Source organism: Tetrao urogallus (genome assembly GCF_951394365.1).
Source record: "Tetrao urogallus genome assembly, chromosome: 5".
NCBI lineage: Eukaryota > Metazoa > Chordata > Aves > Galliformes > Phasianidae > Tetrao > Tetrao urogallus.
The window spans coordinates 157,144-301,322 of NC_136818.1; the positions used below are offsets into that span (position 1 = coordinate 157,144).

General features: G+C 44.4%; 6 protein-coding genes across 6 annotated transcripts; 2 read left to right on the plus strand and 4 right to left on the minus strand.

Annotated features, from left to right (window-relative positions):
• Window positions 1-12,148: 12,148 nt before the first annotated feature.
• LOC306946421 (structure-specific endonuclease subunit SLX1-like) lies at window positions 12,149-14,036 on the plus strand (the record flags this gene model as incomplete). Its single annotated transcript, XM_079535447.1, has 6 exons — window positions 12,149-12,306; window positions 12,398-12,449; window positions 12,790-13,104; window positions 13,615-13,736; window positions 13,808-13,892; window positions 13,986-14,036. 6 exons carry the CDS (start codon window positions 12,149-12,151, stop codon window positions 14,034-14,036), a joined length of 783 nt encoding a protein of 260 aa, XP_079391573.1.
• Window positions 14,037-14,848: 812 nt separating this feature from the next.
• Window positions 14,849-18,123, minus strand: SGF29 (SAGA complex associated factor 29; the record flags this gene model as incomplete). Its single annotated transcript, XM_079535750.1, has 9 exons — window positions 14,849-14,965; window positions 15,055-15,217; window positions 15,620-15,655; window positions 15,908-16,054; window positions 16,509-16,638; window positions 17,213-17,277; window positions 17,393-17,465; window positions 17,683-17,758; window positions 18,049-18,123. 9 exons carry the CDS (start codon window positions 18,121-18,123, stop codon window positions 14,849-14,851), a joined length of 882 nt encoding a protein of 293 aa, XP_079391876.1.
• A 3,086-nt stretch (window positions 18,124-21,209) lies between these two features.
• On the minus strand, window positions 21,210-45,731 carry MSH4 (mutS homolog 4; the record flags this gene model as incomplete). The annotated part of the gene is made up of 20 exons (XM_079535168.1): window positions 21,210-21,693; window positions 22,060-22,148; window positions 23,659-23,833; window positions 24,748-24,876; window positions 26,443-26,561; window positions 27,718-27,918; window positions 29,727-29,851; window positions 30,681-30,784; window positions 31,175-31,311; window positions 31,679-31,848; window positions 32,299-32,363; window positions 32,699-32,773; window positions 35,664-35,731; window positions 36,611-36,783; window positions 37,224-37,397; window positions 37,852-37,967; window positions 38,351-38,461; window positions 39,804-39,967; window positions 43,817-43,981; window positions 45,491-45,731. 20 exons carry the CDS (start codon window positions 45,729-45,731, stop codon window positions 21,508-21,510), a joined length of 2,787 nt encoding a protein of 928 aa, XP_079391294.1. The 3' UTR covers window positions 21,210-21,507.
• A 2,901-nt stretch (window positions 45,732-48,632) lies between these two features.
• On the minus strand, window positions 48,633-58,731 carry RABGGTB (Rab geranylgeranyltransferase subunit beta; the record flags this gene model as incomplete). The annotated part of the gene is made up of 10 exons (XM_079535448.1): window positions 48,633-48,773; window positions 50,251-50,400; window positions 51,143-51,268; window positions 53,066-53,176; window positions 53,288-53,340; window positions 54,518-54,623; window positions 57,002-57,199; window positions 58,233-58,367; window positions 58,409-58,618; window positions 58,705-58,731. 10 exons carry the CDS (start codon window positions 58,729-58,731, stop codon window positions 48,633-48,635), a joined length of 1,257 nt encoding a protein of 418 aa, XP_079391574.1.
• A 4,919-nt stretch (window positions 58,732-63,650) lies between these two features.
• Window positions 63,651-115,685, plus strand: SLC44A5 (solute carrier family 44 member 5; the record flags this gene model as incomplete). Its single annotated transcript, XM_079535626.1, has 22 exons — window positions 63,651-63,687; window positions 81,606-81,654; window positions 86,418-86,491; window positions 88,422-88,506; window positions 91,601-91,685; window positions 93,367-93,495; window positions 94,265-94,325; window positions 95,909-96,032; window positions 96,857-96,940; window positions 98,170-98,282; window positions 98,653-98,784; window positions 100,994-101,093; window positions 103,648-103,740; window positions 105,333-105,420; window positions 106,123-106,385; window positions 108,238-108,332; window positions 108,720-108,823; window positions 110,038-110,111; window positions 111,785-111,855; window positions 113,195-113,283; window positions 113,908-113,992; window positions 115,573-115,685. The coding sequence occupies 22 exons, from the start codon at window positions 63,651-63,653 to the stop codon at window positions 115,683-115,685; spliced, it is 2,148 nt and encodes a 715-aa protein (XP_079391752.1).
• A 15,453-nt stretch (window positions 115,686-131,138) lies between these two features.
• On the minus strand, window positions 131,139-141,827 carry LHX8 (LIM homeobox 8; the record flags this gene model as incomplete). Its single annotated transcript, XM_079535303.1, has 8 exons — window positions 131,139-131,215; window positions 131,982-132,165; window positions 133,198-133,293; window positions 136,129-136,232; window positions 136,685-136,905; window positions 138,304-138,425; window positions 141,315-141,473; window positions 141,747-141,827. 8 exons carry the CDS (start codon window positions 141,825-141,827, stop codon window positions 131,139-131,141), a joined length of 1,044 nt encoding a protein of 347 aa, XP_079391429.1.
• Between the last annotated feature and the right edge of the window lie 2,352 nt (window positions 141,828-144,179).

Sequence of the window (144,179 nt, forward strand, 5' to 3'; positions counted from 1 at the left end):
TCGCACTGCACATGCGCATGGCAAGACGCATGCGCACTTTTTAACAGCCCACTGCGCATGCTCCACCACTCCCAATACAGCAATGCGCACGCATTAGCTTTCGATTTCGTGGTTCACATGTGACATTTCATCACTGCACTGCGTGTGCGCCCTGTTTCATAAGATACCGCACATGCGCCAGCCTCGCTGCCATTATGAGCATGCGCAGTGTTCATCACGGCATTGCGCATGGGCGAGCTGCGCTTCCGCAGTGTGCATGCGCCATTTTCGTCATTGCAGTACGCATGCGTCTCTTTCTTCATCGTTATGTGCATGCGCCGCTCTCGCAGAAGCACTGCACATGCATTCGCCTCAAATCATCTCTACGCATGCACCAGCTGTTCGCTCTCCACAGCGCATGCGCAACTCTTGGCACAAAGTGCGCATGCGATCTTTTTTCGGCAGTGCACTGCGCATGCGCCACTTTCCTGGCCGCAGCGCGCATGCGCCACTTTCCTGGCCGCAGCGCGCATGCGCCACTTTCCTGGCCGCAGCGCGCATGCGCCACTTTCCTGGCCGCAGCGCGCATGCGCCACTTTCCTGGCCGCAGCGCGCATGCGCCACTTTCCTGGCCGCAGCGCGCATGCGCCACTTTCCTGGCCGCAGCGCGCATGCGCCACTTTCCTGGCCGCAGCGCGCATGCGCCACTTTCCTGGCCGCAGCGCGCATGCGCCACTTTCCTGGCCGCAGCGCGCATGCGCCACTTTCCTGGCCGCAGCGCGCATGCGCCACTTTCCTGGCCGCAGCGCGCATGCGCCACTTTCCTGGCCGCAGCGCGCATGCGCCACTTTCCTGGCCGCAGCGCGCATGCGCCACTTTCCTGGCCGCAGCGCGCATGCGCCACTTTCCTGGCCGCAGCGCGCATGCGCCACTTTCCTGGCCGCAGCGCGCATGCGCCACTTTCCTGGCCGCAGCGCGCATGCGCCACTTTCCTGGCCGCCGCATGCGCCACTTTCCTGGCCGCAGCGCGCATGCGCCACTTTCCCTGGCCGCAGCGCGCATGCGCCACTTTCCTGGCCGCAGCGCGCATGCGCCACTTTCCTGGCCGCAGCGCGCATGCGCCACTTTCCTGGCCGCAGCGCGCATGCGCCACTTTCCTGGCCGCAGCGCGCATGCGCCACTTTCCTCGCCGCAGCGCGCATGCGCCACTTTCCTCGCCGCAGCGCGCATGCGCCACTTTCCTCGCCGCAGCGCGCATGCGCCACTTTCCCTCGCCGCAGCGCGCATGCGCCACTTTCCTCGCCGCAGCGCGCATGCGCCACTTTCCTCGCCGCAGCGCGCATGCGCCACTTTCCTCGCCGCAGCGCGCATGCGCCACTTTCCTCGCCGCAGCGCGCATGCGCCAAGTTCACACTGGGCTCTTTCCGGTGCAAAATTCAAATCTGCTTTTGCATGCTCGGTGTTGGGCACCGATTGGTTACGCGGGGGCAGCAGAGACCGCGGAAAAAAACTTCGTTGCATTTCCGCCTATTGGCCACACGATGACAGCAGAGACCGTGGAATAAATTTCGCTGCAGTTTTGCCCATTAGCCACACGATGGCAGCAGAGACCGCGAAATGAAATTCGAATGTGTGAAAACACAGTAAAGAAATTGGGGGGGAAGGGAGGCGAGGAAGAAAACGAGGAAAACTTCGACAAAGCCACCAAACCTGCTCTCAGTACTTATGAATATCTGTCAATAAATAATAATAAGTAATAACTAGAAAATTGATGTTGTCGTGCTTTTTATTCTACTTTTTTTCAGCCAGTGTCCGAGGTGATGAAAAAGCCAGAGTCAATCTCACAGACACGTGCAGCAAAGCAGAACAAGATCCAAAGAGATGCAGAACATAATTTAAATATGTGCCCTTAAAGAATACTCAGCATGGGTGGAATTATTACGTGGCGCAGGAGACGCAGAGGACACAGGAAAGACACAAAGACACAAACAGGACATGAGGACACAGAGGGAATGCGTCATAAAATGGGTTGGGACAACGTGGGAGAAGACAAACTGAGTTTGGAGGCCCAGGTTGCAGATCCCGCAATGGGAATGATGAAAGAGGGCACAGAGATGTCAAAAGAAGGTGTTGAGCTCAGAAAGAGTTGCAGAGGAACTCTGGAGAACACAGAATCCCTTTACAGAACAGTGCATCAGCTCCAGGCATTTCTGGAGTCACAACGCTCAGTCACCCAAGCAGCATCACCTTGGGGCTGACTGAAGCATTCAGTCAGATGAAGATGAGAGCAAAAGAAGGAAATGTACATCAGTCCCTCCATTACCAGCTCAGAGAAAGACAGAGAACCCCCTGACTGCCCTCATTGAACAAGTGGAAGGCATCAGAATCAGGGGCAGAGCTGACAGAGCTATCGTAAACCAGCTTACGATCCCCACAGAAAGGCAGAGATCAAAACCCCAACAGCCATCAAGAAAGAATCACTGACCTCTTCCCACGAACCAGAGCTCACCCAACAATCCACAGGAGGCATCTCCAGGAAGAAACCCTGCCTGTGGGGCTGCCAGCCCTTAAATGAGGCGAGGGAGGGGTGGAGCCAGGCTCAGCCCCATCTGGTCCCACAGCTGCGTTGCTTCCACCTGTGCTTGCAGGGCTGCGCCCCTCACCAGGTGCTCCATCACTGCTTCAGGCTGTGATCTCAAAGTTCCCCTAAAAACATAAAGGAAAAAATAAAGTAAAAAAACAGATGAGCTATGATGGCCCACATATTTTGCTTCCAGTTTGTCCTCAATGGCAATTGGTGACATTTCTAATAGATAGGGGAGCACAGATTTCAATACTTGTACAGCAAGATGCTGAGAAGCTGCACGTGCAGCAAGAGGGCTGAGATTACCGGTATAAATGGAGCGATTGCTGGCTGCCAAACTGCCGGGGTCAGCTTATGGCTCCCCAGGGAGAAACGCACGTCATCTCCTCGCACAGCAATTAAAGACCACTGTGAAATTGAGGGTTTGGTGTCCTCAGTGGGTGAACCCGGCACCTGCCTGTATGGCAGCGTGTGGCCTTTTGGCTCCAACATCAATCCCAAACACCAAAGAAACAGGGAGGCTGCAGCGCGTCCTTCATACAGCCCCTGCACTCCTTGAGTCAGAGATCGCTGACGTACTGCAGTGCCCCATTGCTGCTGCGGCTCGACGCGGGATTGCTGAAGTTGCTGCAGATTTGGAGAAAGGACAGGTCATCTCCAGAAAGCACTCCCTGTACAACTTGCCCACATGCGTGGGGCACCAGCCCCATTCTGGGGGCAAAGACCCCCATTTGTGGGGCACTAGCCCCACCCCACTGTCACAGCCATGTGCCGAGGACACCATCACCCCACTGTGCATGGCCATCAACTTGTCCCAGGACTCCAAGCATCCCACAAACATCCCTGTCCCCCTCCTCAACCCCATGGTGACATTGGCATGGAGCGAAGTGGGGCAGGGGACGTGGGGGGACTTGAAGAGACATGAGGGGACATGTGGGGACATGGGGTTGATGTGTGGGGTCACAAAAAGCCAAAAATGAAACCTCAACCTGAGTTCAGGAAAGGCCCTTGGAAAAAAAACATTAAAGTATAAACATGACAGAGGCTGAGCAAACATTAATATGGGACTACACTTTCTGCCAATGGGTTTTAATTTCATTATCATTAAATCTGCCAAAGAGTTGCACTTTGGTATTTGAACATTTAGAAAGAATGTAATGAATGCTAGCAAAAAACTAAAAAAAAAAAAAACACATTTTTTTTACAGCTATTTATAAGCACATGGCAAAGCACTCCTGGGTTTGGAGTAGTTTCCCTCTGTTTTCTTCGTCTTTCCCCCCACAACCCCTCCACTTCTACCTTTGTGTTCTTCCCCGTCATCACAGGAGACTCAGAGAACAGAAAGCGCCTCATGGCATCCAACTTGCTCACCACCCCAGTGTAGCAGCAAACGTCCCCTTCCAGTCCCAGCCCTGCACCGCAGCATCCCTGGAAAAGCAAGTCTTGAGAAAGCAACGCGGCAGTCTCTGTACCACACTATGCAGGAGCAATTCTCGAGACAACAGTACGAACGCACAATTCGCAACAAAGCACGACGCATGCGCCAGTGGATTAAAAAAAAAAAAAGCACAACCCGCGCACCGGATTCCGCTCCGAACAGGGCATGTGCCGGATTTCACCCAGCACAGCGCGTGCATGCATCTCTGCCACGGAATGCACACGTGCCAAGATTGGCCCTGCTCTGCGCATGCGCCAGCTGCGACAACACACTGCGCATCTGCTACCGTTTGCAGAGCTCTGCGCATGCGCCAGCCTCAGCACCGCAAGTCGCGTGCACTTACTGCAGGACTGCAAAACGCATGCGCCACCGTTTGTATTGCGCTTGCGGCAAGCGCGTCACCAAACTGCCGTGTGCCCGTGTATGGGAACTGCTGAGTCACGGCCTGAACCTCTGATTGATCACCTGAGGCAAGCCAGGAGTCCGCCAGAGGAGCACAGGTGAAGGCAATGCAGCTGTGCTGCCGGAAGGGGTGCAGCCTGGCTCCCCCCCTCCTAGACCTACTTAAGAGCTGGCTGCCAATGGGGAAGGATCACATCTGGAGATCACCTCTGCTGGTGTTTTGTGGTGAGCCCAGCATAAGGGTAAGCCTTCTATTTATTCTCTCTTGTTATCATAGTCTACTCTGCCTAACTCTTTTGTTTATTTTGTGCCTGTAACAACCTAATATTCTTTGATTATACAGCCTGCATTAACATGGCACTGTGCATGTGTTTCTCGTGCATGCATTATTATGCATGCTTGTTTTCGGGCACACACTTACGCATTTGGCTTTTTTGATGCCTCATTACGTGACAGGTGCAAGGTCTGCCTAAAAAGTATGTTCTTGAAGCAGTCTGGGGTATAAAACCACCCGAGAAAATAGACAAGGAGCATTCTTAACTAGAAGAGAGAAAAGTACCAAGGAGCTGGCGATCCAAGTATTGACTGCTCACCTGCATCTCAGGGCTTCGAAGAAATATATGCTATTTAAAAGCTCTACAGGGCATGCGCACTACTTCCTGGAGGACCAGGCATAACCAAGATTGTACGTACGCCACTTCCGCGTGCCTGCGCGCATGCGTCCTGCTGCCTGCGGCGACATAAAACCGCTGCTGCAATTCTACCGATTGACCACGTGAGGGCGCCAGAGACGGCTTAAACCACTTCGATGCAGCTCCTCCAATTGGCCACGCGGTGGCACCAGAGACCGCGGAAATGATTTCACAAATAGGATTGACCTGGACCTGTACCACAGCCATCACCAAACCGTTCTGCCTTTTGATGGCAAAGGAAAAGCACAGAAGAGAAAGGGGGAAGGAAAGAGGACAAAGAAAATGAAGGGAATCTTTGACAAACCCACCAAACCTGTGCTCAGTGCTTATGAGTACCTGTCAATAAATAAATAACCAGCGAATTGATGTTGTCAAGATTTTTATTGTTCTATTTTCTTCAGCCAGCGTCTGAAGTAATGAAAACCTGGTCTCCATCTGACAGATGTGTGCAGCCAAGCCAAGGATGGCTTAGAATGATTAACCAAATTTGGTTTCGGCACCACTTCGTGAGAAACACTCGAAGTCAAAAATTTCAGGTGAGGCCAGGATCTTAGTGATAGCAGCAAAGTTTATTCGTTATTGCAATAACTGGCTCACGTCCCCTACTAGCAAGGGAGAAACTGCGCCAGTCAGCGAAATTCATTCCATTCTATACTGTAAACCCAATGCAGGCAATGCTCTCCTGGCGCTCAGTGGTTGAGCGTCTAGGCTCACAATCTCACCTATGCTGTTACTATGATGTAGTTCCATATAAGGTCCATTACCAACCTGCTGTTTTTGGTATGTTTTGTACTTCTCCATGGAGATAGGAGGGCCATATTTCCAAGAGTGAGCACGTTTGTTCTGTCCTGTGCTGAGCTCTCTCTCTCTCTCTCTCCACCCTGCATATTTGCCTTATTTCGTGCCTGGCTCAATTCCACCCCAATCAGAACACCCCGAATCTTTAACTTTTTAACTCTGCTCAGCAACTTTCTTAGTGGAAGGCAAACAGCCCTTTCACAAGAGGGTTGTAAGTTCAGTAAAGCCAGTACTACATACAGAAAATACTAAAAGCTTCTACAGCAACAACACAATCTCCCCTTCACAACCAGACCCAGCACCAACCCCCGGGAGCACCGCCACTCACAGCTCTCCAGCCGCACTCTGCGCCGCCGATCACCACCACTGAGCTCAGCCAGTAAACCAGTTCTCAGCCCACCTCATCATCCACTCCTCTCTCCCACACTTTCTGAACTTCATTAGCAGGATGACGTGGGAGACTGTAACTTTCCCTGAAGAAGGAGGGTGCCACGGAGTATGGAGCTCCCACTTCATTTCTAAAGTTCTCATCAGCTCCTGTAGGACTTGTGAAGTAAACAGGCTTCCCTTATCTGAGTCCATATTCTGCACAATCCCACATCTAGGGGCTGTTGCTCCAAAAAATGTCCTTGTTACTACACTAGTGGTTGCTGACACTGAGGGATAAGCTTCCATGCAACCTGACAAGTGATCTATTAATAGTAACAGATACTTGAACCTTCCTACCTTACCTACTGTTCAGTAAAATCTATTGTATACTGTGGAAAGGTCTAAGTCCTGGTTCCCTTCCACCCAGGGTTTGTTTTCTCATAGCTTTTCTGTTTATTTGCTGATGTGTTACACAGCTATTGCAAATCTACTTTGCTATTGTATACAATCTTACACACACATACTTTGTCAGTACAGCATCACACACTGCTTGCACTCCCCAGTGACTTTCCTGATGCAAAAGAGTTAAAAATTTCTCTCATTACCTGTTTACCGTTTCCTACTGAGGTACGCATAAGGCATCACGAGGCGTGCTCTCAGCATCACCTTTGGGAAAGCAGGTAATGGAGCTGGGTGGTGGTTTGGGGTATCGCTGCGGGGTGACGCTGCGTGGTCACACTTGGCTGACACTGGGGTGATGTTGGGGAGTGGCAGCGGGGGGTGGTGTTGGGATATCACTGTGAGGAAGACTGTTAAGCAAAACAGACCTGGCTGGCCTGAAAGGGTCAAACAGGGAACGTGCAGCCCCTCCTGAAAGCGAAGGACTGTCATGTGAGACTGGCAAGCAGAAGTTACATGGACATAAGACGATTTTCCAAAAGAAGGTACATGCGTGATATCCATCTGCCATAAATCATCAGGCATTAATCCTCTGGGGTTCACTCCAAAATGAGGAACTGGTAATAAAGGGGCACAAGAAGAACCGTTCCGCATATTCGGAAGTCCAAAGCAAATATTCACCTCCACTTAACACAGCCTTCGCCAAACTTTTCCAGTCAGAAGGGGGAAGAATATTAGCAGCTTTAAGCTCTTTCAGTTGTTTGAAAGGAACAGGCTCATAATCATTCAGAATGCCACCGTTTGCAAGTTGACGCTGTATGACAGGGAAAACTTGAGACGGAAAAAGTTGCCCAGAAAATTCATCAATTGTTTCCCCAGCTTTCCTTGCTTCTTTGAGCGCTAATTGCATAGGGGATTGTTGCATAAGCAAAGCATCTACTCCAGGCGGGGGAGGCATTCGCCCTGCTCGAAAGGCAGCAAAACAGCAAGGGAATCTGATCGAACCTGATTGACTATCTGTTGTATCTGCACAGCGGCATCAGCAGCCTGTAACGCTGGGAGTACAGCCGCTAAGTCCTTATGGTGATATTCAGCAGCCTCTTTTTCTAACTCTCCCCAATCATCAGGGGGTAAAATATCCTTTGTTATGTTAGTGCCAGGAGGTTTACAAGGCGGCAAGTCGTCTGCTAATTTACAAATCAAAGGTTGCTCATATTGGGGAGGGGAGGGTGGGGGTGCCGATGGCATAGACGAAGGGATATGATCAAGAGATTTTGATTGCGGCAAGGCAGGATATAACTTTTCTGTTGAGCGAGTGGTCCGCTGCTCCTTCTCATCTCCCATGTCTCCTCTGAGACATTCTTTTATTAGAGTCCAAAGCGTAAAGGTTTCAATAGGTACCTTCTCAGGACCATGCACAGCATAATAGCCCTGGAGTCTTTCACCCACTTTGTTCCAAGTTTCAATATTAATAGTTCCATCCCTGGGAAACCAAGGACAAACTTCTTCAATAAAGTCTGAAAAACGACTAATTTGGCTCCGAGTAACTTTTATCCCTCGGGCAACCAATAATGATTTCAGCACTGCAGCAAAAATACCTCGTTCTGTACTTGCAGCTTGCCCCATAATGCTATGATTAATCAATCTGTCCGATTCCCTAGTCCTTACCTCCCTAAATCAACTTACCAACCGCGGCTCATGGGAGGAAGCGACGCCTTTGTCGTTTGGAGACCGAGGTTCCCGGGTTTCGGCACCAAATGACGGAGACCAGCTCAAGACGCCTGGGACAGACGGGCTTAGGCTCTGGTGGCGCAAAAGCAATCTTTATTTTTGTTACAAGCATTTTATATCTTTTTGCTATGCGAGTATACAATAGCTAAATCAGATAACATTCATGCATCACTGGGGACGACACTGTTGGGGTGATGCTGGGGAGTGGGACATCATTGGGGTGACGTGGCGTTGGGATCCTGGTGTCATGTTGGGAGTGCTGCCGGGAGGTGGCATTGTTGGAGTGATACTGGGGTCACGTTGGGGCACAATGTTGGGGTAACACTGGGGGACATGCAGGAGTAACGTTGGGGGTGAGGCGGTTGGGGTTCTGTTCCACCGGGGCTCTGTACCACGCGCTGGCCATGTGGGTTCTTACTGCTACATTTAACGTCAAGGAGTGAAGCTGAGGGGAGACACCAGGGTTGGGGTGACATTGCTGGGCTGATGTCAGGGACTGAAGCTAGGGTGACATTGGGATGAGGCTGGAGTGGCATTTTTGGGGAGGTGCTGGTTAGGTGACAGTGGGCTGATGTTGGGGTGGCTCTGGGGTTTAACATCAAAGAACGACACTGGGATGATTTTGGGGGGTAATACTGCAGTGACGCTGGGGAGAAAATTTTGGGGGGTGACATGGGCTTGACACTGCAGGGTCATGGGTTGATTCAGGAAGTGAAGCTGGGATGACATTGCTGGTGTGATGCTGGGGGAAGCTGGGGTGATGTGTGGGGGTGACGTTGTTGGGCAGTGATGTTGGGCTATCGCGGGGGGCGACATGGATGGGGTGATACCGAGGGGGTTCTAGAGTGGTGATACTGGGGTGCTGCTGGGAAGTGGCATTGGGCTATCAGTGGGGGATGACACCAGGGAGTATGCTGGGCTGACAGTGTTGGGGTGATGCTGGATGTGACCTGGCCATCTGCCCTCACAGCCCCAGTGAAGCACCAGAGGTGCTGGATGACAACACGGTCACATAGAGTGCTACAGTGTGGAGGTGGTGGCCACCTCACCCCAGGACTCCTCTATGCCCCACAACCCCCAAAGAGAACCCTAGAATGGGAATACACCTGTGCCCCACATGGACCCCTCATCTCTCCAGGCAGGAGGACTCCATCCTGTACCTTAACTTCACCTCAGGACAGACCCACAGTGCAGAGCTGCAGCGCCGCTACCAGATAAAGCCCCCCGATGCTCTCTATCCCTGCTGCCCCACAGCCCCCTGCCTTGCTGATCTCATGGACCTCTCTCATTAACCTCCCCCATGGCTCCTAGCCCCACTGATTCTACCTCCCACCCCTGCCCCACAATTACCCCCCCCCCCCCTCGCTGCCCTTCCCCCCAATTCTGTTCCACATCTAGATGGTACCACCCCTACCACCCGGTGCTCCCCACCCCAAACCTCACTGCCTTCATTCTCCTGCCCCATGGCCTGGCCTGGCTGTCCCGTGCCTGTGCACTGAGCCCTACTGCTTCTTATGGTGCTCACTCCCAGCCTGTGAAGCAGTTTTGTGGGGCAGTGAAGAGAGCTTCAGTGCTGACCTTAGCTGTGGAGCTGGGGATCACTGTCCCTCCCACACAGGAGCATAGAGCTGAGTGTGATGAGAGGGAGGAAGAGCAGGAACTGGGGCTGCAGCGGGGCCTGGAGCAGGTGTAGGGTAGGGGAGGTGTGGGGGATTCTGTTGGAGTGGGAAGGATTCTATGGGGCTGGGGGGGCTGAGTTGGGACCTAGAGTGACTTTGGGGTCACTCTACCTCACTTAGGGGCATGAGACCCACCTCACCAGGGCTGTACCTCCCCCCACAGCACCCCCACCTCTTCCACTGCCCCCTGGGACCTCATGGGGGGATGCAGTGATGCTGACTGCTGCAGTGTAACCCCCACCCTACATTCAGGTAGGGAGGCTGAGGGTAACAGATGGGGCTCTGTGGGGTGCTCTGGGTCTTGCTATGGGTCTTTAGGGAGCACTATGAGGTTCCTTGGTCTCTACCGGTCTTGTTCTGGGTCTTGCTATGTATCCCTACGGGGAGCTATGGGTATCACTGTGTATCCCTACAGGCTGCTATGGGTCCCACTATGGGTCCTGCTATGGATGTCCCTGCATGCCCCCAGCTCTGCACACTGCTATGGGTGCATTCTGGGGGTTCTATGGGGGTCCCTATGTGGCAGTCCCTAGGGGGAGTCTCAATGGTGGTATCCCTATGGTTCCTATCATGATGGGAGGGGCACAATTTGCTGGTTGTCATGAAGAGCAGCAATTAATTAGATCATTAATGATAGAGGTGAAGCTGCTGCCCCCCCCCCCAAACTGCTGGTGAAGTAACTGTGGCGTGTGGCGGGGTGAGCTCTGGTCTGGGTAATTAGCAGCAAGATAATTAGGCGCTCATTAGTGTGGGGGGGACAGGTGGTCATCAGTGCAGGAACTCAAGGGGAGGTTAGTGGGGTCACTAAGGGGGGGTAGTAATGAAGTAACTCATTAATTACACACCCTTTAGTGGGGGAGTGATGGGGAGCAGTAATTAAGAGAGTATTAATAGGTACATAACGAGTGCAGGGTTAATTAGTGGAAGAGTTTTTAGGAGGAATAATTATAGAGAAAATAGTGGGGAACAAGGAGGGTTAATAAGGTATTAATGGGGATAAACGGGCGATGAATTGGGCGTTTATTCAGCGGGGCACGGATGAAGATTTAATGGGGAGTAATGGGGGGAATTAATCGGTGAGGATGAGCGGGGATGTATAAACTGGGGCATGTACTAATTGGGGCCATATTAATTGGGTGCATTGCGGGTACCGCCAGCGCAGGGGGGGTCTGGGGAGGGGGGAACAGTGAAGGGGCGGGGCGCTTCGAGAGCGCAGAGCTGCTGGGGGGGCGGGGGGAGTGAGGCACACGGAGTCGCCCGGACCTCCCCCCATTAGATGCCCCGACACTCCCCACGCTATTTCGGGGCAAACCTCAGCCCCGACCCCACACATATCTGCCCCCCACCCAGTCCCAAGTCCCACATCTCATCCGCAAACCTGCCCTCAGAGCCCAAATCCAGGTCCCAAACCCTACATCTAGACCCCATACCCCGAGCCTCACAACAGGAATCCGGGATCCACATCACAAACCTACGCCCCACATCCGGATTCTGAACCCACAACCATCGCCGGATTTAGGTCTGGGCTTCAGGAGAGATGTGGGGTGGGAGGGTGGATTTGGTGCTTGGGGCCCGGCTAAAGGGAGCGATTTTGAGTCGCATCCCATCCGAATGCGGGACATATTCAGGACCTCTCGCCCAGAACCAGGACCCCGCTCCGCGCCGACTTCCCCGCTCCGGCTCAACTATGGCACTGCTTCCGCCCATCCGGGGCCACTTGGCCAATCGGAGCCCGGAGCAGAGTCGGAAGAGGCGGGATAAATGGGGAGAAACATCTCAGCAGCCCTGGAGTTTTGTGGGTAGCGAGGCGGAAGTGCCGCTTTAGCAAGGCACCAGTCATGAGAACGGGAGCAGGAGGGAATTTCCGGGACGAGCACTTCCGTGGGCTGCGAGGGATTATGGGTAGCGTGGCGGAAGTGCACCGTCAGGGAGGTAACAGGACAGGACCGGAATTGTGTAAATTAACAAGAAAGCAATTGGACGGGAGCAGAGGTGAATGGAATAGAGCGGAAGAGAGTGCGTGGGGACCGGAAATCGGTTGGGCCGCGGCGCCGGATTTGCCGCTCTCTCTCGTGCCATGCCGCTGCGTGCTGTGTACCTCCTGAGCGCCCCCGGCCCCCGCGGCCGGCCCCGCACCTACGTAGGATTCACGCACGACCCTTGGCGGCGACTGCGGCAGCACAACGCGGGGCGGCAGAAGGGTGGGGCGCGGCGCACGAGCGGCCGCGGGCCGTGGTGGGTAACCGAAAGGCGGGGGTCCAGGGCCGGAAGTGCGGGCGATTCGGGGGGTGGCGGGCGTCACGTCACGGCCGCTCTCTCCCCGCAGGCGGATGGAGCTCTACGTGCACGGCTTTCCGTCCGACGTAGCGGCGCTCCGGGTAGGACACGTCCCCCTTCGGCCACACCCCCACAGACCTCCGAGCAGCGCCTCGCTCTCGAGAAGCCCCGCTGCTCCCCCGGTCCCGTTCGCACATTAGGCGGATCTCTTTCTATGCGCCGCGCGTTATCTGAGCCCCATCTGCTGCGCCACAAGCCCCTCTCCCTTAGCCCCGCCCGTCCAGCGCTGCCGCACCCCCAAGCCCCGCCCAACCCACCGTTGTCCCACCTCCCCCAAGCCCCGCCCAACCAGCGCTGTCCCACTTCCCCTAAGCCCCGCTCCTCCCCCATCGCGCTGCCTGCGCTCCCGCCCTGTTTCGTTGAGTCGCGCCTTCCGTGCAGTTCGAGTGGGCGTGGCAGCACCCCGCCGCTTCCCGCCGCCTCCAGGATGCTAAGCCCCGCCCCCTCCCCGGTGAGCAGCCAATCGCTTTCGCGCTTCGTATGCTGCCCCGCCTGCTCTGGGCCCCGCCCTGGCGCCGCCTCCCACTGCGCCTGCGCTGGCTCCGCCCTCAACCAGGCCCCGCCCTCCACCCGGCCCCGCCCCCCCACGTCGTTATGGAAATGGACCCGGGAGGGCCGAAGCCACGCCCCAGGAAGCGGCCCGCGACCACTTTGGCCACGCCCCCTGCGTGCACCCTGTGTTTGGAGCCCTGCGAGGTAAGGCTGGGGGCTTGGAATCTCTGGGGTCGTTTGGAGGCATTTTGGGGGTCGGCCGAAGGAAATAGCGGTTCGTTCATGGGGTATTTTGGGGTCTCCCCTGTGTCACGCTGCTATGCTGTGAGGCACGTCTGTGGCGCTCAGGGCCCCTGTGGCACATTGAGGTCATTCCGAGGGGTCGGGGGGCTTTGAAACGGGTGATTTGGGGTCACGCTATGGGCTCTGAGGTCCAGGTGCGGTATTGCGCAGTCATTATTTTTGACGACCGGCCTCTACACTGGGGTTCTGAGGCCCCGTGGGGATGTCAAGGGTCAGCCTGGTGCCCATGGGATGGGTGTGGTGTCCCGGGGGGGGCGGGTCTGGGGTCCCCATGGTTGCTTCAGGGTCATCCTGCCGAGTTCCTGGGCCTTTCGACTCCATTTGGGACACTCAGAGGAATTCTGAAGCGGTGCATTACAAAGGGGCGTGGCCTGGTGTGACCCCACCTCCTCGATGCGGCTCCACCCCCAGGGCCGCACTCTGCGCTGTCCCCGCCCCCCCTGCCCCGCCCGCTGCCACGCCCGCTGCCTTGCCCCACACTTCCTGGGGGCGGAGCCGAAGGAACTGCTGCCGCTGGGCGGGACCTGCCCCAGGTGAGTGGGCGGGGCTTAGGGAAGGCGGGGCCAATTACGTGAGCGTGATCAGCGCTAAGCCCCACCCCCAGCTGCCAGCAGGAGGTGCTGTGGGGAGAGCTGATTGGCTGCGGGGATGGCGACGATGAGTGGGCGGAGCTAGGAGACCCTACCTTGGTAAGCCCCTCCCGCCGGCCTCTGACCGCAGCCCCGCTGCCCTGAGCACGCCGTCCCGTCTTTGAGCCCACCCGCTGACTTCTGCTCCCACAGGGCCATTGGACGGATGAGCTGCTGCAGGGCCAGCGGGCGGAACCGGAGTGAAGCCACCTCCCCCTCAGCAGCTTTCTAACTTAATTTATTCACAATAAAGCAACAGGTGGAACCGCTCCCAGCATCGTTCTTTTGGATCCTGGAAGGGAATGGGGTACTGGGGACAGATGGGGGCCGTTCAGATGGATTTGAGGTCGTTAAGGTCACTTTGGGGCCCACAGGGTCAGTCGCTTTGAGCTCTTCGTGGTCCCCCGTGGTGTTTTGGGGTCAACTAGAGGGACGTTGCAATCTTCCAGTGAACATTTCCAGGTCCTGCAGGCCAAGTGGGATCCTTGAGGGATGCTATGGACTCACGTAGTGTGTCTGGGGTCCTGTGGGTCACTCTGTGGTCCTTAGTGGTGGGTCTGCGGTCCCTGATGGACACTTTAGGGGTCTGTAGGTCACTCTGAGGCCCTATGGGGTGGGTCCAGGGTCCCTGGGATCCCTATGGTTCACTCTGGGGCCCATTAGGGTGAGTTTGGGTTCATGGTGGACACTTTGGGGCCTATGCAGTGAGTTTGGGTTCCCTGTGGATTGCTGTGGGGCACAACGGGGTGAGTTCTGGGTCCTTTACAGCACTATGGGGTGTGTTTTGGGGTGGAATGTTGTGATTTTAGGGCCCTCGTAGTGCCCTATGGCACTACTGGACTATGGGGTCCATACAACCCCTCACCCATGACAGCAAATACCCAAAACGCCCCAAATTCACACCAAAAACAGCACAACCTATAGCATCTGAACTCGGCATAACCCTCACAGACCCACAGACCGCCAAAAATCCCCAGAATGGCCCAAAATCCCCAAAGTACCCCAAACTGTGAGGGTCACTTCTTCTTGGTCTCCTTGCAGGCGACAACGTAGCGCTGCGCCACGTTCAGTGGCGGCGAGTAACCGTCAGCATACGACGTGTCCTCGAACAACACTGAGTAGTCGTCCTGTGGCTGCACGCGTGGGGTGAAAAACAGCAGCAGTAATGAGCGAGTGCTGGGCCCAGGGCAGGGCTGATCTGCAGGGCACACTGGGGCCGTACCCGCTGCGGCGGTGCGTGGATGAGGGCGCGGTAGAAGCAGGTGGTCTGCGGGTACAGCGCCAGCACCAGCTGCTCACGCTGGAACAGCGCTTCAGGGTCGGTCTCAGGGTTTGCCTTCCATTGTGGCAGAGGGATCACGCGGCGCCGGCTGAGCGTGTGCCTCCTGCAGGATGGTGGGGAGGAGCAATGAGTGCGGGTTGGGGGCAGATGAGGGGTCTGGAGAGCAGGTTTGGGGGTCTGAGGAGAGTTTTGTGGTATGGTGGCTGTGCAGAGGGAGCTCGGGAGAGCTAGAGCGCTTTGGGGAGGTGTGTGGAGAGGATTTGGGAAGGTTTGGTGAGAACTAGAAGAGGTTTGTGGGGAGCTGGGAGCATGGGGGGCATGGGAAGGGGGTTTGTGGGGAGTTGGGTTGTTTTGAGGGGTTTGAGGTGGGAGTTAGGGGGGAGTTGGGGAGAGTTGGAGAGGGAGTTGGAGGAATTGGGGAGGGCTTTGGGAAGGGGGTGGGGGCTGCGAGGATGTGGGGGCAGTTGTGGGGCTGGGGGTACAGTTGAGGGGTGGGGGTGCTCACTCTTTGCCCTCCTCATCGATGTCATCCACCTCATACCTGGGGCGGGGGAAAGAAAAAAGGAAAAAGGATTAAACCACAGCAAAACGTGGGGAAGTGCTGTGACCCCAGAGCACCCCACAGCCCTACAAGGAGCAGTGGCTGCAGTGCCCCAAAATGCCCCAACACTGCCCCGCGCCATGCCCCATCCCCCCCCAGAATGCCGAAACGCCTCCTCACCCCTTTCCACCACCCCCCACAACCCTGCCCCTTTCCCTCCCCACCTCCCATCCCCTCGCCCCCTCCACATACTTGTTGGCAGCGTGGCTGTAGCTGACCACCTCAGCCAGGATCCACTGCTCGTCGCCATCCACCGCCTTGACGCGTGCCGCCACTTTGTCCCCAGGCTTGGCCACGTAGTCCCCGGCTGCCGGCATGGCACCGCACAGCGGGGGCGGCCTGGGATTGGGGGTTGCGGGTTGGCAGGTGGGAGTTAGGGGGAGGGGTGAAGCTGGGATGGGATTTGGGGTTCTGCAGTGCAGTCAGGGGGGAGCTGGCAATCCAGGACAGGGGTCAGGGAACAGATCCTGACTTGGGGTTTGATGGGGTGCAAGGGGAGAGAGGGCAAGGGCATGGTCAGGGTGGGGCCTGAGCAGGTTGAGTTTCCCAGGATGGGGCTGGAGGCAGCTGGAGGCCTATGGTGTAGGGCAGGGGGTGGGATTTGCTGCGTCTGGATGTCACGTGTAGGGTTAGGGCTATGCTTTGGAGTTGGGGTCCAGAAGCAGTGGATGGGGTTAGGGTGTGGTGTGCAACTGGGGACTCAGGGCACAGTGTAGGGCGGGGTGCGGTGTGGGTCTGGGAGTTCAGGGCAACCTGTGGGGAGGGGTGCACTGTGGGATCGGGGAGGACCTACTTGTCGCCTGGCTTGCCGATCCAGAGCGGCAGCGTCATGGCCGACTGCTGCAGCAGTGTCATCAGCACGCCCCGGCGCATCGTCTTGCGCGGCGGCTCTGCGTCGCTGTAGATCCCTGCAATCTTGGCGGCTGTGGCACAGTGGGGGGACACGGTGACACCAAGACTGGGGGTCAGTAGGGGAGGGGGTGGGGTGTGCAGGGGAAGATTTGGGAGCAATGCCAGGGGTTTGGGGCGTAAAAACAGAAAAACAGCGTGGTGTGACAGGATGTAACAGAACATACTAAGAGAATTTGAGAGGAATTTGGGGTGAAAGCTGAGAAAACTGGGGTCCGAGCTCACATCGGAAAAGCTGGGGGAAAGAAAGAAAAACAGAAACACACACAACAGATGTGGGAAGGAACTGCAGCACCTAGGGACATTTGGGGAAATTTAGCAGAGTTTGGAAGAGCAGGAACAGTTTGAGGGAATTTGGGGGTTTCAACCAACTCAAAAATAGGAAAAAAAAAGTAATACAAAATACCATAGTATCAGGAGGTGCATACAGGAACTTTTAAAACGCAAAGTAATACAGAAAAAATACAAAAGGATCTGAGTATGCGTTGGGAGAAAGTTTGGGTTGGCTGCGCACAGGGAATGTACAGGACGAGCAGGGGCCAGGGACACATGGGGTCTGGGACACAGCCGCACAACGGAGGCTCGTACCGATGCGGCGCTCCTCCAGCAGGGACTTGATCTCGGCAATCTTGTCCAGCGCCTTGCGAAGGATGCTGCAGAGGGCCATCAGGGCGGCTGCCACTCATGGGGGGCACGGGGCAGCGCGTAGGGTTGTTGGGGTGCGGGGTGTGGGGGTGTAGGGATGTGGGGACGTGGGGGCTGCCCTACTTGCACTCAGCCTCAGCGTCCGCCTTGGCAGTGGTGTACAGCCCGCGCAGCTTGGTGCGGTAGTACGGCGAGACTGGAGGGGAACGTAAGAACGGCCTGAGCCGCGCTGCCGCGGCCGCGCTCCTTTCACCCAACTCCGCCCCTTTCCTCAAACCCCGCCCCCTTCCCACGGCCCCGCCCTCTCCGCATCACCCCGCTCCCTCCCCAGAAGCCCGCCTCTCCTCGCAGCCCCGCCCCGCAGCGCCCTTCCGGTTCCCGGCGCCACCCGCTCCGCCCCGCGCCGCTCTCACTCTTGTTCTCGGTCTGCATCCTCTCGTGCGTTTTCTGGATGTTGATCAGGTTGTGCTCGCTGCGGGAGCGCTCCTCCTGTAAGGCGGCAGGCTCGCGGCGGGGGCTGCCCGCACAGCCCCCAAGCCCGGACCCCCAGCCCGGCGCCCGCCCCCCCCAGTCACCGCATCCACAGCGCAAACTCCCGCTCCGCGACTCCGCCTCCGCGTCCGCAGCGCCAGCCCCGCACCCATCAGCGCAGCCCCAAAGCCACGCGACGAAGCGCAAACCCGAACGGCCAGAGCCTCAGCCCGCCCCCGGAGCCACGCGGACACTTCGCGGGAGGCAGCAAAGCGGCTCAGACCCTCCGTGCGCCCGCGCCTCCACACCTGCGTGTGCCCCAGCAGCCGCTGCAGCTCGGCCAGCAGCTCGGCGATGCGCGAGTCCGCCGACACCAGCGCCATGACGGCGGCCACAACGCAGCGTCCGCACGGAGTTCTACGCATGCGCCAGTCTCGACACAGCACTACGCATGCGTAATTCTGGAGACTAGTACGCATGTGCCATGCTTGATGGCTCACTGCGCATGCGCTATACTGGAGAGTACTACGCATGCGCCATCCCGGAGCTAGCACTGCGTATGTGCCAGGTTCTACGTGCGCCGGTCCAGCATTACGCATGCACCACTACAGGGGAAGTTGAACGCATGCGCGATTCCAGAGACAGTAATCGCATGCGCAATTGCAAGCTCTAGTATTACGCATGCGCCATTCCTGGTGGGGGGGGGGGGGGGGGGGGGGAGAGAGAGAGCGAGCGAGCTACGCATGCGCCAGTGCTGCGCTGCACTACGCGCGTGGCATTGTGGACCCGGTAGTACCACGTGCCAGCCCCGACACGGCCCTGTGCGTGCACCGGTCCCGCTGTCGGCATTTTGGGACTCCCTATAATGACGGGCGTTGGCGGATTGACGGCGCAGCACGATTAGAGGAAGGACTCGCCCGGTGTGCTCCCAGAGCTGCTCTGATCCTCACCGTTCCAGAAAGCCGCCTCCCCCGCCGATCCCCGAGACTCGTCCGCCCCCGGTGCCGTCGCGAGCTTTGGCCACGCGGTGGCAGCAGAGACCCAGGAAACGGCTTCGGCGATCGGGCTGACGGGGCTCGGCGCTGTTTGCTTTATTCTTTTGACTTCCGGTGAACGCAAAGTTGGAAGAGGGAAGAAAACAAGAAAGGAAAAAATCTGCAAAGCCAGGAAGCCTGTGTTAATTGTTTATGAATGTATGTGAAAACAATGACCGAAGTTATGTTGCATTTTTTTTATTAGCGTCAGTTGCATTTATTTAAATAGTCATGCACCAAAGTCCAACTACACCAGGCAAATTTAACGGTAACAGAGTGAAGGCACGTTAGCAGAAAGCACAAGACTGTATTGACATTGTCTCAGCCTCTGGCTATTTTTAATGAGGTTTTTTTATAAATGCCTTTTTTGCATTAAAAAAAAAAGCCAAAAATAAATCTCAGATTGCTGAAAATGTATGTGTGATTCTATTTGTAATGATGGTGATCTTGCAAGGCGATTAAAGGTGTTTTGCAAAAATCAAATGAACCTAACCTAATCAGATCAGGAAGATGAAACAGTATGAGTCAGGTAAAGGAATGTCATTCTTGGAGGCCTTAACAAAGAAGAGGACTCCGTTGTATTCTAAGGCACACAAATGGACTCCCAGAGCTTGTCTGTGTCTGCCTAGTGTGCTCTACAGGCTTCCAATGATGTTGAAGTGGATGCAAGGGAACCCTACAATACACCCCGAACTTCTCTGTGTCCTCTAGAGTGCCCTAAAGGCTATTCCGTGCACTCCACTGTAGCCCAAGTAGCCCTCAGCACACTCAGGGCCATACCAGACCGATCTCTGAGCTCCCTGGGCCACTCCAGGGCACTCTAGGGTGCACTGAGAACCTCCGTGAGCACTCTGGTGCCATTACACACAGTGATGTATGGGTGGACGCGTGTGCTGCTCTGACCTCCGGGAATACAGCAGCCAGTCGGTCAGCAAAGCTGAGTTCTGGAGCACCACAGGAAATGGAGTTTTCCATTGCTGCACGTAAGGCTAAGTCATGCACAGCCAACCTGCAGGCCACATGTGGCCCAGCTCAGCTTGCGCTGTGGCTCACACCCCCTGCTGCCATGTCATCACGGTGGCAGCTCTGCCCCACAGAGCAGCCTGGCCCGCCTGGCCCCAAGACACCAGGAGAGCAGCGAGCAGCACTGACAAATAATCACACGATGGCCTGGGTTGGAAGGGACCTCAAGGATCAAGTTCCAACCACCAGATCAAGTATGAGATCAGGTACTGCAGCACTATGCTTAATTTGCAAGGAAGCCGTGTTATTTTTCAAAGAATACAACTTGAAAAGACATTATATGCAGAAACATGCTGCCAAATTCAACGCCTATCAAGGAATGCTAAAAAATACATTAACAATGTTTTGCTGCTCATACGTATTATGTATCCGGCCCAAGGCAACTCCTGTGCATTCAATATGGTCCAGGCAAGCCAGAAGACTGGACAATCATGGGTTGAGGCACAAGACAAAGCATCGTTCTTTCCCCCAAGGCAGCAGTCCATTTCCCGACTGTTTCATGTCACCCAGCACGTGGAGAAGCACCCCAGAACCAGACTGCAGCCTGCAGGAAGCACCAGCCTGCCCTGCAGCACAAGCACACACGGCGCTAGGGTGAACACGTGTCACTGTGCTGTGTTGAGTCCAGTTGCGTGCCACGGGGGCAGCGGGGAGCCGAGACGGTCCGTTCACAGGGCTCGAGGGGGGCCAAGAATGCAGTGAGGTGCAGAGCAAACAGAGGAAGAACGCTGTGGGCTGCGAGCGGGCGCCCCAGACCTCAAGTGCTTAGTGCAAATGAAGCCATTGCTACCTGATCCTGCACTACTACTGGAAGAACAGACCATGGATTCATGAAACAGAGCACTTAGAGAAAAAAGAGGCTGCTTCCACGTTTCTGTGCACGTGTTACTGCACGTAAGACTCCTGCCTGTAGGCGCAGGTGTACTCAGTGCAGTGACTGGAGAAGAGATGCCGCTTCTTCCTTCACTGCAGGTGCTTGTTGCTGCCCGAAGGACCAGAGAGCGCAGGCAGTGCAGCGCCGCTCTGCTGAGCAGTGAGAAGAAAGGGACAGCCCGCCAGCTCTGCACACACGCGTTCCTTCTGGAGAGCTACCGCTGCGGAACGCTGCTCCTCCCATCGCCAGCCCTCACGCTGCCCCTGCAGCGGCACCGCTCCGCAAACCTCCTGCAGCACACAGCAGCAGCGGCACAGCTGGTGCCCCAGGAGAGGCAGAGGAGCGCCGCACTACAGGGCCCAGGACCCCCCGACAGGTGGGCTGCTGCCCCTTTGCAGGACTGCCAGCTGCTGGATTGAACGTGAGATGTAGAGAGCCAGAGCCCTCTGTGAGTAGCAAACAGCAGCGTCTGTGGACGAATATCCAACACTGCAGACGTAGCCCGCCCGTATAAGACAAGTGGACCATCTGTTCCAGACTGCTTTTTATTCAGCAGCGTAACACCACATCTGCTGCACAAACGATTAGCGACCCACATTTTGTCTGTAAAACAACAAAAGGGATGGAATACGTTCACTATCAGAAGAAAAGAGCTGTTTTGCATAGGAGGTAAATGATCTCCTTTCTGGTGAAAGAAGAAACAGTTTCTTTTACTAATGGATATAATTTCAACTAAAATTAAGTTGTAAATATATGAAAAACAGTGTTTTCAAATATTATGGAAACTAATGAAATCATCTTGCAGCCAGAACTTATTTCAACAGTGTTGTTACGAGTCAGTGCTGCTCATCGCTCCGTTCCGGCGCAGGACAACTGGCTGCATACTTTCTCTTCAAGCCTTTCAAATACACTTGCAAACTCTCCGAATCCAATCGCGAATTTCTAGCAGTCTGAACCAACCTCATTGCCAGGTGGTACACAGCTCTGTGCTTCATCATCTCAGGAGTGGTTTTCTGTCTGTGCTGTTCTTAAAAGCACACGCACACTTTAAGTAGGAAATTAATAACTTGCTATTATTAAAATAGAAGCACTACAGGCTTTTTGCACGCTACTTCTGACCTGCTGATTCTTGGTTGGCACACCAACATTACAGCCAGCACTCCTGAACCCCACAGGCTGCTTTCTGTTGTCACCTAACAGCGGCCCGTAGCAAACATCTCTTACCATTAGTTTCAGAAATCAAAATGTTACTTTCTTGATGACATCTGTCATCATAAAAGCCTATGCAGTGCTTATGCTATAATCTTTCAGAAATATTTAAAATAAAACAGAGTTTTACAAAAACTGATAACTGCAGTAGTATACATTTATAAATGACTGCTACGTACCAGAATTTGTTTAGCAACATGGTTTGTGATTGCCTTTGCATCCAGAATTATGGATGGTGGTAGAGAGGAAACTTCTGCAGCTTTTAATCCTAAACAAAGGAAACACAAACCAGGATTTAGAATAACATTTTATTCTACCCTCCACATTATTTATTCTACAATCAGCTCACTTCAAGGGGTAAAATATTCATCTAAAAAGTTATTTTGATGTAATCTTTCTGTCTCTTTTTCCACCAATACTGTTGTAAGAGTTACTGAATAAAATGTCTACTTTGTTACAATGTGGCCCCTGAAATACACTTCCACAGAAGTTAGGGCTGGCACTAAGTGGGCAGGATCAGATGCTCCAAAGGATGAACGGACAACGGCACAGCAGTCATCAGCAGCTTTGTCTGCTTCTTTCACGTTCAGGTAGTGCTAGATGCACTCAGCCCCGAATGTGGGCACTGAGTGGACGCAGGCGTCATTTTCCGACTTCTGCTCCTTGCCAGCTGCAAAGCTGCAGATACTCAGGGTAAAAAAAATACATGAAAAGATCTTCTGCCCTAGCACGATGTTTTTGATTTTTTTTTTTTAACTGCTGTCCACGACTCTGGCTGCGCAGAGGAAATTCTGTGCTTCAGGAGAAGTTCCAACAACGTTGGAAATGGTCAAGAAAAGCCCCTGCACTTTTTTTTTAATTATTAAATACAACGCTGCTCAATTAAGACAAAGTCAGGACAGTGAGGCAGGACTCCTGTGTCAGCAGGAGATCTACCAAAGGTCTGCTGCTCACAGGGCTTGGAAGGGAGCTCTAGAACTCATCAAGTCCAATCCCCCACTAAAGCAGGTTCCCTACAGCAAGTCACACAGGTAGGCATCCAGACAGGCCTGAATGCCTCTAGAGAAGGAGACTGCATGACCTCTGTGGGCAGCCTGCTCCTGTGTGCCGGCACTTTAACAGTAAAGAAGCTCTTCCTTGTGTTTGCATGCAACTGTGTTCCAGTTTCTGCTTGTTGCCCCGTATTCTATTACTGCACACTACTGAAAAGACTACGTCCCTATCCGCTTTACTCCCACAGTCTGGGTATCTATAAACAGTTACGAGATCCTCTCTCAGCCTTCTCTTCTCCAGACTGAAGACACCCTAGGTCTCTCAGCCTTTCCTTGTATAGGCAATGCTCCAGGCCCTTTATCACCTCTGTCACCCTCCACTGGACTCCTAGGAGACCCCTGTCTATTCCTGTCTTTTTTGAACTGGGGACTCCAGAAACATGGTATTTCTGAGTTAGGGTTGCAGCATCTGAAACAGACCTTGTTCTGCTAATGACAGAGAAACTTACACCTGAAATTTTGATAAAGAGGCATCTTAAGTCTCATCAACTCAAGCCAGACAGGACTAATTTGTAGTTTTCAGTCACCACTGACTTGCAGTAATCATGTGCAGCTATTAAATCTCATCTAAATCACAGATTCAGCTACAGAATCTTGCATTCAGAAATATGGATTTCTACACTTCTTTAAAACATGCAGTTATACCTTACTGTCACTCATGGCTCAGTGACTCATAATCCTTTAATCTGCACGCTCTACCAAGTCAGTCACAGTGGAATCTCTTACCGTAGTTCTTTTCCTCTGTATATCCTTTAGAAAGCGTGTAAGTGTACGTAATCTTCTCCTTCTTTCCAGCGCTGCTTCTCACATGCTGCACTTCAAAATGGTAATTTTCCACATTGGGATACAAAGCATCCATATGACACAGCTCCAGGAAATGCGTAGCAAACAAAGTAAATGCCTAAGTAAGAAAAATAGAAACAAAATTCAGGATTCAAATGATCCTTTGATAAATTACAACAAGTAAGAAGAACGGTCTCACAGCTCTCCAGGTTTTTGTCCATAACTCCAAAGAGCTGTATTTAAATTACTAAAAGTATGAATAATGCAAATAATAATAAAAAAACCTAAGTGATCAGTTCTAACGTTGGCAAGCGTGTGTTTTCCCACTTAGGGCTCCCCAGCTCTTTTCTCAACAGAAGGGGAACAGCAGATAGAACATGATAGAAGCAGATAGAACAAGATAGAAGCCCATGACACTTTTGAAGTGTGACGGGGCATTTCGAATCACTGGGTGCTTCACTTTCTTCAGGGGATGTTCTTCCTGAGGCACAAGCTGCAGACAACAGGTGAGATTCCTCTATAAAACCACAACAGTACTCTGCGTGAACTGTGACAAGAAACTGAATCTATAATCTATACGAATTGACAAGAAGCTACGGCCAACCACGTAACTGGAACAGAGCAGCAACTTCCGATCCACGCTGTGCCACTCTTTGGAACAAACCTCTGACCTACACAACGAGCACCTCACAGTGAGCAACCTCCACCCTCCAGGGCTCAAGCACACAAAGCACTGACTGTGCAAACAGCACGAGGCTGGGTCAGCATTTTTTCTTATCTAGGATAAGAAAGCAAGTTACCAAGCAAGATGCAAAAAAGATGGTGACCCCTGATCAGGATGCAGAATATGTCAGCATTTTGTCTGTCACTGTAATTCTTACTGCTCACTAGTCATGAAAAATGTCATTTCTAGGCAAGAAATCTCTATAAAATTTAAATTGTGTGAAACCACAATACTTACAGGACGATAAAATAATTATTAAAAGTTTACACTTTTTTTTTTTTTTTTTTTTTTTTTTTTTCCAGAATTACCTTCAAATTCAGGAGATATTCACAGGCAGCATAACAAATGCCAATACCTTCTTCGGCACTGGTACCTCTGCCAAGTTCATCGATGATGATGAGTGATTTGTCATTAGCATTTTGTATGATGTATGTTATCTAGGAAAATATTTTATTAGTTATCATTCCTAGAAAAGCAGCTTTTAAAAATCCTGCTACTAATTGAAATACTTGTGTTATCCAGATAAAAAAATCAGAGACGTAAAAGACTCCTGTCAGATCCGTAAGCGTTACTTGTTCATCCCTTCCAAATGGCTGTAAATCCTAACCCACCAATGGGCTAACCCTACAACCCTTCCTCTTTTCCACTGAGCATATGTACTCTTTGCTGGGTAAAAAACTGGCTGGACAGCTGGGCCCAGAGCATGGTGGCAAATGGAGTTTAATCCAGGCAGTATCTGGTCACTAGTGGTTCTCCTCAAGGGTCAGTTCTGGGGCCAGACTGTACAGTGTCCTTACTGATGATCTGCATGATGGGGATTGAGTGCACCCTCATTAAGTTCACAGATGACTCCAAGCTGGGAGGGTGCTGATTTGCCTGAGCATAGAAAGGCCCTGCAGAGGGATCTGGGTATGCTGGATCAATGGGCTGAGGCCAACTGTACGAGGTTTCAGTAGACCAAGTACCAGGTCCTGCACTTTAGTCACAATAACCCTATCAAACGCTATGGGTTTGTGGGAGAGTGGCTAGAAAGCTGCATGGAGGAAAAGGGTCTGGGGAGATTACTTGGCAGCCAGCTGAACATGAGCCAGCAAGGTACTCAGGTGGCCAAGAAGCCCAACAGCATCCTCGCTTTTATCAGAAATAGCACAGCCAACAGGACCAGGAAAATGATCCCACCATACTTGGCAGTGGTGAATTTGAGTACTGCTCAGTTTTGGGCCCTAACTACAAGATATTGAAGAGTGTCCAGAGAAGGGCAATAAAGCTGTGACAGGTGTGGAGCACAAGTCTTATGGGGAGCAGGCTGAGGGAACTGGGATTGTTCAGCCTGGAGAAGAGGCGGCGCAGGGGAGACCTTCCTGCTCTCTACAACTCCCTCAAAGGAGGCTGTGACAGCGAGGTGGGACTTCACCTCTCCTCCCAGGTTACTAGCAAAAGGATGAGAGGTAACGGCCTTAAGTTGCACCACAGGAGGTTCAAGGCAGATACCAGGAAAAATTTCTTCTCAGAAAGAGCAGTAATACATTGGAACAGGACGCCCAGGGAAGCGGAAGAGTCCTGTTCCTGGAGGTTTTCAAGAGGAGGGCAGATGCAGCACTAAGGGACACGGCTACTTGGGTATGCGGGTGGTGGTTGACAGCTGGACTCCATGGCCGTAATGGTCTTCTCCAAAATTCATGATTCTGTAACTGCTTTCCTCAAAAGCATATCAGTTTGGGAGAAGACAGTGAGAGTGCTTATGCTTAGCCAAATAATCCTTCAGGTTCCAAAACGTAACAAAGCATTGGAATTATTGTCCAGTGGAACACTGATTTTTACTCAGACTGGGGCATCATTATACAGGATGTGTGTTCTCTATCACTATTTCAGATAAAAGATGAAGGATGATTTTTTTAAACAGTATTCAAAGTACATTCTTTCAGTGGAAAAATACTAGTACAATTTCAATCACGTCCAATGTAACAACAGACACGTGGCCCTAGATTATCTATCTTTAATACCTCCTTCATTTCCTTCATGAATGTTGAGGCATTTGTTTCTATATCATCGTCCATTCCTATTCTGGTAAAAATTTGCTCTGCAATTCGAAAAGAGCAATACTCTGCTGGGACATAAGAACCTACAAAGCAAGACACAAGTTTTCTCATATCAGCATGACAAATGCCAGCATGCACTGCAGAGAACGTATCTTGTTCTAGACAACTTCAGAGAACATATTTTACCATTGCTTTAAAAAAAAAAATATTACATCGATGCTATACCTGAACAATCAGTAAAACCTTAACATACCACATGTCTGAAGCTATGTCAGTCTGAAGGGATGTAAAAGTCAGAATGACCTGTTGGATTAATCTGCATTTTTGCAGCCACTGTGATACTAAGCCAAGGAATCGTGACTTCCACAGAACAAATTTATACTGCCTCACCAATCTCTGAGAATTACTAGTTTTACTGAAAAGAACAGGAAGCTTTATATCATCCATGAATTTTACTGTCTCCTTTATCCATATTAAATTCATGTTTTTGAGAGTAATTCCTGAAGAACTTGTTTGGAATTGGATCCAAAAACACATACTGGACAAATTTTATTCTCCACTACCAAGTAATTTCAATCATTTATTTCAGCCCATTAGATCCTCTCTCCTGAGCTACTGGCCTTATCTTCCTTTATCTTTAGATAAAAAAATCACAAAGAATTCCTAAGTATAAGGACAAGGCTTAGACAGTCAGACTTTACAAGTATTTAACTTTTATAATTTTAGTGATAAAGCATTGCAGTACTTATTGCTTTTATATGATCTATTAATTCTGCTTGGCTGAAAGCAGGTTACTCCACATAATCGAGGTGTCCTCTCAAGTTCATCTCTTCTTTTTGGATGACGAATATATATGCAGCCTGGTGGGCCTACTCTGTGGACACTCACTATTAAGCTTGCACAAGGTGCTGGACTGAGTTAGGATGCTCCCAAAAAATTAAATAAACAAATAAAATAAGGCCTCCAACTGTATTTCTCCTAGCTGAAACTAGCCAGGCTTTCTCATACACAGATGAGTCCAGGGGCATAAGCTTCCATAAGCTTCCAGGGGCAGACCCAAAATTCTACAGTAGCCTCTTCAGCAACATAGGCACCGGTAGAAGGAAAAGTACTTAAAATTGTATTTTACTATTTACATGGAATCTTATTCTTTAAGACGAATTATTAGCCTGCAAAAACATTTTTAACTAGAAACTAATTGAAGTGCTGTGGAAGTTCATGAATACGGTCAAGTCTTACCGATCTGCGCCATAATTTGACAGAGAGCAATCTGTTTTAGATACGTTGATTTTCCACTCATATTTGGTCCCGTGATAATGAGGAAATTGCTACCTTCTGTCAGATATGCATTGTTGGACACGGGTTTCTCCATGGCTATCTTTTCAAGAATAGGATGCCATCCCTGCTTGATTGCCAAAGTATCTGTAAAGTCTGGACGAACTGAAAGAGAAGGAGAATATAATAAAGCTTCACAGAATTAGTACAGAAACCTTTCGGTTATTAAACCGAATTTCATGAAATGAAGTTCTTGCAGAACAGAAGTCAAACTCTGTGGTCTTGATTCCCTAATTTTTACTTTCCTGCAGCCACTTACAAGAATTACCAGTTATCTTCAGCTATGGATTCTGATCATCAGGCAAGTCCTCAAGATTTATTTTTACAAAAAGAAAAAGAATCCCAAAACTAACATGACATTTCAAAATTAACGTCATGTTTGTGTTCCCCTGTAAGCAGCATAGAACTCTAGTAATACAGAAAAATATAGAGTGAAGCTTCAAAAGAAATCCAATGGGAGAACAGGAAACATTTTTGCACGTACTGTACTGTTTGTCACTTATTTTTATACTGCTATAACCATATAAAATACAGAGGTCATGAACTCCACCTGTAGCTATTACACAAGTTTGTTACTGTATCAGCACAGGGAACTAAAAAGTAACATTCTTTCTATTTTTGTTCATACACTGCTGTACTGATAATAAGGGTGCCTACAGCTCCTATGTACAACTATTTCAAGCCAGGACCATTCTGTTTCTATGGCACCACTGCAGACTAACAACTGTTGTTAAAACTGCTGCTTAAACACTGAAGCCTTCAAGAAAGAAGCGCCAAAGCAGTTCTTTGGGTTCCAACACTGAGGAACTCAAATTACCTGGTAGCTTTTAGAGAGAATCACAGAATCGCAGGGGTCGGAAGGGACCTCCAGAGATCATCCGCTCCAACCCCCTGCCGAAGCAGGCTCCCTGCACCAGGTGGCACAGCAAGGTGTCCGGGCAGGACAGACTCCAACGGCAACGGGTCGACAGCCACGAAAGCAGCCCATTTCTCTGGGTGGAGACGCACTCAGGCCTGGCAGCGCAAACCGCAGAAGCAAAGCAGCTTCCGTCTTGTCATGAACTGTTGATGTGAACTGCTCTGATTCACCCGGTGGGAAAAGACTGTGACAACTCAAGCCTATCATTACTCCTGTGTTTGAAATATCTGAACACGAAGAATCAGTGTCATTCTGCAAAGCTAACTCTGCTACTGAGCTGGAAATGTCACAGCAGCATCAGCAGTGATGAGCTAATACAGCTGCTGAGATGGCTTTCCAGACCAGCTTTTATTTGATATCTACGCAGCAGTGCATTCTAGCTAGGAACCTCAGGTTTGCATTGTTTGTAGAGACAGGTAGCTCAAATCAGCATTTATTAAAGACTGTGTGCTTGTTTGTACACTGCAGAACTGGGCTAGGGAAGCCAGATGATGCAGCGATGCAGATACAGCCCAATTGTTGACACAGGACATAACAATACACCAGTCAGCACATGATCCTGGATTCCTCAGCTCTCCCTAAAAGCACTCCACAAAGGTGTGACAAAAATTGAAGCTGAAAAATAGATAGCTGCTTATTTATATATATGCTTAATGTCGACCTGTTTATATTACACTGTGCTCTTTCAGAACACAAAAGTTAATGCAGGATGTTCACAGACTTGAAACGAATATGCTTGAAGGAACTGTCGTGAAAAGACTGGATATGAAGCCTTACAGCAGCTGAATGGAAGAACAGCATTTCAGTGCACAAAAATTGGAGGAGTACCAGCACAAAACAGGCAAGGATGGACCACAGACACTTAGAGCCTAGTGAGACCCAGAAAGATAAATGACATGGGCTTAGCAATTGAGAACCAGACAAAGCAGCCTGGATATCCCTCAACTGGAGGGGCTTTATTTAGTTTTTAACAGAATTGAAAAGATTAACTTACCGTAGTCAGAAATAGTGCAGGCATGAGCAAATGAAAGCAGCATGTCCAGCATTGACACAATGTCAGACAGCTTGTACAGACAATGAATGTGTTCATAGATCTCGTTCAGTAGCTTACACACTATCCTTAAGAAAAAAAAATTAACAGTTAATTATGTTCATTCTGCATACATCAGGATGGGAGATTACTTCATAAAACACCATCATCTCTACCAAATGCAGGAGAATATCTGAGCTTCTTTGAAGTATATTAAGATCTTACACAGTAATCTCAGATCGATTATTGCCATCAGATACAAGACACAGCTCAAACACCAAAAGCACGTTACAAAAGCTTCACACACAGAATTAACTGAAAACATAGCTGTGGAGTCAAATGTGTTTCAGTAACATCCTCAGGGTGCCTCTTAAATCCCCTTAGTCCTTCATGTAATAAAAACAAAACATCAAACAAACAAGCAAAAACACACACTAAACCATACATGGTTTCTAAAAAGAAAAAAAGAAATTTCCAAAAATTCATTATACACCTAGCAGGTCTTCTGAGATTAACACAACATGCAGCAGGGTCAAAAATACATAGTCAGCTTTGCTGTTAGCTCAAACGATAACGATCCCGCACTGCAAAATTAATACATCCCCTGTATCGCTTTGTGTAGATAAGTCATGTGTGAAGAAATACTAAAGACGAGGACTTCTGTTATTAATGAACCTCCACGTCCTTTTCATGACGTTTAATGCAACACACACGTTGTGTTACTGCTTTTCTCTCAGGTAATGCATTTGATCACCGACATCACTTATGACACTGCTCAGTGCTCACCATGGGTTACTGCCAAAAGAAACCATAATTCATCACAAAGGTGGCTTTAAAAAAAAAACAAACGTAAATAGTTTGAGTAGGACAAAATAAATGCAGTTAGCAGAAATATTTAATAGTTTTAGACAGTCTTACAAGTAGGTCATGTGATATATTTCTCTCAGGGATTCCTGGCATCTTTCATTCATTTTTATTAAATCTGCTGAAGTGAAACTATACATGTTCCTCGTTTTAGTGACCTATGGGAAGTTCAAACCAACAGTAAGAACTTGCCACGACCAGAAGCCAGAGGAGTTTCTAGAAAGCTATCTGGGAAAAACGTGGGGAAAAAAAGGAAAAATATCACTTCATTTTTTCCTAAATAGACTTTCATGACAAATCCTTACAAAAGACTGCAGTTATCCACAAGATACACAGCTTTACAATTACAAGCAATGTAGTCACATGCAGTTGCATGAGAAACGGGGTGGCTGTACCAACTACACCTTCATTTACTTCTAGGTATGTTCACTGAAAATATTTTAAGTGTTGTTTAAACTGCTGTATAATATGCTTTGTTACTGTATTATACATTTTACATACATTACTCCTACAAAAATTTATTAACAAAATGCAACTAGTCCAGATACCTTTGTAAATTCTGACGGAAGTTGGCCGTTGGGTAACGTTGAACAATCAGCATTCAACTGGATAAAAAATCCACGCACAGAACTGAAACTTGTTTTCAGTGGCAGGTTGTACTTCTCAGCAAGTTGTGTTATCATACCTACATACCACAAATAACAATTTGACCCAAATCAACTATACGGACAAACATTTACCTGTACAAACTGTGGAAATGATTCGCACAGGTTGAATGCGTCAGATAAAGAAAGGAGGAAAAGAGTTTTAAATACAGGGATCACAATATAATTGCTCATCCTCATTTAAATGAAATTGAACTTTTATCTACAAATGGAGAACCTGAACGTTAGTATCATAAGCACTTCAGTTACACATCAGTGATGAACAGCTTATACTAACAGTGAAGATGTTTCCCACATCAAAAGGTCATGTAGCATACGATTACACGACCTCTGTATGCCAGATGTACTTGGAACTCCAAGACAATGAAAGTCTCCGTTTGGAAATACCTGCTATGTCATCCACAATTTCCGTGTATGTTCTACGAGCTATGTCAAGGAACTCATTGATGTTTGGCTTAACAGCATAGCATTTTTGGGTCCTCATACTCAGACATCCTTTTGCGTATCTCGTATCGTCATTAATCACAGTTGTAATCTTCTCAAGTATAATTCCAAACCTGCAATATTAGTAGTGCCACATATTAGCCACATTATATTTTATGATTGTAATCTGTATTGTTATCCTGAAATTACAAATAACTGAAGCAAATTCTCTATCTTTGAAACAAGCATTAAATTTCATGCACATTTTCACCTCAAAACATAGTACAAATATGTCTGATAGTCTTTGGGAGATACAGATACCCAAATGTACATAAGTAACAGTTTACTTTTGCATTAGTTTCCTAGGACACTACTGCTACTGCCTTCTTACAATTATTTCTAACAGAGTACAGTTTGTTCATCAGTTAATAGCTGTTCATAGCCGTTCTTCTGCTTTGGTTTTTCCAGCACTTGTTTATTAGTTGAAAATTAGAATTTTAACACAAAAGTCAAGCTTTTAGCCAAAACAATAGTTGTGCTTGCTGCTACAAATAAGCAAAGATTCACAATAATTATTGTAATACCTTCTATCTTCAAGAGCATTGTAATAGGCCTTCAGCAGGGACGTGTTACAGCTTCTCAAAGCAGCCTGTTAAGAAAGTAAAATGTGAACACACACAGTTAACTATTTTCACAGCCCTTTTAAAGGACCAGAAGGTCTTAAATCCATCAAAGCTTATCAGTGGTTGCTTAAGCAACCTGCAGAACCTGAGTGGGAGTTTCAGTTCAATATTTGTTAGATAATGTAAGAATCCAGTTCTTAGGAATACTGGCTCAAATAATTGTTTTTCATTTGGCAGAAAGTTAGAACAGACTCTGCTGGCAGCACTGCACTCTGCGAGATCAATGGTAAATCTCATGAGATTTAGTAGGAAGGACTAACTGCTTTTACTTCACACCCAAAAAAGGACAGACATATCTTACTTTCAGAGGCTCCACAAGCTCCAGGGTATGCTTCAGATAGATTATATTAGTTATTTTTGATTCAGCAGTTTTAACCTGTTGAAGAATTTTTACAAATACAGAAGTGTTTGAATGCTTATTTAAGGAAAGTAGGTAACTAGCAGAATTCACACTGCGACTCTAAAGGTTTGTACTGATAACTTCTAGTGAAAACTGCTGAAATACTTCATAAGCTCACATTGACAGCTTGGTGTGCAACTGCATAAAAATGTTTACAGAAATTGTATTGCCAGCTGTGGTCAGCTGCCCAGCAGTAAGTGGCCCTTTTCTTACGGCTGCACAGATAACGATCAGCTCTGAGAATAACTGCTAAACCAAGCTGTGGAAACTTCCTTTAGTCTTCTATGTTATCAGTACAGACTTTTTCAAAGCCACTACACAATATACATATCACAATTAAGGTGCTCAGTCCTTTCCATAAACGCTGTTAAACAGCGCCCAATCTAATCTGCTCTGACAGTCCTTCAGCATACGTACACATAATGTTAAAGTCAATATATAAAAGGCAGTAAATGCTAAACGCTTTGTTTGCTCTTCAAAAGTTTTAGACCACATTCTGTAACTTATTTTGTATGCCTGTCCCACTACATTTCTAATAAAGAATTTTGCTGTTGCCATTAGCGTATATAATACACACTGCACTGCATGCTCTTGTAATTCCAGATGAGAGAAATAAAGGATATGATAATCCTGATATCTTACAAAAGGAAGCAGAAAAAAGTACATGCACAGTGCATCTGTGTGTTGGTAAACACACACACACACACACACATATATATATATATATATATATATATATATATATATATATACACACACACACACACACATGAAAATTACTCTCATACCCTCTGGGATAATACGTGTGTGCAGGATTTTCACATGCATACAGACACAATATAACGTGAGTAACAGCAGTTACTGTGAAAATTAGTATAATTATTTCCTTCATGGAAATGCACACTTGCTGATTTCCCTATTGTTACCATCAAATAGTATGTGAAAGAGCCTCTGAAGATGGATCAAGAGACATCTAAGATAAAAAGCCATGAATTTTTACATGTTTCACTCTACCAACATGAGAAGGTAGTGCTCTGAAAAAGAAGAAAAGGATCTCTCTCCTTACACGAGAGGAATTTTAGAAATTGATAAACACACTGTTTGGTTCCAAACTAAATCCAGTGTCAATTTTTTAACACGAATGCATAAGTAAGGCCTCCAGTGAAATTTCTTCTCATGCATTCATAACACAAACTGTAACCTTGTGGTGGAGGGCATCTATTGCTTTATCTCATAGGTGAACACCTGGAGTGGTCTTAATGGTCTTTTCCAACCCAAATGATTCTTCGATTCTTACCATCTATGCAAAGCTGTTTTCTCTAAAAGACAGAAGAGGATTAAAGCAATACTAAATATGCCAACAGAGGAGTCATAATCTTCAGAAAACATGGAGTGCAGGTCCCACGATGGAATCAACCATCAAAAGGAGATGCACAGAAGTTTATGAAGAGCTGATATTTCATAATGAAACATTCCTTTTCTAACATAGTGCTTGCAGGAGCTTTACTAGAACTAGTGTTATTAGTGTAGCTTTATACTTGCTGCACTTCATGGTCAAAGGAAGAAAATGAATGCATATAACCATGATGGCGAACCATTTTGGATAATGGTAGTTCTTCTAGGATTCAACATTCATGGAGAAAGTGCAAACCTATCTTTTGAAACATCTCACACTAAGTTCCCATGTCATATACACAAAGATGCAGAGAAACAGCTGGCATTTTTTTTTTGTACTAGAGATTTAAGTGCCACAGATTTAAGTGCTATGGCAGCAGATCAGCCCTAGATTAATTTTATTTCCTGGGAAATTACCAACGCCACATCACACACTGACAAAAGGGAACAAAGCTCTCCAATATGCTGACTCACTATGCCTTCCATTCAAAGGATGACAAAAAAGTATCAGTCAAAATGAGAACTGGAGGCAGGCAGGATTTTAAGACACCATTCAGAATTGAGGTCTCCTCTTTCTCACCTATATACACATGCCTGAGCATTTAAGGTTCTCTGCACATTGGCACAGTCGGTGCCAAGGGGACCCCCACCTCATGTAGTACCACTCACGCAGCGTAGCCAAGCACCTTGTGTTCTGTCAGCTGGCTGCTGCTCAGAGGACAACACTCACCTTCCCAGTGAAAAAGTTACACTTAGCTCGTATTATCCCTGTATCTTAGAAACTAATTCCTATTTCTGTCTCTGGAGCTTTACGCAATTTAGTAAACAGATGAAGATATATCTGTATCTTTGCATTATAAACACAGCAAAGCAAAGTCCAAGTGCTTCTTAAGAAGCTTTTCCAAAGGTATTTCTTAGGCTATGAAGAGTAATTTCCATTAAGTAATATTACATGTAAACTACGAGATATTTTAATTTCATGTAAGAAAGATGCACAATTTTCGGCAGGCTACCAAAAACTGTATTAACCTCTAAAAGTTACATTACAGATATATGAAAACTCCTTACATCCTATCATTATGGTCTAGAGGGAGTTATCTCCACCTACAGCAGGTGGGTTGGAACTAGATGATCATAAAGGTCCCTTCCAACCCAAACCGTGCTGATTCTATGATTATCAAGGGTATGCTTCTGTGAGAAGGAATCTGGGCAGAGATGAAGAAATCAAACTCTTCTGAAGTTCAAATTGCTTCCATTATGATGACATACTACAGCAAACCCAAATAGCATTCACCTTTAAGAATCTTATCCTGTCGTAAAATACGATGTACTCACAACCTGTGATAACATTAGTCCATGAATCTGTAAGGTGCAGCCTTTGCTTATAGATTTTTAGATACAGACACATATTTTATGTTTTGCCTGTAATGTGCAGATAACTCATTATTCTTAAGTGTGTTTTGAAACATACTGTATCTTGCTTCGGAATTTGTACCAAAATTGAAAGCAGTTGTTCTGTATCCAGGAATTTGGAGATAACTGTAAAACAGAAGTAACCAGCTCAGAAATGTAACAAATTTCAAGGAAATCATATTAACAACCTGCACTTCTTTCATTTTTTAATGTACACAATTATTTATTAATATTTATGCTAATCCATTTGTTTTTATCCTAGCTTCCTATTTACCAGAAAAAAAAAAAAACACAACGAAAGACAAAAATATCTGCTAGGTTATTTAAGCACAATTACACTTACTGTATCCAAGACACAGTGATTATCGTACAGGGGGACATGTATCAGTTCAGTAATGTTTTTGTTCCTAGAGCAACTTCCAAAGTATATATGAGCTAGAGAACAACTACAAGAACAGTCTAACTGTCAAAGGAAGGATAGAAATAAAAATAGAGGAAAAGAAAACCTCAAATGTGCAAGACTGCCAATAATTCCTCCTCCATGTTTCTCTTGTGACAAGGATTAAGCTCACACAACACGCCTTCAGGCGGCCTAACTCGTACTCTCTGGGACTGTATTATTTTCATATTTGTCTGGACCATTATGTTTTAGGAGGCAAAGGAAAAGAAAACAAAAACATAAACAAGGCCTTAATTTGTTTTTAACAAACAAACCACTTCCAAAACTGTATCAAGCCGCAAGAGCTAACCTCCAATCACATGAGAAAGCTACTGGCTTACTGACTTTTATCTACTTTGTAAGTTCACTTTTTTGCAAAATATATTAAAAAAAAAGTCACAGTATCACAATAAAGCTGGCTTCAAAAGTTATGAATGACCGCTACAGAAATGCCTGCTGACGATTGTAAGAAAATACTTTTCAAACACACTGAATCAGACTGCACAAATTAGAAAAAAGAGCTTAAAAAGGAATAGCATATTAAGTATTAAACAATAAATTACTACCTGCTTGAAGACCAAAAAACAGCTCCTCATCCTGGAGAAATTCCTGAACGCAGTCCAGTCTTGTTTTAATTGTTTCAGCATCAACAAGTGGCTCCAGGATATTGGATCTGAGTCTTCGACTTCCCCCTGGAGTTTTAGTGTAATTTAGGACACCAAAAAGTGTGTGTCCATTCCTGTTAGAACAAAACATACAAGAAGAATGCATTCATAAAAATAATGATGGAAAACAACAAACGACATTTCCAGGAAAAGTATCCAGCAAATTCAAGGCATGCTTTCAGAGTACTCGGCACCTTCCTACCTGCCAGGTGTATTTTATGAACTACAGCAGTTTACCAAGTCAGATGCAGTTTTATATAATATTAGCCACCATTTTATCATTTATCAAAACTTAGAAACACCCTTGCATTCAGAACGTGTTCATCTTTTTAGGATTACTCCATTGCTACTGCAGTTTACATTTTTCCTCTCAACTGAGCTATCTGAATTAGCACACAAGCCATGCAAAAGGACAAATATTATTATCTGAAATCAAATGCAAATTGGGTAATTTTCAGTAAAACACACTTATGAGAAAAACTTGATTTAGGTGCTGCAATCTTAACGCCCTTACCGAGAATCCCTGTTATTTGTTACCAGTTCCAGATTTTGGGCTGATGATGAATCTATCATAGCTGTTTTCTCACTCCCCTGGAAATGGACCTTGAGTGACTTCGGAGCATAAATGGAGTTCTGAATAAACTCGACATATTTCAGCAAAGCTGCAGCAGCTGCAAGACAGTAGTACCTTGGAAAGAAATAATCTTTAATGAATGTTGAATAGCGCTACGTAGTTACCAAAAATCAAGTGGTATACCAAAGAAATCACATTTAACACTTGACACTTGCTGCTTGACAGCTACTGGGATTGAGAGCACTGAAAAAGCAGTACTTTTAACAAATGCACAAACATCTAAGAATCACAGGATTGCAGGGGTTGGAAAGAACCTCAAGAGATCATCGAGTCCAACCCCCTGCTAAAATAAAGCAGGTACCCTACAATAAGTCACCTCCATAAAAGGGGACTCCACTGCCTAGAAAACTAAAATAAGCTAAAAACTAAAAACTAAATAAGCAGTTATGTTAAGAACTTCTTAACTTGTGAAAAAAATGCAACAAGCCACTGGCTTTTGTCCTGAGCATGTATGAAGCTGTTAAAAACTTATCTGGACACGGTATGATTTTTCCTTATTTCAACATACTTTGATTGAATCTCCATGAAAACAGTGCTGAATTCAGATGCACACAATTGCTCTATATACTCCAAACCCTTTGTTTCATTGAAGTATTTCCTTTGGACAGTTGTAAACGTCACATTCTGGGAAGACAGAGGAAAAAAGCAAATAATTTAAAGTCACAGATAATTTTTTCATCAGACAGACTTCTCTATTTTTGCTAGGATCTTTGCTCCCAAGAAAGTCCACCAACTGGCTTCAGCACATGACTTCAATGAGCCAAGCTCAAAATTGTCTGCTTTAACTAGCTAATATATTTGTCTCCGTAATTTCCCGCACCAGAACGAGTCATGTTGGAGCTGCAATGGGATTGTCCTGCACCACAGTAAAAACAAAGCGCCAGAAATCACAGAAAACACACAAGATCTGACTGCATTTAAAGCTTCAGAAGTTGTAGAAGACTTAACAATCATACAGATGCAATTAACAAGAACTCTAAAATGCAGAATAAAATTTAAGAGCTTACTTTGAAATGTTCTGTTATTAAAGCAAACAATTTTGTTGTGTTCCCTGCTTCACAAGAAGTGTTTGGCATTATTATTTCCAGAGGTGTTAAAATTTTCAGTTTAGTAATAACCTGAAAAAGAAAAAAAAATCTTGAGTAATTCAATACAAATCCATATCTAAAAGAGCTGTACACTATAACGTATCAGGAATAAAGAATTATGGAATTCTTATATTTTAAAATCACAGTTTATCTTGTAAATAATGACCATACTTTATGCTTATACACTGGTGAGCTAAATAGATCTGCAGCTATATAGATACAAATACACAAAACTATTTTAAAAAATTGAAGTTATCTTTTATTTAAACAGTTATTTAAATACAAAAATACGTTTGTGTCCGAAGCACAGCGTCCCTCACAACCTGGGACGCTCCACGGTTCTGTGAGTACTTGGCAGTGTGAGAAAACAAACGCCTTGTTCAAGCCGTGATCTTCAGTTTTCCCTCACAAACTTTCAAGTGAGCCCTCATCGGTCACATCACCATCTGAACGCCTAACCTCTCTCACACCTGCAGCCTCAAATCACAGCCACTTTGAATCCTACTACTCTGCATGACAGAAGTATTTACACACCTGCCAGGTTCCATAAGCTCTTGTGCCTGTTAAGACCAAGATAAGCCTTAAATTAACTAATGGTAAAAATAAAAAATTAGATAAAAAATAAAATGCAAAAGAAGAAAACCCACAAACACCTGACAATATTAGAAATTTTAGTAAATAGATTCAGCAGTCGTTTATATTCCTAGTCGTATCTACTTACCATACTAACAAGATCTAGTTTTTCTTAGTCTGAATATTGTAAATACACTGCAAGCTACACTGCTTCCTAGCACGCATAGCCACAACAAAACTGTTAAGAAAGCAGTTTTATTAATGTTAGAACTGCATCAACCAGATAGATTACTTTCCTGATCTTAAAATATGCAGCAATGGTGGACAGAACACTTTACTGTCAGCTGAATACATTTTGTTTGGCAATAACTGAGAACATTCACAGAACTACACAAATCCCAAGCTACAGTCTGCCTAAAACAAATAAAAGTCACCCTTGTGAAGTGCCACTCTCAAAGATGTTTTGCCTAATGAAAAATACTTGCAAATTCTCCTACCATGCATTCCCTCTAATGCTCTGCAGTGCAAGGCATCTGAGTTTCACATAGTTCCAATGCACTATTCTTTGCAGAAACGCGTTTTCTGTTTTGCAAAGCATTCTTTCCTCCTCCCCTGAAATCTGAGGCACAGCCCAGGAAATAGCAGCTCCTTCAACAAATATTTCAAATTTTCTAGAGATTCTTACTTCCCCTTTTTAGATTTTTTTCCTAGAAACTGAATATTCCATTCCTGATTACTCAAGCAAGCAATCCACTGCACCCAGCTGTCAGCTATGCAGTAGTTCACTATGCAACAATACCTTGGCATAAGTCGTATTGTCTGCAAACTGGGACAGTATCACCTCAGGATTCTTTAAGTCAATGCTGGCCATTCCTACTTCCCCTCTGGCAAGGCCTCTTCCTTCTACCACAGCTACAATAACTGATGCAGCAGTATGAGCAGAGGCTGTAGATGACGACGTAACTGTAGAACAGTTGCATATATTCAGTTATAACCCACTTCTTTATATTCACAAAATCATACTTTGACATTCCAAGCTTGGACAAGCTGTGACAGAACAAGCAAACTGAGGATTGTGAAGGTGTTTTTTTGTTCAATTATTACTGTAGTATAATTGACTGGTGCCAAAGTTCAACACATTCCTTGTTCCTCCCAAACCTCCTCATAGGTACTGAACTTTGAAGAGCACTGATTTTAGAAACTAATAATGCACCTCTCTCTATCTTTCTAGCACTACTGTTTTCAGTGCCTAAAACCTAGACACTGCAAGGCAATAAGGAGGACAGGTGGAGATGAGTTTTCATCTGCAGTCAGAACTGGGGGATAAGCAGTCAGACAAAATGAGCTGACCCTCACAATTCTGCCCTGATTTTCTTCGGGCATCTGTCGTACTGATCTGCAACGATACGCCTCAGGCAGCAGTTACTGAGCCCCCATACAAAGCATTATGCTGTATTACCTGGAAGCACTATTAATTGTTAGATCACTGCACTTCCCACAGAAGAGATTAATTAACCAGGGTGAGACCTGTTTCTCTGGGGTACTGAACTTTTTAACCAATGAAACACCAAAAATATGGATATAGTGCTTCCTCTGGCATCTCTGCTAGTTTTGGTGTTACATTCTTCAAATCTTTCTGAAGAAGCTACTAACAACACTTTGTTCCAAAATTTGCAGCCCCAGATTGTGAGTGTAGGCTACTCAAATGAGAAGACAAACACTGCAGAAATAAGGCAGACATACATATCTGCATGTGAATTTCTGTTGAGAACAAATGCAGAGAACGATTACCTATTAATTTCACTGAAGTAGCCAATAAGAAACTGAAATAAATTTTTAATGCTACAATGCAACTTGCTGACCAACACTAAAACAATTACCACTCCAGAAAGAGTCACTTCATGATCTCAAGCTTCTTAACCTTCACACACAAGTCAAACTAAACCTTAGAGCAGCTGTGTTGAACAGGTTCTTCAGTATTGGATTTTGACAGCATATACAACCTGAAATACCAAAATCTCTTTTCGTTTCATGTAATTATTTGTATTCTTTTCCAGCATTACTTTCCTCAAAAGGGAATCAGGTCTCAAATAAGACTGGAATACAAATGTTCTCAGAACAGTTCTGTCAAGAAGGCATAATACGCCAAACTTGCCATTTCTTTTTGGATACACTCAATATGCATCCCCAAAATGAAAAATAACCCCACCAGAAATCTCAAAAAGCAACCAGAATTAAATAAAAACATTTGTCCAGAAAGAGAGAATTCGATCTCCAGCTAACTGCTACCTAAGCATTAAGAAAACGCAGTCTTTGATACTGCACACAGCTGAGTCTGAACCTTCATTTACTCTATGTTTGATGGATGCCAGCAATGACATTCACACAGTTTCATCTAAGGCCTGCTTTGAAAACCTGATTGTTACTCTGATTGATCTGCCCAGGACAGTCCATGATTCCCCCCCATATCAGTAGCTGATTACCTTTTTTTTTTTTTTTTTTTAAACAGCAACTAAGAGGTGGTGATAATAATAATGATTTTAAATTAGGTTACAGTCGTTAGACAATTTTGATTTTGATGATGGTTACTTGTTTAGTTTGCTACACACACAAAAATAAAATTTAAAAAGATGCAATGATCAACCAATGTTGTTCATAATATGGTATGCTGGATATGTTGTCTTCAATACAAACGAAACTGACCAAAGTTCCACATACAACTCAGCAAGTGTAAATATCCATACAGACACACGGAAACAAACACACGTACATTTGTAGACTAAAAGGAGATGAAAAATATGGTTTTAATTGCTAGGACATGTAGAGGTTAGAAAAATCTGCTCCATGGGTTTCCAAGTTATAGACACCCCAATTTCTAGAGTAGTCAAAAAGAAAACAGCGGATCACAACAGCTGTAAGAAATGACAAACTTCATATTAGCTCACTTTCTACAATCAAAGAATTCAATTCAGTTTCAGGTAGAGAGTCAATTTGTAGTCTTACCAGGATTTTTTTTTTTAATTAAAATACGGATGTTTTTAAGAATCAATCTTTAAGTAACTAGTTTAGAGAATTACCATTAAATAACATTAGGATCACTGAAAACAGAACTGACAGAGCTTAACTCAGACTGAAAAGATGGACTTTGAATATTACTACTTTAGCACTACCAGAAAACACAAAATGACACAAGACAACATTAACCTGTAAGATGGCTTTGCTGGTAAGCAGCACCGCAAAACTTCACCCAGTGAGCTACTGTGTGTTGTTTAAGGATCGACTCACCTACACCTTTGAAAACAACAACGTAAAGCGCATAAGAAACTCACAAGAAATTCCAATTACTTCATGATACATGATTGTCTCGCTCCAATTTATAGGAGGGAGAGGAGGTTCTTTCAATATTTGTATACCTGCCATGAGACTGAGAAACAACAGTTCATACGCTGGTCCAACCAGTTTATCACAAATCCTAATCAGGGAGACGGGAAGGGAAGGAGGGCGATAGAAAAGATAGGAAAGAAGCAAGAACTGCGTAAGGGAGGACGGTCACCACCAGGATTCAGCAGCGTCCCGCTGCACGGCGTTTGAAGGTCCAAGGCAGAAGCAGCAGCGGGGAGCAGCGTGGCGGCCTGGGGCAGCAAGCAGGCAGCAGAAGGCAGATGCGGAGCCAATGCGGGAGGAAGCAGCAGCGCTCAGGCAGCAGCCCAGGAGAGTATGCCAGCATGCAGGCATCACTTCGTGAGGAGCCTGTTAGTCAGAAATCCTTGCTCTTCTTCATGAGGAATCTGTTGCCAGAAAACCTATCCTCACGGTTTTCGATTCCCCTTTTATCCTATTTGTTCTCCTGCCCATGTGACAAGTATGGGTCTTGAGCAAGAGTCATTGAGCGCCCCTGAGATGGCCGTCATCCTGAGATAAGTCACATAGAGGAGCACTTCACAGCCATTTAGCTGCAGCTCATCTCTCTCTCCTTGCCCCTGGCCTTGTCCATCTGTGCCCCCCAGACAAAGGATTTCACAATCCTTGCCCAGGACTTGCCTGAACTTGAACAAGTCCATCTGTGTCCCCAGCAAACTTTGAGACACTAATGTTAACAGAATAATACCTTACAATGATGTACAATGCTTTATAAGCCTAAAAAGAAACCATGATAAGAAACGCAGTTCACAAAGGCAGGAGCACTGTTAGGTCACAGCTTGAACTGCTGTTTAGGCACCTGGTGAAGCGGTGTGACCAGAAGGCTGGATCCAGGCTGGATCCAGGCTGGAGCCACTCTGGGCTCACATAAGGGCCAGCCACTGAAGAGACACAGCCTCCCTTGGATCTAGGCTGCTGTATAATCAAGATGCTATAATCGCAATATAATTGTTTAATCAACAGATATCAAGATGTTGTAATCACAATATAATCAAGAGAATCAAGCAAGGTAGACAATGATCACAAAAGAGAATAAGCGGAAGAGCTTACCCTTCGGCTGAGCTCACCAGAAGACACCAAGAGAGATGATCTCCAGAAGAGATCCTTCCCCGCTGGCAGCCAGCTTTTAAATAGGTCTAGGAGGGGTGGAGCCAGGCTCCACCCCTTCCGGCAGCACAGCTGAATTGCCTTCACCTGTGCTCCTCTGGCTGGCTCATGGCTCGCCTCAGGTGATTAATCAGAGGTTCAGGCCTTGACTCAGCAGATCCCATACAGCTGCTTAGGTATAAAAACAACTATGATTTATTTTTCATTATCACACTATAAGCACGTGAAAAAATAAAGTATGTTTAATGAAATGTTAGAGATATATATTGAACACCGTCAATTCACCTGAATATCCAGGAACGGGGGTATGGCTTCTGCCAATAGATCTACTGGTAGAAAAGGGTATTTTTCCCACACACGTGTTACTGAGGCCTCGTGCAGAACAACCACTTGTGAAATTCACTGCACTCCCATTTTCTGCACAGGAACTTTTGTCCCCAAGATATGATTCTGAAGGGAAAGGGAAGGAAAAAAGAGTCAGTTTCTGTTTTGAAAGTAGCACATACACATCTTAGAAAACCTTGTATTTTGTACTAGAAGTAGAGATGTCCCAGCAATCCACCCCCAATATCCTTCTCTACAGCAGTACCGGCCTGAAATAACAATGAGTTTGTTTCGAAAACCAGCATATATTGACAGTTACTTTCCATAATGACTGTACTTGCAGTAAATCTCCGGTTAATTTGCTGGACTGAAACAATATAACTGAAATAATTTTACTACGCATAATTTTTATGCTATGAGTTCCAGATCTATGAAAAAATGCTATAACAGACAGCTCCACCTTGCATTTTCCCGTTGGCTTTAAAATCCATAGCTGAAACTACATACTTACGTTTATGAAAATTTCAAAGCTTAAAAAGGTCACAATAGTGTTTTTTTAACATGCACATTCCCTTTTAGAAAACGGCAGCAAAAGTGCAAAGAACTGCGCTCAGAAATACCCTCCACATGAACATGATCTCCCTTTGATTTTATGAGGTTCAACCCTCAGAAATGACACAGTAATCTGAAACGTGTTTGTTATGTTATCTCCTATTTTCTCTACAGATATATTGTAAGATTTACCTTTTTTTTTTAAAATGTAGCAAAATACTTTTTTCCTCAGATCACTCTTAAATTCAGTAAATTAGTAATTTCTTTAGTAATCAGTATTTTGCTGATCTAATAATTGAGATACTAATTTTAGTATCTCAAGTGCTCTCAAGATGAGTAAAAACATGAAATCCTTAATACAGCCTGGATAACTGCTTTTCAAAGACCAGAGGAACCAAACCATCAGCATCTTTTATTTTAACAATAAAAATTCAACAATTAAGTTACACTTTGCTCAGGTTGGTATTGCAAGCTTTCCTCTGTCTTGGATTCAAGACTGACCGCGTACCTCTTAGCGATGCACACACACACCTTTCATCCCAATTTACACCTGAACACACACACACCTTTCATCCCAATTCACACCTAACAGGAACGCGCGTACTTCACAAGACATTTCAACAAGCGTCCCATTGTTACTGCTATAGTAGTTTCACTGAAGAGGAAAAACAAACAAACAAAGAAACCAACCAACCAACCCCAGCCACTGTTTCCAGTCTGCCAATTCAAGGCCGGCAGTACTGCGCTGATCCCAGCGCCCTGCCAGCACCGCGCGGATGGAGCGCGGGGCCGGGAGTGCGAGCAGAGCCAGCTGGAGCTGCTACAGCGCTGCGGGGCAATTCAGATCAGCCAAGTGACTTCACGCGCCAATCATCCACAACGTCAGGCAAAAGCAGCATTTATTTTAAGAAACCCGAGGAACGCCGTCATTTTGACGAGCCGAACCAAAACAAACAGACGGCTGGCGTGAAGAGACGGCGCTCCGCCTCCGCCCGCCGACCAGCCTGCGGTACCGCAGCTCGGCAAGCCGAGGGCAGCAGGAGCGGCACCGACCCGAACGCAGACGGCCACACCGCTCCCTACCTCCCCTTCCGGAGCGCGGCGGCTCCTTCCTGCCGGCAGCCCTGAAGGGAGCGAGCCCCGCCCCGCCGCCGGATGAGCCGCCCGTGCTGTCCTCAGTGCTGCGCGGCGTCTGCAGCAGGCCCAGCGTGTAGCGCCCGCCCAACCCTGACAGAGAGGAGGAGCAGCGGCCCGTGTAGGACTCTGAGGCGGCCGAGGCGACCGCTCGCCCGCACGCTTCCATCTTACTACTGCCGTTCGACATCGCGGCCTCAGCCACGCAAAGCGACCCGCTGCCGCTACGGCTGAAAATGGCGCTGACCTCAGCGCGGCCGCGCATGCGCACAATTCTCACCTGCCCCCAGCCGCCGCCCAGCGGTTTCCCGCCGAGGCGGCGGCGCCGTTCGCGTGTGGCGCCGAGATGACGGCGGGCTGCTGTGCCTCCTAGAACAACGGGAGGGTACCTAGGCGTCATTTGTCCAACGTGCTTCTTCAGCTGACTTGACAACCAGAGGCTGTTTTTAGCAGGAATTCAGAGGCGGCGTGACCTGCAGAGCTAACAGAAACCGTTAATTAAAAACACACACAGCAGGTCTTGCATCCAGACGTTGCTTTAAATTCACGAGCACACAGATCGGTTTGGGTGCCAGCAGGTGCTACCGCCATGGAAGCTTTCATTTAAACAAAGCATCATCACGGCGCTTCTAATTCACTTACCTAAAACCACACCGAGCAGAGGACGCGGCCGTCACGCCGCAGGCAGGCTGCTCAGCCCTGCTGCGGCAATTTGCAGCAGCTGTCAGCGCTGCTCCACGGCCCCGCGGCCCAGCGCAGAGGGGCGAGCGCCTCAGCAGCGAGCCTCCACCAGGCACTGTTCTGAGAACGCAGGGGTCTGAAACTTGAGCTTCACTGCAATGGATGGAGAACTCCAATTCCACAGCTGCTGTTGCCTTAACTAAGTCCTGTGCTGAACTTCAGACACTGACCTCTTCAGACACAAATCTAAGCGCACAGACCGAAAAGCAGAAACAAAAGCTACATCTTCCCAATGACCCCCATTTCTTACGTCCATAAATCACAATGCAGACTTTGTCTAACCAGGCTGTCACAGACAGGATACCTTTAGAACTGCACAGATAAAGAAGTACAAACTTCCGAAAGCCTTTAATAAAGGACCAGTAACTGAAGACTATGAGGTTAATTATTGCAACATAGCAAGTACATAAACTCAGGGGAAAAAAAGAGAAACATTGAAAAGAAACACAGACAGACTTATAACAACGCACTCTGCACCAAAATCTCATATTGAAGTGTTTTAATATATGCACATGGACCAACTAATTTTTTTCCACAGTACATTAAAAGAATTGATTTCGTTTGCATGACAAAAAACAGTGATGATTTTTTGTATACATACACAATATCTATAATAAGTTAAGAGGTAAAGAACGGAAGAAAAAAATTTAAGAAGTGTTTCGTTTGGACACATTCATTCATTTTTAGCCTGCAATCTGTACAACGTGGTCTTTATCAACTACAGCTGACTTAACAAACCAAGGTGACCAGACCTCCTTCCGACAAGTTTCAATAACATGAACAGGATTTCAACCTGCTGTGTTCTATTCTCTCGTGTACTGTCACCCACATTTTAATTTCCAGAATGTCTCACAGTCTATACTAAACTAGAAATTCTGAACCGTATTCTGTTATGTTTACATAACACAGAAAAAGCAGTACATGCCTATGTCCTGGAGAGTGAAGCTCTGAATAAAGAAGCAGCACTTACAAAGGCAACCCAGATGTGAGGTTATTTCTTCTTAATTTTTAACTTTCTATGTATTTTTTACAAATAAATAAAACCTAACCAGTGCTCTCATTCCCCCATACTCAACAAAAAGTCAGCCTTAATTCCAAACCTTGAAAAAATTAATTCTAGGCTTTGACCAAATAATTCACCAGGAAACTGAGCCATTAGAAGGGAACCACTTTGATTATTTTTTTTTAAATCATCTAAAAGCCTCCAGAGAAATAAAAGTTTAAAAAAACAAAAAATCCCAAACGTAGTATTTGAGCCTTCAGTCTCTGAATTTCCCAAGAAGTTGCTGCACCTTATTCTCTACTAGGATGAATAGGTTGGATAAAACTAAGCCGCTGGTGATCAGAAGTGTTGAAGTAGTTTTAGACCTTCTTTAAGCATACATACAGCAATTACCAAAGAACTTCTTCCCCCTCACAGCTACATTTCACTGTGAAGTGAAATTCAGTTTCAGACAGTGTGCAGGATGTGAAGAAACATGCAATTTTAGGGCTTCTGTCAAGACAAAAGGATTTCATCTTTCAGATGAGTGTTTTCCACGGCTAATTTAACTCTCAACGACAGCATAATGAAGTGCTGGCAATTTTTGTCTTAAAAGCTGCAAAGCCAGAATTCCAGTCCAGCAATAAATTTACGGTCAGCACTATATTCAGCTGCAAGTCGCTGTCCTATGAAGAATTTCTCTATAATGATTAACATCAGCAATTTTCAGTGCAGATACACTCAAGGTATGCTCCATTTCAACTATCAGCGGAATTTCGTCAAAAGGAACTTTTGCAGTAATAGGAGTACATTCCTGTCTTTAATAGAATCATATTTTTTGTTACTTTTACTGGTAACAATTACTATGAAAAGAAATTGCTTGCATCTGAGTATATAGAAGTGAAAACAGCTAGAATTACACAGACAAGCGTTTGGCATTAAGTGCACGGCTTAAGTTGGGTGGTTTTTCTTTCTGAAGTGCTGTGCGTGACACACCATCAGAACACGCTTGCGTAAAGACAGATGCTACCATGGCTGACACTGCAGGAATAGAAAAAATTAAGCTAGTCACACTACTGCTGCAACTTGGTTATTAAAAAAAAAAAAAAGCCTATATCTTTAGATACAGATTAGAAATGTTTCTACATCTCTTATGTACAACCAAAGAACATATTACACTCAGAATACTACAACAAGCCAGTTACAATACAGTTCACAAAGTGACAAAGCCCACTGTAAAGCTACTGCTTTACTGTAGTAATGTAAACACATCTCAAAGAATATTAAGAATATTCCAAGCTTCAAAGATGACTTCCAATCAGTAAAACCAAACCAAGAGAGTCTATCAATTTGCTGTCTCCATGAGATTCAGCTCACAAGCTCAGGCTGTACATTTATTCTTTGAAGGACATCTTCTGGCATACAGAAGACAGGATTGACAGCCTTAATTTGTTCTTCCCCAAGTAAGGATAGTCCAGCAATTCCAAACAAAGTGTGAAATGGATCCACCTGGAAGACAGAAAGATAGTGCTCATTTCCAGAAGAACAATCAGTTTCCACTGGTATGGAAGCTTCTGTTTGTTACCAAGAGAAATACAACCGGTGTAGCTCAAGATAACACTGCAACTGCAAAAACTTCCATTTGTGCTTTTGAGCTTGTGTAAGCCCACAGGCAAGGCAACTCCCACAGCATGAACTTACAGCATATAATCCACTCAGAAAAGCATTCATCTCCACTTGCATACAGCGTCATGAGACAACAGAAGCAATTACAGAAATAACATTAGTAGGCTAACATGATCATCCGCAAGTATATCACATCCCCATTTGGCTCTTCAGCAACAGTATGCTGCTGCTTAATGGTCTCTGAATAAAGAGCTGTACTGTACAATCTTAAGAGGAGAGCAACAGCCTACTGTTAAAACGAGGAGTAAAAACAAACTAAAGAACAAGAAAAGAAACAGAAGAGATCACCACTTATTTTATATCAAAGTATTCTTTTTCACTGGTACACTTTACAAATTTCCCCTGAAAGCCTGTATCATCACATATCTGCAGCAGACTGTTTAAATTCTTACGGCACATACATCCCATCACTGACCTTAGTTAGTCATTCTACAAAATCCTACCCAAAATTACCTGGTGCAGCATACATCCTGTTTGTATTACTGGAATTTCTAAGTCTTTTCACAGAGGTTCTACACTGCAGTAAACTGAGCTGGATCATCACGTTATAGCCACGTACATGAAATCCAACGACTAGATCACAGCCTAAATGGTTACGAGTACACTGCCATAACCAGCCTTGTCCTTAGATGTTAGAGCCACCATTTTCCAACCTTGCACAAATAAGCGGCCACGTGTTTAAGGGTATTTGCACCGAGATCACATAATATATTTATTTGACCAGAACCCTGAACAGTATCAATTATTTATGCTTCAAACCACAGGGAATACAACAACTAGACTATAACTACTCTCTCAGTCAAGGAGAAAATTAATACCACCAGCCTCTTCATAACACTGTCAGAAAAGCTTCCTCCTCATTTACACCAAGGCCGTGAGAGGATTTATGCCGTGGTGGGCAACGGTTCTGAGCATTTACTCAAGAATTATTCAGACCAGACAAAAGCACCAAGAGATTTGAAGACTACTTAACTTGTGATAACCTCAAAATGCCTGCAAATTGTTGAACTGTCAGTGTTTTCACCTCGATCTTCCATGCAGTCTTATGAGAAGCAGTGTGGTGTGCATTTTGGGGACGGAATCCCACACTGAAGTCAGCTGCTATAGTGCACATGCAACGTTGCACGTGCTTCCTATGTGAGCCTTTCAAAGCAACTGTACCTTGTTCCTTCCAAGCTGCAGATGCTGCAGTTCTGCAGAACACCAGTATCTGGATCATGTCTTACATTCAAACATGAAACATACTTTCCAAGTTGAGAATTTCTATTACGCAAACTTGACTTAATTGAAGGTTATTTACCATATCTCCTGGTCTGTCAGCAAATCCTCCAGTCTCCTCGTCCTGGCAAGCCAAAATAAAGCAGCGCAGTTTCTCTCTGTCAATCCAATGTAACCTACCAATCATCTTCAGAGATGCCAGAACCCACCATGAATAACATACATCAGGTAACTGCAAACAGAGAAGCAGAGTATTATTTGATTTCATCGTTAACATAACATCACAAATTTGTGGTTCTGTGAACTCCCAGCTGTGCGGCCGTAACATCGCTGCACAGAAACAATGCTTCTCTGGGGTACAGGAAGCAAGCTTCTGGAGGCAGTTCCTTTATAGACAGCCTTTCGGGATTTTCAAGAAGCAAGACCACAAGAATGCTGTTTTGAAACAACCTGCATCTCATGTCAGACAGGCTAAAAATCTGCATCACCTTTGTCATGAGCAAAGACAAGTTTCATATTAAAATAAAAAGAAAACAAGCTTTTTTTTTTTTTAATATATTTTTGAATATTGATTAGTTGTCAATTTGCCAGTGGGGATTATTATAAGTTACACAATTTCTTACTGTAACATACAACACTATTATGCACAGGACACAGATCAAATGAAACAATATTTGTACAAATTCTACAGAAGGGACGATCATTCCCACTGTCAGAAAATATTCAAGGCCTGATTTAATAGGACACTGGTTGAATTGGCCAGCAAGACATATTTCAGTACACACACTTTCCTGAACTGAGGCATGAAACCATGAATAGCCAAGAACTGCAAGGTAAGTGCTTGCAACAAAATGAAGAATCAAAATGAAGGCCTGAATCTCTTGAGTTTACTAAGCATTTCATCAAAGTAACACTGTATTCCAAAAAAAAAAATACTCTACATTAAGCTTTGAACAGAATAAGCCATCTAATACCTTCTCCGGACGCCCATTGAGACCTCCAGAAGGCAGCTGACGTTCACAAAGCCACCATCCCAGCAAGTCAACATTTACTTGATGCAACTGGTCTGTAATAGCCAGAAATCCTGTGCAACAATAGATCTAAAATTACAGACATAAATGTTTTGTGTATTTAAAAACTAAACAGAGACTAAATACAGGAAGATCTCGAAGAACACAGTCCTGCAAACAGGATATAAAATAAGCACACTTCACCTTTTAGCTAATTTCATTTTTTCCTTACAGGCAGATATTAATCACAGTTGCTTTTGGTTAAAGAGCTCCAGTAATTATAAAACTTCTTACTGATATAAGATACTAGACTAAGATTTCCAAAAAGATGAAAAGGCAGAGCAGTACTTTATTTTAAAGCTAGAGCACCCAAACTGCTTCCACAGGTCAGACATCGCCTTTCTGACAGCTCTGCGGCCAGCCTATGTTCACACCTATTTGCAGCAGCACAGAATGGCACGTGTTGGAAGGCTCCTCAAGGGCCGAGCTCCAGCCCCCTGCCACAGGCCACCAACCAACCCTCTCTTTCTCTAAGGCTTATGGAGGGCAAACTGCAGACCGAATGAATTCTGACAGAACATGGTTACTAGCAATCATAAATGTTGCAGGCAATCCTAAGTACAAGCATGGCCTCAGCAGGCTTGCTTTTTAAGTGCCATGTAGTTTCAATCCCTGCCTATTTTACCTCAAAAATAAGACATGCAATGCAACAGCAAACTACCAACACATTTCAGGCAGTCACTGAAAAGGGAACCAGACACAAACTGAAAAAAAAAAAAACCCCCCAAAAAAACACCCTACAACAAGAAACAACTTCAGCTGAAGCCTATTTATAACCAGCCCTTCCTGAGCAGAAAAAACACCCCCAAATAGACAACCTCCTGGAACACCACATTCAGCGTTCAGACAATGCTGCTCGAGATGTAACTCACAAGGATAAGGGGGAGAGAGTGGGAGCTGGGGAAACCACCACCCCTGTTCTCAACGCAGGAACTGATACTACTTCCATGTATGTAAGCAAACCCTGGCTATGGTACTGCTCACTGTAGTTATGCAAAATAAACAGGTCATTAAAAACGTTCACCAAGGTTGGTACCTACTGGTAAATTTAAGTTCGGTGCAACAATCCCCTACACGCAAAGAAAACAGACAGGAAGTTATTTTTCCCACGTAATTTTTCTCTTGAAAGAAGAGATTCTCTTCCTGATAAACCCCTGAAATTCCTTCAGTTACACTACTCCACCTTCTTCTCAACTAAATTTTACTGATCATTTTTCATCAATTGCCATCAGCACTCTTCAGTACCTGTAACAAAACACTGTAGAGGTTCCGATGCAAGAATCACCACTTTTATAATTTACCCTGCTCAAATAATTAATTCTTGCAATTTGAGAGATTAAAAGATTTAGTTGTCACTTATTTTTCAGTTCATCTGATAAATATCAAGCAAACACAATTCATTTGCACGTTTCATTAGAATGTGTGGTAACCACTGCAACACATCACAAAAGATATTTTTTTTCCCCAATTAAGTTTTTCTTCTCCAATGTCTACATTAACACCAATTCCAAATTATCTTTAAAACCTCACACCAACTATTGGCACCACTATTTGGATGTCACTCAGCCCACACTGGTAATCTGAAATACAGTCCTACAAATTGCTCCCTTATTTTTTTTTCTTTCCTAGATTGTAGCCTCCCGAGTTCCTAACCAGCTTCCCAGATGTATCCACTCATTGCCCTGTAACTAAAAGACTGGAAGTTGTCATTTTGAAAACAAGAAAGCTTCCATCAGCTGGCATCCCTGATTGATGCCAAAAACAAACATTCAGAGGCAGTTTGTGGTATTTAATAATTTAAGGATTTCCATAGAAAATAAAACTCACCTGTCCTGCATGTGACTCAGAACCTGGCCTACAGCCAAATCCTCCATCAAAGTTCATACAGGACAAAACAAATTCTACTGCTTTCCCCACGTCAATAGCATCCAATTTTCCCTGCAAGTTAAAAAGGCAACCAATATATTTTACGTTCAGCCAAACTGGTTAACTTCAGCTATACACCAACGAAAAATACTGTACTTGTTCAAGTGATGTTTTGGAACTTACTAGAAGTGCAAGAGTTGCTGCAGCACAGAAGGAGAACCTTGTATCTATTTCTCCTAAAACACAGAGGGCAGGAAATGAAATATCATTTTCATTAAAAGCAACAATACATTTAAATCACCACTGAAAATATGAAACAAATGTAAAAAAAACCTGTATGGCAACAATGAAAAGCTCACTTTTCAATCCAACAGTTATTTCCTCAGTCATTTACAAAGTGCACACTGCAGTTCAAATGATCTGTGTTTACTGTACGTAAAGCAAACAACTCACTGCCTGCATTCAGACACACATTCTAGGCAATCCAACTAGTGGCAACTTGCAAACAGCTGTGTAGAAGTTGATCTGTAGTACTCTACTGGATAAAGGCAGAACAGTGGGTATTTAAAAACAGATCAGTAAAGCACCTGAAGCAGGTCTGCCTTTGATGCTTTGGGCTCTTTGATACCTGAGCAGGCATAGAGCCCACTTCTGTTATTAGATCAAGAGGAAATCGAACTGCAGGTTTTCTTTAGCACATTTACACCTCAATGCTAAGCCAAAAAAAACCTCAGCAGAATGATTGCTGAGGAAGTTCATAACATGGCTCTCCTAAAGCACAGGGTAAGGCATCCAGCAGCCCACACATACTGACCATGACACTGCCTGCAAAACGTTACTGGAACAGAAAACATGACAGGATACATTCTATCAAACGAAGCTTTGCACAGCAGAAAGTATTTTTATTGACTCAGTGGTTATTCTACAGCTTGAAAATCACTGCTTTTGTTCATGAAGAATTTACATGCATAAACAAAAATAAGCATTAATAGATACTGATGAGTGAAAGAACAGCTAGTATTTTTCCCTCATTTCCATGTAGTGAAAGCTGCCTTCCATAGGAGAAAGATCATAAAAGGAAGGTCATGAAACAGCAAGCAAAATAAACCCAGAAAATAGTGCATCTAACACATAAAAGCACTGTTAGTTACGAGTGCACAAAGGTTTTTTCTCTAAGGGCTGGACAATTTATTTTTTTAAAAAAGGAACAAATCTTAAAATATTTTGGATGGGAAAGAAAACCAAAGTTTGTCCTCCACAAAACTTCTTTCTTTCCTTTTTTTGTTTATGAAACAACCCAGGAATTAAGTGTTTATATACAGAAGATACACAAAACCACCATCCAAGAAAACTTCAGTTCATAGACTTACATGCGTCAACAAAATCGAACCATTTTTACAACCTAAAACTTACCCCATTTGTCTCCAGCAAACGATCCATCTTCTTTCTGCAAGCTCTGTATATACTCAACAATTTTATTTACATCAACAACATGGAGGCTTTCATATAAGATCAGAATCTAGAACAGAAAGCCACAGTAACAATCAAAGAGAAGCAAAGGTGATTGAGATGCACTTATTAGCAAATAAAAAAATCCAAGTTTGTAAGATACTTCGTTTAACTGCTTCTGGCTGGTGCCTGCTAAGTTCTGTTGAAATCAGATTTGATTCACTCAAGTTCACCTATCGCTACCCAAAGGCGTCTCACATGAAAACAGACAATTCTTGGACTGTGCCATGTTCTGCTGCTTTCCAACATTCCAGCTCTCCTCTTAAAGGCCCCATCTGGCTCCCTTACTTTTACACTCACATCACGTGCAACACGAGAGATCTGGTTGTGGTGAATTCTGCGATGCGATAGCATCATTCCAGAACTTAAATCTGCAGTCTGTGCACTGCTGCTATTTGCACACCTGTAAGTGGAGCAGATAGTAACTAGTACCACTTACAGGTAAAGTCCACCAGGAGTGATCGCAAAATATATTATTTTAAACATTTAAGTTTGAAGTACAACAGCAAATTGCAACTATTCAAGGAAAAGTACAAACAACGTGATTAGACACAAACTGCACAGTAACACGCTCTGAACCAACAGGTCATAGAACAAGGAGTGCAAAGATTCTCCATCAGCAGTGAGTTGAGCCAGTCAATTGCAGCTGCAATGTCACGTGGACACAACAGTGCTGCTCCTGAGCCCCAGCTGGCTTCATGTTTTCACTCATAACTGCGATAAGCTCCGACAGCTCATTATAAATAGTTTCAGTTCTATTTTCAGTTGTTCTGTTACACTAAGGAACACTGAAAAACTGAGCCTAAGAACTACCAACAGCTATGACTTTGAATTCCTACAATTAAGAAGCTGGAGTATTTCAATTGCCAGCTATTATTTAACTTAAAAATACTTACGGCAATGCAAAAAAAAAAAAAAAAAAAAAAAAAATCCACAAAGCAACTCCAACAGAACATCCAGAACCACAGCATGGCCCTTCCAGAGCTAACCTGAACACATCACTGTTAACTGAGAGCAAAGGAAGATGCAGCGTTACCTTTCCAACGTTCTGGAGATTTAGATGGGACTGAGCAGGTGTTGTGAATGGAGGACATGCACGCTCATTAAGACACACTGGGTAGGTTTAAAAACTTCACATCAGCAATGGCTAACACTTTTCAGCTTTACATATCCAGAGGTGCATTGTTGACACAAAAATATCTCCTGATGATATCAAGTATTAATCTAAGAACTGTATGCCTCTTACAAAATTTAAGACTCAAATTGTCTTCCTTCTCTGTATATTTAATCAGACTTCATGAAAGGAACTTGATTGGAGTGTTTGGTAAAGCTCAAAGGCTGCTGTCTAAAGAAACGTCAGTTTCCTGGGTCTCAGAGTAATTCTAGAGCTATTGTGCTGATAAACATCACCTTTAGATCAGATAATACATGCCAGCAATCATCACTGACCCAAGAAAACAACGTTTTCCCATCCTAAGGATTTCAAAACTAACACCTTAAATCCAACATTTTCTTTCTAAAACCAAATACTACCTTATTTATTTGTAACACCATCTAAGCAGTACTTCCATGAGCTTCAATTAGAGATACACTACGTAATCAAACAAGCAATAGCTTAGAAGCATTTGAGCTTCTATGTATTTTTTCCACCTCAGTTTGTGCAGTAACTAGGAAAAAAAAAACAGACTAGACAGTGAAACATTAAATCTACAGTAGAGATAGCTATGGGGAAAAGCACAATTGAAAATAATTCATTTTTCTCAGGGAAGGAGTAAACATCAAATAAGAAAATGCTTAGGAGATTGGTATCATTTTAAGTACACAGAAATGAAACAGATCTGAGGAACACAACAAGAAGTGGCTGCTGTGATGTTCTGTTTGTATGATACCAGAATGCAAACATGCTACACAACAAATATAAGCCGTGGATTTATCTAATCCTATGTAACTATTTTACATAGTAACTGCATACATGCATGCACATTTATTACTAAGAGTCAAGTGTTTGAGGCACACACACATAAAATTACTCTGAACATGTTCACCTCTCGCCTCAATACATACTAAGAAGGGTTAACCAAGTTCAGGATTATGCAAGATTCCAATAAAAGCTACAGCTGAGAAACGTTTTGAGAGGAGTGTTATGAAATCTATCAAGAATGCAAATTCATCATTAAGCGTATAATACAAGTGCAATATTCTTAATTCTGACCACTTTTAAAGAATTGACACAGCTAAACCCTGAAGTTTTGCCATTCGGATTTATTTATTTTTTTTAAGTGAGGTACTGAAAGAGTGTTTACTATTAGCACCCAAACCAGACAGTGCTGGATATCTGCAATCATCAAAGTCATCACACACAAATGATTGTTTCGACATTAGCTTTACCTGGACAGCACTCAGGGTGTACAGAAGGTGGGGATCATGACCTATGCTGGCACTTATTCCACCACATTCATGCTGACACGATTTGATGAATGCCAGAATTTCTTCTTTGTTCATTCGGTGCAGCTGTCCCATGAGATCCATGGCTGTCAGCCCCCAATAAACACCGCTCATCCTCAAGTACTCAGACATACAGTACTCCTAAGAAATGCATTATTTTAGTTTGTCTCAGATAAACATTCCACCGAAGCAAAGCAATGGAAATACATTATTTACTGTTAGTAACGTCAAATATTTTCAATCCCATAAATGACTTAAAATGTATTAGCCACCCTTACTCTGTATATTATGCATGCGTGTCCATGCAAACACGCGTATGTGCACATATACCTACACACACTAAATTCCCACCCTCCGCTGTATTACCTGTTCTAGAAGCATCAATCTAAACGTCAAGTTAAACGCATGCAACCAATAAGCCACCAGCTCATTTCAGATCAGCCGTTACTGTCCTAGCATCCAAACTACCACTCAAATTACAACCTCAACCAGTCTCAAAAATAAGGTCATTTAATGAAACTCACTAACAAGTGACTGAACTGCCACAATCCAGTGTTGTACAAGGAAGTAAATTCACATATATATACATGTGCAAACATGTAAATGCTGTTTATTTCACCTATGCTGTCAATAAGCACTATTTGGTGCCAAGCAGTTCTTACAGCTGGAGGTTTTAACCGCCGGTACAGCAATGCAGACAATAAGGATAACTGCAACTTTTTACCCCCCCCAGACATGCAGTTATTGACATTTCTCACCAAGTAAACTCCATTTGCCACGTGCTCCACCACACCTACACAAATGACACCAGACAGAAGCATTTCCTGCACCCAGTACTCACAGGGCAGTGCTGCAATGCACCTCAGCGTGCTGCCCTACCAAGCACCCACATATGAACACAGCTGTGCTCACGCATTCTAGTGGATGAAGGCACAACTAATAGTTTATTTCCAGGGTCTCAGAGTAATTCTAGAGCTAAACCGGTAATCTTCACATTTATGCTCAGATAATACATGCCAAAACTCATCACAGACCTAAGGAAATCAACAAAGCCTTCTTCCTGTTATACTCCAAACATACACATATACTTCCTCTTATACACAGAAGAAGTAAATAAGGGTTACTGCTACTATTAATAAAACCACAGCTGTGCTGAAGCAAAAGCGATACCCACGTAATCGTCTTTCTTCGTTCCGTACGAGGCGATATAGTCTGCATGTTTCTCTGAAAGCAACGTGCTTGGCGCATCCGGCTTTATTACAACATCCTTCTGCGGCGTCCCCTGTAAAAGCACCAACGAGCCATGATCCTGCCGAGCCATTACAAACAACGCGCCGCAACAACTCGCACACCGGGCCCAGCCGCGCGCCACGAGGCAGCGCCCGCCGCAGCCCCCGCGGTGCCCGAGGCCCGGAGCGCCAGGCCCCCCTCGCCACGCTTCCCCGCGCTCGGCTCGCGCCGCAGCCGGGCCCGGCCAGCTCGGCAGGCCCGGCTCCGGACCGGCAGCGTCTCGGAACCGGCGCGGTTACGGTCATCGCGGCCGTCGCTGGACGGACCGTTCTGGTATTAAACGTGGAGGTCGGCAGCCCTGCGCGTGGCGGGGGTTTGGAGACCCGCGACCCTCGAGGTCCCTTCCAACCCGGGACATTCCGGGATTCTGCGATCACGGCCATCACGGCCCACGGGAAGGGCCGGGCCCAACACTGTCACCACGCGGAGCGCAGCACCCACCATCTTCGCCGCCCGTCCCGGAAAGAGCGAGGCGCTTCCGGGCGGGGCAAAAAATAGCACCCGGCGGGGCCTCGCGATGGCTGCCCGGGAGCCGCCCGTCCCTCCTTGCCGCGCCGCGAACGGGACAGGACCCGGCGGGCAGCTCAGGCCGCCGCCACGCGCAGGGCGCGGAGCCGCGTTCCGCTCGGCCCGGCCCGGCCCGGCCCGGCCCGGCCGGCGGCGCGCAGGGCAGCCCTGGGTCCTACTGGGCTGCGGCGCTCGGGCTCGTCGCAGTCGAGCGCTGAATTTAAACGGAGGGAGCGCGTGTAATCTACGCTGAGTCGTATTAAAGACGTCAGCTGTTTAGAAACGCCTTGCGTTTCTTTCCGTTGTCTTTAAGGAACGGCGAGCGACTGAGTTGGATTAGTACAGGACAGGTAAGAAAAACTCCGTTAATTCAACGAACAAGCAACAACAAAACCACTTTTCTTTCTAATTAAAACTGGTATGACTGTGTTATGAGTCATGAACGCTGACTCAGGCGCACATGGGAGGCAAAACCGTACTGGGCTGGAGCAGTATCTTGAGAGTATCCAAGAAAAGAACGTGTATGATGCTAGCATGCAAAGAACAGTCAGAAATAAGGGTTTGTTGTTTTTTTAAGTGCGTCTGTTCTTAACCAGGATGTCACACTATTGATCTCTCTGAAAGTAAATAATATTTTATTTATCCTGTACTCTAAGGGTAATTGAATAAAAGATACAGGCGTAATTTGTGACCTTGCTTTACTTAAGCATTTCATAAAAGTAGAAAAGCTTTTCTTCCTGTTTTGAATCTAGTTTCAAGTACATTGTGTCATTCGATGTTGTGGTTATGGGGCTTTTAAAAATAAACAATCAAGTGTGTGTTCTGTACTCCTTTCTGCGTAGGATTTTGTTCCATAAGTCCTGTTTCAGACTATGGTGCGGAGATTTAATTACTGAACAGTCCGCTTGCAAGGCATGTAATATTTATCTGTTATTTGTATGGTTTCTGCATACCACTAATTCTGTGGTAACTTGATTAATCGTCACAGCTGTGTATATAACTATGAATCCTTCTTTATTTTCTGGCTCAAAGCTTGCTTCCTGAGGTATTCCTTGTGATAAGACTGACTTGTCTAGGAGGTGAGTGATGGGTGTTGCTGTGTGGCGGTCAACATCACTGTGTGGACAATTTTACATTTGAAAGTATTTCTTTGGAGCTGTTTGCCTTCGGAAGGGAGTGCTCAGGACAGTTTACTGGTGGAAGATCTACCCTGTGACCAAATAACTCCAGCTTGCTATGGGAGATTGCGGGATGATCCCATTGTATCCTGTGAAGGCAAGATACAAGATGGTGCCTCCCTGCTCTCTCTAATCTGCTGGCAAGGCCCAGAAGATGGGAACAAAGGAGTTTCTGCTGAGATCCCAGAGCCAGAAGCTGCCACTTCAAGGAGAGCTGACTCAACCACTTTGGACTTGTGAATAAGTGGGTACTACCACTGAGAAGTCGCCATCATCGCCGTGGTCACCGTCGTCGTCAACAGAACAGCAATGCCCGATGACCCACCACTACTGAAGATCAATGAGTGAACTACAGACCAGGCTGGATCCGTGGTGGTGACTATCTCCCTCTTGCTTCCTATAAAGACTCCTCGCATCTTTCCTGTCTTTTCTATCACCCTTCTTCCCTTCTCCCCATCACCCTAATTCATAATAGTGTCCGTCCTTCCCTTCCCCATCTCCCTGATTAAGATTTGTAATAAACTGGTAGGACCAACATTTGAACCGTTGTTTCTTAATGTCACGCTGGTATGCAGATATCAAAGAACCTCCTCTTTCTCCTATAAATTGGAGTGAGACAATAATGAAATTCATCCTATTTTTAAAAGTTTTATTCTTAATAAGCAGCATCGATTTGACTATGAGTATTATAAATAAGGTTAAACACATAGCAAAATTCTGCGCTTGGAATTGTATTACAAAGTCATACAATCACCAAGGTTGGAAAAGACCTCCAAGATCATCCAGTCCAACCGCCCACCTACCACCAGTATTCCCCCACTGAGCCGTGTCCCTCAGTACGACGTTTTAAATACCTCCAGGAACCATTTGAGTCCCATTTGGGTCTCATTGAGGTCTCCATTTGAGTCACCTCCAGGAACAGTGACTCAACCACCTCCCTGGGCAGCTCATTCCAGAGGCCTGACCACTCTTTCAGAGAAATTTTTCTTAACATCCAACCTATATAAGATGATGTCATAGTTAGCATGCGCTGTCTTAGGTAACTCCAGCTGACTGACTGAGCTACCTGAACACCCATAAAGAAATTACACTAAATATGTTTACTAACTACAGGAAAGGATTTAAATTCTGCAGTCCTAAGAATTGAGACATTATTTCTAGGTGCTTTCTAGACTAGGATCCGTAATCCTTCATTAAGTAAATAAGCTCCTTATTAGCACTGGAGTTAAAAGACAACTTGGAGTGGTGTTGGAGATATACCTAAGTCTGAGAGACTGAAAAAATCAGTGCTCCAAGGGAATGGTTTGGTTTGGAAGGAACCTTAAAGATCATCCAGACCCAACCTTTGGTATGGTAGAGACGCCTCCCCTAGATCAGGCTGCCCAGGACCCCATCCAGCACAGCCTTGAGCACTGCCAGGGATGGGGCACCCACAGCTTCTCGAGCAACATCTTCCAGTGCCTCACCATCCTCATGGTGTTCTCATACCTAACTAAACCTCCCCTTTTTTAGTTACAAACAGTTGCCATTGTCCTGTCACTACGCTCCCTGATAAAAGGTCCCTCCCCATCATTTTTATACGCCTCCTTTAAATACTGGAAGGCCATTTATAAGGTCTCCTCAGAGACTTCTCTAGGCTTAAGAACTCAAACTTTCTCAGCCTTTCTTTGCAGGTGATTCTTTCATAGAAGCCTTCTTCAGAAAATAGTGCAGACCAATGATGCTGAATTTGTAGGGTAAAACGGTTGGATCCAAGACCTACCAAGCATTTGGGTGGGTTTTTGCTTTGAGTTACACTGAATACCCCTAGTGAAGGGCTGGAGAACCTCAGGTGCATTCCTAGATCATGTCTTCCAGTTAGTTTAATCCAAAATTCAGTTCACGTGCCTTCAAATCTCTCTATAAATCAAAGCATAGTTAGAGGAGGCAGGGGCATGCCTGGGAGATTCACCTCAAAACTGCACTCGTTAGAACCAAACCGTTCATGTTGACGCAGTCTGAGGCAGCAGCTGACTGAAATCAGCCAAGTGAGGAAACTAGGACAGGAATACGTGTTACAATTTGCTGTTGAGAGTTTAACTCGGGCTAGAAGCATCTCTGAAGTGAAATTCACTACTTGCCCCTCAAGACGTGTGTCCATGTACTTTCTGGAAGCAAGCTTCTGTACTGAACAGTTTCAACTATCTTTGACCTCCTGCAGTGTTGCACTGGTTAGAGCACTTGCTTAGTATGTAGAGATTAGGCCTTAATCTGACTGATGGTGATTCTTATTCATCAATAAACTCACAGATATAACTTTTTTTTCTCATTCAAGAGATAAATGAACCATGACTCCAGCAAGTGGATTGATGAAGTCTCTGCTGGACCAAAGATTTAATCAGCTGGGCAAAACATGAAGTTAAAGTGTGAATATGAATAGATCAGAAGAAACGGAAGCAGGGACCAAGGCGGTTACTAATACAAATAGGAGTAAGCGTTAGAGGAAGTAAATTGGATTGGGAGACAACAAGAATGGCCGGTAAGAACTTTTGTAGAGTAGAAAAGGGAAGGGAAGAGTGCATGGAGCCAACACTGAAAAAGAATCTGAGCAAACAGATTACTTGCTCTTGATCATTGCTCTGTTAAAACAACAAGAAGTGGGTGGAAACTAAAGGAAAGTTAATGGCCAGTAGTCTATATTTGTCAGGACCGAATGGAGTTTATGATCACAACTCAGTTTTTTGACAGAATTACGAAAACAGCCTCGCTCAAAACCGAAGTGCGAAAATTCCTCTCGGTCAGGATGCTGAAAATCCAGATCTCTGCGCGTACATCCACGCGTCACAGCGCGTCGGTTCTCAGCAGTCGCTGCGAGCTCCCTGCCTTTCCTCGCAGGAGCCGGAGGCCGCTCAGCACGGACGCCCGGACAGCTCCGCCGCGGGCCGAGGGCGGCAAGCGCCCCCCACAGCCGCTCGTGAGGCCGGCGGGGCCGAGGTCGGAGCAGAGAGCGGCTCCGGGACCGCGCAGTTCCGCCGTGACAAGACTCCAGCCTCAGGGCACGGGCTGGGCACAGGGGAGCCTCATCCCCTTTCACGGCGGCGCGATCGCTTACCGGCCCGCGAGAGCCGAGCCGAGCCGAGCCGAGCCTGCCGCCGCCCGTCCCGTGCCGTGCCGTGCCGTGCCGTCCCGTGCCGCGGGGCGCAACGCTCCTCCCGGCAGCGTCGGCGTCGGACGACAGCGCGGAGCCCCCGCGCCGCGGGCTTGGCCGGCACCGCGCTCGCTCAGTGGCTGCGGAGCGTCGCCGAGACCGGACGCGGGCGGAGTCAGAGCGGAGCGCCCGAGCCGGGGGTGGCGGGCGGCTGCGGGCCGTTGCTGCCGGCCGTCCTGCGGCCCTGCGCCCGCCCTCGGCGCCCCCTCTGCCCGCCGCCCCCCCACGGCTCGGGCACCGCCCCCACGAGCTCGGCGCAGGCGTCGGCCGCGGAGCCGGCGGGACAGGAGGGTCGGCGCGGGGCGCGGGCGGCGTTCCCGGCGACGGAGCCGAGCGGGGCTGCGCGGCCGCCGCCTCGTCTCATGCCTTCACGGCAACAAAGAGCGCGCTGAGCGGCGGGCTGCCTGAGCACGGAGGGCGCCGGGGGACGATGGCGAGGAAAGGAGAAACCTCCGCGTCTCCCTACGGTAGGCACCGCGCCGGGAGCGAGGCGGAGCGGGCTGTGGCGTTAGCGCACGGACGCGGCCTGAGCCCCTGCCGCCCCCCGGCCTGGTTACGGCGCGGGTCCGGCGGCGCGAGGCGGCGGCGGGAGTTCGCTTCCCCGAGCGAATGCCGTGAGCGGAGCGGGCGCCCCGATCCCGGGGCCGGCGGGAGCCCCGGGGCGCTGCCCGGCCGGAGGAAGGCGGGACGGAGCGGGGAAGGGGAACCGGCGGCCGCGGAGACGGGAGCGAGCGGGCGAGAACGTCCGCCCGCTTTCCTGGAGCGGGCGTTCCGCACGCGCTTTGTCTGCGCCCGGCGGGAAGGCGGGCGGCGGGATGCGGTCCGCGCGCTCCGGTGGCGGCAGGTGCACCGCTGGGCAGGGCCGCGCCGCGCCGCTCCGGCTCCGTTGCAGGGTTCGGGCCGCCGGGCCTCGCGGGCGGTGTGAGCGCGAGGCTCGGCGGGGCCGGGCGGGCCTCGGCGTCTCCCGGGCGCGCGGGAGCGGTTTTGCGGGACTGGGGGCTGCGGCGCCGCGAGGGGCTGCGGGAGCCCGCCGTGCCGGTGGCGGCGCTGGGTTCTGGGCTCTGTTGTTTGGGGCGCACGGACCGGGAGCTCCGCGGCCGGGAGGGGTACGCGGACAGAACGAGAGCTGCTCTGCCTGAATCCTGCCAGCCGGAGGGTAGAAGGTCACCGGGGGCGGCACTTCATCCCCGTGCTTGAGCTCTGCTTTGGTCGTTCCTTGGAAACTTCTGCATTTATGATGAAGGAGAAAGGCTTTGCGAAGCTTCTTAGGCTGTCTGAAGGCGTTGCTACAAAACAGATTTTAGTTTTCCAAATATATGTGAGATTTCCGTGGCCTAAAATAAAATAAAAAATCTGCAGAATGAGCAAACCCCTCAGAAACAAGGCTTCTTCTCCATGAGTCCAACAAGCCGCTGCTAACTGCTTAAGATGTACAAATGGGCAGCAATGGCTCGGTGAAACAGCCTTTGCCTTCCCATCATAGGTGTTGCTGACACGTTTACAACTCAGGAGGCCCAATTTCACGGTTCACCTCTGTGGTCTGAACTGTGATCTGGCCAAAAGGAAAACTCTTGGTTTGGCTTTCTCACACTTACGACCTGGTGAAAAAGCTACTTTACCTTCGTTTGTGAAAACATGGAGTGTATGTAAGGAAAATGTTAATCCTTCCCTTACTGTAGTTATGTTTGTTTGTTTTATTAATCAGTGTCAATCTGTCTCTTCTGAAGAGACAGTCTAGCCCACAGTTAACAGCTGGTGTTAGTCTTTGTGAATAGCTTCAGTACCTCAGACTTCTCTTTGAAGTAACAAGTATGCTATTAGATGAGCTCACTGGAATCTCGTAATACAAGACAGCACGGTTGTCCTGTTAGTCTGGGTATGGCTTGGTAAAGGCTTTTGATAAGCATTCTGAAGCCTACTGCTGTTATTTCTCTAGATGCACGTGTGAGTTCAACTTTGAAAACAAACTTTGCAGTTGTTACTTAAGTTTAGCCTTCCTCACAACAGCTGTAAGCTGGTTCCAGGAGTTGCAGCAATATTTAACCGTAACGTGAGTTAAATACAACAGATTCCTCATGAACAATGATGCTGACTTTATGAAGGGCTCTCTCCAGGAGAGGACTCCGACTAAGAAAAAAGAAAGTTCTTCCATGGCAGGAAGATTGCCATTGAAGCAAAGAACAGAAATTATTCATTACTTTCTTTTCTCACTAGAGCAGATTTGTGAGATTATGGGTTATTTATTTTGTAATCGAGGTGGTATTTGCTTTCTTTTAACTGCAGTATTAATTGTTGTGAGATTGTTGAAATCAGTGGTCATGTCAGGTTTCTTTAACTAAAAATACTACGTTAAATTCCCAATTGAGGAAGGTTCTTCTGTTTCCATTGGAAAGCCTGTTGGTGAACTGAGAAGGTTTTTATCAGTACATGTTACGTCTTGTGGTTTGGCCTGCATTTTTAGTTTCTTAATTTCATCCAGCTACACATACAAACCTTGCAGGTTGAAGGACATCTTCAGCCTAAGGAGAATGACCTGTGTTTAGCCACGGTGGTGTCATGTAGTGGAAGATTTGGGCTGTGACACCGCTACAGATAAAGTCTCTGTAGCCACTGCTGATAAATTGTTGTATATCATCATACGTAACTAATTTTGCTGTCTGACATTCAAATTTCATATGAATGGATGACATTTGTATTAAAGCTGAAGCTTGATATTGAACACTTGATTCGGATTTCAGCCTGACCTGGTGGGGGGCATCCCTGCTCATGGCTGGGGGTTGATCTAAACGATCTTTAAGGTCTCTTTCAACTCAAACCATTCTATGATTATATGACTCTGTGGCTCTACGACTTGAATATACTCAGAAGTGTTAGAAGTGGTGAAACTTGAATTCAGATGAATCAAACCTTTCTTTCTCTGATGAAAACACGGTCTCCTTTATTTAGACCTTGCAGTGCATGTTTTGGGTGAGGTAAATCACTTCTTGAAGCATGTGAGTTTGAGCTGATGGCGCAGAACTTCAGCACATTTGCTAATACAGTAGTTGTAGATAAAACAATTCACAGTGAGAAAAAAATTTAGAAGAATGGGGAGAAAAAGATACAGTTTTAGGAGGAGCGCTTTGCAGCATGTTTCTTGTTTTTCATAACAGAGAGGTCTCCTTCAGTTAGAACTTTCTCAGCATGCAACTTTATCTCTTTTTTTGGTCCTATGATAGCATATTGATCTTGCAAATATTTAAGTTTTATTTCTTATCGCCATGGAAATGAATTTTGGCATTTAGACTTCACTGCAGAAGATACGCACGATTGGAGATATGCATGAATATGGAGGGGTCATCCTTTTTTTAAAGTGTTGCCTCCTTTCTGTTAAAAGAAAAATGGGTGAGAAACTACACACACACATAAACACTAGCTGTAACTAAGGTGATGTGGTCGTTGTGCTTCATTTCCTGAGATAGTTACGTCACTGGAAAAATCTGAGAAGAAAACCCTCTAGCTCCAATGCGGTGCTGGAAAACTGGCATTTCTTTACTCTCTCTGCATGTACCAGGCATGGCAAATCAAACGCGCCCTCTTGGAGTTCAGGTGTTACCCTTAAACAATAAAGACAATACATTTGCATATGAATTCATTCTTTTCCAAGAACTCATTAATATATGCTTATGTCCCTTTGGGCAAGCATAAAAGACAGCTTTGGGAGTCATCTCTCCCTTTACTTCATCTTCATTTTTTTCCCATCATCAGCTTCTTCCCAGTGTCCTTGGCTGACCTTTTAGCTATTTTCCCCCAGTTTAGGAAATTTCCTTTGCTTATTATGCCACAATGAACACCTTTCTATCTTGGTACACTATCACAGAATCGTAGAATGGAATCATAGAATGGCTTGGGCTGGAAGGGATCCCAAGGATCATCAAGTTCCCATCCCCTTGCCACAAGAAGGGCCACCGATCTCCAGATCTGGTACCAGCCCAGGCTGCCCAGGGCCCCATCCAACCTGACCTTGAACACTTCCAAGAACAGAGCATCCACAGCCTCTGGGCAGACTGTTCCAGCACCTCACTACTCGTTCTGTGAAGAACCTCCCCCCGACATCCAATTCCCTCCTTGAACTTGAACCCGTTCCCCCTTGTCCTATCACTGTCTACCTTTTTAGATGTTGATTCCCCTCCTTTCTATGATCTCTTTTTAAATACTTCAGGGCTGCAATGAGGTCTCCTCGCAGCTTTCTCTTCTCCAGGCTGAACAGCTCCCTCAGCCTGTCCTCGTAGGGGAGGTATTCCAGCACTGTGAGCATCACTGTGGCCCTCCTCTGGATCCTCTTCAACAGCTCCACATCTTTCTTATACTGGGGGCCCCAGCCCTGGGCTCAGAACGCCAGTTGGGGCCTCACAAGGGCAGAGCAGAGGGACAATCCCCGCCCTGTCTCTGCTGGCTGCTCCTGTTCTGATGGAGCCCAGGACACCATCAGCCTTCCACACTGCTGGCTCCTGGTCAGTTTTTCATCTACCGGGACCCCCAGGTCCTTCTCCACAGAGCTTTTCTCACGGAGTTCTTTCCCCAGTCTGTATCTGGGATTATTTCAACTCAAGTATGTTGATCCTCGTTAGCTTCACATCGACCCACCTTTTGAGTTTGTTGAGGTCCCTCTGGATGGCATCGCCTCCTTCTAACTCGTCAGCTGCACCACTCAGCTTGCTGCCGTTGGCAAACTTGCTGAGAGTGCAGTCGGGCTCGTAATTGATGAAGATGTTGAAGGCACCGTCCCAAGGCAGACCCCTGGGGGACATCGCTCATCACCATCCTCCACTGGACGCAGTGCCATTCGCCACAACCCCCTGTGTGCAGCCTCCCAACCAATTCCTTATCCACCGAATAGTCCGCCCCTCAAATCTGTATCTCTCCAATTTAGAGATAAGGATGTGACGAGTGACCATGTCAAAGGCCTCCACAAATGCAGGTAGATGACACTGATGGCCTTCCCTTTGTCCACCAGTGTTGTCATTCCATCATAGAAGGCTTGGTCAGGCACAACCTCCCCTTGGTAAAGCCATGCTGGCTGTCTTGGATCACCTGCTCATCCCTCATGTGCCTTGTCTTCTGGGAGAATCTGTTCCATGACGTTCCAGGCACAGATGTGGGTCTCACTGGCCTGTAATTCCCTGGGTCCTGCTTCCTCCCTTTTTTGAAAACGTGACATAACGTTTCCTTTTTCTCCAGACTAAACAATTCCAGTTCCCTTAATCTCTCCCCGTGAGATTTCTGCTGCAGACTCCTCTCTAGCTTTGTTGCCCTTCTCTGAACACTCTGCAGAGCTTCAACCACTGTAACTCACAACAATTTATGTGAAACTCCATAAAAAGTCCTTGCACCTGGTGGATGCAAAGATATAAGTAGTCTGTTGTGACTACAGTGCTTCAGTGAGCCAGGGATGGTTCAGAAAAACAAGACTGTTGACATATCAAGCAAAGCTAAACTGGAGAGTGTTAGAACTGGCACACATGAATTCCTTTTGCTAAACTAATATACTGGTCCTCAAGCTATTGACACCTATTGCTTAACCAGCCTATACCACTTATAGGAGCTTTTAAAGTTAATTGCTGATCAAATCTGTTTGAAATATTATTCTTGCTCTCTGAATGCCTACAGTATAATCAGTGCTTTATTTTCAAAGCGTGATCTTCCTTGTCCAAAATAAATGAACCATTCTTCGTAAGTCTCTACAGAATGAAATACTGTTACAGCAGAAGATACTGGATTTTTTGGACTCTGATAAAACTTCTGACAAAACAGACCAGGTGTGCTTCTGTCTTGGGCCTTTGCTAACAGCACAAAGACCTGTTAGCAGCAATGCCAGTGCTGTAATCTGAGATTCACTATGCAAATAGAACCTTCTGGTCATTCAGTTGAATCAGAAACATAGTGCGTCTACATGGAAGAGTAGAAGAGAAAAAGAAAGAAAGGCATTTGTGGAATAATAAATAGTAACCTTTATCACAAACCTCCTATGTGGATACACTTTTTTGAAGTAAGATGTTATTCCAACCAGTATAATACTCTGCAGAATAGGAGTGCATGCAAGTGGTCAGTCTGAGCCACTGTGTGTGGCTGCATGGAGCTGCTGAGTCACGGCCTGAACCCCTGGTTGAGCACCTGAGGCGAGCCAGGAGTCGGCCAGAGGAGCACAGGGGAGGGCAATGCAGCTGTGCTGCTGGAAGGGGTGCAGCCAGGCTCCAGCCCTCCTAGAGCTGTTTAAGAGCTGGCTGCCAGTGGGGAAGGATCTCTGCTGGAGGTCCCCTCTTCTGGTGTTTTTTGTAGGTGACCATATGGATAAGCCTTCCATTTATTCTCTCCTGTTATCGTAGTCTACTTTGCCTAACTCTCTTGTTCTTTTTGTGATTATAACATCTTAATATCCGTTGATTATACATCTTAATATCCATTGATTATACAATTATACATCTTAATATCCATTGATTATACAATGGTATTGCATTACAATTCATATCTTATGTTACTATGAACTAACCCTTCTAATTAGGCCAGGCTTTTGAGATACTGTTTCCAATGCTTCCTTTTTGTAGAATAGAGTAATGTGGCAGGGCCATGAATCCCACTGATTCACTGGTGGGTTGATCGTAGTACTGGTGTTACTGCAACAGAAAGTACTTCCTGTGTAACTGAAATAGCAAAACGTAATTTATAATCTATCTTCAGCATAATAAGAGCAAACCTCCAAGAGTAGAAGACAGGGAAAAGTGCTTGTTGTAAAAGTAAAATGGCAAAAATTTGACAGTCTGAAAGTCAGAAGTCTTCTGCAGTGAGCTTCCGTTCTAGAAGGAAACTTCTGCCTACTCGTATAAGAGGGCCACTGTATGCCTGCTTCTCCGGGAATCTTTTCAAGACATAAATTTCAAGGACATTTAGAGACAATGCTTATCACCATGTTTGAAAAAGGAAGAAGTCCATTCTCAGGATGTGGCCAGGAGCTGCACTGACAGGCTGGCCTTTTTCTTTCTGAGATGGGAAAGCTCTTGAATTACTCAAAGTGTACCTTTGTGTAAGAGCAATTGGAAGCAAAGCAATAAACAGTGTCACCAAAGTAATAGAATCGACTGACAACACCGAAAACCAAACAGATTCAATGTCTGTTACACGTAGACATCTGGGGCCCAGAAGTCAGCGCTTAGCGATAACTGGTGATAATTTATAGAACTGTGTTCCGTGAGCGTATCTGTGAGCACTCAGTTTGATAAAGGCTTATTCTACCTTCCGAAACACAAAAACATTTTTTTTCTGCTTGTCTGAGATTTTCTGTTACACCTCTGTCCATCAGTGAAGCGGTCTGCTTCTGTTCACGCCAGAGACTGGGTGTCTTCTGTGGCAGTGGAAGACTCAGCAGGTGGTGAGCGCCGGGCTGGCACAGGTAGATGTCACTGATTACTTTGTAGACCTTGCAACGGTTACTTGTTTGGTAATTGATTGTTACTTGAATGTGAACACACTTTTTCCCCACTTACTCCTGATGTGCAAAAGCATGTAACATTCATGATTGCTTAGCTGTATTTACTGTTTTTTGCTGTAGTACCTGTGTCAGAGGCAGTCATGTTTACAAAGTCTGCCTGTGTAAGTAATGGAATGGCCTTTTCTGCAGCATCTGCATATTGTGACAAGAAGGCAGTAGTGTGTTTGTATTAGCTATTGTATTAGCTTAATGCAGCAGTGCAGAGACATCTGGTGGGATAATGGAAATTGACTGAGAATTGTCAAAGAACGTAAGATCTTATCTGCAAGGTTAGGGAAGCAGCGTATGGTGACGTATGAGACTCTGCTTTGTTCAGTACTCTAAGGATGCCCACGTTTTCTGTTTCTTTTACAGTGAAAGCTGAGCAGAATATAATGGCTGTGCTTTGTACAAGATATAATCAAGCTTGGACAGTAAGGTTTTTGCATTTGGCCTTTTCCTGCTAAATTGTAATGGTTCGTTTGGGACTTTGAAGATGTTTCAGTCAGAGGTTGAAGAAGCAGCAGTACCCAAAAAAAAGAAGAAGACAAAGGATAGCCCTTCAAAGTTCGTATCAGCTCTGTTTTTTGTGGTCGCTTACTTGAGTGGTGGTCCAAGAGAGAGCCAGAACTCGTAATAAAAGAAAGTGTTTCTGTGGGATGTTACCCTAGGGAGAGTTTGTAGCAGCTCCTGATAAAGTCACTGGAGGCTGCATTCAGCCCTGAGGGGAAGCTGCTTAAAAATTCATTCCTTATTTTCTCTTGGATGGAGAAAGTTAGTAGTCAAGGCAGGAGGGGAAATAGTTGTCCTCAGTACTAGGTGGAATATGGTGACGTGAAGGTGCAAACGAGATCCCATTCAAGGCAGTGTCATGCAAATGATATAAACTCCACGAGGCTGGGAAAACACTGATAAGCCTCATAAGTACTTACTGAGAAGAAGCAGATTTATTATAGGTCAGTGTTTTACTTTTGTTAGGATTACAGGAAATAAATGCCTGGCAGCCCTTTGAGTTAGATGGAGTTCTGTCTTGGGTGTTCAGGTCATCTTTGGCAACAAATCCCCAAAGTATCTCAGGAAGCGTGGTGTAAAGGAGTTGTCCCCTAAAAAGAACCAATGACTGGAGCTTTCAAAAGCATTTTGGTGGGTTGCCTCTCCAGCAGAAAGAGGTACATGCTTGTACCTGTTTCTTAAATTAGAAGCTAGACAATAATGTTAAAGTACACGACTGGTATGTGCTTCTGACGTGGAAAAGATGGGAACTTGTTCTGGCTGATGAGCATGTCGGTAGAAAGAAGAGCCCTAACGCATGAGCTGGCCAGAATTCTCCTTACTTGTTTATTTGCACAGTGACCAATATCTGGAAGAAAGCAACTATCTTTTTCAGGTTAGCAGATTCCTGCTGGGTCAACTGCACGCGGAGCATCTACACTTGTACAAGCTGATGTGCCATGAAATGTGATAGAATTAGTGTTTTTCATAATCGTTATCCTTTGAAATAAGTGGATATGCTGAATAGTAGCTCTGATTCTTGTTCTTTAATGTTACTTGTACTGGATGCTACAGTAAAGCTAATTGTTTCTTCATCACTTGTATTTTTCTATGCGAAAATTCCTCGGACGTGATACGGTTGCTAAAAAGCAGCTGATTAACTGCATAGAAAAACACAGTTCCTCCTCTTCTCCCCCCCAGGAGAATGATAAATAGCTGCAGCGCTATTGCTTTGTAGCTGAAAAAAGGCACTGAGCTATATCCATGAATACCCCTTTCTGTTGCTTCCAGTACAATACAATATCTGTGCTAGCGTCCAGACAACTGCTACAAGCAGTAAAAATGGCAATGAGCACGATGTCCTTGTGACCAGTGCTCTTGAACCATCGCATTATTTATCCCCTTAAGTAACTGAAATGTTTGAGGGAGATTTGTGTGGCAATAAAATGTTTATGCATATTAATTTTTTTAGGAAAATATGTAGATAATACATGTACATTTCCTCGTTCACACTTTTCTGGCATCTGTCTAGGTTCTGGGAAATTGGAAACTAAAATCAGACAAAACGTCAGTAACAGAATTAGTGTAGGCATGAGCACAGTTTCCTTTGGAAAGCAAGTAGTGGAGCATTTGCATACGTTGTATTTCTATACTGTAAGACCAGCCCAGATTTTGCCACAACTCAAGGCAGGCCACAGTGTAAGAGCTGCGGGCTGAAGGAGAACTTGCAGCTGAGCGCAGTCTTGAAGCAGAAGTCGTGAAGTTTAATGCATATGAGAAAAGTTTTCTTGAGGAAGCTTAAAAACAAAACAAAATGAACAAAAGCAAGCTGACAAACAAAAAAGCCCTACTAAAACCACCAGAAGCCCCTACTAAGAAAACAAGAACAAATCAAAAACAAGCTGAGATACTAAAAAGTGCTGGATTTACTTTTTATCCGCTATTAATGAAGGGTTTCCCATGCAGGGAAGGAATATATTTTTTTAAAGTGTAGGTAGTGAAGCCATACCCTGGGTAGTGAAGAAGGAGGAAGCGATGAAACTTTCTTAAAAAACAAACATTAGTCCACAAAAAGTAAATCTTGTTGCACTTTTCTTGTGTAGCAAACAAATGAAATCCCTAGAATGATCAAGGAAGTTACATGTTACACCTAGAAATGGGGCTTTGCAAGTGAAAGCAATGAAAGCGTGCAGCTGCCCAAAGCTCTTTTCCTAGACTTCTGCCCAGCATGGCTATTGTAAGGATGCCAGGAGAAGGGCGATGAGAAAACCTGTCTTGCTTGAGTGATACCAAGGCCAAAGCTCTCAATTCGCTACAGATTTAGCAACACTGTAAAAACTGTGCCAACATTGTAAAAACCACGTTCCAATACAGATCAAAAAGAGGAGTAATTTGGGAAGTAAACAGCTGCTTCATGTTGTGATTCTGTTCTGGTAAAGATGGTAGTGAAATACCAGCTGCCTCTTAGTTATTTTATTCTCATACCTGTTTTTGTCTTCAGAAGACATTGCCAAGCTTTTCCTAGTCTGTACATTGCCTTCCTGACTCTGACTACTTACCCGTGGTTTAGGAAAGCAATACTATAGACTACTCCGAGATTATCATCTTTCCTATGTAGATATATAACATTTTCAGATAGTTCTTACTGCATTACTTAATCAAAAAAACTTTTGATCTTAATCAGAAACTTAATCAGAACTTAGAACTGAATCAGCAGGTTGTTGCTAGCTTCTAGCAAATTGAGAAATTCAAAACACGGAGCTTCTGTGTGAAGAATTTTTTGTCCTAACAGCTTACTGATCTCCCAGGGAGATGGTGATATAATAAAACAAAAAGTCAATGCAGTAGCTTAATTGTGCGGGACTGCTGTCAAAAGAAGAGCACATCTCTGTGCTCAGAAGTGATGAACCCAAGAGCGTTAGTCCATCTTCCTTTTTTTAAAATGTTCTGCAGAATCAGAGATATCAAAGCATTTGTGTCAATATAGCAATCGATTCTTTGGGTGATGCATCTATGAAGGGGGAATTGAGCTCAAGACGAATACTTTTTTTTCACCAATTTATGGTTGAGCTGTTAGTAATGATCTGCAGCCTGCTTATAACCACTCTTTGATAGCTCTCTAAATCATATATTCACTACACAACTGTGTTGCAAATAGCAGTGAAATTAAAGCTGTGGACCCAAACACTCAAAACGTTTTCACTTGTTTATGTAGCGAATTATGTACAATAGCTTGGCAGGGCTGAGGCCATTGCTCCTGCTGTACTAATACAATGCATATGATAATCCTAGGTTTTTCTAATAACAGCTGGTACGAAGTCAGGTTTTCTTTACACTCTAACAGGATTTTAGTGAATTCAGGTTTGTTTCGGGTTCATTGCAAAACAAAATTCCAGTACTAGAGCAGAAAAATTCCAGTACTAGAGCAGAAAACACATGAGCAGCTGAACACAGGCACTGTCTTATGGAAGTGGTCTTGTGCTTCCATCAATTCAAACTGAACAAAAAAATATCTTTCATTAATACTGACCACTCACTGCACCGAGACTGAAAGGTGGCATGGCACTGTAAATGTCTCATCTCACGTTACTGCAAAATGCACAGGAAGAATCAAGGGCAGTGGAACTACAGTTATGTAAGACAGAGAAGTATAGAGTTACCAAAGTGAAATGAGAACTAAACTACGAGAAGGAATGGCTTTTGAAGCAGTGTTTTGATAACACCTCTTCAGTTTGCAACTATTAGAAAACAACATTTGCAACTTGAAGTTTCTGAATTCCAGCCAGTGTCTCAAACCCTCTTAAGCTCTCCTTAAAAGCCCACAAAACTGAAAATGGACTTCCTAGATTTGACACTTCTGAGAATGTTATTTCAGGCAAGATGAAGAAGCAGATTGCCTGCAGTGTGCCACAGATAAATAACTTCTCTATGCTTGTCATTGTAGATTTAGCAAATATAGCTGATACTTCTAGATTGTGTAATAAGTGAAACTATAAGAGAAAATTGTTTCTGTTCTTATTCTGCAAGCTCTTCAGTCTGATTGGAACACTGGAGGAAAAAATAAGACTAATCTATGTAGCTGTACTTTTTTGTGCTGTTTTGAGCATGTTGGTATTGCTGTGTCTGCCCACCTGCTCGTATAAATCTGATAAGGACTTGCAGGCCCTTAGGACAGCTGGGCAGTACCTTTAGACATGTTTTCCTCATGTTAGTGCAGTTCAACTTGGATATCAGAGATTGTTAGTATAATAAAGGGCAAAGTCAAATACCTCTATGCTTCTCCTCACTCACAAGTACAGCTTTGCAGTACTGTATTTTACATCATTATGGATTGCTCCATAGAGTGGATTGGTTTGTTTTTGTCTTTGTCCTGATCTTTCCTTTTTGCAAGCAGATGAAAGCTGAGTGCTTACATGATTAGGAGATGAAGTAACTCGCAGTTTTGTGTGCTGCTGTGCACTTCTGTATGTTGTCTTTCTGAGCTTCGTTAGCTGCGTTGCACTGTGATTACCTACAGCTTCCTGCCGATCATTTGAGCTGAAAACTTTCAATCACGTGCTGGTTATGTTAGGAGTATACACGTTTTTACGTAATCATGAGTTTGTGCTGCTGCATTAGATAAATGTTTATGTGAAATATTATTATAGACGACAAGCTCCTGTACTGTAGCAGTTGTCATTTACAAATATCTATTTTTGCTTAATTTGCAGCCGCTATGCACCTTGAATCAGAAGTGTTTGCTTGGTCTTTTATTCCTTTCTGTCTCTCTATGTTCTGTATCTTCTTGCTACAAAGAATTATTTTGCTTTGAAGATCAGCTGTAATTTATTGCCTGCTCTTTCACTGTTTCTTCCCTTGTAGAGGAATTTTGTACGTTTTCCTACCGACCCTTGCTGTAGTGGTTTCAACATCACAGATCAGAGTGAATGCAAGAATAAAATATTTCTATCAGCATGACTTTGCCCTTGATTTCTAGCTGTTAATTCTCTACAATGCACATTTGTTTCCCTGTAGGGAAAACCGCCATTTACTTTTGGCAGAACTTCACTGCTGACAGACATGGACGAGCGAGTCGTTAGAGGTGATTTTGTTCACTTGCATGCGGAAGGCACATTCAGCTGTACAGAAAACCTGCTCCAGAGTTACTGCGAATCTCATCCACAACTCGTGACGGATGCTGCGTGTGTGAATCCAAGCGCTCAGTGCGGGAGGCAATCTTCCCGCGCCGCCGCTCAGTGGCGCGGTCCCCGGCTCTCCCAGCTGCGCTGCTTCTTGTGGCGCTTGGCCTTGTCAGGCCGCCAGGTGCCCGCCTGCAGCTCTGCCGCCTCCCTCAGCTCGTGCAGAGGCACCGGGAGCTGCTGCAGGCTGAGGCGAGCGGAGAAATCTCTGGTCGGTTACAGTCACGGACAGAACGAACTCGGCTTTGGGGAAGATCGGTTTATTGGCAGTTAATAATGGTCAGGCAGTCAGAGCCAAAAGCAAACAAAACCCGCCTTCCTCTCCGTTATCCTTCTACCACCTACGTGAGTGGTGCGAGGTGATGGGAATGCGGTCAGTCCGTGATGCTTTGTTTCTGCTGCTCCTTCATCCTCATTCTTCCCCTGCTCCACATGAGTTCCTCCTGTTGATGCCATCTTTACCAAACTGATCCCACGTGGGCTTCCGCAGAGGCACAGGGCAGCTCCTCAACCTCCTAATGCACGGAGCTCGGTGTCTGCGGGGCAGTTTGTCTGACGTCTTCTGACCAGTCCCACTGATGCTGCTCAACGGCGTGGTTTTTGTTTGTTTTTTTTCCCTCACTTTTAAATATCTTATCCTGGAGGCACAGCCAACAAAGTCTCTGCGGTTCCATCTGGAGCTGGCTCTTACCTAACACACCTACCTGCCTGGGCTCATCTTGCCAAATTCACCCCTGCAGCCCTCCTGCTGCCAAAACCTCACCACATAAAGCCAGTGCAGTTAATGATCAGGAAACATTTAATAGATCAAGGACGTCTTTTGTTTTCTTTCAGTTAGTTTTTAGTGAGTTGTATGTTGCTAACACTGAAGAACTTACAGAAAGTGTAAGAAGAAAACCACACTTCAGGAGATAAATGTGACCATTTTTCCAGTAAGTCTGTTGAAAAAGTAATACACCCAAAGTAACTGTAAATGCAGCTGTGTGTATGCAGCCATCTCCGACAAAATATCAGAGGTATCCCGAAGTGTCCCAGTACTTCACGGTCATCATCTTTTGTGGGAGACACTTCATTGCTGGTGATGAGCTGTGGAAGGCAATCAAAACGGCTCCAACAGTGGGAGTATAAGTAGGATGGAATGTGAACTCTGGACCAGATTTTTGCTTGAATTCTCTAGAGAGTGGGAAATACTTAAGGGAGAAAAATCTGGGCAAAGAAATAATGAAAAAGCTTTTCTTTCTGTCATTCTTTTGTTGTTGTTTTTTTTTTTTTTTAATTCCTTTCTCCTCCCCCTCTTAAATCTGAATGCTGTCTTTTATTCTAATTGTGAGAACACAGAATTACTTTGGTGTTCCATCACTAGCTGGATAGTGATTAAAACAGGGCTTAGCAGGGTAGAGATTCAAATCATAGTGAGGGAAACAGACTGTTTAAATAATTTTGTCTGTTAGGTAACGGGAATAGAAATGACTGACTTTGGTAATGTATTTCTTTTCTTCAGGCAGGCTGGTTATTGCATTTCTTGAGGCATTCACGTACATAGGTTGCTGTGAAAGTAATGCCTCCTGGTTATTTTCATGGAAACTACAACAGGGGGTCTGTAGGGGTCTCCAGAGACAGAAACAGCAGTAGTGACAGTTGCCCTCTTTTGTTTAAGGGCACGTTTTACTTTTTTAAACTCAAGCTTTTGATTGAAGAGGGATTTTTTTAAAGACAAAATAGAGGATGCAGTTGAAGTCTGTTCTGTATTAATAAGAAGAAGAAGCTCAGAACAGAGGGTCACTTCTGACTGCTTTCGGTCAACTGCAAGTAATTTATTTGTTTAAATAAATTCTTAAATTAAATCTGCCTCTGTTATCATTTTGTGAATGCCTTCGTTGTTCCGGACGCAGAGCCGTTGCTAGCAGAGCACGTCTGACAGTAAATAGCAGCAGTGTCAGAGCTGAAGGTAGAAGCACTGAAAATATGAGTCTCCATTGAAGCACTGGGCCTAATTAGCATAATGTTACAAACTCCATTTGTAACCGTGTATCTAATGGTTCAAAAACAGCCATGGGAGCTGCTGCTCCTTTCATCGTACTATAGACTAGCTACATTCAAATAAGCAGGCATTCATCATCATCTTATGTATGGCGTTATACAAATCATATAGACAAATTTTAGTCTCTAGTAAAGCGACAATAGCCACAAGTCACCAGATCTCTATTTGAATGGCTTTCTTTATATAATTTTTTACGGTTTCTGGTTGTTTAGTGTTTTCTCTTTTGTTGTTTTTTTTTTGCTTTAAGAATACTGCTACAGGGTGTTTGTTTCTATACAGAGAATAGCACATGAATTAACACAAGTTAATTTCAGTCTTGTTTTCTAGACAGATCTGTTTTTGCCTAACATTGTAATCAGTCTAAAGCATAACCAGATATTTTGGTATTAAAATATCATGCCAGATACTAGTAATCAAATACAAAAAATCCTATCTTACTTAATGAGTAAACATGTTTGAAAAAGATGTTTAACAAATCGTTGACATGGAAGATACTTATATCATAGGGTCACCAAGGTTGTAAAAGACCTCCAAGACCATCCAGCCCAACCATCCACCTTCCACCAGCGTTTCCCCACGAAGCCGCGTCCCTTAGTATCACATCTGAATGTTCCTTGAGCACCTGCAGGGACACCACCTCCCCGGGCAGCCCGTTCCAGTGCCTAACTGCTCTTTTGGAGAAGAAACTTCTCCTCATGTCCAACCTGAATCTCCCCTGGTGCAGCTGGAGGCCGTTCCCTCCAGCCTCAGCACAGCACAGTGACAGGAAGCCTCGTCCCAGGAGGTAGCTGAGCGTACAACTGATGGCTCATATTTTAGAGACGATCCGTCATGTCTTCATCATACTCTATTTCTGATACTGATTATGCTACGTATCTCAAAAAAGTAGATGTTGGAGGACACTGATTTTCTGTAATAGCAAAGTGAGTTGTATGTTTGTATGACATGCATTATTTGTGAGTTATTGTATTAGATTATAATATATGTATTTTTTGTCACTGTGTAGTGCAGGGTTTACTTAGAAATTTTCTTTGTTATTCCAGCATGTAGTTTAGTTTTTAAAATTTGCCATTGCCTATGTATGTCTCATTACAGAATTCTATAATAGGTTTCGTAATCATATTGCTCAGGAAATGAAAGTTTCATGCTGGTGAAGATCAGCACATGGGCATTCTGTGTGTCTGTAGATGAAAGGAGAGATGTCTGGTTTATTAAGAAAAAAGGCTTCAGCGTTTTGGTTTTGCACAGTAAATGCAATGCTTGTGTTTCCTTTCAGTACTTAGGCATTATACTGTCTAAAGTAGCAATGCAAAGACTTTTTGGCTCTGACGCATCTGCACTCTGTGCTATGCAGAAAGCTGAAATGTACGTTTTATTGAGAAAATAATTTAGTAAATGATGACATCTTCCACAGGTAAATGTCCCATTAGACAAGAATGAAAAATCAGTATACAGCAGATAGTTTGTATTTCAGACTGAGACTTGGCAGAGGAAATCTTATTTAACATCTTTGCATAACTTGTACTGTGGGAGGTCTATAGAGGAAGAAAGATTTGCCAGCTGTGAAATGTAAGGACAGTTTACGGTCAAACAGCACAGGCTATAGAAGCAGTAGAAGTGCTGGCAGCGTAACGGCTTACTGTGAGCAAACCATCCTGTATGGCACGGGAGGCTCTGGCCGTGCTGGTGCGAGACATTTTATTCCATGTCAAGTTGGAAAAGCTGAATTCTGTCTGAGAGCTACCAATGTAATGCTTTACAAACACTAGACTGAAGCATGCATTGCTGCAGTGTTCAGCTGTCTAACTAGGCTATTTGCTGCAATAACATGGACTCTTTACTTGGTAGGAATTGCCACAGAAAAGGGGGTTCATTTTGCTCTATTTAGTTGGATGTAGTAGACACAAATGCTAGTTCATAAATCGTCAGAGCAGTGTCTGTGTTCAGTAAACAATGCCCACGACTTTTTGTGTTTTCTCTGTGTTTCTGTATCTTTTAAAAATGTACATAATAAAAGTTTTTTCCTCCCTAATGGGAAAGGCAGATCCCGTCTGTTACAGAAAGCAGTTCCACATCATTTCTTTTGAGACTGTGCTTTACGGGTGCCTCGGGAAGGTTGTGCTTGTTTTAATGGAAGCTCCTGGAATTGGCACGCTTTTGTAAACAACACCAAAGAAGCTGAAAGTGACTCTTTGAATTTTCCCTGACTTTGTGTTTGTTACAATTAGTGTTTTTCTTTTATCTTCATTATGTTCAAAAAAACAAACTGGAAATATTATTCTTTTGCAATTTAGCTTTTTACATATGAAGGCAGTTCGTCCTACCCGCTTTTCCATATCATACTTGTTGGAAGTGCCCCAGAAATGCCTGTTAGAAACACTTGCAGCACACTGCTGTGGGATATTGAGGCAATTCAGTGCACTGCTTTTAAAGAAAAGCAGAAAAAAAGATTTAATTGCCCAAATCTAAACACTTTGAGAATATTTAAAACTACTACAGTATCATGTTTGATATGATTAAAGTATCGCGTATATTTATCCAAAAAATATGCATCAAAACTAGCTGACCTTCCATATCAGGAAAATGCAGAGTTTACAAAGTATTGTCTGACTAGTAAACTCCACACATTTACAGGAGTACATCTCTTAAAATATTGTTTTCATTCCACTGACAGTCTGTGGGAAAGCTTTGTACACCTGATTTCACCAGTTATAAATAAAGGGGAAAATGGCGTCGTTGTTCTAGAATACAGAGCGATTCTTGATAGAAGAATCAGACCAGAAGGGTTTAGCTTGCAGCTCCACAGAGGTATTTCACTCACTGGCTGCTGCCAAACAAGAAGTTTCTTAGCGTGTGACTGTGAGATACAGTTGTTGGCTCTTGAGTATCAGCAACTTTATGTTGTCAACACTGTGGATAGATGCAGTGTTAGGATGCATGTTAACTTCATCACATGGTAAAAGGGACACCCTCCAATTTCTTAAGCTTAACTTCGATCCTGACTACTGAAACCAGGTAGTTGTTTTGGTGAGTTACTGCTGATGCCTGCACAGAATTGAGTAAATGGGGGTGTATGGAAGATGTTCTTCAAAGATTGTTGTTAACAACCCTTATGTATAGATTTTATTTTTTATAAGGACATGATTTTATGTTGTTTCATTTTAAATGCAGGTGAACCAAGGAAATTTGACCCAAAGTTCAGAGGACCTATTCATAACAGGTAAATATCTTAAGTCATTCTGTTTTATTCTGTTAGTTTTGCAGTGAGCAAGGGAAAAAAAACTGATTGATAAAACATATGAATTTGATACTGAAGTTCTCTAATCCAAAAGGCTTCCCACACTTACGTGCATGCTTTTAAGTTCTTTCAATGTGAATGCCAGTTTTGTGAACTTTACATCGTTTGTATTAAATCATGCAATCATAGAAAGGCTTAGATTGGGCTAGTCCTTAACGATCATCTGGTTCCAAACCCCCTGACATGGGCAGAGTTGCCAGTCACCAGCTCAGGCTGCCCAGAGTCCCATCCATGGCCTTGAGCACCTGGGATGGAGCACCCACAGCTCTGGGCAGCCGTACCAGTGCCCCATCAGCGCTGGGTTAAGAGCTTCCTCCTCACAAATGGTGCAAGTCTCCCTTCTTTAAGTTTAGAGCCATTCCCCCTTGTCCTATTACTATGAGACCAAGTAAAAAGTCACTTCCCTCATGTTTATAAACTCCCTTGGAGTTTATAATGTATTGGAAGTTTATAAAGTTTGTAAAGTACTGGAAGGCTGCAATGAGGTCTCCCCAGATCCACCTCTTCTCCAGACTGAACACTTCCAACTCTCTGACTGTCTCCCTGGGAGAGGTACTGCAGCCTCCGAGCATCCCATGGCCTCCTCAGGACCTGCTCCCATAGCCACATCTTGTGCTGGGGGCCCCAGATCTGGACACAGTACTCCGGATGGAGCCTTGCAGGGGCAGAGTTGAGAGGGTGTATCTGTGGCACAGGGCTCAGAAGTGGTTGATCTTTAGAGGTCCCAAACCTTCTGTGCTGTGGCTTGCTGTTAGTAATGCACGGTTGCTGTGACGCTGACTGCACTTTCAGGTATGTATGTGCTGTTTTAATTGTACATTCTACATTCTACAGCAGCTTCTTAAGAGCAAAGTAAAGTAAAAACTGACCCGTAACTGGTATACGACATATGTTAAGTGCATTTTTAATGTCTGGTGAGACAGTGTTCTTGGAAACAGTTCACTAAACACTGAAGGTGTTGCTCCACTGTACAGTATGCCATCTGGCACTGATTCCTAAAATGCTGCTTAGAGAGCTTACTTTGCAGTAAGGTGCACCTGGGTTCAGGTTCAGCTTATTGCTGCTGCAAGATCCCCAAATGACTTGTCAAACCATGTGGAGTCATCAGTGCACTCAGCGCAGTACATGAACCCCTGAAGCAGTTTCAGACTTTTTTAAGACAATTAATGTTTCTTTTTTACTTTCCTTTTCCCAATTAAGTAAAATAAAGTAAATAAGGATGTATGGGAACTGCTGAGTCACAGCCTCTGATTGATCACCTGAGGCGAGCCATGAGCCAGCCAGAGGAGCACAGGTGAAGGCAATTCAGCTGTGCTGCCGGAAGGGGTGGAGCCTGGCTCCCCCCCCCCTCCTAGACCTATTTAAGAGCTGGCTGCCAGTGGGGAAGGATCTCTTCTGGAGATCCCTTCTTCTGGTGTCTTGTGGTGAGCCCAGCATAAGGGTAAGCCTTCCATTTATTCTCTCTTGTTATTGTAGTCCACTTCACCAAACTCTCTTGTTTATTTTGTGATTGTAACATCTTGATATCCATCAATTATACATAAGGATTAGCTAGTTTTGATGAGTAAAATGCTTTCTCAGAATATATTCCCAAGAGTTGAAGAGGTGAAAAATCATTTTCTGCACTGAATTTGCTTCTGACTTTGAGATTTCTGTAGGAGGAGAGGCATTAGAGTGTTTAACCCCCAGACAGCTTGGCACCACACAACCACTCACTCACTTCCCACAGCAAGGCAGAAGAGAGAATCTGACAGCTAGAAGTTGAGAACTTGTGGTTTGAGATGAAAGCAGTTTATTAAGTAATGCAAAAGCTGCACGTGCACACAAGACAAAACAAAGGCATTGGTAACATCGTCTTCTCCTTCCTCCCCCTTTTTCACTGCATCAAACAGTGTAGATGTCCCTTTCATCAGTTGGGGTCAGTGGCCCCTGCTCATTTCTTGTGTGCCTCCAGCCTCATCTGTAGCAGACCCTGAGAAGCTGAGATGTCTTTGATTCTTTAAGCACTACTCAGCAGCAGCCAAAGCATCTATGTGCTCTCATCGCAATTTTTCACCATAAATCTGAAACACAACATCATGCAGACCTCTGTGGCTTAAATATCCCGGCCAAATCCAGGACAACTAGGTGTGTATGGTGTGGGTGCGGATAAACCTATCTTTGCTTTCAGCTGATAAAATAAATTGAGCTGCTCTTAACCTCACTGTCAACTTTCTGTAATCAGGGACTAAGTTTCTCTTCAGTTTTGAAAATGAAGAGGGATATCAAGAGTGGTAGGCTGCAAGCTGTGTATGTCAGTGATGGAAGGTGCATAGAGAACAATTACATCCTTCCTAGTGGCTGCTGAAGTTAATGTACTTTTCAAGGTACAGTGGAGTATAAATGTTCACAATTTGTTGAGCACCAAATGATCCTCCAAACCACTAAAGATCTGAAAACCTGAGGAACAGAAAGCTAAGTCTTACTCTGCAAGGAGAAACATTTATGTGGACTGCACTGATTTTTCTTTCTGAAGAGAACAGAGCTGTTGCCAGTGGTTGAAGTACTGAGCAATGGGGTTAATAGGAGTGTTCAGTGAGGCAATACGTATGGTACATTGCTAGTGCCATAATTCTGAAGGGTTTGTGTGTGGAGTTTGGTTATATTTCATGCAGACATTTTATTAAAATGGAATAAATGCAGTGGCTGTGAGGGAGGCAACTGTCTCCCTCTACTCTGCCCTCACGAGGCCCCATTTGGAGCACTATGTCAGATTCCAGATCTGGGGCCCCCAGCACATTTAAGACATGCTGGGAACTATACAAGAGTTTGTGTCCTATAAATGTTCTGTGAAGAACAGAACGTCCTGCATTCTGGTTGTTTATGGGTACTTGTTCGTGATGGGTCTGCAAAACTTCAAAGTAAGATCCAGCACAAACAAATGTAACTGTTAATTGTATTTGGTTATCGTAAAATGAGACCTCTGAGAAATACACTTGAAGAGATTTTTGAGACAATATAAGTTGTAATTAGAATATTTATGGTGGCTCATTTCTCCTGAGATTTCTTCTATTAAATCTTCCGTCTCTTAAAAATTTCCCTTATGGGGTGAGAGCCAAGCTTCAACAGTGTCTGAACAAGGCAGTTGTCCTTCATTAGGTAACTGTTATACTGACCCTGAATCTGTACCGGCTTTGCCTTACTGCACGTTTATTTCAGTGAGATGGTGAAACTATCTCCCTAGAGATACAGGATTTTTCATTTATTTTCCACGCCTGAAAACACTTCCAAAGTTCTGCAGTTGTTTCAAATATCAGCTCCTTTATACTACAGAGTAATGGTTATTTATAAGAGGAGAACATAGATTGGAAAATGGAAAGAATGATAGACACTAAAAATTACTGTTTTTCGTTGGAGATTGCATTATGAGATTTCTTTTCATGCTCAGGCTTCAGCTTGCATTCTCTTGGCTCCTTGCATAGACTTGCAAGGAGAGCTGAACACTGCTGTGTTTATGAAGGCAATCCTTTGCTTTCACTTTATAATGAAGCACGCATTACACTTTCTGGAGTGACTGTTGCTCAGTCTTATATCATGGAAATCTGGAATACAACTTTGATCAGGTCAGTACAGAAGCCATTTATTACTACCAGGGGAGAACGGAGAGCAGCAGCCTCTGCAGACAGAACTTGCCCAGGCAGAGTAGCTGCCAAGTTTGCATACCTTTAGGCTATCCATAATGCTCGTCACCAAAACTGTGCCAAACAGTAAGTTGTCAGTAACAGAGATCGAAGTATTTCAGATGAGGTAGATGAAGATAGTAAATCCTTCTGTGAATAATGTGCTTCTTTGCTAATGAAATAATGTAGACTCATGAGACAGAAATCACGAATACTTCTTAATGAGTGAGACCTGCAGAGTCTTATGAGAAATGAACTGATATGCTGCTGCTTGTCTTCAGAAGCAAAGGCTTGTGATGTTAGCTTGTGAAGGAGAAAATTGCTCACCAGAACCTGTTGTCTCCGTAAGTGCATGCTTGCCTTTCTCCTGCCCTCTTAGGAGTTCATGTTTCCTATTAATTACATTGTTGGAATGCCTCTAATCAAGGTCCAACACTGGAGAAAAACGTGTGTTAGTCCACATCTCTATTTCTCTGCCTGCACAAGCTGAACAGATATTCAGTGTAGGATGAGTTGAGTTGGATATTTGTGTCTTAGTTTTCAGTCCAGAGAATGCTGTTCTTTGCTTGTCTGCAAATGGAGATACGCCTCTCCACAAGTCTTTTTTTCTCCTTCTGTAGAGCTTATTTTGATTGCACTAGGTGAGGTCAAGCAGCTGGATAAGAATTTCCTGCACGGATTGGATAGTTGCAGATGGGCTGTATTTCTTAGTTTCACTGTTGTTTTTCCGTTCATAACCTGCTTATAATACAGGTAAGCTGTATTGAGTCATCATCTCAAGACATTGTTTCTAAAATTTGATACCAGTTTTAAAGGACACACTGAGGATGTTTATAAACGTCTTGCAGTGAAAGCAGGACCTTAGCATCTCAAATGTGACTTAGTGGAAGACTTCAGAAAACAGTAAGTGCAGATGCAGCTATGTTTATGTGGTATATTCAGATGTGGGAAGAGTGGGACATTCGATGTTTTCAAAGCATTGTATTAGACCCCTTATTTTTAAACAGTGTTCCTTTCTGTTCCTAGGCATTGTACAGATGTTATTTGCTGTGTAATCTTCATAGTTGTCATTCTGGGTTACATTGCATTAGGAATTGTAGGTAAGTACACACAGGTATAGTATACAGTAGTGCATTCTCATGCCAATGATGAGCAACTCTGAATACTTTTAACTGGCATGTCGTTCTGCTTATACCTACATAAAGCTTTCAGATCAATAAGCACTGCCTTGCCTAGAATCAAATTGTGAATTAACATTCAGTGTCTGCCGTAATTAGAGAGAAGTTCAAAAAGATGTGTTTACTGATGAAATGTTTGAAATTTTGAAATGAAATGTGTCCGAAAACAAAGATGATTTGATAATTTTACAATCATAGTAACTGTTGTGGAAAAATCCTTTCATTTGCCATTAATCTGACAGCAAAAGTTAGAACTGAATACTTTGATATTTAAGAGGGTTTTTGTTCTGAAGATTAATTACCAAAAGAACGTATGTGAGCAGTGAGTAGTGATAACTTCATTTAGTTTGGGATCCAGAGTTACTTGCGCATCAGAACATTTATTAATCCACAATAATCCTTTTATTTTGTGTGAGAGAATTGCATAACTGCATGTGTGCCTAAACTTTTTCAGTTTACTTGTAAAACATCATTTTAGCTCTGCCTTAGATTTAAGAAAAGCCATTAGTTTTCTTCACTATTCTGTATTATCATTTTCTGTTCAGTACAGAGAAGAGGTTGCACAGTCTTAATTCTTGGGGACATTGAAAGCTGTTTGGATATGGTCCTAGGCAACCTGTTCTAGGTGTCTGTGCTGTTGTCCTCTTTCTGTCTGATTGATTCTTCATTGATGTTCTGCTCTGCCCTTCTGTCAGGATTCAAACACAAAGCCAAAACTGAAGGGGCTGGACTCAGATCAGAGGAACATTTGTTGTTTTCTTGAAGGTACAAATGCTTTAGTGGCTGATGGCCTGCTTTTGTGCAGACAGGCGATGTTCTGGAGTGCTTGTATCTGGACAAACAGAAAGGAAACGCTGGAAGTCTCTAGCTGAATCATGTTCTTGTGCTATGAAGTCTTGGCTTCCTGAAGATGATCAGTGGCCTCTTTTTACACTTCTTTAGCAACCTGATTTTAGAAGGTTAGCTCAGGGTATTGATATGGAAGTATGTTCTACATATTTCACTTCCAGATGATACTTCAAAAAATGAAGTTTCTGTTACTTGAACTGCAGATCAGCAGTTAGTAGTTAGTAATTCAAAGACCAGTCATTGGCTAGTCATAAAAGGAATTTAGTCAGATCTGCAGACTGTAGCTTAGAAATGATGATACTAGTGCATGGTGTGCACTTCATTCTCAGCAGGAAATAACGCGGGTGAAAATGGCTTGAAAAAGAAGGCTAGTTTTAAATTGGAGGAAGGAAGTTCAAGATAAACTTCTTTTCCCATTCAGGCCTATGGTACATATGAGCTATGTATATGTGTAAGTTGCCAGGTATGGACCTAATAACTGAAAAATGGGATAATTACCAAGTGAGAGAACAGGAAATGTTTTGATTTAAATAGTGTGTTTTTGTTTACATTCCTATTGCCAGTGGAGTCCATTGGATTCAGTCACAACTGGTGTATTTCTGTCATGCTTGGGTAATCCCATGGATTCCAGTACCACTGCAGTTGTTTGTGAACACTCTAATCTGTCTGCGTAGTCAACTCCCTGTTTCTCTGTGGCTGTAAGCCAACAGAACTTTTGCAGTACTTCCTCTTTCACCTTTTGAAAACTTGTTTTTTAAAGTCTGTTACTTCAGATTTTGGATCCAACTCAGATATGTTTGCCCTGAAGATAAAAAGTGAACCGACTTCCTTTGTTACTGATTTATCTGTATTGTAGTTCAGTTTTTTTATTAGGAAATATACAAACCAGTGTCCTTCAGTAGCCATCAACAAAAATTGAAACTGTTTGTGAGAGGTGAATTTCAACTATTACCATTACTGCTGTTCGCTTGACTATAATGTAAAAATATATGTATATTTGCAGCTTGGGTACATGGCGATCCCAGGAAAGTGATTTATCCAACTGACAGCTATGGGCAGTTCTGTGGTCAGAAGGACACCTTCAATGAGTGAGTACTAAACCTGAACACCTGTCTCTGACTCGTGCACTATGAATAAAAAATGAGGTTTCACATCCTCCGTCTGCAAGTGATTCTTGAGCAAAGTTGAAGAGACATCAACACTTGATGCCCTCTTACTGCATGTATTCCAAATAAAGTTCAGAACTAGATTAGTTGCTCAGAGGAAATCTAAACACAGAGTATTACTGTAGAGCAGTTGTCATCATTCAGAGAACATTTTTAGTTAAGTATAAATGTAACTAAGATTGCATCACTGATAGCATTGGAAGTGACTAGCTGGCACATCTTCTAACAGCAAAGTCTAGGGAAGCTCTTCTATCCGTCTTGGGGCAGCAGTAGTCTCTAGAGCATTGCAGTTTCTTGGTTTCCCTCTGTACGAAACAAATGCCATAAAAGAAAATGCAGTAAAGCTCCTATTTTCTTCTGCTCCTTATCCAGTGTATGTAGAGGGGAGACGGTGTGGTCAGGCAGCTGTAGCCATACCTTTCTTGGGGTTATCAGCCCCCAAGTGCTCTATTTACTTATCTTGTTTTCCTAGTATTTTATATTTGGACTTTCGAGAAATCAGATGTCACATCATTGTTTTCTCTGAAAATCTAAGAGTGTCTAATGAAAAAAGAACTAATAAATATTTTTACTGTTTCCCTTTCAAAAAGTAATCGTTTGGTAGCTTTTGTGCCCTTGCTGACTACATGAGGTTGGAAATTGTGCAGGAATCAAAACAAGAGCTAGTATTTGCTGCTGCTTTATTTTCGCATTTAATTTTCTGGGGCAAAAAACGGTGAACCCACTGCCCAAAGGACAGTTCAGAAGAAGGGAGAAGGGGGCAGAGGAAGAGCTAATGCTTACTCTCAAACTCTTTACAGGGGAAGCAGGCTAGGCTCTGTAAGAAGACAAAATCTATTCCTCTCTCTGACTGTGCTTCCCGACAGCAGCTATTGGCAAGGCCTTAGGAGTCCTCTTTCTCTGTGAAGAGTTGTAATGCTGTGTGCTCCATGGCACTGCACACACTCACCTGCTGTTCACCCACTCCTCCATTTGCCTCCTATTTGGCACTGGCCAATAGGTTTGGGGATCAGAGTCACACAGCATCTGCTCATTGAGTGTGACACGTAGGCAGATCGTTCTGTCTGATTCTTGTCACCCACTCGCAGTCTTGATTTCTCTTTGTCACACAAGTCTTCAGTTATTTCTTACAACGTAATTTCCAATTTGTGTGTAGAAGTGTCCCTGTCATTGCCAGGGAATAATACAGCCACTGAGGATGCATTTTGGCGTTCATTTGCCATTGAGGAGGTTTTTTACAAAAAAATTTAGTCAAAAGGCACATAATAAAATTCACTGTACAGGCAGAATTGTCCATGGCAACATTAGCATTAGGGCCTGCCAGAAGGCACCTCTAAACAAATCCCTCTGGTCAGAAAAAGTGGAGGTATGGGATGTGCTTGTATGTCCTAAATGGATACCGTGTACAGTGAGAAAGGCTAACTCACAGTGATGATTTTCCAAAGTCCCTGGAGACTTAATGTGATTATGCTGTCATGAGAATCACTTGTAGTTCACTTTGTGCCTCCCTGTAAGCCATCCATTAATCTCCATGTAATCTCTAAGCCTGTTTGCCTTCTACAGGACATACTTGTAATCATGGAATACGATACAGTTTCTCTATAAAGGACACAGATTTATTCTTGTGTTACCTACATGTGTAATCTTTATTTTCTGCTCTAATATCAGCAAGTGAGTGTGCCAAGACATGAGGAAAAAAATATTGAGAATCTACCTGTTGAAGAAAGGTGACATTTAAGTCCAAAATTTTATTTTTTTTATTTGAAGAAATAGCAGTTAATGAATTGTATTTGCCAGTATGAGTTTTTTGTAAAACAGCACGTAGTAGAACATACCCCAGTGAAAAGAAATGTGCATTCTAAAATATCAGGCAGTTGAACTTGAAAATGAATATATGAAAATGAAATGTAATTGTTATATATATACAGGGGAATGTAATGGTCTTGAAGATCTAGCCCGACTAAGCAGCTGGTGGAATCCCAGTGCTAATCAGAATACGTGTCCTACACTGGGATGCTTGAGAACTACGACAGTAGCAGCCTGGCTACTCCAAGAGCACTTTGGTTTTGGCTTAACCATCCTCCTCCCAGGGCAGAACTCACTTGTGTTGCTGCGGTGTGTCAGTGGTGTGCCAGTTGCACCAGCTCAGGGCTGCTGTGCTGTGTTCTCTTGTGCGGCCCAGGCCATGGGATACGTGCTCTGTTGTGTCCTGGGGGCACCGAGCAGTCCTGGCATGGCTGGCTGACTTTGAAGTCATATAGATAGGGCAGGACTTCTGGTATGCCATCCTCCCTGGAGATAGTTGATAATTATTTTGAGATAGAAGATTTTACCGGCACATTTTGATCGTTTTGAACAGTAGGTGTTTAAATCTGGCGATCTTGGAGTCATCAGTTTTCAAGAAATCCAAATAGAGGAGGCCCCCGGTGCGGGACCTTAGGGCCCCGATTTCCAGGAGCTGTGAGGCATGGGGATGTTGGGCACAAACCCCTTAGACTGCTCTTTATCGATACCATGGGAGAGCTGGGAGCACCTTTGTAAGATGACATGATCATGCTGCTTTCAGTTTCCATCCATGAAAAGCTTATGATTTTGGTGCCACCTTCTGATCAGCAAAATAATCAGATTTTACAATGTACAGTTTGTTGATAGTAATTTTGTATGCAGTACTCAGCATGTTCAGTGCAAGCAAAGGGGCTGCAGTGTTTTGCAGGTGTTTTACTGGATAGCTTTGCATTTCTTAGGGGCACAGTTGAGACACCATGTAACAGTGCCGAGGATTTAAACCCTTGCTGTGGAAGAACTGCTCAAAGTTAGTATTCTTTAGAACAAAAACTGGTTTAAAGGATATGTTGTTGTAGAACATTCAGTATCTGTGATTTTTTTTTTCTTGTGTTTGTATTAAGACTTAAAAATAATAGAATTAAAATACCAATGCACGCTGTGAATTTTGATGTGGTAGGATATGCAAGCACCTATACTTATAACGTTAATTATCTTATGTCCACTCCTGTAGGAACAAGAGCATTTTGTTTTACTTTAACATTCTGAAATGTGCCAGTCCGGTAGTGTTAATTAACCTGCAGTGCCCTACAACACAGGTGAGTGAAATACAGAGATATTTTCCCTGCCTTGTTGACATAGTGCTTAAGAACTAGACGTGCATTTGTTTGGATTTTAAAAGTACTGTTCATCTCCAGCTAAATACCATACCGTTGTTTTATAGATTACATACATAGCATAAAGTATCTGCGTTCCGTTATGATCAGAGAAAATAAATGGAAACGTTTCAGATTGTGTATTTTAGGTCAAAGTTGAAAAAAAGTCTAGTTTAATACAGCAGTTTGTTACTCATTAATTTATTGCAGGCAGCTGTCCGGTACTAATAAGTGTATACAAAAAATCATTTTAATTGACAGCTAGGGTTTTCCAAACTGGGCATGTACATGACAATGTGTATATCCCCAGTGGCAGCAGTTTCTGGGTGTGGTTGGATTTTATGGCACTTTCAAAATTGAAGCAAGCTTGTTTCAGACTAATGCCAAAATCTGTGATCTCCCTTATCTGTGCTGCAACTGATTGTGAAGCTGTGCAATAACTCCAGTTCCTGAACTCACGTGGATTAAAGTTACCCTTCTGATCTTCTGTACGTGAGGCCATTTCATTGTCTGGTTTGCTGAGCAATTGTGCAAACAGTGATGTCAGTTCATCTTGGAAAGCAGCAGATTATGGCCTGAGGTGGGTCAGAGGAGTTTGGGGCAGGACTGCTCTGATCCACCCTTGCTAGCAGAGTATTTGTTCTGTGTAAATAATCAGGTGATAGTTTGGTCTCAGTCATCTTGAGAATGTTTGGTGAAATGTAGTCTTACTTTGGATGAGAGCTGCTTTTTGGTGACCAGTTTACTGACTCCAGATGTCAACTGTCCATTTATTTCATTGTCTTTGAAAAGTGGTTCCCGTTCCAACTTGTGCTTTCTCCCGATTCCTATTCTTGCCAGATCTGTCTCACCTATTTGCTGTGACTGCACAGATTATTTGACACAGTTGATGTGATGAAAATCTCTGGGAAGGGAGAGCAGGAGTCTTAACTCTATTCAGTTGCTGATAGAATGGAAACTTCATCAGCAGCAGATTTGTTTCTGGAATTTCCACCTACTCACGCTCAAGACGCAGAAACTGTTGCCCTGCAGTCCTTGGACTTTTTTATTGCAACAGTTCAGCCTGCTCACAAATACTGAGATCATTGTGAGGGATTTGACTGGTACTATGTTCAAGCTGGCAGTGGTTGTGGATCGAGAAAGATGAAACACTTTGTTGAACCAGAGTTTGGGGGAGGGTGGGTAGTTGCTTTATTTCAGACATCTCCAAAACTGAGTATGTTCTTAAATCCTGTTTGCTGCTGCAGAGGTTTAATTCCCTGTTTTTGGTTTGTTTGTTTGTAAAAATGCTGAATAGACTTTAGTTTGACAGTGCCTCTTTTAAACTGCAAATAAGATCTTTAATTCCTGCTCCTTTCATGTCAAATTAGTTCGAGAGTGAAAAACAAGAACCACCATGTAAAGAGGCTCAGTTCTAAAGTAAGACTGCGCATTTACAAACTTGCTATTGCAGCTCACTGGGATCCACAGATAACACCACTCTCAGACATGGTTTGGGTTTTGCGTGGTGCTGTTTGGAGCTAAGGATTGGACTTAGTGATCCCTGGGGATCCCTTCTTACTTGAGATATTCTATTTATTTTTCTTTTCTTTTTTTTTTTTTTTTTTTTTTTTTTTTTTTGCAGCTTTGTGTCTCAAAGTGCCCAGACAGGTTTGCAACCTACATTGATGTTCAAGCTTCCTACAGATATAGGCCAGATCAGTGGAATTACTTCAGGCAGTACTGCAAACCTGGTTTTAACAATCCTCGCAAGGTGTGTATGTATCCAAAGGTGATGGCATGCATTCATTCTTCAGGCAATGTGCCTGATTTTACTGAACTATATTAGAGCTTTAGCTTATTCCAGTATCACCGTATTAGGAGCATTTCCATGTGTAAGGTTGGGCACTGGTTTACTGATGGCTTAGATCTCTTGTGCACACCGAGTTCCCTCTTTCAGTGATTGCTGTTTGCTTACAAAGATATCTGCAGCTACCCGTGTGCATGCAGGACTGTGGCAGGCAGTGTTCTCCTGTACTCAGGTGCACCACAGTAGTAGAGCAGAGTATCTCAACCAAGTTCTTAATGCTACTTAGTCTATTTTGTAGCTAGAAAAATTGATCTGTCTTTAACAAAATTTATTTTGCATTGAATGGTGCTGTAGGTGTTTCTCTCATCTTTAAAACACTTTGCAAATCAGCTCAGTTAATTGTGTTAAATTCTTACTCCTCCTGAAGAGAAAAAAGCAAGAGGAGTTAAGGAACAATTTGTCAGTCACCTCTGACCCAGATGCAGACCCAACGTGAGAAGGTTTTTTATTTTTTAATTTTTTTTAATAGAAAAAGCAGTAAGAACAGTCTTTTCCAAAATCACATTGACAGTACGGATTCTCACAACATTAATAATTCTTGTAGCTCCACCAGTCAAATTCAGGGAGGAGGCTACAAATCCCATTTTGGGACACTTTTTCAGACTGGGTGAGAAATTGGAGGCATTTTGTTATTCTGCTGTGTATTCAGCATTCCTATTTTTCCCCTTTTTAGTCTGTTGCTCAAGTCCTACGTGATGAAGATTGTCCTTCGATGATCATTCCAAGCAGGCCTTGTGAGTGGTTCTACTTCTTACACGTATCTTAGATGATTTTTAGTATTCACAGTAAAGCACAGCTCCGATCTGAAGAATGTTTTGTGGCAAGGTCTCTAGGAGCTGTTACCTGTTAGTGACTGCCAATCATTTGTAAAGTCTAAAAGTATAAAGATGTTTTTTTTCTAACTGCTGTCTGTGCTCCGGTCAAGCTGAGCATTTTCTTCCTCATGAATCACCACTAATACTGAAAAAATTTACAATTCAAGTTAAGCACGTGGGCAAGCAGCCCCATTGGCTCCAAGAAAACGCCGTGAATGCACAAAGGATCATGTGGACAGCTGTTAAAGTTCAGAGGGTACTTGAGCCTGATTACAGTGCAGCTCAATTTTCACTTGTAATGCTGGCTCTGTAAGGAATAGACATCAGTAATAAAGAGGCCTGAAGACATTTTTGTCTCTACGGCTAGCAGGTATTTCTGATAGACCTCAGAGCTGGTCTCAGCTGCAGGAGTGGAGTAACAAGAGTATCTGCCACTGCATGAAAATGAGAAACTGCTGTTTGCTTTTTCATGTAGATGTTGTGCGAACCAGGGGCAGGTGGAAAAAAAAAAAAAAAAAAACACCACAGATTCACTTAGAAAAAGGTTAAGAACTCTTACAAAAATTGATATAGTGACCCAAAAGTCAGAAAAGTGATTTGCAGAGCTAGTATCTTCTATCAAACTAATATGCAGCAAAGATTCCAGAGGGAGGAAGAGGGGCGTATTGATTATACTCTCAGAATATTTGGTGGGACAGATATTCTAGACTGAATATTGAACCCTGGTCTCATTCTGTGTTGGAACCAGATAAGGATAGCACAGAATTGTTACATAAAAAAACGGCTGTGTGGGAGGAGTGATCTGCTTTCCTTTTCCGAATGAAAATCTGAACATTTTGCAGGAAAAAGCCGGGCAACAAAGCAGAGCATGTGCCTATCTCTCCTTTTTATTCTGATTTACAACTCACTTCTCCTTTCATCTAACAAATTGTTTCTGTATTTATTTTCCATTGCCTCTTCTCCCAGAATATCTAGTGACAGTAACTGCTGTTGCAGTTTCCATATGAGGCACTGATGCTTGCTGTTATGTTTTGGGTCTCAATACCATTAGTGACCAGTTTTGTTGAATCTGTCCCCACAGACTGGTCTGATTATTGCCACGTCAGTGACATATTTCAGACATTGCAGTTTTTGTAAGCTGCTGAGATACTGGCAGAGTAATTCTGCATTTTTTACAAAATTTGCAACTACTGCAAATACTACTATTGTTTTTTGATAGCACCTAGAATCTCCTGTTGAAAGCAATACTTCCGTTATGCCTGAACTTGTGCAAACGTAGGACAAGATGTCCCAGAGTAGAAAAAATATCATATTGTATATACTGACTCTTCCAAAATCTTTCAAAGCCAATATATCAATAGATCATCAAGTGAAAAACAATGGACATAATAAAATTGAAACAATTTAAATATGATAGAATTTGTTGCATCTGCTTTTAGAGGATGAAAGTGAAGCTTGTCATGAAATGTGATGTGTATGCTTTGTTTTGGTATTTTGAATAGTTCTCAAGAGATGCTTCCCAGACTTCTCCACAAAGAATGGTGTCTTAACTGTGGCAAACCAGACTACCTTCAAAGATGGAAGAGGGAAAACAAGAAATGTAACTGATCTCAGGGAAGCTGCAAAGTAGGTTCTACCATTCTTCACTGCTCATTTGCTGCATTCTGAGATTGTGAAATAATTTAGGCTGAAGATGACCAGGCAAGATTTGCTAATAGATGGTCTCTTTGTGCCTGAGCAACTGCACAGTTCCACTAAGGGAAACTAACACCATGGAATACAGAAATGAGTGGGGAAGTAAAAGTTTTAGTTTGATTGTCTCAAAGTAATTGTCAGCTTTTAAATAGTTCTTATGTTTTGGTTGGTTTGCTTGTTTGTTTTTCCCTAGCAAAAGAAATAAAGAAAAGCATTAAAGAAAGTTGAAGAAGGCTAAAAATGAAACCCTAATGTGCTGTGCTGTTTCCTGTGCTTAGTGCATGTCAGCAGAAAGGCTGTCCTAGCACTATAGGCATTTCATCTCATAAGAGTGCTCCCGTTTTTAATATGTGCCTAATGGTCAAAAAGTGATGTATGATAGCATTGCAGGTAGACTCTCCTGGAGTCACAAGTGATGTCTTTTAGTACGTGCTTAACAATACATGATTTTCTTGTGACATAATAGTCAATTATGACTAGTAATAATTAGCACTTACTGAGCTTTTAAAATAAAGCTGTATCACGAGATGTGTAGACTTATTTTCTGAATTTTTTGAAGGTTTTTTAACTTAGAATCTTCTTTGACATACCTAAGATTGATGTTGGCTTACTTACAGAACTGAAGCTGAGTAACAGTCATATAGTCATATGATTAGCAGCGATATTTCAGATTCGTTTACTGGAGACTATCCGTTGTTTGAATCAATTCTGCTTGTCTGCCTAAAGCAACCTTTTCTTGGGTTTGTCTTTCTCAGCGGTATCAACAATGTCCTGGATGCAAGATCAGTTGGAATGAAAATTTTTGAAGACTATGCCATTTCTTGGTATTGGATATTAATGTAAGATTTTAATGAGTGATTGTAAATTTTCCAAAGCCACTTCGGAGTGTGAGGAAATGAAAGAGTAGATCATGGATGTGTTTGTTGCCAATTCTACATTTAAACTCAAGGAGCAACTGTAACTTCTTTCATCGCATTATAGCAATGTGATGATTTGGGACATGAGGGAAGGACAGCGCAGCACACGTGTGTAGAATGTCAGTTGATTTGGAATCAGCTTCTGTTATCCTACCAGGAAAAACAGGGGGGGACATCTTGTGTTGCAAGAACTATCTGTGTGGTAATTCCGAAGCTGAAACTCTTAAAGACTTTCAAAACAATTGTACTTGCTAAGTGTCAATATGAGAGAGAGAGAGAGAGAGAGAGAGAACTATTTGTGAGTTCTTGCTCACAGTATATGGCCATGTCTATTATAAATCTGCTAGTGCCAATGCAACAGGTGCAGCAAAACCAAGAACAGAAAGTATTGAACAGCATTAGCTTTATCTTGCAATTCATACTCACTAATCAATAAAAATAGCACCGAAACAAAAGTGGGTGTTTTGCCTGAAGCAAAAGTGTCAGTAAATGTGCATTCTTAGACTGTTTATGCTATTTTTTAAGGACTTGGGTCCGTCAAAACAAGGGCTAAATTTTTTCCCTAAGCACATATTACTCAAACCTAAATGAAAATCCTTTCGTAAAACAATAAATACATAAACTTTGGCTAATGAACTGCATGTGAAGAACAATTGAGAAACATAAATTATCAGCTTTTAAAGATTTTTCGCCACTGGTGGGAGGACAGCTTTTCATTGTATTATTTTGTGCTCACAATTATCAGTGGCAAGAAAATCACATGGATATTCAGCAAGCTCACTTCTATCTAAATTGTGTGTTGAAATCAGGTCTATGGTGCATGTTCTTTCATAGGATATGTCATAGGTAGGCTGGAGAGGAAAATGACTGGTTTTGGACAGAAATTATACATTCTGAAAGCTAGTTTCCACATTTCAAATATGATGCTTATATAATGCAATTTTAAAATAGCTGGATTCATTTATAGAATGGTTTGGGTTGGAAGGGATCTTTAAGATCATTGCCTCCCATTAGACCAGGTTGCTCCAAGTCCCATTCAGCCTGGGACTTTTGTTTGTCTGAAGTGGCCTTTGGTTGGCATCACAGATGTGTGTGATAGAGAAGATTCTCACACTTGTCTCACTTTTTGTTTCTGTCTCTTATCCCTGCAGTGGGCTGTTCATTGCAATGATAGTGAGCCTGCTCTTCCTTGTGCTGTTGAGGTTCACAGCTGGGGTTCTCTTCTGGATTTTCATATTTGGTGTGATTGGAATTATAGGCTATGGTAAGTGTAATCTAGCTTGTGAGGCTGCTTTTCCTTACGCTTGGGCAAGGAAAGTCAGTAATTATATAAATTTTACAGCAGGGAGAAGTAATGTATGGTTTTGGACATGGTTCATAGTGAAGGGCTTAAATGGCAGCAAAACTTAGTAAAAAAATTCAGCTCTGCTGTCACAACAGCAGATATATTTACATGAATTATCTACCCATGGTGCACTTTCTATTCATTTGTACTGATATTTCTTTTTATATATGTCATTTCATAGTTTACTGGTCTCACAGTAATGCGTTTACAACACTTGGCTTGTAGAAGATTATTTAAAAATAACCTTGTCTTCAGAAATACACGTTTTATATTGATTGCTTTTTAAAAGGCATCTGGCACTGCTACTGGGAGTATGATCATCTCAAAGGCATACCTGGATCTGACCTCACTGTTTACGACATTGGATTCCAGACAGACTTCCGTGTGTACCTACAACTGAGGCAGACGTGGCTAGCATTTAGTAAGTGCCCTTTAAAACTGGTATCACTTAATGGATATTCAGGAAAATGAATCAGTGTCTTGTTACAGTGTCTGCCTTCTAAACACATCACTCAGAGAGGTAAGAAGAATTCTTTTTCTTTGTACTGTATAAAATATCTGTTTTTTGCAAGGAAGATAGTATATTTGGAAAAAAGATGATGCAATTACACTGGTGATGGCAGTGAAAAACATACTTGTGTATTACACTTCTCGTATGTTCTGTCTTCATAGTGAGCAAGAAGTTAGTCCTGATGAAGTTGCAAAAGGGCATTTTTCTCTCCCAGTCCACTTATTCTCTCTGAGAGCCCCAGAGATAAGATTAATGACGGCACATCTTGGTAGAACTCCTTATGATCAAGTCATTGAAGAACTTGGTAGAGCTCATTATGACCAGGTTTTTTTGGAGTCTGCTCTAAGACTGTGGAATGACCCTTCACAAATTAGATTGGCTTTGTTTTCAGGAGTGCTTCATTGCCTTCTCTTACAGGGGCATGTGCACATATATTTAGAACAAAATTCTACTGGAATAAGAGAGCTTGCAGCATGCACATCTCCCCGGGGAAGAAGGGACAGAAGAGAGAACAAATGTGTGGAAGATATAAATTCCACTGCTGTTACTGCTCTACTAACAGGCGTGCAGATTCTTTAGCTGGAATGATGAATGGAATACAGTCTGGATAAAACTCTTCTTCTCCCTACGAGTAGCTGAACTAATAGAATGGCAGTGTCGAGATTAATCTCCTCTCTCTGTTTTGTGGATTGTCAAGATCATGAAGCATCTTTTTATGCATTGTTGAGGCAAATACTTCTAGTATGCTATCTCTAGAGGATCTTATGTCATTATGTCTCCAACCTCTTGTAGTTCTCCTATCTCTTCTCCTGCCTGACTCTTAGCAGCCAGTATGGAGTCTATCTGAAGGTCAATGTCACTTCCAGATTAGTGAACTAAGGTGGTCAGGAATTGAATTATTTCACCCAGCAAAGCAGTTTAAATATCCTTGAAGAAAATGTGGGCCCTCTCAGTCCTAGTCTAGAACTCATCATATATTAACATTGCTTTATTTTTTGTTTTACAATGGGACAAGTCTCATTAACTTAAAAAGAACTGAAATGAAATGAGAAGTGAAACCTGATAATCTTTTATTTCATGGGAACCTGTATCGAAATAGATACTGAAATACACGTAACAAAAACTTTGCTCTGAGCACCACAGTGATTATTTGCCAACTGCAGTTCTGACAGCCACAGGGCTGGTTTAGATGTCATCTACCTGTTTAAAGCACCCGAACTTACGGATGTGTCTCAGAGTCAGAGGAGATGTCTTTCAGGACCCAGACTACCCAACATGCAGTCTGGATTTTTTTTTTTCTTTTTACTGTAAAAGTAGGTTTTGAACTGACATAAATGGAAATTAGACTGAAGCAGACTCTTTGAACCAGATCTGGTTAATGACTCAAACATTGCTAACAGAAGAAACGTTCTGGGACATGCCACTCTGCTTTCAGAACTCAGAGGCAGTTTGTGAGATTCCAGCAGCATGACTGGAAGCTGCGAATAATTTGCCCAAGTGTTCTATCCTAGCCTCTTTTTTTTTTTTTTATTTTCTTCTTTTTTTTCTAGTGTGAAATGAAAGAAGCTCCTACCAAGTTAATACACAAACAAAACTAATGATTTAGTGCATTTAAATGTTAGGACAATATGCGTCACAAAAACACACTCTACATGAAAAAATTAACTCATCTTTTTATTTATTTTATTGCATCTAGATGCTGCAAACTAGTAGCAGTAAAGCATTAACTTGGAAAATGCTTGTTTATGAAAAATATAATTTGCTAAGGATAAACCGTTTTTAAGGTTAAACGTTGCAGTCATATTGAAGTGGATGATTATCTTTGCCTTGGGATGCTATCTTCCATTTTTCCTCTAAAACTAGAAATGCTAATGGGTGCTACATTCTGACTAATTCCCTACATGTAGAATTGCCCTGTGCTGCCACATAGAAAGCTGTGACGTGAAATTGGCGATTAGCAGCAGTGACACGAAAGGAGATCTGCTTTAGCAGAGAAGCTCATGGAATTCATGAACAGTAGTGTAAAATAGAAGACGAGATGAAAAAAGCAATTTACAAAGGCAGTGTGTTCGTTTGATTCTTGACAAATTTGATCTTTTTTTGTTGTTGTCACCTACAGTGATATTACTTTGTGTTGTTGAGATCATAATCATATTGATGCTGATCTTCCTAAGAAATAGGATCCGGATTGCTATTGCACTGTTAAAGGAAGGTAGTAGGTATGTTTGTCTGACTTTAAAATCTTTTAAAATTTATTAAAATGATCTCTAGGGTATAATCTTCTTGAGCTTCATCTTGTACTACAATGTTGGGAGTGAATGTGCAATACTGGATTTGTTGAGAATAATGGATAGTATATGGAATGTTCATTCTCTGTTGATGAGATTTTGCTTTCTGTTTTGCAATAGGACGTTTCTTATATCTCAGTTCCTTGCCTTAGGAGTACATACATGGTGGTACTATGTGTTCTCAGTGTAAAAGGGTGCATCGGTTGAAATGCTGAGTGTGGTACAGTATTAATAGGAGCCTGGGAACCTATATTTGCCAACCTTGCTCTGTCACTGATTGTCTCCAAAGTGCCATACTGGTGGTGGAGTGTTACAGTGGCTGTTATTCTGGAAACACTGGATTCTTCTGGCTTCAGTGGAACTTCTGAGTGGACAAGAATGAATCTGAAGAGACTTCTGTGACCAGACATTGTAAAATGGCTCAGCCCAAGACACTTCTTTTCAACTCTGAGCAAAGGGGAAAGCAGAGCAGGATGTGTTAGCTGAAGGGCCGGGAGATTTCATTTTGCGTTTCCTGAAATCTGCATAGACTTTGTTCGCAATGGTTCCTGTTTTATACAGCACCTAGGCTTAGTTCTTTTAAAACTGGTTATATAACAAAGGGGAAAAGGGCTTGAAAAATCAGACCCTTGGATTTCATTACAGGTAGGCCTATGCTCTGACTGACAACTACTGAAAACATCTTCCTTGGCAGTAGAGCTCTGTTACTAGAGCTCATAAACTTAGCTCTGAGTGTATCTGTATGCGCTTTCTGCCCCCCCTATTGGCACTATGGTCCTCAGGAATCAGAATTTGGGATTCTTGTGATTAAGAAATACTGAAGCTTTGCGTTCAGTCACGTGCTCATTTCTTTCTTATGTCATTGTACAAGTAGGGCATAGCAGTTAAAATGGGCAGAACTAAATTATACTCTTCAGTTTCTCAGGAATGCTTTTAATTGTCTATAACAATTTCTTCATAGCCACGACAGTTACAAGGATTTCAGAAATGTTATAAACTTTCTGCTGAGAAGTAGCACCATTCTACGCTTTTTCAGCAGCATGGTCACTGGAGGGCAATGGTTTTGCTCTCAATGCAGAGCACAAGGTGTGCTCTGTAATTACTGTAACTGACCGTGCAGTTTATTCAGGAGGAAAAAGAATATATTTTTTTAATGACTGGAAATCAAATTATGTTTTTCAATACCTTTTAACTATCCTCTTAAAGGTATAATGATTATAATACTAATAATTGATTTGAAATCCAAAGTAGGAGACAGTTAGCAGTCTTTTTGCATGTCTGTGGTTTTAATAGTAACTAACAGAGCTGCCATTAACTACTGAACAATACAGCACTGAACTTCTGCTAATACCTGGTGATTATTTCTCAGACAGCATAAAGCGATGTCCTCCTTTGTGACTCTTAATGTACTTCTGTATTTAAAGACTCAGACAGACCTTGGCATGTACCTCTTGAGTGCATGAGACAGCTCCATTGCATTCCCCCACAGCATTTTCTGGTTTGGCAGCAAAAGCTGAGTAAATTTGTCACCTTTTATGTTCTGAAAACTGCCTCCTCTAGAACAAATGGATCTGAAGTACCACCTGTCATACAAGCAGAATGACTGGCTGTAGGGACTAATAGGCTTGTGATAAGCTTATGGAGTCAGTGAAAGAAAATTTGAAGGAGTGGAAATAGGTGTGCGAGTGTAAAGTTAACCAGTCTGTAAGCTTAAGTGAACAAAAAATGTGTTCTGCAGTATCGCATCCAGTGTCTCATACCCAGCTGAAGGCATTTGTCTGTGGAACACCACATTGCCCAGAGGGACTGTATCCATTAACTCCCAGAAAAGCAATAGCATCTGCTGTGCTCATTCTAGCCTCAGGAAGTGTTGGTAGATTGCTAGTCTCTAACAGGCCTGATGTAAAAAGGGGCTCAAGGGCTCAACAGTGCAAGGCTTACTGTTCTTCAGCAAACTTCAGCTCTCCTATGGCACATGCACAGGAGGGTGTCAGAATGTCCTGGAATTCTGAAGACAAGCTGAATGCCTACCCAAACAAGCTAATACTTAAGCCAGGAAAGGGGCTGTGAACAAAGTCCTCAAATACAAAGTAGTAAGGAGTGATTTCAGGCTATGCTGGGTCTGAAGAGAAGGCATAGGATCTGAGCAGCGTGGGATGTGGCAGTAGAGGGTAATGTCTTCAGATGTCTGCAGCCCGGAAAGGGCAGGATCTGTGAAGTAGAAGTGAAGAAAGAGAAAGTAGAAGACAGGCTTGAACGTGGCAAATAGATGACTTCAACTATACTGGTGCCAATGAAGTGGAGTGGTAGAAATGCTGAAGTAAAGATGTGAACACAGTGCCTGCAGAGTTCTGAGGTCCTAGCTCCAGATTATGCTACCACCATCAACAAGTAGCTCAAACTAAAAAGGGTTATATTAGGAGCTGATAAAAAGCGTGTTTCTTAAATTGTTGTAACTTACTGATGTATTTTATTTCTTTTACAGGGCTATTGGCTATATAATGTCTACGTTGTTCTACCCAATTGTCACCTTCATACTCATTGCAATTTGCATTTCCTACTGGGCTGTGACAGCTGTGTATCCTTCTGCCTGTATACCTCTGTGGATAGTGTTTTTCTGCTCTAAAAGAGAAGATCATGCTCTGTGATATCACCTAACCAAGCCAGTATCAAGAAGCCTATTTAGTCACCTGTCAGTTGCCGCATTGATGCAAGATTGTTTCTCACTGCATAGTTGGGTGCAATGTATAGTTTGGACAGTGGACTTAATTTCTGCCAAGGCAGTAAGGATCATGTAAGGCCTTGTGTACTACTTAAGGTTGACTTTAACAGTTGAAAAAAAGTCCTCAGCAAAGAAGGAATATGGCATTTAATGTGCTGCTTGCTCTACAGGCCCATGGTCTCTTTGCTGGGGAATTTCCAAGTGGTCTTTATTCAGAGAAGTGTAGGAGAGGAATGAGAACTTACAGTGCATGGAGTTCTCTCAGCCACCACTGTTTGTTCCTGGAAAAGCAGGGATTTGACAAGGTATTGGAAACAGGAGCATTGCTTTTTGAAAACAAAGTTTTCTTCTTTCGCATACCACAGTGTTCAGACGTGGTTGTTCAGGACAATGTGAATTTATCCTTGTGCTCTGTGTCTACTTTCATCAAAGCAGAGTAGTGAAAGAACCACTGCATAAACGGCCTTGCCATAGTAGGTGTGCAGGAGAGACTGAGGCTACCTTCAAGGTCATTGCAGAATCACACTCATAGAATTGCAGGGGTTGGAAGGAACCTCAAGAGATCATTGAGTCCAACCCCCTGCTAAGCAGGTACCCTACAGTGGGTTGCACAGGTGGGTGTCCAGATGGGTACTGAATATCTCCTGAGAAGGGGACTCCACTGCCTCTCTGGGCAACCTCTTCCAGTGCTCCCTCATCCTTACTGAAAAGAATTTCTTCTGCATGTTAGTATGGAACCCCTGTGTTGAAGTTTTAGGCCATTACTCCTTGTCCTATCCCTATGCACCACCAAGAAGAGCCTGGCCTCATCCATTTGCTTCCCACCTCTCTTTAGGTAATTACAAACATGTCGGATCCCCCTCTTAGTCTTCTTTTCCCCAGGCTGAACAGACCCGGGTCACCCAGCCTTTCCTTGTGGGGGAGATGCTCCAGACCCTGTCTCATCTTTGTGGCCCTCTGCTGAATCCGTTTTAGGAGATCCTTGTCTTTTTTGTACTGGGGAGTCCAGAACTGTACTTAGTGTTCCAAATGTGGCCTCACCAGGGCAGAGTAGAGGGGGAGGATGACCTCCCTTGACTTGCTGGCCATGCTCTTTTTAATTGCACTCCAGGATACCGTTGGCCTTCTTGGCCAGAGGGGCACACTGCTGGCTCATGGCCGACCTGTTTCTCCCCAGCAGGCCTAGCTCCTCTCCAGCATGTCAGCCCTTACACTTCCTCTTGCCCATTCTGGCCAGGCTTTATAGTTCAGAGATAGAGGTTGACTTAGTTCTCTGAGTAATGAGAATATTCTGTCATGTTTTTCAGACCCTTGTGTACATATCTGCATAGCAAAAATAATGTTCCTATTATCTACACAGGCTCTTTAATACCAGTTGTTCCCCACTGCAGAGTCTTAAGTTGCTCAAAGCCTAGTTCTGTGATTCCTCCTTAAAACATTTCATTAAGTTTTCTAGCTACATCAGGAGAACCTGTGTATAAAGTAATGGCTAATCAAACACTCTGCAAGTATGCAAACCTGACTTGTGACCCAGAGGTAAGTGTAACTAGTGTTTACCTTTAGTAAAAATTACACTAATTGCATTTCTTAATTGCTATTAAATGCAATGCTAGGAAACATGCATATTTTAAAAGAATTATTCTTTATGTTAAATCTGCAACTAGTATAACTTCAGATAACACTCCTTTGTTCAGAGCAGTTTACAAACATAAACTAATTTTTCTTCTAAACTGTGCTATAAGGCAGGTGGATATTAGTGGTTCTATTTTACAGGGTGAGAAAGAGAGAAAAATACAGATTTATTTGGAAAGTTGTTTTTGAATTTGTAAAGTTTCTATTTCATTGTCTTCGCTTCATTTCAGTTCAAATGAGTGATTTACCCAAGGTGCTGATTTGGTCTACTGTTTTCAAATAAATAGTATATACCTGGGTGTGTTTTCCTTAATGAAACCATAGCAATGTATGTATCTTAAAAGGATACTCCTGAAATTCAAATTCCATTCATTTTTGTTTCAGGCAAGTGATCAACAGCCCTTTTTGCTAACTACATTAAAGTCAAGCTTTTGCATAAGACATTAGCATAAATCCTGAAGTATGTAGAAAGCTCATGTACTATTGGAATGCAGTGCTGGATAAGTTAAGGAAACATCAAGCAGAATTATACGATGCTGTATTGCCACTGACCTAGAGATACTCTATGCAGAATTCACTGTGTTGTTTCTTTTTCTTTCTGTGCAGACATTTAATACAACCAATGTAACAAAATTATGCCCAGGTGCTCAATGTACATTTGCTTTTTATGGAGGAGAAAGCCTGTACCATAAGTACATCTTCATCTTTCAGTTAGCCAATGCCTTTGTCTTTCTGTGGCTGGTAAACTTTGCAATTGCACTGGGTCAGTGTACCCTTGCTGGTGCCTTTGCCTCTTACTACTGGGCTTCTCGAAAACCAGCTGACATTCCACTGTGGCCGCTCTTCTCTTCATTTGGACGGGCAATACGGTAAGACTGTGAAGCTCTGTGTGAGCCTTGTAACTTATTCAACAAGTGCTCTTTTTAAAGTTAAGGAAGCCAGATGGAGAATATAAACTGAAAATGATTAGCCAGGAAGTGTATTCTTTAGGGGGATCATGAATCCAGTAGCCCAGCAGGGCAAGGCAGCTGTATCTTGATGCTGCGAGGTCCAGCCTTGCAAAAGCTGAGCAGCTATTCCCAGTAGGCACGCACACCCAAATGCATGTATGCAGCACACACATACACAGCTGCCATGCAGGTTGACCTGCACGCGCACAGAGTACTTGCACGAACACCAACAGCCCTAGTGGCATCAGCCTGTTCCCCTCTACGGAGTCCCTTACTGATCAGTTTGAAGGTCTGCTGGTGTATGTAGCTCCCACCATCCCCTACATTTTTATCCAATTTTATGAATATATAATTGTACATGCACACAGATGTTTAAGGCGCATGTCCCGCCAGTAGCCTTAGACACTTGTTAGTGCAGTAGCTGGTGCTTGGATCCCCAAATGCCCCAGTTACTCGCAGCTGGATGTATGAATCCCTGAGGCTCACAGCCCTGCTCCAGTTGTTCCTACACAGTCCTTTCCTCACTGACAGGCAGACAGACGAACGCACACGCTCGTACGCACACATACCTCTCAGTAACCCTTGGACATCTGTCTCTGGCAGTTTTCAGAACCTCTGGTTCCTCCAGCAGCCTCTTTCTCCAGGTGCCTTGCTCCTGGAGGCAAATACACAAAATAATACACCTTAATATCTGCTGACAGTCACACTCACATACTCTCATTTGCTCCAATTACTGGCACCACAGTTGCACAGGCACTCTAACCTGTGGTCTTAGTTGAGCTTCTGGCATGCAGGTCCCTCACTAAGAAAAATAGCTGGAGGTGGAATTTAATAAGATAGGTCAGACTGTGCTGATCAAATGCAGTGCATGGCCAGAGAACTTTGCTGACCTGTAGCTATTTATATGCAGCTGGCCCTTTTTGTACCTACCCTTATCCCTCATTTTTAACCATGCTTGTTCCTCAAGCTTGATTCCTCCCTTCATTTGCTTTTAATTCCTCCCCTAAGCATCTCATAATTCTCTTCCCTTGCAACCCAGAATGTGTCCAGTACCCCAAGTCATTAACACTCTCCAGTCTGAAAGGTGCTCGAGAAGTCAATTCTTGTTGCCTTACCTTGATGGGCTTTACATCTGAGCCAAGGGACTGATGGCTCTCTTGGGGTTGGCTGTCCTTTCCTCTGAGTGCCTCCTTTGGGATCCCCCTGAAGTTGTGCCTCTGTGCTTGCAGAGGTGAGCTTTTGGTAGGACAGTCCTTCTGCTGTTACGAGTGTGGGTGAAGCAAGACAGAGCATTGTTCAGGATGTGCATCCCACTATTTTTGCTCTGTGTTGTGTCCTGTGCCCTAACTACTGTCATTATAGGCTTAGTTCTTCTCATTAAAAGCATGATGCTTCCTGTCAGCTCAGAGGATGCACTGAGTCAATAAGTGCATAGCTGACTAATAGAAAGTAAGGAATAGGCACATTTTAAAAACCTGGGTATAGGATTAGTGAGCTCATAATAATCTTTTGATACTCAAAGCCTCTCTTGACTTGATGAGATAACTGGCTGACAGTTCGGCTTACAGCTAGGTTGCTGTAATTATATTTCCCATGCATACTTTGCCCAGACTAGGGCTGACTTTATTCTGAAAGTTATGTCTTTTCCAGCACTGCTCAAAGCGTTGTGCTGACAGGGAATGCGTGTTCGGTGCCACTGAGATTAAGATGAAGTTTTGACAGAACTAACTAATGTGAATGCAACCATCAAATAGCATTTATTTTGTTTTAGATACCATACTGGTTCACTGGCATTTGGAGCCTTAATTCTTGCAATTGTCCAGCTGATCAGAGTAATACTGGAGTACTTGGATCACAAACTGAAAGGTGGGATTTATGAATCAGCATTGGGTTATTAAGAGCTCCTTTGGTAAATTATTTCCTTCCTTTCTCCAGATGATTTTTCAGAAATGAAAAGAGATGACTTCCACATTAGCACTAGCCATTGCAGTTCTATTTGACAGCCATGGAATTTGTGATGATTTGCTGAAATTGAGTGAGTTGGATCTTCAATGCAGAGTTCACGTGGGGCATGAATCTCATCTAGCTGAAAGCTATTGAGCTAAATTTGGTTAGGAAGTAGAGTCTGTACCTAGGAGAAAAGAAGAACATTTCTGCTTTCGCCACAGTTTTAAGATTTTCTTCTCAACATGTTTCTGTTTTCTGGAGACTGTTCCTAAGTTCTGTCTATGATGTGCTTTCTCCTTTTTTCAGGTACACAGAACTCCTTCACTAGATTTCTACTCTGCTGCCTCAAATGCTGTTTCTGGTGTTTGGAAAGATTCTTAAAATTTATAAACAGAAATGCCTACATCATGGTATGTGCTGTCTTTGCATGTGGTCTGCCCTGTCTGGGACACTAAAATACCCTAGCAGCTACTAGTTGGTAAACAGCCAGCAGTACTAGAATCTGCTGAATAAATAAAGTGATTTGTGGGAGTTTTCAGGAAGTGCATGTGGTGCTACAATGGAAAAGTAAGGGTTTTTTTCTTCTTCTAAGTTCTTTCCTTTTCTTGCCTGTCCTTGTCCTTTCTCCCTACCCTACAAAGGAAGTGGAAGGGAATGGCAGCGCTGGTTAATTTCCCCCTTTGATTCAGCAGCAGGAGTCCTACTTCAACAGGAACGCAGATTTGTTTTTTACTGCGTGTTGATGTGACACTTCTGCTTGGAGGCAGTGTTTGAATAAGGAAGTCAGAAGGTGTGTGGTGTCTGTATTTGTCTAGGAAGACAAAAGCACAAATTCTATTAGCAGCAGCAGTGATGTTACTCTAAAATAAATCCTGTTATTTTGGCTTCTGAAAGAGAAATCCCAGATTGTCATCTAAATAAATAATTACGTATTTCACCTGAGGATGTTCTGACTTGAAATAATTTAAGTGATTGAATGCTAGTCGCAGGCATTATCTCAAAGTAAGTGGGACTAACAGGTCCGTTTTGACCCATGTTGTTGTTTTTGAACATCCTGTTTACAGCTGGCAAACTGACTGCACTCCAGAAGAGCTTTCTAAACACTACCCGCTTTGTAGACGTTATTCCAGAAAGATGAAATGGTTTTGTTCCTCTGTAACTTCAGTGGCCATACTTCATGCTGACGTAAATCCACTGACTTTGATACTGATATTGCTGATTTCTTCTCGAGACAGTCAGGTCCAAGTCATTATCTAAGTGGCTCAACTCACTTCTGCTCTTCAAGCACCTGTTCCTTTTCCACTGGGTATGAATCTCACGTGGGTAGCTAGCAAGGAGAAGAATCCCTCAGAAAGAAGCATTTTTTGCTCTCTTTGGAAAACTAAGTTGTGCCCTTTCAGATCTGTAAGGGTAGCATGCTCAAAGTCCGGTGATTGGAAGAGAGGTGAATGGTGCTGTGCCACAGAGTGGCGGGAAGCGCCGTGAGGTGGCGGGGAGAAGCGCTGTGTTCACGGAGCGTTCCCGGGCCGTGCGCTAGGGGGAGCTGTGCGTTACGGGAGCGTGATCCTCAGTGCCAGGGGCGCCCTGATCTTTTCGAGTCCTTACCAGCGCTGTTATTTTGCAGATTGCCATATACGGTAAAAACTTCTGCACCTCGGCAAAGGAGGCATTCTTTCTGCTCATGAGAAATGTGGTGAGGTAAGGGGCCGTCTCCTGTCCTTGGAAATGTCGGTGTTTGCCGCTGTTGCTCTGCGAAGACACACTTCCTTCCTCTTCCGCCTCCGCTCCGACCATTAATGGTTCTGTCTAGAGACATGGCCATCACTTCCAGTAGCCAGTTTGTAAAAGGGAGCTGTCTGGCATAGTAACCTATGCAAATTTGATCTAATGTAACTGTTCTGTTTAGGTTGCTCTTTTAGAATCCTAAGCACATACTAGATTGTAATTCTGCCTGTAAGTAACCGATGGAAGCCCTATGTGAGAAGATCTGTGGATAAAAAGCAATGGGATGATCATGGAATCATAGAATGACTGGGGTTGGGAGGGAGCCTAAAGCCCATCCAGTGCATATCATCCCGTTGCTGTACTGGAAGGCCACAGTGAGATCTCCCCAGAGCCGCCTTTTCTCCAGGCTGAAGCATGCCTGTCTCCTCAGCTTGTCTCCGGGAGAGGTGCTCCAGCCTTCTGAGCACCCTCGTGTCCCTGCTTTGGACCTGCTCAAACAGCTCAGAGAGTAGTTTATGTTATTTAGTGAAGGACTGGGAGGAAGAGAGGAATTGAAGGGGATGTTGAAAGAGAGCGAAATGGAACCAGTGCTTAAAATAGAGGAGGAATGGACTGGACATGGCAAAATGGAATACATCCACTCTGTTACCCTGCATTAATATCAGAACAGTGGTGCTGTGTCTGTATCAGGTACTGCCTCTGCAGGAGGAAAAACAGGGTGCCTTTGTTTCCTCTCAGAACTACCACCTCACTGTCCTCTGTGCTTCTGCTCTTAATAGCAGTAATAGCTAAAATGCAGACATACAGTTTTATTGTTTTGTTTATTTTGTGTGTTTTCAGTTCTTGATCTCCCATGGGCTAATAATGATTTATTCTCTTTAATATTTGTTAATGCTCATCCATCGAGGCAGTCAGTACGGTATATTACCCTATGCACAGCTGTCAGTGCTGGCATGAGGCTGATGATGCGAAGCTTGTTTTCCATGCCATTATTTACCTGCAATTTCTGATAAGGCTGGCAGGATTTCAAGCAGAAGGCGGCAGCTGTTGCTTTCAGTGAAGTCTGCAGACTTACTGTTTTTCTGTCTGCCTGCCTTCATTCGTTCATCAGTGACTGTCCCCCTGCTTTGAGAGCTCCTACCTTCAGTGTTACCATGTATCTTAAAATAGTGATGTGGATTTGGCATGTTATGGAGTCACGAAATGTGGCCAGATGGGACCAAGAGAGAAGAGGACCTACCAACAGTCTGCATGAACTTTGCTTTTTGTTGTGGTGTTTATTTTGCCTCTTTGGGGCTAGCTTGTCTGAGACCCTAGCGGAAAGTTTGAAACAAGGATATTTTGACACTTTTTAAATTTTTTTTATTTCTGTTTTTTTTACCAAGGGCAATAGGCAGTCTGCAGGCCTAATTCACTGGGCCTGCCTTGTCAAGGCCTAATTCAGCAAGGTGCTCGGGTTGTTTTTGTGTTTTGGGTTGTTTTTTTGCCTCGTTGGATTAGGCTGTAATGAAGTTCGTCTCAATGCTGCTTTTGTTACATTGTCAGTCTGTGAAACCAGCTTTTGTCAGTTATCCATAGATGTAATGAAGAAGAACACAAATTGAAGGTTTGTGATAACTATGTATCCTTTGTCCTTTGCTGAACAGAGTTGCAGTTCTGGACAAAGTCACAGACTTTCTTTTATTCCTGGGGAAAATTCTCGTAGCTGGTGGTGTAGGTAAGATGACTGTTTTTTTCCAAATTCCTATTTACTGTTACCTACAAGTGTGCCTCCCGTGTTCATGTATGCTTACGTAGCAGTTAAGAGGTTCTCTTTGGTTTGACTATTGAATTATTTTTTTTCCTTTTCCCCTTCTTTATTCCCTGTGTGGTTGTACAGCATCTTTTCTGTAATTGCTTTTGTTAGGCTGGCAGGTGTTGCTAACAGAAGGACTTCTGCAGCCAAAGCATTGCAGCTGGATCAAACCAAATTCATACCCCATAGATCAGCCATAATCTATTCTCTCTCCACGAGAGCTGAGCAGTTGAGCTCCTTGTGTTCACCTGGAGCAGACAGCACACACGTGGGAGGTTGTGCAGGTCTGCAGGGGGTGGGCATGAAGTCGTGCCATATTCAGTCCCATTCAGAAAAATCTCCATCCAAAAGTAAAAGAAATAAGATGTTTTTAATATCCATACAGTTCTTCTTTGCTGTCAGTAAATATAAAAAAATTTTTTTTGATATTTCATGGCTTGATCTTTTAAAAATGAAACACTTTGAGAAATTCAGGTTGGTAGTATTTCTTTACAGCTTATCTATGTTGTGACAGCAGTTTCAAAACGTTGTTTTACTAATAAGTGTGTTTTGTATTCTGTATACTTTAAAAGATTACTGGTGAACAATATTGTGAGTAGAAATTGAAAATTATTATCAAGACCAGATCTAAATTTTTCTGTCACTACTGCGGAAGGCCTTGCAAGATGGGGCACAAAATTGATTCGAAATGTTTTTGACATGTAAGCCATGAAGTACTGAAACTCATTCGTGCCTTCTTTCTCTTCAAAAATAAGTTCTTTTGACTACTTCCATTTTAAATGAGCTGTTCTGTTCTAAATCTACTGTTGTGTACTTCACTAGCACTGCCATTTCTTTTTATTTTATTATGAAATAGTTAAGAATTTCTTCAAGCAATAGAATCTAAAGCTGGATTTTGCTGACTGCTTTTATTTTAGGAAAAAAAATCCACCCACTCATTTTTGTTATTATCCCACATTATTGTCTTCTTCATTATTATTCATCATCATTTTGAAATTAAATCCAGTAAAGTGGTGAAATAAAACAACTGTTTGAAGTCTTCCTGGACCTATGAATACCATTATGGTAACTGATTCATGTACATCTCTCTTCTGTTCAGAATACAGATCCAGGAGATAATTAGGATGGAGAAATGTATTATTCACAGACTCTTGTATAAACCAGCCTTGGGCCTACTGTATGTTGCTCTTGTCACATCCCTCCTTTAGGTGTTCAGAAATCAGGTACCCCAGGAATTGCTAATCTTTTGTGCTTCTTGCAGGTGTTCTCGCGTTCTTCTTCTTCACACAGAGAATACCAGTCTTTGCCCAGGAAGCACCAGCACTAAACTACTACTGGGTACCATTGTTGGTAAGGCAACTGTCTAATCCCCTGAACACAGAAGGCAGTTTGAGGTGTTCAGATTAGTCAGGGTGCGTTCTGGTAACAGCTGCTGTCGTGCTCTTCAGTGAGGAGTGATCTGTTGTATTCCGCTCCTCTGGGTTGCTCAGACAGAAGTCACACTGCAGTAACTCTGCACCTTCTGGGAAAAAAGGTTACAGGTTTTCTTTGCTCAGGCTTCCCAAACAGCAAAGGCTGATGGTGAAGCACCAGTGACACTGTGGCTTCTAATGGAAAAAGTCTGTGATGTCCCTTTTCTTGCTACAGAGCAGCCCATGTGGACTGTGGAACAATTCTAGGATGAGTGATTCTTTAGATTACTGTCTTTTGAAGGAGCTCAGAATGTGCTTACAGATATTCTCCATGAAGGTTGAAATGGCTTCAGTTTGACAGCTGAAAAACTGGTGGCTACTGCATGCGGTGTCTTGAATGTCTAATCCCTTTCCACAGCATCAGTAGCATCTGATAGAATTAAGGAGATGCAATTAAATCTTCCAAAATTTGCTTAGCGGAGTAGGCATCTGACTTGTGTTAACATCGCCACATTGGTGTCGAGCTAACATTTGGGGTTTTATTGTGGTTTGTCTTTTGTAGACTGTCATTATTGGCTCCTACCTAGTGGCACACGGGTTCTTCAGTGTCTATGCAATGTGTGTTGACACACTTTTCCTCTGCTTTTGTAAGTACTGAGTTTTCTTTCATTAATACCTGCGAGTTGCAGGAGGAGTACAAAGGCACCTTTTCTGTTCCTTACAGAATTCTGTTTACGTGCTTGGAGATTGAGTGAGGAAAAGTATTACTTTGCTTTTCAGACTCACTCTTCGATGCATGCTTGTGTGCAGAAGTGTGTCTCAGTCTTAAAGAGAAGGGAGTTGCAGCTCACGTGGATATCTGGCTTTTCTTCTTCAGATGTTCTTTAACTATTGCTGACTTCACTGAGTGAAGGCTGAAATAAAATGAGCAGCACTCTGTGCAGCCCTGTCATTCTGAGGCCGTACCATTGGTTCTTCTCAGCATGTGTTGCAGAGTGTTTTATGCAAAAGACAAAATATACTAGGAATTTCCTTCTTTTCTCATGACTGATTATCCCTGTACATTTGAAAGATCTCTGTTTTATGTGTGAGATAATACCTGGCTAGTGTAAAACTATAGGGGGTTCTTAAAAGAGCTTATGGACACGCAGTTAGTATGCCCTAAGACATTTTGTCAGCGCTGAAGGCACAAGCAGATATCCACCTAACACTACTAATAATCATCCAGTAAATAAGTTAAAGTGAAAACAAATGAGCACATAAATGGTTACTCAAGTTAAGAATATTAACTTGAGTTATAGTTAAGAAGTTGAGAATAAAATGCAAATTAATCAAACTGATAAAGTTTAGGAAGTTGGTTGGCACACTCAAAACTATCAGATTTTCATTTTAGTTTACCCCAGAGGCCTACAGTTAATTTATATGTGCAGTACATGCTGTCATGTCACGACATGCTGTTGTGAAGATTTGCTTTCTCTGACATCTGTGGCCATGCAACTAGTGCTTTCTGTTTGGCTTTTCAGAAGCAGCTGCCTGCCTTTGCAAGGCTGCAGTTGCAGTAACCCTTCTCCACTGCACACTTTCCAGACTGCCCCTCAGTGTGAGATTGTTCACCTGTCTGTGCGAGGCATTAACGCTGGGCTGAACCCAGACCAGTGATGAACACACAACCTTCTGTAGGAAAACAAGGAATACGACCATCTCGTTACTTTAAATCCATGTTCTGTTTTGCTTCCCGTGCTTCCATTTGGTGTCATACAATAGGAAATACTGTAGGATGTTGTGCACTGGCAGCACTAGGTTTTTTGGAGAGCTTCATCTCAAGCAGTGAAAAAGGTCCAGTTGAAAAAAATGCTTAAACCCAAAGCTACCTCTGGTCAAAATGTCGGCTGCTTTAGAAAAAACATGGCCACCAGCATTGTGGAGGCATTGTGAGTTCCTGACAACCTCACTTACAGCACCAGAGCAAAGGAATGGAGAACAAAAGGGGTGCGTCGCTGTCACTTTAAAATAATTAGGTGTGTGCCTCTGCTTTATGTAAAACAATGTCTGACTTGCGAAAAAAAAGTTGTTTTGTGGTGTCCTTCAGCATTTTAATGATTGAGAATATTCCCTGAGAGTTTTTAAAATGTTGATTCTTTTGCTCTCTCCCTTCCTCAACTCTCTCTCTTTCTCTCATGCGTGTGTTTGGTGTGCTGCTGTTTGCTGCTTTGCTGTGTAAATTCAGGTGAAGACCTGGAAAGAAATGATGGATCTACAGCAAAACCCTACTTCATGTCAGCTAGCCTCCACCGAATTCTAGGGAAGAAGGAGCTAAGCCCTAAGAAGGCAATAGGATAACATGCAATAAACCTCAGCATCAAAACAGTGTCACTTTTAAGCAAAATGTGTGTAAATTAGGCACAAGTAAATACTGTAAATGATGCTTCTGGTTAATGGGTGATTCTTTTTTCCTCTTGCTCACATCTTTAAAAAATCAGCAGCATTGATAATGTTTTATTAGTTTAAAAGCTTAAGCTAACAGCTGTGAAACAAGGCCACATTTTAGTCTATAGAGTGCCTATGGAAAGAAAAAATGTAAATTTGAAGCTTTTGTAAGTCTATAATAATGTTTTAATAACTTTTTTAACACAAGTTGCTGCCTTAAATGACAGCAGTTTTGATAACATTTCTTTTTATAAGTGTATATTTGTAAAAGATATTCAGGCAATTTTTTGAAAGCACTAAATGTAACCTAATTAGCCATAAAAAAGATAGTTTGGGAGTCTCTAGTTAACCAGAGATGCTACTAAATCTGTAAATATGGTGCTATGATTGTATTTTTTGTACATGCTGGTTGTCAGCTATTTAAACTGTGATCATACATGCATTAATGGTTCCCTACACTGAAATGTAATAACGTTTTAATCCCGTTGACAAGTGTGTGTTCTAAGAAATGATGGTACGTGTAGTCCTGAAGAAAGCAATCTGAGAAGACTACTCTCTCTGTTGGTGCTGCTTAAAGTGAAGTTTTCTTTGAGTTGTGCTTGAAAGGTGATATAATTGAGACAGGATCCTATGGTGCTTCAAAGAGAGATCTGTGGTTCACACAGACGAAGTTCTGTCTGATCCACGTTGGCAAAGATATCATTTCCTAGCTGATGTGTAAAAGATAGATGCTTGTGTTAATATCCCATCTTCAGTGAGTCTTTGTATTCTACATTATGAGGAAGTTGAGCTGCGCTGAGAGGAAAATGGGACGCGATATTTTGTTTTCCTTGCAAGGAAGTTTTGGCTGTATATGTACACAGGATCTCTGCTGCATCTGCCTAGTTCAGAAAGGCTTCTCAGTAGGTACTGCAATGGCAGCGTGGGTTCTGAGATCCAAGGCGTGCACTTCCTGCAGTCTCTGGTCTCTCAGTGGCTTGTACAGTAAGATACGAAAATAAGATATTGGACTGGAGTCTCCTCATGGTGCAGCATTAATTAGCTACTGGAAGAAACTCCAAAAGATTTGGTGTCCTCTTTGAGACTCATTAAGATTGTTGGTTGTTAGAATTTTTTATTTTTATTTTTTTTTAGGAAAAGCATATTAACATTCTGTTCAGGCCTATGAACCTCCCTTTAGTAGAACTGTCGCTGGGTCAAGTTACAGCTCTGCTCATAAAAAGTATCTTATACTCTGTCTACAGAGTCCATTACTGCCGTGAGCTGAACTAAAAAGGTTCTGAGGCGTGCCACTAGTTATCACGGATTCCACAGTACTAAATGAGGTATTCCATTGCCATTTTCAGGAGCTGGCATGTGACATACCTCTTCTAAATCCATGGCAGGAATTTGGCTGCTGGAAATACTTTGCTAGCCCAAAGAGTCTCTTGCTATCACAAAGAGAAAGGCAAATTCTTTTCCAAATGATCTGAATTCTTATTTCTGGGGAAAATTTACTGACAATACATATTCCAAAATGATTTTTGCTCTTTGACTTACGGCTTCAGCTTGTGATCACTTGAATCCCAATAAGGACAGACAGACTATCCTTTATGCAGTAGGCCTGGGGTGAAGCTAATGCACGAGTGTTGTCACCCACCTGCTTGGAGTCATGGCCGTGATGGGGTCGTGGAGTCCTGTGAGTGGAGGTACGAGTAGCAGGATGCTGGTGTGAGTTCTGTGATCCAGCAGGCACCGTAGCTCTTCCCCCTGAAGCATAAATGAGTGGTTCTCTTTTGGACTTAGAGAATGTAAAATAAAGGCATACAGTTTCCAACTGAACTGGTGACTGGGCACCTTCAGTTTTTGAGAACCTCACTTGAGATACTGTAAACTTGACTTACAGAAAGGGCTGAGAAATATAGCTTCTGAAAACTGACTTATGGTTTCTGTCCTCATCATCTTTCCTTTCTCATCACACGTGTGGCAGTGAATATTGAAACCCCTATTACTCGGATGTCGTCCGAGAGAATTAAGCCAATAACATCATGGGCATATGTCACTGTTAATAGAAATCTCACTTGTCTGCGAGATTTGAGCTTACGGTCCATGCTCTGCTTATTACCATCTTTTAACTACCATGCAATTAGTTTGCAGCTAAAGAAACTGCATTATGTAATCTGTATGTCGCTACTGGACCCCAGGCTCTTTCTGGGACCTCAACTGAGAAAGCTCATTTCTGAATACGGTGTGCTTTTTTTATCATATGAATGTAACCGTAGGGATTATTAGGAATGAAGTGTAACAGAGTAGTATACAGTTATTTGATTAGATGACTTTTGTAACAAACCTATGCATTTACTAAAGGAATTTCTAAAAGCGAAAGTTTTAAATTGCATTATTATTTATATACAGTAAATATATATAAATGTTATAAATCGCTCCACTCACTATTTTGTGAAAATAAATTATTTAGAATGTAAGCGATCATCATTTCTGAGAAGAAAACTTAAAAGCCATTTTCTTTATGATATAACTAAGAGAACTGTGAAAATAAAAGCAATACCATATTAATTTTGTCATCAATAAACTGAATAAATAAGTAATAATGATTTAATAGTAAAATTGGCTTAAAAAAATAAACTACTGTTAATGAAATAGGTAGAAATTATTGCAAGTATTTACTTGGAAAACACTCACTTAGAAGTTTTTAGGCTGGTAGGATGGCCCGGTTAGTCCTGTGGAGCCGTGTCCGGAGATTTGCACCACAGCTTCCAGTGCCAGCGTCTGTGGATCTGGGCATCTGCCTTGTTGCTTGAGTTAGAACCAAATGTGAAGTTCCGTTCTTTGCTGTGGAGTGGAACGTGCGACTGAGTGTAAGGCAGTGAAAGGTTACGTTTTCCTTGATCCTGAGCCAACCGGAGTCAGTGATGAAATTTCCAGTATTTCATGAGGGCAGGGCAGCCCTGCGCGGCGCCGGGCGGTGGGGGGCTGTGCTGCAGGCAGTCAGGGATGGCTGGGGACCTGGAAGCCCAGGAGCCCGTGGTGCTGCTGCTGTGTGCAAGGCACCCAGCGGTGCTGGGGGGTTTCTGCCGTCCTGCCCAGCCCCGGGCTGCGCGTTTTTCTGGCCAGTGGAAGAGCTGCAGAAGTGGGATGGCTGTGAAGAAAGGCCCTGTTAAGTGCATCAGACTTCTTTGGAGTTCTTGAACAAGAATGTAGAAGCTAAGAGATACTAGAAAATAGCCAGTATCATATCCATGCAATAAGCTTGCTTTAGTTCTGGTTTAATTCATTGTGTCTCCCTGTGATATATTAATGGATGGCTTTTATTTGCATGTCTTATACCAAAGTTTTAATGTCAAGCCTTCAAATTTTGTAAAGAGAACAAACAAAAAAAGGAACCTCCTCCCTCCAACTCCTCCCCACAAAAAAAAAAAAAAAAAAAAAAAAAAAAAAAAAAATTGAAATGAGATTATTTTCCTTACTGAGGCTTTTTTCCAAGTAGAATCCAGCGGTTGGTTATTGTGGGTCGGGTGCTGTAAGGATGCTGAGTAGTCCTGCAAACATCAGTATTTAAACGTATGAAATGTTTCGCTGTTGCACATCCTGCAGTAGGCCGGTGCGGTGATCTGGCAGCCATCATGTCAGGCTTCTCCTGTGGGAGGTCAGTAAGTGTTCTAAAATCGGTTGCCATGGCAGTGACTGTAGGAGACTGTCCTCTGTAACATGGAACATCCCTCCGACCGGTTGCTTGTTGCTCAGCCTGGATGCCTGTGTCCTCTGACGAAGTGCCTTACCTGGCTGTTGTTTTACCTGGCTTATATCCTGAAGTTGATTCGCGTCACATAAATGACTCAATGGAAAAGGCTAGCTAGGAGAAGCAGTACTCTCTATTTGAAATTAACTGGTACAGAGCTTAATTGTAGGAAAAAAGTCAGATGTCTTTGAATTGCATAATGCAACATGCACAATTTTTCTGTTGCTGTTGTCAGATCGTGAAAGCATGCCGTTTGGCCCAGGAGAAAACACGTGGCAATTGTGCTGTTGCAAACAATTAAATAAAAATGATGTCAGAGCATTCAATTTTCAGCAGCAGACTTCTTTATACCTTCGATTTATGGATAGTGGACTTCCACGTGCGGCCAATTCTGCCTCCGGTGACAGCGTCCGCGAGCACCGTGCCCTATGGCTGCGGGGAGCATTGGGGCACAGCTGGAGTAAAAGCAGCTGGGAAATGCACGTGGTTCTGCCGCAGCGTGTTGGTCGCTCACGAGCGTAAAGTCATTTCCATTTTAAGACTGATGGTTTGCTATTCTGGAGGTGTTTTATAAATGATTCTAGATTTTTTATCTTTTGATACAGGTGATGATTTTTTGAGGTAATAAGTAATTTGTACTGCGCTGTAATCAAGTGGGAAATACAACTGTTTCTTCATGTTTAGTTAATACTACTAGCACTAATACTGCAGCTGTCTGTTATGTGACGTTACAGAAAGCCCACAGGCATTTGTCCCATATAACAAGGTGTAAGATCACAGAACGGCTCTGCAAGGACTGAGAAATGGAAATTACTGTCTGTTTCAATAATTATGTGATTGGTAAAGGTGTGTTATTATCGTGCCAAAACCAAGTTAACACGAGCACACGGCAGCTTGAGCTCTAAAACCTGTTCGCTTCTGCTATGCAGAAATAGGAACGTATTGTTTAAACACCTTTGGTAACTGAAGCGTTTAATATTTAATTCTGTTGTTGCTCACTGTTTTACAGCTCTTGGGGATTGTTCTAATAAAGATTTAGATACAAAGCAGAGTGCGTGTGCTCGTGCAGCGCTGTGCGCGGCCCCGGGCCGGGATGGAGGGCGGGGGGGGCGGCCGCTGTGAGGGGAACGCGGGCGGGCGGGGCGGGGCGGGGCGCGGCTGCTGCTTAACGGCCGGGAGCTGCCGGCGCTGTGGTGGCGGCCCGGGCGCTGGCGGTGCCGTTGTGTTTCTTCGACCGCGTAGGGAACAACCGCGGCTTTTTAGTCGGACCTGTTCAGAAACCTTTTTGCCGGACGAGTTTGTACCAGCCGAAGTCCTGCCCTGTGATTTGGTTTCCGCAGACTCGGCCAAAGCCGTGCTTTCCTCCTGCCCCGTGTTGGCGGGTCGCCGGGCGCTCGGCGCGTGCAGGAGGTGCTGAGGGCTGCAGCTGCGCGGGCGCGTGCCGCGTTCCGTGTCGGCCTTTGGTGTAAGGGGAGGAAGAGGAACAGCATTGCTGCCTGCAGTGCAATGTTTCCAGGTTGACGGGAGAAATTAAGTTAAAATAATAATAATTTCTTTGAAAAAGTGCTAAAGTGTTTCAGAGGTGAGGACGAATTTCAGCAGAGGCGGCTCAGCAGCGCTGGAGCTGCTGTGCGGACAAAGGCAGAATTCCAGCGGGGTGCCGACAGCCGCCGCAGGCTGCTGTGTGCCGCCGTGCAGCCGAGGGCGCTCTGGCCTCGAGCTGTCGCTGCGATGAAACCACGCAGTAGAGTTTCTGAGTTAACACAAAAACGAAGCGACGCTTGCAGGCATCTGGGCATTGCTGGCACCTTGCAGAGCGGGGCTGTGCTGGCAGGAGGCGTTCGTCTTTCTCTGCAAGTGAGCGAGAACATGGCGACTGGGCAGCAGATTCATGGGTACATAGGAGTTCCTCTCATAGTTGCAGCTTATGTCATTTAAAGCTACGCGTTCGGTGCATAACGGCTCGCAGCAAGAGATACGGTTGCTTAGAGAGGTAACTGCAGTCCGTTCCGATGGGGCCGTCAGTGGGTCGGTGTTGCGCAGTCCTTGCCAGCCAGAGCCTGTGGTGGGTGAGCAGCGGTGCTGGTATGGCACAGCATGCAGCAGTTCCACCCTGCTCTGCTCTGCAAATCTCAGAGGGAAAGAGTGAAATGAAGGTGGTCACAAGGCAAATGCTTATGGAGAAGAGAGTGAGTCTGCCCCACGAGTTTGGATGTGCTCAAGTTCAGTTTCAGCTATATAGTAGAAGATGAACTCTAAAAGTCGTCCCCTAAAGGACACTGGCTTTTCCTGACCCCAGTTTAGCAGCTGAGCCGACATGGGCAGAGAAGTGAGTCCTGCAGAAAAGGATGACTTCTCTGCTGCTCAGAAGAGGAAAGGACACTGTTGCTTTACAGTAAGTCTACAGTAAGGAAAATGTGCTTATTTTTGGTTAATATTATATCAGATGCAATTTAGTCTGTTAAAGCCACGCTACCATTATCTGAGTTCAGGTGATGATGTATAGCCCTGCAGAACCTGTCAGTGTACTCAGCTGCCAAAAGATGCACTTGTGATATACACATTATTCTAAGGGAATGTTGGAGAAGGGAGGACTTTTACTATGTGTCTCATATGTACATAGTTACTTTAATTAAATTTGCTTTAACTACATCAGTATCTCCTTTTAACACACATCATCTGTTGGAACGCTATATATTTGTAGTTCTTCAGAAAATGTCAGGCTTACTAACAAAATTGTCTTTTGCCTCCTTGAAAGTGTGCTTTCAGACTGACATGTTTTACATCTCACAGACTTTCTTTTCATTCCTATTACCTTTAAATCTCCCAACGGCTGCAGGCCATAGAAACTTTAACCTCCATCCAGATGAGTTCAAAATGCAGCCTGGTTTTCTGGAGTGTACCAGGATTCCACTCTTTTCCAGGGATCCTATTTTGCAAAGCTCGTGGTTATTCTTTCAAGGTTAGCTTCGTACAATGTAGGCTTGGGGTGCCAGCCAGTAACCCGGGTTGCCACTGGGTGGGACACAGCATGGCTTCTTGGTTTCAGGCAGTACTGTTCTGCTGGGGGAAGTGCAGAGCTCTGCTCAGGGCACTTCTGCAATGGCTGCTGCACTGGGAAATGGGAGGAGAAGGCTCCTGGCTGCCCTCCTTGCTGTGGGTGTGGTGCATCCTAACTGTGCTGCAATTGCACTGAGCGGAGTGGTGATGCAGCCAGGAGGAGTGGCTCAAACTGACTGAAATTTCTACTGAAGAAGGAAATGATGCCATAATTGACTTGCTGTAGCAAAACAGACTCTGGCCATAAACATGGGATCGAAATTTTTCTGCCCTTTGTCTTGGCCAGTGTTTGATGTATACCATCTGTGATGTCTTTGCAATTTGACTTTGCAGATGAACACTGCTCTTAGAGTGTTTTCCTGTAAGACCTGGCATGCTGCTGCAAATCCACACAGCTGCAGATGGTTGGAAAGGAAGGGACTGTTTTATACAGTGCTTCATAATGTAGTTTCTGGTTGCCATCATTTTCAACGCATCTGACCAACTCAATTTCCTGTGTCGAATCAACTTTCATTTCATCGAGTCCCAAATTCTCATTTTTCTTGCTTTGGCTATGCTCTGTGGGTGATCTATTTTAATTCTGCATTCTCAAGAGCCCAGGCTTGCTATCTGGAAAATAATCCAAGTAGTCTCAGGAGAAAGTTGTGCATTTGATGTGCTTCAAATGATAATTAAAAAAAAACATATTGTAGTTTGTTTTTGTTTCACTTCTTTCTTTTTAAACCTCATGAGCTTCATAGTTCGTACTGGTGTGTTTCACAAATCTTTTGTTTTGTGAGAATGCTAACAATGGTCCAAAACAGTTAAACAGCTTGTGATGTAATTCCCAACTGTATAGTTCTGGGTCATAGGAGCTTAGAAAAGTAGATGTTTGTATGTTTATTATTACTGGTTTGTGGCATCCAGAGGTGGCAGTGCTTCATGCACTAATGACAAGAAACCAATAACTGCGTGTCGCATGGAGGAAGTCTTACTATTGCAGTTCTCAGCCAAGAAGGCTATGCAGCTTCCTGCAGAAGACTTACAGAAGATCAAAGTGTATGCTGGAAAGTAAGGTTTCTACGGATTCGATTATACATATCATACATCCACTTCTTTTTTTCTTCCTTAAAATCACATTTTGGGAGAGATGAATGAACTTTTCATTAAAATATAAGGAAGATAAATTAGCCCCATGAAATAAAGTGCTATTGGAAACCTCACGGTTTGTTTTCATCACATGGAAACACATTGCAATGTGAGGAGCAGTTTTGTGCTGGAGTTGTGCGTATTCTTGACATGCAAAAAGCTGGGTCTGACCCTCATGACTTCATCTAAATGTGTCCGAGTTTTTGCATTGCACATCTCTGCTTTCACAGACCTTTAAAGTAAAATGTGGACAGGGATCTGTCTCTGAGTTCCTCAGGTGGCCTTTGCACAACCTACTCTGCAGGAGCTTTCTTGCAAGGTGATACAGTTTAATCCTAGTTTTAAGATAAAGGAAGTGTGTCTGCTTTTGTCCTACCCTGTTTTCCATACTATCTCTGCTGCAGTTTTGGTGTGTGAACATATGTGCTGGAGTCAGGGAGACTCACCAGTAAGAGTAGGGAGAGACTGAAATTCTCCAGAAAGGGGTGGCTTGCAGCTTTGTGGACTCATGTTTGGAATCACACAGCATTTAACGTATGAGTTCAAAGTCTGTGTGGTCCACTACCTGAGGATGTGTAGTCTCCAGTGTCTCTGAGTCCTTGTCTGGTGCTGCTTCAACATCACATAATGTGTATTTCCAAACAGAGTTTATTTAAATAAGAGGTTTCTTTTGTCTGTGATCACATGAAGTTAGAGCAAATTTGTTCTAATCTGTAAGTTCTTACTCAGAAACATTTAACTGGAGAAGTGTGTGTCTGACAAAGTACTGCTGTGCCTTTTCTTACAGCTGCTTACCGCATCACATTCTGAGTGTGCTCATGCCATACAAATGCTAGCATTTCTCCTTCTTATTTCTGACAATAGTTCAAAAATTCACTGTTGTTTTTTCCTGTATTCAGCACATTATTTTATATCCTACTGAAATAGCATCTATCATTGGTGTTGAAGATAGATGCGAAGAAGTTATTAAATGCCCCTGTCTGTGTCCCTGTTTGTAAGAGAACCATTTTCATCAAGTAACGAACCAGTGTTCTCTCTGGTCCTCCTTTTGATGTCAGGATATTTTTGAAAAGCTCCTTATTGTCCCTCAAAATTGTATTATTTTGGTCACTCGTAAGTTGAGATAAAATTTACTAGGAAATGATAAATAACAGCAGTGACAACATGCTCAGCCAGTACCTGAGCAGTGGCTACCCCCTCTGGTCATATCCCCGCAGGTCTATAGTTTATGCATGATGTCATGTGATGGCAATGCTAACTCATGGCTTGAAGCAGTGATGGAGCACCTGGTGGGAAGGCAGAGCCAGCCCAGGGAAGCTCAGGTGCATGCAATGCAATGCAATGCAATGTACCTGAATGGTGGAAGGGGTGGAGCCAGGATCATTTAAGGGTTGGCAGTGGAGGTGAGGGTCTCTTGTTAGAGATCCCTGCCTACCTGAGGCCTTCCAAGAGTGAGTAGCTTTTTTCCTTTGCTTCTGTGTCTGCAGCTTCTGCACTTGTGCTTATCCTCACTTTGCCATGTAGCTATTCCTGCTGTGCTTTCCATCACCCTGTAGTGTTACATGTCATATGGCATGGAATGTGCCTTGAGCCATTTCAGTCCTTGCTCTTGGTTCCACCCAGTCCCCTCACTGGCAAGACAGTACGAGAAGCTGAAACATCATTGGCTCTGCACATCACTGCTAAGCAACAATTATAACGTTGGTGTGTTATCAGCAGTGTTTTTCTCCTAAAGCCAAAACGTTGCATTGTACCAGACACTGTGAGGAAAACCAACTGTCCCAGCTTCAACCAGGACAGGAATGCTTCCTTGCTTCTTCTTAAAGGTTTATTGGCAAAGGTAAAAGTGAAGGAGAACATGCTGTGGGAAAAGATGCGCAGTTGAAACAGACAAATTTGGTGCATCCAGGAAGATTTTATGCATCCAACAGGCTCCTCTGCTAAGACATTCTTTGGGGGTTCTTGTTGTTAGTTTGCTTCTTCCTGGCATTGCTTTCAGAAGAAATCACATTTAAAGCTATCCAATTCTGAGAGTTTAAGCTTGCCTAAATCAGGATGAAGAGTAGAAAACAAAATCACCATTCCTAAAGAGAGCGAGAAAGACTACGTGTTGGTGAGGGACCAGGGGGAGATGATGATGGATGCCAGAACACGAGTGAATGCAGATGAGAACTGAGAACTACGTTTCTCTTAGAGAACATTTGTGATGAGCCGTTTATTTAAAATAAAACATTTGAGAGGGGTCACTTTAGCATATGTGGAAGAACTAAGAATGACTCCTTAAGTCTTTAATTTCAGTTTGTACAGCATATCAGCCTATAAAGAATGTTTTTCCCCACGTGAGATGAGAAATAGCTATCATACGTTTGTATTGCAGTTATTACTACCAGACTTACTAGAAAAAAGTCTGTGGACAGTCTTAAAGTAATGGGTGGTCTTATAACAAACGTGCGCCTCCAGGGTTTGAAGTTACGCTGTTCTAAGTGAAATAATCCTAAGCATACCTGCTTTTTCAATTGTAAGAGGCTGAAGAAAACACAAGTATTCCTGTATTGTTCAGACTGTGGATAGAGAGGCTGCTGAATGTTACTGCCAGGTACCTTTGCTCACCCAGAGCGCGTTCTGGGCTCAGCATTTCCTAATGGGGAGAGCATCAGTTAAAACCTAGCTTGTAACTGAGAAGGCATCCTCTTTAACATGAAGGGAAAAGCTGTTCTGCTTAAAGTAAGGGTAGCTACAGAACGCAACACAAGTCTACCTGATGGATGAATGGGAACAATGGATATTGCAGTCCTAGACTTCGGTGAGGCCTTCGATGCTGTCCTCCTTAAGATCCTCCTGATGACACCATTGGAAGTATGGCCTGGATGAGCAGATATTGAGGTGCATCAGATATTGAGGTGGATGAGCAGATATTGAGGTGCATCAGAAACTGAACGGCCAGGCCCAGAGGACTGTGGTCAGTGGTGCAGCATGCAGTGTGTAGCTAGTGATGAGTGAAATGCCAATAATGGATGGCATCTTCGTTAGGATCCACATGAGAGGCAGTTCACAGATCAAGATGTTGTGAGTAACTGTTAGTTGTATTTTGCCAACAAAAGCAAGATCTCTGGAATCTTTCTATCTAAATGGTTTATGGGTAGCCTGGATCTGCTACAGTTTGTCCTGGAACCACTGAGCTAAACAGAGACCTTCATAAATTGTGAGTTCTTATTTTTGAGAGACACTCAGTGTCTACAGCTCAGGAATGAGCAGAAGAAAGCCAAAAATTCAACAATGCAATTTAATTCTGGTCTGATTATTTTATTTGAGAATTTTAGAATATTAATGAGATTGGTGATAACAAGAATAGAAACAAGACTGTCAAAGCAGCCCAACTTCCTTTCAGGGTAACAAGGGTGGCAGCTGCGTGGGTGGTCAAGATGCTGCACGTGTCTCTTTCTGACAAAAGCAAGGTAAGGAAATAACCTAGGATAGAAAATTTGGAAAGTACGTACTGGCAAGCAGTTCAGATGATTCCTTCTCCTGTTAAAAAAAATGGAATTACAGAAGAATAGGTTCTAGTCAGTATTTTAGTTCATTACCTGAATGTCGGCATAAAGAGAGGCTCACTGCATTTCTGACAACAGAGAGCGGACAACACTGGGGAGTTCAGAACTGCGATTCAGAATGAGTGACAGCTTTGAGAAGCAGTGAGAAAAAAGCAAGGTGAAATTCAGCGTGTTAAAATATAAGCTGCTCACCTAGGCTGCAGTCATCTCTGGCAGCGAGGCAGCAGTCAGAAATGAAACTTGCAGTGTGGTGCTGCTAGAAGAAAAGCAGTCATCGCCGCAGCGCGCACAGCCACGAGCAGCTTACATGCTCTCTACTCTTCCAGGTCAGCATCATTGAGGGCTTTGCTAAAACTGAGTTTTGTGCTTCGAGATGGTGGGCAAAGAAAAAAGCACAGAAAGAATCAGACACCTCACAAATACATGGTGCGAAAAAACCCAGAACCTCAGTGAATCAGTTTGGTTTGGCAGAGAGAAGAAATTCTTTGTTTTGGTATTGGGGTTGTTTTATGTGGAGGGGAAGGAGGAAGGGAAGAGAGCATCAGATTTCCTGAGGATTCTGCAAAAATATCTACTGTTGGAGACATTTAAGACATTTCAGGACAGTTTAGTCAAGTAACTATATCAGTAGTACCTTGGGGTGAGAAGTAGACTAGAAAATGCCCATGTAATCACCTGATGCATCTACATATATATATATACATATATATACACATAAACCTGTACCTCCACTGAGCAGGTGGAGTTTCAAAATGTCTGTATTGCAGTATTTAACTGCACTTTGAAATACTTCTGAAGGATCTTGAATATTCTAGAATAGATATTTCTGTACCCTGCAAACCGAACTACTACTGCTGGCTTCTAATAACAGACTTCCCATGTTGTGAGATTCACACAGTGAAAGTTTTCTATCCAGATTTTTCCCCCTTTCTATAAGAGACAGTATAGTGCATTTCAAGTCATATTTTGCAGTGCAGTTGTACTCACCTGTCCTAACACACAATAATACAGGAGCCAACCCCAGCTTGCTGGCTGGACCTGAGGGGGAGAAGACTGAAAGTCGATAGCCGGTCTTCTCACAGTACATTCAAGACAGATGTGTGTTTATTTTGTTAGTGGTATTTCTTCCCTTGAGAACTTCTTGATACAAAGTATGTTTTATATAATTACAGCTCAATTTTCAATTTCTTCACTAATAGTATCAATGCCACATGTACAAAGTGCCCTCAGAATGAAAAAAATGTAGGGTCAGAGGGACAAATGCAGTTCTCTGCAGAATTATCCAAAGAAGTAGAACGCTAAGCATAGATCTGTACCATCTTCTGTTCAGGACAGACTACTTTTAAGTGACATGTTAAAACCAATCTGTTACATAGATTAGTTTATTCTACACAACATTGCTTTTCAGCTTTGAAAATTAAACCTATGTTGTCTAGAAGGCTCAGCATGCTATTTTGTACTCCCACTGTAGTACTAGCGACATTCTCTTCCTTGAATTTTCTGAGCACAATGCCTGTTAGTGCTTCCTGCTTTAAAGAAATACAACAACGGAGCCGGAGCCGGGTCAGAAGAACTCAGCAGCGCGTTGTCAAAAATGCAAGTGCACAACAAGTAGAAAAAGATCAGCCTTCAAGTCTAAAGTCAAGCTACAGCAACAGCTTCAGTTGAGAGCATCGGAATAAAACTCCTGGCCTTCCATACATTTGGTCAGCTGCACACAGCCTGGCAACTGAAGGTAGGCAAGTAGAGCAACTTTTACATGCTCCAAGGCGATGCTCACAGCCCAGATCTGCTACTGGGACTCCCTATTTTTAACTCCGCATTTCCCTCCTCACTTTGCAAATAGCTGCTCAAGCATTCACAGTAGCCAAAGATAATTTCCTCCCGATTCCTTTTTTCATAAGGAAGCAGTAACGCCGCTCATTTTCTTTAATCCTGCTCTGTTTGTGGAACTGGACAGAAGGTTTCATAAGTAGGTCTGCCTTTCTTTCTCTCGAGGAACCGGAAGCTGCTCAGTTCTTCACATTAGAGTGAACAAGTAGTTTTGTTCTTTTTCAGAGGGACTCAATGCAAGTCAAGTTGCACATTAAAACAGGACAGTTGAGTAGTAGTTTACATTACCAAATTATGTCTAATTTAGCATCACTCATGGTGCTTAACTTTAAAACTTCAGCAGTAAGATTCTCCTACTTGCACATCAGGTCTTACAAAACAACAAGAATTGGTTTGTCTACTATTATGCATGCAATTTTGTATCATGCAGCCACAGGGGGTATTTCAGGTACAGAAAAATGTGTTTAATTCAGCATTTCACCCAGCTATTTCAGCATGATGCACGTTAAAATAAAAATGTAAAGTTCCATTCAAGTTCCACAACAGCTTGTGTCCTCAGCATTATTTGTGGCAGGGTGTATCAGCCTAGACAAAGCAGTGTGCTTTTGCTACTCAGTTGCTTGGGCAACTGAGTTTAATTTATGGAACATGAATAATTCAGAAGTTGCCATTGAAGTGATGGCTTTGGAGACCATAATCTTTCTGTGGTGGCAAACCAAACTGAAATGATTTGACCAGAACAGATAAGAACTTTCACACACTAGAGACACTGAATCCATTGGGAGAGGAAAAAAAAGGACTCACGCACACACCTTCAAAGATTTCCTTCAGATGCAAGTAAAGCTTAAAGTAAAGCTTAGGTGTGCAGATAGGATCTACCAGTCTTAAATCCTTGAAGGAAACCAGTCCGTGAAGACAAAGACCAGTTCACTTGAGAGTATGCACTAGCCTACTGGAGCGCCCTGCTTTCTAATTCCAGCTTAACAGTTCTAATTCACTTTAACAATTAGATGCAGCCTGGTCTTGAGCATCTGAAAGGACTGCAGTTTCTATTTGTATGCAGTGTGATACAGGTCAGTCAAAACATTGAACTGAAATGCAGACTATTTAGACATGCATTGCTCATCCTCCTGCTAAACAAAATCAAAGGTAAAACCATTGAAAAAAAGCAGAAGCTGAAGCAGTATACAACAAAATATGAAAGCAGATCTCCAATCACCGACTTAAATCACAGTCAAGTCTATTTTGTGCATCCACAGTTTCCCTTGCTGTGCAAGTGTGCAACCTCACTCAGAAGAAAACTGCTGTTTTGTGAATATTTACTTTAAAGCAGGCACCTATTTCTTGTGCTTCAAGACCAATCTAAACCCATCAGAAACATTTTCCAGGTCAATTGAGACAGGTGAACGCTCCTGAAAAAGTCTAGTGCAGCATACCAGGTGTAACCTGGAGTTTTCATTTAAAGTTGAGGATTTAAGTTAGGCACTTCACAAATGCTCACGGCTCAACCATAGACACAGCAACGCTTTTGCTTAGCATGCTACAGCAGAAACTTTATTTAGTTCATTTTGAAAATATTTGCAACCAAAATTTATTTTTGCAAATTCACAGAAATAAGCTTTAACATATAGGCTGTATACAACTCAAATACAAGTAATACTTTCAGCAATAACTTACTAATACAAACTAATGATAAGCTACAAACTCACAAAGAATTGTAAACATTTTGCACAACTGTCAGTCCTTTCTTTTAGGCAAAGTGCTCTTTTGATGACAAATAAATTAACAAATACATAACTAGAGTGATCTACTTCCAGACAATACAAAAAGATGTTTAATAAGGCTTGTAAACAATGTAATATGTAATTATGCAGAATCCATAAAAGTGTCTTGCAGGCTAAATGTATACTTACATACCTGGGCAGCAAAAATGTTCTTGAAAATGTTTTAGATGTTAACTAAAAAGTTAACATTAGTATCTTTCCAACAGTAACTTTCATACACAGTAAGTGACTTAAGCTTACATCCTTAGTAGCTTATATCCCTGACAGAAAGAAATTAGGTATGACTTATTGGCAGTTGTGTCATTGAGTGGGGTAGCAAAGGCTGGAGTCCAAGAGCTGTAGGTGAATGAGCTACAAAAACAGAAAGATTTACTTGTCAGCTTCATCGGAAGTAGAAAAATATAAACTAGTAAAATCCCACTGGTCCCAACCACCGAACCAAGCACTGTTCTCTAAACAAGTCTGACGCCAGGAGGCACAGGTGGCATCACAAGTGCTTCCACCAGCCCCATACTTCAGGCCCAGAGCTCACTTGCCTCCAACCACAGCCCACCTCACGCCACTCTGGAGAAGAACGAACTCCGGCCACACGTGCAGCTGAGAGTCCAGGCCTCCCAGATCTTTCAGACACTCCAAATCATGAGTTTGAGCCCAATTTGTTGACACATCAGGACAAATAACACACAATAACATTTTTTAAAGCAAAGCTGCCCCCATTATTTGTTAGTGCGAAGGAAGCTCAAGTTTTCAGTACACCTACAGTTTGTGTGGTGAGGGTCCAGGAGTGGCTGGTCAACAGTTTTCACTAAAATTAGATACTGTAGAAAATACAGCATGAATGCTGCAAAAACAATTGTTTGAATTCTTGCTACTAATACTCATGGTTTGGAGGGAGCACAGGAAGTAGTCTTCACACCCAGACCTTCAGCTATGCTACTGCAGTGTGTGCTCCTGCTACAAGTGCCTTCTTCACAAGGCACAGAGAGCAAATACTGTATTAAGATATTCTATAAAGCATAAAACAAGAACTCTGGTAAGCTTCTTTAATGGGAGCCTGGTAAACTGTTCTTGCCGCAGTCAAGAATGATTTTACTTGGATGTGCAAAGTTGTACCTACCATCCATGTAACTGTGCAGGGCAGTTAACATAGTCCCATCTGGGGGTACATATGCTGAATATGCCATTTCTTCTAGCATGGGTGGAGACAGCCTGGAGGGCTGAACTGCTGTGACTGGAGCAGCAGATGAATGGTTAGGACTAACGTGTTTCTTATGGCGCGCTCTGCAATTCTGAAACCACACCTGAAAAAAAAAAAAAAAGGAAAAGATTTGCATCACGCAGATCAATCGCATTCTGCTTTGACATTAACTTGATATAAACCTCAGAGCTCAGGTAGTTAATTGGGCCTCAAATGTAGCACCGACAGTCCAAAAGAAGAAATACCTACTTTGAAGATGCATGGTGCCTTAAGCACACATATGAGCAAGTCAGAAAAGCTTCTGTAGCAACAAATAGCCCACAGGCACTGCAAGGGACTGCGTGGTTGCTGGGGCAGGCGCCTGGCTGGGCACCCACAGCTGCTGCATGCAGGGGCATGGCAGGGGTGCAGCCACCTCCTGCGCCTCAACGCTGCTGGCAGTAACAGATCGTTCAGGGGACACCGATTTTCCTTTTCCATGTGAAGTGCATGAGCTTCAACTTTTCAAAAGCTTGACCACAGTTTCCAGCTACCTAATTCCTGTGTATCTGTCAGACCTCCTGGGCTAGGAGGAGATAAGGGAACAGCAAGCTTCTTTCTAATTATATAAATTTATAAATCAATATAACAAATACATTTATATAGAAAAAGAGCATGAATGTGATGGCTGCCAAGAGGAATCTTCAGTCAAAGTAAGAACCATAAGAACCTAAGTTTGTGTTTCTCAGTTTTAAATGGCTTGGGCATATATTTTACCTCTGCTCTCTAAAACAGATCGCTAGGTAATCGGTCCTAATGTCTGCGTTGTATATCACAAATCATCTTCAGAAAGCACAGCTCTTAAGAACGTGCTACTGAATTCATGAATTTATGTTTATGAGAAGCTCAGTGCCAATTACTGCTCTTCAGGCAGTAAAGTTTCTTCCTTGACAATTTCTAATCCTCCATACAGAGCGCAATACTGCAAATTGTTCACAGTGACATTTTGGTTCTAGACCTACTCCTAGCAAAGAACAGTTTTAATAAGCCACCACATTAGATCTTTCTCCACCTCACAATAACTACACTAATTGTTAAACTGCCCCTGAGCATTTCCAACAGATGAGTTGGCAGATTTGTAACATAGAGCAGTCACCTGTATAACGCGCCTGCTCAGGCCTGTTCTTTCTGCCAGTTTCTGAAGCGTTTGTGCATCTGGATTGTTGTCCTGAGCAAACTGTGCTTGCATAACCTGAAAAGATAAGAGTTGGATTTTTTTTTTTTTGTGCAGTCCCAAGGGTGGCATCAGAGACTTCTCTCAGACTGTGATCCTTTTCCTTCTCTGTTCTAAGGGAACTGTTGTAATCTCTAGTCCCCAGACAGTCCCCAATAAAAGGGAGAAAAACATATTTTAAATAATCCACTAAATTCACACCCAAAATAGAAGCCCCTTATACTGCTTAACTGAACCGAGACTTTTATGAAAAATGAATTATGCTTGGAAACAGTCAGAAATGGAAGAAGCATTCAGTTGTGATTGTACTAAAGAGGCTGTGTAAGAAAACACACTGCGAAGCAATTCAAGCACACTTGATGAAGAGAATGGTTACAGCAGCAGACCACAGCAAACGGCATCAGGAGGAATTGAGCTTTGGGTGGGTTCTTTGAGCTTGTCAATTGCTACCTGCCTCTCGCACCGTACGGAGCAACTTGATGCTCTTTCCAGCTACGTGGAGAACGGAGGCAACTTGGAAGCTCCTCGTACCGCATTTACTTCCCAGTGATGCGAGGGGCACTCAGGCTGCACCCTGACAGACCTGTGCTATGCAGCTCTTTGGTTGGACCCATCTTTTACAAACCATCACATTATCACCTGAATTACAATTCTTGAGGAAGTAGATGTCAACCTGACCTGCATCCTGAACAGCTCTGGAACATGTAAGATTTTACCTTAATTAAGAAGTAAGACTTCACAGATTTCTGCAGGACTTCTTCAGCAATTTAGTAAACTGCAGTTTCTCATTTCTGGATTTTGTTCCTTGATGGTCTGCAAATTTTGCCTTGCTTCATCTCTGAGGAACTCAGACAACTACTCTTCAAATTCAGAATGTTTAAACTATTTACTTTCCTACTGAGTTCCATAAAAGAACATTAAAAACACAGACATCCTTCTACATCCTTAGGCACACTACTGGAGGTCTTATGTCAAGAGCAGGTGCCAAGATGCACAGATGCACTGAGCAGACAGCAAGCGTCTGAAAAGATCTCGTATCTGCTGAAGTAGGTTACAATCCAGTAAAACAGAAAAAGCAAACACGGAAGTTTAACTGATGTCAAAACAGAAGAAGGCCTGAATCCAGTTCCTACTCCGAGAGCTGGACCTGACGTTCATTCAGCTCGTGTTGGGAAAGTCTCCTTCCTGCAGAAATTCATACCTGATATCCAGAGCCTTTGCACCTTACTCCCCTTCCAGGTTGTGCTCTTGTTTTAGGTTAACAGCACCTTGACTTCAGTCATGGATCAAACAGCAAATCAAGCATCGTACAACCACGTGCCACGTTAAACCAAGTGCATAATATACCAGTGCATAACTAGACTTGACCGCTTTTACCACAGACAAGGGCACGTGGCAAAGCAGAACAGTAGAAAATGAGCACTGCAGTAACAGTGTGCATCCAGGAACTCACAAGGGAATATAAACTGAACGTGAAAGACACATAGCTAGAGCTAGGGAGAAAGCTGCTGCTTCCTTTCCACTGCAGATTCAGAAGTGTCAACCTGGTCTCGCTGTTGCCCTCCTCACAGTGAGCTGGCACTGATCAAGCTGTTTTTCCCTGACAGGCTCACTTGGTGAAGTGGTGATCCGGAGGCAGAAATTAGTCATATTTGAGGCAATACAGAGTCAACTCTTGTCAAGACAGCAACAAGACAAGAAGCTCTGAGAGCAAAGCAGATGCAGGCAGCTCCCACCCCCACAGGGCAGGCATAGCCCTACCAGGATTTTTGATTTCATACTTCCAGAATTCCAAGGCCCCCACTTCCCTTTTGTCCTGACACTGGAAAGGAACATAACTAGTGGTTGAGCTCATATAACAGGATATTGAGAAAACATGTTTTGATAATGCATGATCAAGAACAAATTGGACAGTAAAAAAACTGCTGCCAAGAACATCAAATGCACTTCTCTTCTATTTCACTCCACTCAGCTCCATGAAAGAGCTGCCAGCTCCCCTCACTCTCAAACATGCAGCATTGCATACTGAAGCTGGGCTCTTGAAACATGACACCAAGTCTACAGAATGCAGTATGTTTAAACAGGCAGCAGCAAAGCTCAGAGATACTTTGAGATCGAGCATGCTTGTGGAGCACTTTGGGAGGAATGAGAGAAAGGGAAGAAAAGAGGGAATGAGAGCAGACATGAGTTCCTACTAAGAGCCTGCCTTCCGGTGCACATCAGTATAGCCAAGACATGATCTAAAAGGCAAGCATGTAGGAAAAATGATGACAAGATATAAACATGCGATTATTCCCCTTCCTCTCTATAAAACAAAGAGAAACAACACATTACTTGACAGGAGCTGAGCTGTATTCATGTGAACATTAACAGGAACCCACGACGCTTACCTGTTGTTCTGAGAACACAAACTTGTGCAGTCCTTCACCGAGCACTGCAATAAAATCGAAGCTTCCTGCCTGCTAAAGTCTTGAAGTCATATCCAGTACCCATCTCTAGTGCAACTCTTCATATTACGTAACTCTAAAAATATTCTTTATTATGTGCAGTGATGTAAATGTCTGCTGAAATAGATTTCATCGAGCAATCAAAGTAGATCAACCTTTTTTGTTTCCACTCTGCAGAATTACTGGCTGCCCCCAGGGAAATAAAAAGCTCGAAGGGTAACTATTTCATATGAAACCGCTGGAGCTAACAAACTATTCCAGAAACATGCCGTGTCTTGATAGTTTTTGAAAAAGTATAAAGCATACAAGCTTATTCTTCCCCCACATATGCATCTGATTTCCTATCAGTTCAGAAGTTACATCCTGCATAAACCTGAAGTACTCGAGTTTTTAGCATTGCCTCTACCTGGAGTTGATCTGCTGTGAAGCTGGTCCGAGCTCTTTTTGCTGGCTTTGGATGATTAACATCTTGTTCTGTTAGCAGTGCTCCTTCCACACTAACCCCATTACCTGAAGCATTAAAAAGAAGACACTGTCTGCTAAGCATTCAAAACGATGTTATTCGTAAATCAGATGGTCGTCTAACAACTCACAGTGGCTGGCCAGCTGAATTTCACGTGCAGAAAAGCCATGTTTTGTTCAAAGTTAAATTGACCTGACGCCACCACCCATCCTCCCCAACTGACTCCCTTGCAGATTGGTGGAGGAAAGAGATGCAGCATGACATTTTATCAACTAGATAAGCTTTGCTTTCCTTAGGATAGGAAACAAGTTACACAAACTCTCTCTCTCTCTCATGTATATATGAAAACATTAAGTAATTTGCACATTATTTTAATTCAAGAACCTGTGCTTCCAGCCTTAGTAAAGCTGGATAATTAGCTCTTTTAAGACGGAAGATGAAGTAAAAACCAACAGTTTAATTAAAACTAACCACAAACAGTTCTTAAAAGCAGCGTTACCGTTTTCAACTTCTCTTTTCAGATTGTCCAACATGCAGTCATAATGTACTCTACAAAGGACTTTCTCTTCAACCAAAGCAAACTCCTCTCCGGTAGAAAGCTGTCTTTTGCAGGAGAAGCAGGCGAAACATGCCAAGTGGTACACATTTCCCTTAGCCCTTCGGACCCAGTCTGTGGAATGAATGTGCCTCCCACAGCGGGAGCAGCGCGTGCCGTACCGCCTGCAAACAACGAAGGCCAACAGAAGGCTGGAGTCAGATGCTAGCCAACCCAGGCGCAATGGTTGCTCCAGCAAGGCTAGTAGAAAGTGGATGTGGAAGCACAGCTGAGATCCACAGCAAGAAGACTGACCACACAGAGCCAGAGGACCACGTAACCGTGCTTCTACAGCAATAAAATCAGCAAGGTCGCATCTGATAACTCAAGGCAAGATCTCCACTGACCTATAAAAGTTAATAATTTACTTAAGGCAAAGAGCAACATTAAAGCATTTAAACTGCTACGTGAACTCACAAATCTCACCTTTCCTTTTATGAAAGTCACCTCTGTAAAGTTGTGGGTGGGAGATCGGAACAGCTGGCTTCGTGCTCAAAATTCCCCGTTATTCAAACACGTTTCACTATACAGGCAGCCCAGGTTACTTAGCTACAGCAGCCTTCACTGTTCATTGTCCCCTTCTGCTGAAGGGGAGAGAGCCTGCACCTCCTTTTTTTCCCTTAGTTATCATCACATTTATGATTTTATCATCTTCAATAGAAGTTCAAATACAGGCAAATATTTACACTGTTACTGTATAACGTTGTTCTTTCGAAAGGAAACTGACAGCCAGGTTGTGTTGGATTACGTAAATGAACATAACTTTGTTTTTCCTCCCCCGAAGTTCACCATCCTCAGCCTCAGCTGACAATAATCCACTCTCTGTACAGATGTGAATCCCATAAATATTTTGCCTGAGGAAAGTACTAGTGGTCACAGCAAATTTTATTCCTGCTTTCGGCACTGAAGATTCTCTTATCTTGAGCACTGAGGCCATAAGTGTCTTTCTATGCCACTCAGAATTAATAATATTCTCCCTTATGCAATTAGATCCTAATATTAAGAATGCCTCATGTTCTAAATCAAATTGATCCTAGAAAGGTGTAGCTGCTGAAATTCTTTTTAAAGGTTAAAAGACTGACTTGGAGTTAATAACAGCATGTGGTATCCTAAGTCTCATACCCAAGTGCTAGTCTGAGCAGAAAATCATCTCAGCTTGGCCTTGTCATCTTAGTCAGCATTACACTAAGAACGATTCTTTGCACATAAGCTAAATTTACTGTTATTTTGATAGACTTTGACTAACACCCACCCCTGCTTCGTGTCCATAGAGGTGAGTGACTCTAGAAATTCAGTAGCTGGCACAGATTAAGTAAAAGGTTTGTTATGTAGTTGCATCAGACAGGTGCAGGGCTTCCAGCTCCTTCTGCCATAAATATCCATTTAATTGCTTACAAAGTGATAAACTATATGCATGTAAATAAGCGAGTGGTGAGAACCTAAGCACCATTTTATTTACAGACTAAGCAAAACAAGCAAGAGTGAAATTTTGTTAAATAAAGTGCTACTGCTGCACGGCATACCTGAAATAATCAAGTTTGCAGAAGATATCCTTATCTTTGATGTAGCAGCTGGTGTGCCTGCCGAGGGACGTTCTGCAAACACTGCACGAGAGACAGCGAACGTGCCAGCAGAGGTCGTTCACCTGCAAGAACACCGAAAGAAAAGAAAAGCACTCCTCAGAGCTTGCGCTGCCAGCATGCATGCTTTGTACTTACAAAAACTATTTATTTCTTTTCATGCAACCAGAAAAAGGCAGAAATGACGCGTGCCATGATTCACGGAAAATAAATCCTCAAGGCATATCTGCCTATAGAACCGCATGTGTTAGGGGCTAATGAATGTGACAAAAGTCTTCAAAATAAGCTTTCATGGCTTTGTAATTCAAAGCACAGGAAGAGGAAGCAGGAGATCCAAGTCCCACGTGGATATTTGGTGCCTGGCTCTGCCCTCACATTATTGGGTTAACAGAGCAAGTTCTGGCATCACCTTACTGCTAACTGGCACTCTGATTTCCCAACCTGCAAAATCTGTCTACAATGAACAAAATCTGCAAAGTGATTTGAAGTTTTATGGTGCAAACACTGAATTAAAAAAGCGAAACAGTCAAGTAGAAACACAACATGAGCTGCATCTTACCAGACGGCTGGTAAGCACAGCTGGTGAACGGAGTGGGAGCTCTGAAACATCAGCGGTTGTTTTACAGCTAATTCAAAAATTGTTTAAAATATAATATCCATAGTGAAATTACAGCCTGGAAAGCAGCAGCAAATCAGGGGCTTTGAGAAGCCATGGGTAAATTTTGGGCAAATAAGTTACCCAGAATTTTCATTTCTTCATTCTTATAAAGATAATTCTTCATTGTGCAGACATTCTGCACCACCCATCAGACAAATCATTTCATTTGAAAATCCATTACTCCCAATGACCAAAAAAATCAAGTGATAACCCTGTGGATAATTCTGTATCACACAGGAGAACTTCTGTGATCCAAACAATGTCAACGGGAAAACTTATGTGAACCAAACAATAAACAAGTTTGCATATGTACTATTTCCTTTAAAAACTTCCACAGCGATTTTCCATCCCATAGGGAACAGCAGGTTTGCCAGCCCTTACATGAGGAATGGCAAAGCAGGGATCTGCGTGAGCGGGGATGTGCCTTCCGTCAGAGCGCTGCCAGACAAGGCACAGAGAAAGCGCGATGCTGGCTGACGGGTCAGGCTGAGGCAGACCATTGCAGTCATCCTTCATGCAATACTGCAGCTTGCAGTTGCCCGGTGCTCTCCCAAGCTCTATCCTCGTTGGCAGCCATAGTTTCACACACTGACAAATTTGCACCACAGTATAACGTGAAATCGTTGATAACAGCTGTCACCAAATCGATCCTCTCAACTATTTTGTTAGATGGGCACAGTGCAGGCGAAAAGGACGGCAGCACCAGGGCCGGTTGAGCACGTCCACAGCGGGGCTGCCAGGGGATCAGCTCCCCCGGCCCAGCAGGCAGCCGCACACCGCTCTGCACGGAGCCCCACGCACGGACCGCTCGGCACAGGCTCTTCCACAGAGCTTTGTCACACGGCTGGCGTGATGTCACCCACCTGCCTTTATCATTGTACGGGGCTGAATTTAGGAGACGTAACTGCTGCACATCAGTAAGACGTCTCCCGGTTGTCTTTCCCTATCTATACAGAAAGGAATGATGTTTAAGTTGAAGTCAAAATAGTCATTTGGGGATCTTCTGCTCTGAGCTGCATTTACACAACTTCTCAAAGAGCAGACAGCAACATTCAGGAGATGAGCAAGCAGGATGCCGCTGGAGTTCACAGAACCAGAAGCAATTTTCTGTCATCCCTGCTCCGTTATCCTGCTCCGAGTGCAAAGGCACATACAAAGGTGTCCGGGGTTTAACGGAACAAAAGGCATGCGGAAGCTCTCCACGACCTGTTCATACCCTGCTTTAAATGAGTGCCGAGCTGACATACACATTCCTTTGACCTCCTCATTACAACTGGACTCTAAAGAAAATTACCTAAAAAAAAAGAACGTTCACATTTTCGGTGATGCTACAGACTTCCACTTTGCAGGATATATTATGAATTCAGTCTGCATCTGTTGGAATCGAGTGACCTAAAGCACAACTTTCTAATCTCACTTCTGAAAGGACAGAAGGCAGGACTCTGACCCAGCATAACTTCAGTGGCTGCAATCCAGATGGAAAATTGCCACCTTCGAACTGCCTTGACATCTTATATTCAAAGCCACACTTTTGTTAAATAATCATGCTTAGTCCTGAATGCTAAAACTAGCAAAAACATTTTTCAATCATGCCAACTTCTCAGAAATTACTAGAACCCCTTTTTGAAGGAATACATAGTTTCCACCTTCTGAATAGGCGCTGCTTTCCTTTCAGATTCACAGCATCGCACCGAGTTTTTTAAGCTAACAGCGAACGGGTCAGTGCTACCAACTGCATTGTCAGGAGCGTACAGCACAGCCGACACGTTAACCCACAACAGCGTTCCTTCTCACTCCCTTACGAAACACGAGAAGGATACGCAGCCCTAAAGCAGGAGAGCGTCCTCACAACACAGGTATCGCTTCAGGTCTCCTGCGAGGCCCGAATCTCACAGACGCACGCTTCAAAGCTTTGAAAACGTCCGATTCTGCAGTAATTCTACTCATCTCTGCAAGTCGAAGAACAGGCTCAGATGTTACGGATGCCGACTGCGCAGCAACAGCGATGAAGGAAAGCGGACGAGAAGCATGCGAGAGAAAGGGCAGGACTCCTCAGAGCTCGGCCGTCCGCCCGCAGCGCCATCGCGTTTTGCCACCGCACTCAAATCGGCCGTCAGATGCGCAGGACGCGGCACGGCTGCGAGACGCCGGAGCCCCGCGGCCCGGCTCGGCCCTCCCCTCCCCGCACGTCGCTGTGCCCGCCACGGCGCTCCGCCCTCCCCGCGGTTCTCGGGGTGCGGGACCGATACGGCCGCCTTGGCGGTGGAGAGGCGCGGGGCCGGCGGGACGCGCTTACCTTCAGCAGGTACTTGTCCACGATCTCCAGGCCGCAGCTGCTGCACACGCACTTGCTGGGGGCGCAGCCGGAGCCAGAGGCCATGGACCGCGGCGAGGAGGAGGGCGACAGGGCGGCGGAGGAAGAGCAGGAGTCCTCGTCGGCCGCCGCGGGGCTCTCCTGCGGGGAGCGCACGGAGAGCTCTATGAGCGCGATCCGCCGCCGGCCTCGCGCAGAAGCGGGGAACGCCGCGGGGAGCCCCGCCCGGCCCGACCCGTTCGACCGCGAGCACCTGCGGGGCCGCGCCGAAGCCCCGCGGGTGGGTCACGGCGGGAGCTCGTCCGCCGAGCGGAGGCCGAGGGACCCGAGCGGGGAGAGACGGAACCGCCGGCGGCCGCGGAGCACACAGCCCGGGTCCCGTCCCGCACCGGGCAGCGGCGCGCGTCCGCTCACCTTCTCCGAGGGGCCGCCGAGCGCGGGCAGGTCCTTATCCTCCAGCCTGCACACGAACATCGGGTCGCTCTTCCAATACATGGCCCGGCCCTACCGCATACCAGCTCCGCGAAGGGCGGCGGAGCGCCACGAGGCTGCTCCGGGAACCTCGCTCTGAGCCTCTGCCCTCGGCGCCTGCCAGAAAAAAGTTTTGTGTGTGAGGGGGTGGGCCGTGCCGCGCGAGGACGGCCTTCCGCGCCTGCCTGCTCTGCCCTCCCGCGCAGAACCCGCCTCCGAGCGCTGCCGCGGCAGCGAACCCGCACCGGAGCTGTTAGACAGCAAAGAGCGCCGTCAAGGAAAAAAGAAAAAACCCAAAGGACACCACATACTCCTCCTCTTTCCCCCCTCCTTCCCTCCCCGTTTATCTTCGTCATTTGTCACAGCTTCTCCGCCTCCAGCCCCCCGAGACTAAACAAAAATTCGAGCTGCATCTCCCTCCACATCAGCGAAGGAACGCAGCGGTGCGGGTGCACGGGAGGGGTTTTCCGAGCCCCGCAGCTGAGCACAGCTCTGCGGCTCACGCACTCCAAGCGCCGTCTGCGCCGTGTTCACGCGTGCCTACGCCGCCCGGATTCCATTATGAAACCTTTCTCGTTAAGCTAAAAAAAGAACACCTGAGGTGACCAAAGGCCGTAGTTCTGAACTCAGCCTGTTGCTAATTATCACCTGTGTGTTCGTCTGCGCTGCATTTGGAGGCTGCTCGGGGCCGCCCTCCCGCAGCACTCCCAAAAACCCAGCCGCGTCCCGTAACGGAGGGGCTCCCTGTGTTACTTGCGCGTTTTTACTACGATTACAAACGCTCCTTCCAGAGTTTCCCCGACTACTGCCGCACTCGGGACGGTGCAGAACGAGCAGCTCACCCGCCGCAGGTGGCGGCGATAGCTGCGGACTGCTGCTCCGCGCGTGCTGAGCCGGGCAGGTGACGCTAATTAAACCTGCCGTTACATCCCTGTCCTGCGCACCTCTCTTTGCGAGCTTACTCCGATGACAGATGGTGAATTTTCTACAAGGCGAACGGAGAGAGCTGCCGCTATGCGGTAATGCTCTGAGTTTGAGAAAAGGGAATTCAGTTTTTGAGGCGCTGTAAGAAAGGATGAACCCCATACTTCTCACTCCCCTTTCGCCTTTCTTTCGGGTTTGGGGCCCTGTCTGCGAGACTGGGACGGAGCCCCACGTACCGCTGCACCCCGCTCGCTTGCGCGGCGTTCTAACCCCTCGGCCCGGAAAGAATCTCACTTAAATCACCCTTAGGACCCCAACAGCTGCCTCCCAGTAACGTAGCCGGGACGCTGGGGGACGCGGTGCTTCGCTCTAAGTGCAGCGAAGTTCGGGACGGCGCGGTGGAAGCCGTCCGGCCGCGGTGGGCAGCGGGAGCGCTGCGTCCCGCCGTGCCCCCCTTCCCCCCCCCCCCCCCGTGCTCCCCGCCCCAGGGGAACTCTGCGCCCCGACGGGCGGGGCGGTCCGGAGCGCCTCCGATCCCCGAGCGGCCCCGCGGCCCTCCGCGCACACCTAGGAGCGGTTTTCGGGCGTCTCCCCGCCCGGGTACCTGCACGCCCACGGCGCAGAGCGGATCGCGGAGGGGAGGGAACGGCTACGGCCCCCGTCGTCGAAACGCGGCCGGGAGCGCCGCTGCAGGATGCGAGCGGCGGAGAATCTCTCTCCGTCCGTCCTGACCGCCTGACCTTCCCCGTCAGATAAATCCCGAGGCACGGCACGAGAGCTATCGCCTGTTCCAGATGGCACCGCGGAAAAGCGGCACCTGCCCTGGGGGTCGCCAGAGAGATGCGACGTGGAGGAACCAGAGGCAGAGAGCCGTGGAGGAGGCCGGGGGCCCCTGCAGCGCCCTTCGTTGCGCCTTCGATGCTTTCCCCTCGGTACTAACGAGTTTACTGCGCAGTGTTGGTGTGCGCTTCACGAAAGGCTGCGTTTTGGATTTCTGTGAAGCAGCGCCTTCCTGCACGCGCACCTTTAATCTCTGATAAACACAGCGTCAGGAGCCAGCAAAATCCTTTCGCGCGTTGTTCCCCGCAGCGACAGCAAAACGCGCAGCAGTAATTCATAAGATGTGTGCTGGAGGAAGGAAAAAAAACGCACGGGAGATTTATCGGTGTTTCTTCTCGTTCTCGGTGCACGCGGCCGCGACTGCACCGCGCCCCTCAGCCCGTCCCGCGCGGCTCCCCGCGGCCCCACCCGCGCTCTGCTCCGTTCCCGCGGCCGCGTCGGTCCCGCGCGGCGCTCTGGGTCCGGCCGGGGCCGATCCAGCGGCCAGGAGATCGGCGGCCCCGGGGACGCGAAGCCACCGAGGGACGAGAAGACGACGCGCCTCGGGACCTCAGGCGGAGACGGTGAAGCTCGGCTACTTCCTCAAAATCCTGTCTAAACTTCTTCGCTTCG